We start from the raw sequence: 144,179 nt of genomic DNA on the forward strand, positions 1-144,179 counted from the left end.
CATGACCCCCCCCCCCCCTTAATGCTTCCTTCATGTCTGCACCACTGCCCAACTTAGTGATTGACACAGGATAATGTGCTGGAAGAGGCCATTTATCATCCCTCTCGAGGTTGGTTGGATCGAAACCCCTATTTTATGGCCAAATAATTTCCCAGTGTATAATAAAACTGATTTTCAAACCCCTGATTAACGATCACCCTCTTTCACAGACAAATTTTTTTTGTCCGCAAGAGAGGTTTTAGAGTATTTAACCAAGAAAATACCCATGTGTCATATCCATTCGGCACACTAAAAGTGTAAAAGAAATGCACACCCTGTATTGGGCCGCGGAGTCAGCTGATGTGGCCTGCTACCTCAAACATAATTTTTTAAAAATGAACTGAGCAGTGCATAAACAGATAACTTAAGTGTAGTTTCACATCCTTGAGTGAACGTGGCACATCTCCAGATCACTCACAACCAATGACACATTTCTAAATCACTTGTGAGTGAGCTGTGGCACATTCCCGGATCGCTTAAGTGACCACAGTTCTAGAGCACTTAATCAGTCTGTGGCACATATTCAGGTCACTCAAGTGACCCATGGTGTTGTTCCACATCACTTTTCTAGATCACTCGTGACCTGCGGCACAATTCCAGAACACTTCAGTGCTATTCCAGATCATTTAATTAAGTAGCCCGCAACACATTTTCAAACCAATGAAGTTTCCAGCACTCTCATATAAGTTGACCCCTTCAGCTAGGTACTACCCCAATCCCCTATCCAAGTATGCTGCCAATTCATAGAAAACATACCTTATTAACATTATAAACATTTTGAGGGGCTCAAAAAATCACCAACGAAACCAAGTCATGGCGCTGCGATCTGTGGTGTTGATTTATTGTAATTTACTAATTTATTTTTGAAGGCCCGAATGTGAATGCGCCTTTGTAGAAGTCTAAATCAGTGGTGGACTTCACTTTGTGAAAAACTCTTGCTTTCTTAAATTTGAATCTATGGCCCTCTTGCCAGCAGTGAGCGGCAATGGTAGATTTTTCACATTCTGGATTTTTAACACAGCGAACATGTTCATTTAATCTAGTTTTTATAAATGTGAAAAATCTACTGCTGGCAAGAGGGCCGTAGATTCAAATTTCAGTAAGCGAGAGTTTTTCACAGATTCCACGGCCAATTCAGACTTTTACGAAGGCACATACATTCGGGCCTTCAGAAATAAATTAGTAAGTTAAAAGAAATCAACACCACCGATCGCACACAGCCCCACGGCTTAAATTCATTATGAGCGGGAATTTAAAGAAAATTTTCAAATAAATCAGTCAGATATCTCCCTTTCGCAAGCAGCCTATCAGGTTTTGTTGCAAAAGCATGCAGACGCTTCACTTCATTCTTGACACAGCGTTTGACTTTTACAGACGTATAGATTTTTCGTTCTGCTGAACATCCAAGATTGAAGATTTGGTAATCAATCCAAGTGAGATACTCCGTCAGCATAATATTCTTACCCACTGAACACGACATCTGTAGTTTGTCGAAATTATTTCTCTTATTTGTTGGTGATTTTTTGAGTATTATTAGGTAAACCAAGCACTCTTCTAATATACCTTAGAGGGCAGCCAAATTTAACAGCGAATCAAATCGCAGCTCACTCCACAAAACTAATGAAAAATTAATGTGTTGGACAGTTAGGACTTTCTTTCAGGCGTATTGGGCACCACAGCGTTCCCCCTCATGTTTTCAAACCTCATGGCACCACTGTTGTTACCATGGCTTGAAAAACTTAAGGCACCAATCAAATTTTTTAGGAGCCAAGAGCTCATGTTAAGACACACTGTCATGGAATCAGAAAATTTTGTGTAGAGACTCAAATATAATAATCACGTACAGAAAATTTTATGCAAAAAATGTGGATTTTCATAGTTGCCATGGCAACCCGGGATTTGTCATGAGCCCTGGTCATCAGTACTACTACTAAACCACACATGCATCTCATCCATATTCCTCTGTGGAACTACCAGGGGCGTAACTAGGATTTTTGCTGCCCCTACAAATTTAAAATTTGCATTTTGTAACCCTGTTCTTTGTTCCCACCAAGACCACGGGTGAAAATCAGATGAAAGGGGAGCCACGGCAAGTAGCAAAAGGACTACAGAGAGCAGTGAAGATGTCCACTTAATTTCTGAGCATCCTGATACAGTACTTGACAAATTCCAGGCGCCATGGCAACCACAATACAGCACTATACGCCAATAGTGCTCTATTGGCACCTAAAATTTTCTAAATGCGATTGCTAAATTAGTCTAAAGACGACACAAAATTTACGGATTTCATCACAGTACGTCTTTTAATGTGGGAAGAAGTCGTAAAGTCTAGAAAAGTAAGAAAAAAAAGATCTACTAAGATTGTTTTTTTTCTTGAGCATACTCAGCTCTGAAGAACTTTGGCTGGCATCTGAATATTTTTTCGATTTGCACAAGCCCTGGTGTAATACGAAACTTATATAGCAGTGGTTCAAATCGCTTATGTGGTTCTGGGATATTCTGTAAAGTGATGAAAAAATCAAGTGGAGGAGGAGCCAAAGCGGACTACAGAGAGCTAAAAAAAACAGAGATGTAAAGGAATCCCACTTTAACGAATACTGTTACAGCGAAAAAAAATCTCGTTTAACGAACACTTCTCTAATCCCCCAGATAAGTTTACATAGGAATAATAGTAAAACCTCGGTTTCCTTTATAACAAAAAATTTCATTATAACAAAGTAATTTCTCGTAACGGGATTCGACTGTATGTCAGAAAAGATGCGACTGCAGCCATAGAACCATGGCTATCTCAAGACATGAGTCCTGTCCATGAGGTTGTCCTCATGCGTCTCAAAATACAGATGTGAAGAAATAAAGCATTTACAAAGAATACAGTAGGGAAAAATTGTGCCTTAGTTCACGAATTCAATTAGACTAAGGCCACCCTAATGCATAAGTTCACCTAGGCATGACTTTGGGACCTCGTAATCATGGGAAAAGGGTATTCTCCTACATAACGAGATTTGATACTATGATTTTTGAGTGTAACGTGGGTATTTCACTAAAAAAGTATGACCAGTTCTTTTAGAAACTTGAAAAATACAACCCACAAGAGTACCTATCAGTTATATTCGTATGAATATGACCAATAGGTGGCCCCAATTATTGATTGCTTTTATAAAAGATCTTTTATCAAATGTTTATAGTGTGATCCCAGCCTATCTATATAAGCTGTTACTTTCATCAAAGTATGGGGCCCATCCAGGAGAACCCATGATATTCAGACAGCCATGCATAAAACCGCACTCTAGACACGTGTCGGAAAAAGCGAGATTTATTATGTATGTTCATTGGCTCTACTTATTACATGCAGACCTGTTTCCCTCCCTACCATATAATTTGGCTCCTGAGGGCATGGGCGGAGATACGGGGAGCATTGCCCCCCCCCCCCATCAAAGGTGAAGTTGAACTGATCTAACGTATATATGAATTGATATCATGATGGGCCCCCCCCCCCCCAGCAATAATGACTGTGCTCCCCCAGACTTCCAAGTCTATCTCCGCCTATGCCTGAGGGGAAGGAATGATCATTTTCCCCCTTCTGGATTCGTGCCTGGAGCGGGGTTATAGAATTCGATCTTATTTAAAAAAATTTTTGTTCATTATAAATTTAGTTTTGACTAGGTTCAGTTCAATAAATAGAGAAGGTTTCACTCCTGGATGTGGTCCGAAGTTTAAATGGAAAGTTCAAAGGGGGCTAAAAGAAATTGAGAAACACTGCACTAGACAAACGTCTAACCCAGTGTTTCCCCATAGGATCCTATGGATTTGCCTGCATTGCGACAAGAGATAAAATTTCTCTGAAGGGGGCGATTTGGAACAAACCGTTTAGGAAACTATAGTCTAACTTGACATAATGGATTCATCAAAGAAGCTTGTGTTGCATCTCTTTGATTTTGTAGAGCCAAAGGCTACGATGAGAACCGAGATATGTGCCTGAGGAGGAGGGAGAATAGGGAAAAGCAAAGCAAAAAAAAAGAAGCGAGCCAAATTCACAAAGTAATATGATAGCAAACAAAAAAAATCAAAGCGCGTAAGCCTATGTAGATGCATCTCATTTTCATTACACAACTACAAATATCGCAGTTTAAAGCTCAGACAAAATATTAACGAAAGTACAGGAACAAATTAAAAGAACAACCAGACCCAAAAAGTAAACAAAAAAAAAAGTTTTATTAAATGCCGCTCCGATGACAAAAGCTTTACTTTTTACTTTCTCAGTTGTGAAAACATTACTATATTATTATATAATCAATACGTAACTAGACAATAGAAACGACCAATGACGATTCCAGTATCATCCTTTATATAACAAATCATAGATTCTTTTTGTCTCGTCTCACCGCTGTAAGCTCACAGCGAAGATAAAACGCTCATGAAATATTTTGACAAATTCTATACATATATATATATATTTATGTGAGTGTTTTCATTTCATAAAAAGTCTATACAATTATGTATATAAACTAAGAGAACATTAATACTAAATAAATCCTCTGACTCCAAACAACACTTTCTACTGGAATAAAAAAACCGTTCCTCTTGACAAAGAATAGTGTATTTTCATTACACAAGCGATATATAATTATGTACACACACATGAAAACACAATAAATGATAATGCCACAAAAGATTTCCAGAACTTTTGAACACTTCAGGCAGAATCGGGAAAAGGGGGGCGGATAGGATATAACACACACAAATAATCGGCACGAGTGCACGAAACTTCTCGGTAAAGTAGGACTTGGCGAACATGACACATTTCTCATGACTTATTACATGCAATTAGCAGTGCACACACACACACAATGAAATTACATACACATTTCTTTCTCGATAAACAAAAAAAAAACCTAAAAAAGAACAATTACCATGGAAACAAGATATGTACAAGATGTTCTCAACTCGAATCGGAGTCCTCCGAATGAGACTCTCCCTCAGCGACCTCTTCGGAATTATTCGCAGACCTCGTATCGATTTTCTCCTTCACATTCTGTAGCCTCTTCAACAGCGTTGAGTAGTCGAAAAAGCCCCGGTTCTCCCCGAACGGGTCCAGCATCTGCTCCCTTGGCTGGTGGACGTACTTCCTACACGCGGCGGTGTAATACTCGTAGTACTCTGGGAAAGATTTCTCCATGACCTCCTTCAGCGGCTTGGGGCAATTCCTCGAATCGCAAGTAGTCTCTTCCAGCATATCACAAACGGCCACCCTAATGGTCTCGTGGCATATGATCTTGTTGTAGGTGTTGCTGGCGCCAGGGACTCTCTCCCTCTCGAACCCCGGTTCGTTGAAGTACGGCTTCTCGTTCATCAGAGACTGGATGGACAGCAGGACGCTGGACAGGCTCTGCGCCGGGCTCCACGATGGTCCCGTCCAGGTGCCCAGGATGCTGAGGCAGACCTTGCCGTTCTTGTAGAGGTTCGGGTTGAACCTGACCCTGTTCTCGCCTGTGGTCATGAGCTTCACCCTGGGCGGGTGGATCGGGTAGTCCGGCGGGCACCTCACCAGGAAGTAGAAGAAACCGCCCTCGTAGGGGGTGTCGAAAGAGCCCGTGATGAGGGCGTGGATCAGGGTCATGTCGGACTCGTCCGGGACGATGAATATGCCCGGCGGCGGGTCGTTGTAGATGGACATGATGTCCCGCTTGATCCTCAGCAGGCATTGCGGGGAGGCCGTCTCCTTGGACCAGTCTGTGCTCATCGTGGGATCCCAACTGGTGCTTTCCTTGTTGCCCAGCGAATTCGAGAACCACACTCCCACGGGCTGTCCCGTGTTGCTATTCGGGAGGAATCCACCAGCGGCTGAGGACGAGCCTCCGCCGCCGGAGGAGGGCACATTCAGGAGTACCTCCGAGCTGGACACATTCAAAACCACATCATCCACCAGCACTTTGAACTCCAACAGTCCGCTCTCTTCTTCGGGATGACTATCCGCCATTGTCTTTTCGGTTGTTTTTGAATTGCGAAACAAGAATCACTTCGCAACTAAAAAAAAAAAATATCTTCACCGACAGAGACGCTCCGAGAAACTCTTCGAACAACAAATATCACCACTCACACACCACACGAAAATGTTATCGAGCGACGTTTATTGTAACACACAAGACAACCATCGTAATATTGATCGTAACAGGAAATATACGACTATTCTCGTATCTTACGATTGTGATCGTAGAACTATTAGAATCATGGTATGGGATTGCCATCTAGCGATCAACCTAAACACTACTATAAGGGGGGCTAGGTTACGTATTTTATTCGCTGTAAAGCAGGATTTTCCTAGGAATAGGTAAACTAACCATATTTCCTGGAGAGAAATACAGGACATTGAGATTCCAAATACGGGAAAATACGGGGCATCGCCAATTATCGCCAAAAATGACGCCAAAACCAAACAAAATCACCAAATATTGTTGAAATAACGGAGAAATCACAATGGCGGGAAATGCAGCATTACTGCTAATTGCAGTGGATTAAAATGAATTCCACGAAAAAAAATTTTCACTAAGACAAATGTGCGAGATTCATATACTCATTTATAGTTGTAGTTATAATAATATAATTTATAAGTTGAAAATAATTTCAATCTTTGACTTCAATAAAGAATAAAAATTCCAGTAGGCTTCGTGCAAAATACGGGAAAAACCAGGGCACTTTTGCTAAAAAGTCGGGACAGCCAAAAAAACAGAAAATACCGGGACTGTCCCGGGAAATACGGGACGTATGGTCATCCTAGGAATAGTTGTTTTGCGTCAATTTAGATTAGAGAACCTATCCACACTGGAAAAGAAATCAAAACAAAAACCCTCGAAACGTAATTCACTGCGTTTTTGAAAGAAAACAGTATTTGAGTTATCACCAGTAGTTATGTGCACCTTGATGACCAATTCAAAATATACTATTTTCTGTGTGCAGCAGGTGTCGCTGACATTTGCCACGTACATGTAAAATACTTCGTTCGTTTCTGAGAACACATACTAAATCGTTACAATGACTGCTAGAGGTTTTTACCGCTGGCCATAAATAACGGGTCCAATGGTCGAAGGTGGTTTTCTCTAATATTGCCCGGAAATTCCTAATCACTAACAATTATTCCCTTTTGAAGTTATGCGGCTTGGTCAATGGCGAGTAGCACAGATGCTTTTCCAGTCTCCAAGGAACGTGGGATACCGAGTGGATGGCAATATTGCCTTTAGGACATTTTTTGTGGTGCCGTCAATGGCAAACCGTGAACACGCAAACAATAGGGTCATCCAAAGCTGCATTAAGAGTCTTTCAAGCGGCTTTGGGGTCATCTGGTTGTCAACAGAGAGCCCCGAAGCAGTAGTATATTTTGAGGGAAAAGCACGGAGAATATGGAAAAGCGCTCCCAACCCCCCTGCTGTATAGTTTGGGTCTCGTGAAGACAGATACTCAAAAATACGAAAAGAAAAAAAAATACCAGTTTCGAGGGGAGGGAGGACCAGAGACATGTTTCCCTTCCTTTGGGTCTAGCAACAAAACGAAGGATGTTCAGCGCTATAAGGGGAAGAGGGATCCTATAATTGCGGCTGGAAGCCTTTGTTCTGGAACTCTAGAGCAGTGGTTCTCAACCGGGGGCCATATGGCCCCCTAGTAGTACTGGGATACCTCAAGGGGGCCACGGAAGAAAATGGAAAATGGGGCCATGACAGGTGGTTTGGAGGGCTTCAGAGAGCTGAGAAGGAAAATTAAGGTGTGAAGAAATAAAGCTTTTATATTAGTGACTATACACTTACAGAATCCAACAAAACCACCCATAAAACCAGGGCCGTCTTAGGGCATGGACCATGGCCCCCCACATCCTGGAGCAGGGCCCCTAGGATGGGACTTTTGGTGTGCCCCCAGACCAGACTTTTCATGGGGCCCCTTTATAGTGAATTTATGGCTTGAAAAAACAAAAAAATGATTAAAATCGTACCGGGCCCTGTCAGCCTCCCCCTTGGGAAAGGGGGGCATGGCATGGACCTACCCGGGCCTCACCACCTACATTTTGCAACAAGTTCCGTAGGAGGAAGTTTTTCGCAGGTCCCTGGCTAGATTTTTCACAGACCCCCTTCTTTATATTGAATTATAGTGCGAAAAACAAAAAATGATGAAAACCATATCAGGCCCCGGGCTGCAGCTCTGACTGTCCCACTCTTGTGAGGGGTCATGCCCGGGGCCCTCATGTCCATAAGTAAGGTAGGGACATTATGATATTTGTATGGTACAATAAATTTTGAAAATAAGTAGGAAATGTGTAGGCTGTTTATTTCCAGCTAAGTATGGGACTACCATAGCATCACTTTGCCTGGGGGGGGGGGGGTGATGTTGAGGTGGTTCTGATAGAACTCGGACTAGCGGGGGGTTGGGGAGGATCAATAAATTCTAGGCCAGTGGTCTGGATGCCAATTTTCTTTGCAAAAATTTTCGTTCAGTATAAATTCAATGAAAAAAGTATTTCAACACGTATAAAGGATCTTGCTTCTAGATGGGAGTTGAAGACTCAGGGTAAGGCAGGGGGCCACGAGAAAAAAAAATGGTCCAAAGGGGGCCACGGGCAAAAAAAGGTTAAGAAACACTGCTCTGGAGGAGGGTTTTCATCTTTCCCCTTGTATGATTTTTAGACTGAAAAATTAAAATAATATGTACCATAATAGAGTGAAATTAATATACCAATTAGTTATTCATGGAAATGCTTTGAAAAATGTAAGGGGTAATGAATATATTCTCACGGCCTGGTACGATTGATGTCACGGCCCGGCGTTTGAGAAACACTGCTATACATGGTGGAATTTCCCTGCAATACATCTGCTGCCATCTACTGAATAAATTAAAAACTAGAGATCACAATTCTGAAAAGTAAATAAATACTGTACCGTATTTAATGCAATAGCGACCCGTGGTGGTAGACCCCATTTACAGAGCATTTAAGCAGCCCGTAGCACTGTTACGCTTCACTTAAGTGGCCCACGGTACATTTTAAAATCACTCAAGTGACCCGCGATGCATATTTACTGATCATTTAAGTGACGTGTGGCACAGTCGCAGAACACTTGAACGGCCCGTAACAGAGTTACACTCCACTTAAGTGGCCGTGGCACATTTATGAATCATCCAAGTGATCCGTGACATATATATTTACAGATCATTTTAGAGAGTGCACAGTTCCAGAGCACTTACGGGACACGTGACACAGTTCCACTTGTAAAGTGAGTGGCCCGTGGCACATTTACAAATCACTGAAGTGACCCGCGAGCTATTTACGATTCGCTTAAAAAAGTGATGTGTGGCACAGTCCTAGAGTAGGCCCATTCAAGCGACCCGTAACACAGTTCAGCGTCACTCAAGTGGTCCGTGGCACATTTACAAATCACTCAAGTGACCCGCAACATACTTATAGATCACTTTAGTGACATGTGGCACAGTTCCAGAGCACTTAAGTGGCCCGCGGTGCAGTCAGTTCCAAATCAGAAGCTACACGTGGCAAAGCTACACAGTTGCAGATCCTGCAACAGAGTACATACAAGATACATACATAAGCGGCCCGCGATACATTTAGATTAGTACTTATTCAGCCCACGGCATGTTTTCAAATCAGCGAAGTGGCCCGCACACTCCTAAAAGTTTAGCACCTTAGGTTTAGTTGTTTATTTCAAGGATTTCCAAATAGCGTGCCGTGGTCCTGCGAGTCAGTGCCGTCAAAGTTCCCAACTTGGCTAGACCCAAAAAGTTTCATATGAAGGAGGTCCGCAGAAATTATGTGGCCCCTGTGATCACGGTCAAAGTTCAAAGATCTTTTTTAAGTCAATGAATACACATGTTGTTAAAATTTCAGCACCCAACATATCCCCCCACCTTCAAGGACTAAGGAAATCGGGCCCTGTCCGGGCCTCCCAAGATGAGATGTGATTGAAATTTTCGAGAGTAAGAACATAAATTTGGAGTCAAGCATTTAGTCAGAAAGAGCCTTAAGAAACTCACTTGTCCCCAGGAGCCCATCATGGCCTCCACAAGGGTGGGGCGGACAGGGCTCCAGTCCTAGGGTTAGGGACAATTCCCACCATTTTTTTTTCACGCTATAGAGGAACCCACCAAAAGTCTCAACTTAAGGGTCCTGCTCCAGAATATGGAAGAATAATAAGGCCCCCTTACAGCAGCAGTCCACTTCTAAGGGGCAGTCCTATAGAAGCACATGGGGCCCATGGCGCTTCTAAAGATGGCCCCACCGCGACATATTTTATTAAAGATGAAAATTTAGTCTGTTTGGGAAATTCCCGATGAATGTGTCGCGGCAATTTATGGTGCCACCTAGGGCCTGTTCCTCGCAAAATTTCGGATCTCGGGCAAAATGTGAGTCTTTGCCACCCCCCCCCCCCCCATATGTAGTTTGGAGGGCATTCGGGCTGTGACTTCACTGCAGAAGTTAGCCCCACTCAAATTGCAATTCGGGGCATGTGCTCCCATTTGCTCGTGTGGCCTTGGTGCCACCTAAGTATGTCGAACAAAGGGCACCGAATTGGGCGCGAATCTGATTTGAGTTCAAGGAGATGCGTGGCCCCCCCCCCCATCCTGCAGCAAGCGGGATCTTCAAGAAAATCCATAGTATACAAACAAAAAAATGATAAGAATCGTGTAGGGGCCCCGGGTTGGAGCCCTCTCATCCCATCCCTTGTGGAGGGGAACAGGAGCAAAGGCAATGCGGTCCACGTGATCGATGTAAAAGATGTTTGGATTGTCAACGGCTTGAATCAGGGGTGTTCCTGTACCCCCCCCCCCCACTTCAGCCAGCGCCGTCTTAACGCACGGCCCGGGGGCCTCAAGAGAAGAGGGGCCTCACAAAAATGAGAACTGGTTCAGATTTCCGAGAATTCACCAGGAAGGGCCTCAGAAAAATCACTTGGCCCGGGGGCCCATGATGCTCTTAAGACGGCCCTGACTTCAGCAGGGCGGCTGGGAACTTTGCAGTTCCAGATATTTTACTGGCCCCTCTACAGGGAATTTTTTGTGTGAAAAAACAGAAAAAAATAATAATTACCCTTGGGCTCCTCTCGCTTGTAGGACTATACCTCCCGCAACAGGATCTTTAACGGGGGTCCCCTCTATTGTGCGGTAGAAGACAGAATTTTTATAAGAATCGTGTCGGGCTTCGAACTGGAGCCCTCTCAGCTCTACCCCCAGTTGGTGACGAGATAAAGGGGCAAGGGCAAAATATCAGGCATTTTTTATGGGGGGGGGGCACGCTATCAAGGTCAAAGATATTAGGATTGCCAACGAATAGGGACCGTGTTGAAAACATCACACGTTCCCGGACGAACAGATTCTCTGCCCTTCCCACCCACAATAAAAATTGCCATCCAACATTAACCCTTTTTTAGGTTTTGCGTTCATACACGAAAGCAACCCCCCCCCCCCCACAATGCAAGTATGGCTACTGTCTCACGCGCAGGTGGGCTCATCATGGGTTCCCACATACCTAAGTCGTGGGCCGAGATCTTTTTCGGGCTCCTCTGCACATGGCCCCCACAAGGGGTGGGCTGACAAGGCTCCAGCCCTGGGGCCCGGTAGGATTTTAATCATTTTTTGTTTTTCACGCTATAAATTCATCATAAAGGGGGCCCCGTGAAAGTCTGGTCGAGGGGCCCGTAAAAGATCCCAGCATAGGGGCCCTGCAGGATGTGGGGGCCATGCCTTTATTGGAGGTCCAATTCATTTCTCGTCAATGGTTACAAAACTGGATACTTCGTGCAATTGGGTTTCAGCATGGACCCCCACCCTCCCGAAGTATCTTCCCAGGGCCGCTAAATTTTGAGTGTTTTAAATTTATACAGTATATATTAACTGAATAACTACCTTTTTGAATGTAGTCGTGAAAGTAACCCCCTTCCGCGCTTTTTAGGGCCAGGACTCCTTCCATATATATCAAAGTCGAGCGGTGTGTTGATTGGGCCCTTAGGCTTCTCCAGGGCGTCTTACGGGCGCCATGGACCAGGTGACTTTTCTGAGGCTGGCGAATTCTCGAAAATTTCAATCGGCTTTTATTTTTGTGAGCCCCCGCCCCAACACCTCTCTTGAGGTCTCCTGGCCGTGCCTTATGTGCTCAGACGGCACTGGACCTCTCAGGACGCATGGGCAGCCCAGGGTGCAAATGCTAGTCAGTGATTCAAAGTTATGGATGCTTCGTACAATTGGGTTTCTGTTTGGGCCCTTGAAGTATTTTCCCAGCCCCCCCCCTCCCCACCTAAATTTTGAGGGTTCCAAATTTACACGATCGCTGTATATTTTCTAAGTCGAGGTAAGTGTAAATCTTGGGATACGATTTTCGGTTGGCCACTCAGGACGATCGTGTGGGGGGGAGGGCGCCTCATGGGCAATGAGAATAATTGTCCCAGGGCTCCAGGGCTGGAGACCTGCCGGTCCCGCACGGTTCAATCCATGTTTTCGTCAAAGATTTCAAAATTATCTAGATGCTTCGTGCGATTGGGTTTCTTCATGGGAACCTACATTTTGGATCTAAATTTATACTGTATACCTTCGCTGACTAACCAAAAACCTCTGAAGACCCCTGAGACTTAGGGTAACGGGCAGGGCCGTCATTTTTTTCCGGGGGGGGGGCAAAGCACATGTACTCAATGTATGTATATATATTTGTATATAGTATATATATACCATTTTTAGTGTATTTTCAAAAGTCGGGGGGGGGGGGGCAACGGTCCCCCTAAATGACGGGCCTGGTAAGGGACATCAATCCATGGGAGGGTCCCATGGATAGATGGGATATCAATCCCATTTCCAGGAAGACCCGTCCCCTATTCCCGAAATGGTTATATTGTCGCTTCTTTCTCATTTTCTGTTGACATGTTGAGAGGTGCCCACAAGATGAATGGGGGGGGGGGGATCAAATCAGATGGGAGAGGGGTCCGAAAGCGTGAAAATGCATGTACCATGGGGACCATCACCCTCAACACTCACACGTTATTAGCAAAGCTCAAGAAATTCTCCAGATGTCACTGGAGAAGTCCCCTTTGACATTGGAGACGATTAAACCTGTCAATGACAGCCAGGGATGGGTTCACGCGTTTAAATAGGCGTGGAAGGCCCCCCACATTCTGCTAAAATTTATCTCGTTGTATTTACACTGAGGGCACCTGAAACTCAAGTTCACCCTCTATGATCTTTTAACAGAACTTTATTGCTTTCCTTGCCCCCCCCCCTCCCCACTTTCTTTGAAGAAGTAACCTACACCAAGAATTTTCGGGTGGTGGGGAGGGGGGGGGACCTTTCACAGCAGCTGGGTCCCCTACGCGGAACGTACTTGTGATGATGAACGCAGTGGCATTAGGGGATGACACGTGGGACATCCATCAGAAACGAAATAGCCAGAATTTGAAGGACGGAATTTGGGGGAGGATGTCGCTCACCCCACACACACACACACACACACACACAATATTCCCCTACACCGTATATGCTAGACTCATGGGCCACTGGCCAAATGTGGCCCTGGGAGTCATCTGATGTGGCCCGTGACCTCAAACCTAATTTGGTAAAAATTAATTAAATGACTCATTTACAAATCACTTGAGTGACCCACCGCACAGTGTCAGGGTACTTGATGAGCGGTCCGCGGTGCAGTTCCACATCAATCAAGTTACTCGTGGCACAGTTCTAGATCACTCAAGTGGCCCGCAGCACATTGACAGATGGATCCACTCCATCACCCTCCAGTGGGGAGAGATATTGCCCACTTCGGAAAACACTGCCCTACACCAAGGGTGTTCAACCTTGCGGAAAGGGCGGGCACTTTACTGATCTACCCATGAATTGAGTGACCTGGAACATCGCCGCAAGTGAGTGATCTGTAAATAAATGCACCGTGGGTCACTAAAATGCTCTGTAGCTGTACCTCAGATATCTGTAAATATGCGACGGGTCACTTGAGTGATCTGAAAATGTGCCGCAGTGATTTATAAAAGCGCCGTGCGTCAATTAATTGCTGCGGAACCGTGCCACCGCGGTTCGCTCAATTGATCTGGGAATGCGCCTTAAATGATTTGAAAATGTGCCGCGGCGTAAATGGTTGATTTTTACAAAATGATGTCCGAGGTCGCGGGCGGTGTCAGATGAATACGAGAGCAACATTTTGCCCGCGGGCCGTAAGTTGAGCATGTATGATCTAATGGTATGATCTACACATGGAGGAGGCTGATATATAGGGCTCCTTCTAAAATCAATTTAAATTTTTTTGCAATTTACCACTGGGGGGGGGGGGTCCCCGCCAAAGATCGTGGAGTAAGGATGTGTGGGGGGGGGGTTGGACCCATCCCCTCGTGCCAGGGCCGTCTTAAGAACATCATGGACCCCCGGGCCAAGTGATTTTTCTGAGGCCCTCCCTACCTGACAAATTTTCGAAAATTTCAACCGGTTCTAATTTCTGTGAGGCCCTTCTTCCCTTGAGGCCCCCGGGCCATGCCCGAGTGGACGCACCGTCTCATGCTCATTCCTATAATTAGCAAAATTTACCTGGAATTTTGAAACCTTTAATTCTCATCACCCTCTTCTTTGATTCTAGTGGCCCGCAAGCAAGTTGAGGCCTGACAGGTTCTTAACCCTACTCGTGGTGCTTCCACGAGTAAGCTGAGAGAGGCCCCCCCCCCAAATGATTGATTATTTTTATTAATACGTATATGTACGATTTTTAATACGTGTATAATAATAGTACTCAAGGACAGGGCCTGAGGCACGTGCCCAGGACCCACATATTTTCAGGAGCCCCGAAATTTGTTGCTTTTTTTGTATTTTATAGGTGCAGCCGACGTGCCCTCTTTTCCAACATGCACCTCTGCTTCAGACAAGAATACATACAAGGAGGCCCCAAAAATTCATATATTAGGGCCCGAACTTATGAGAAACAGGCCCTACTCATGGGCCTCCAAAAATCCTTGGGCACCAAGCTCGTTTGTGTGGCCCTGGTAGAGATTATTCAACATATATTTTTAATTTTTCGCTCCTAAAATCTTCGAGGGAGGGGGGGGTGGCCTTTGAAACATCAGTGTAAAAAAATGTCTTTTGTCGTTATAACTGAATAAAATTGCCGGTAGAGGGCAAACAGCATGGCCATGGTCTTCATCGATCACACCTTCTACTGAAATCTCTTCATTGAGACAGAGCGGCGGGCCATGATCTGGTTAGGTGGAGGTTGAGGGAAACACACTGAGAAATAATGGATAAATGAAATGAATTTGGGGCCTCGGGGGCCCAAAAAATTTCGGGGGGGGGGGGGAAGGTAATCTTTTCAACATCAATAGTTAAGAACTGAACAAAACTGCCGACGTGCAAAATATACTGGAAAAATTAAATGAGTTGGGGGGGGGGGCCTTCCGGGGCCAAAACATTTCCGGGGGCCCTTTTGAACACACGTGGGGGGAAAAAAATTAATTGAATGGCAACAGAGTAAAACACACCGAAACACGTGACATACAATGAATTTAGAACAAAAAAAAAATCAAATTATTGCAGGAGGCCCTGTTAAACTCCGGGCCCCCTCCCTCCCCATTGGTACTTAGGTCCCCCTTCTCCCCATTGGTTCACTAAGAATGAGAAAACAATAAGTGAAAACGAATCAGAAGCCTCCACGTGAATTATTTCCAACTCTTGTATGGTGAAATATCCAGATAAATAAACGATTGTCAGCCAATGAGAAGAAAGATAACAACGAAAGATCGTGACGTCACTTGTTTGTTGTTCACGGCGGAGGACCGGAAAGAGAGAGGGGAGAAAAGAGCGGGAGAAAATATAGTTTTAGTTTCATTTCGGCGGGCCAGACGTGTAAGCACACGTATTTTGTGTTTTCTTCTTCTTACGGGGGGGCACGGAGGTTGCTATGATCTATCATACCCGTTTGGCGACCGTTTTGGCGATCTTTTTTTCAAGTTTTCGAATAAGTTTTAAAACGTCGCATTCCATATCTTTCCGACATCAGTGAATTTTATGATCGCCACGAGGGTGCCCACGACCATTATTGGATCATGGGGGGTCTCTACCCCTCCAAGCTCCGACAGACCAGACGCGACCCAGGCTCTGTCCCTCCCGGGATATAAGCCTTTTACCCGAGTGGGTTGAGTCGTGCTGGGGAGAGTCAGGGATTTACTCCCCAGCGCGACCCAACCCGCAAGGGTAAAAGGCTTATATTCCTGGAGGGACAGAGCCTGGGCCATGACTGGTTTGTCGGGGAGAGTCAGGGGTGCCCGGAAGCGGAAGGCGCCCCCCCCCGGCACCCCCAACCCTCAATCTAAGACCCCAGCTGCAAGCGCAAGGCCTGGTCTTTAGGGTGTTCTGCGATCTGCGGCAGCATCTCCCCCACCCAGGCAGCTATCCAGCCACCGGGAGGGGCCCACAAACCCGAGCGACAGCCCGGGTGCTAGCAGGGATCCAGCCCGGGAGTAGGACGAGAATCCGGTCGTTATTTTCAATTTTTTTTCGTTTTTCTCATTCTATGAATTGACTATAGAGAAACCTGTAAAAAAATCCTGCCCTGGAGAGGGGGGGGGGAGAGGTAGCAAAAATTTCCAGCCTAGAGGTGTCACGTACAAGATGGAAGACCTATGAAGGTTACCATCAAGGTCCATGGGTTCGAATCCGGGCATAGACCCAGTGCCGTCTTAACGCATGGGCCCACCCGGGAACGGCCCGGGGGCCTCAAGAGAAAAGGGCCTCGCAAAAATGAAATGTGGTTGGAATTTCCGAGAATTCACCACCTAGGGCCTCAGAAAAATCATTTGGCCCGGGGGGCCCATGATGCTCTTAAGACGCCCCTGCATAGAACGTGAGAAGCAAGTTCTTTACCTGCCGAGCCTGGTTCGGCCACCGAGGGATGGATATCTCCCCCCCCCCCACACCGCCTCCTGGTTGGGAATTGCATTGCCGTATGGCGATATATATTATCTGTGCGGTAAAAGTAGGTACAAGATGGGGGAGGAAGAGGCCTGCACTAGAGCCAGGGGTGGGGTCTTCAGTCATTTTCGAGTCACGAGAGCACTGCCTATATGCCCATCATCGAACGAAGAGCACTCATTAATTGTAATCCTTGAATGCAATTTTTAAAGGATGTTTGATCGAAGTGTTGATCAAGTGCTCGCTCGTACGAAATTGGACACGAGCATTGAGCACTCTTGGTGCTTCGAGGAGCACCATCTTCATTGGTTTGGAAACGTCTCGTGGGCCATTTAAGAGCACTGAGATTAAGGAAAGTTTCTACATAGCTCCAGTGCTTAAGAGATACAGTCGAACTAGGTTATAACGACACCTCGGTCGGCTATGACGTAAATAATTGGTGGTGGTGGCGGCGACGGCTGACTCCCAATACCTTTGCTTATGACGTCGACGAAAATGCATCAGCCTCGGTTATAACGACACATTTTTTGCGGCTTTTCATTCCATTTCTACGGCATTTTATTAAGAAATTCCTTGAGTGGATCACATACAGCATACATACTCAACAAATGTCCCGCGGGCCAAATGTGGCCCCCGGAGTCCTTTGATGTGACCTAATTTTGTAAGAATGAAGTAAGTGGCACACATTCCAGATCACGTAAGTGACCTTGTGAGCTATTGCAGATCACTTAGGTGGCCCGCGCACAATCCCAGATCACTTAGGTGGCCTGCGCACAATCCCAGATCACTTAGGTGGCCCGCGCACAATCCCAGATCACTTAAGCAGCCCGCGTTTGAAGATAACCAAAGTGACCACCTGGTGCGCTGTTAAGATCACTTAAATGGCCCGCCTTACTCACTTTTCAGCGGCACATTTTCAGATCATTTCAATGACCCGCGGCGCATTTAATGACCTGTTGCACATTTAAAGATCATTTAAGTGACCTGGGGCGCCGTTCCAGATCACTTAAAAGGTCCCCGCGTCACACTTCCAGATAATTTAAATGGCTTCGTGACACATTTTCAGACCCCATAAGTGACCCGCAACACTTTTAAAGATCACTTGAGTGACCTGGCTCATTGCTCCAGATCACTCAAGTTGTCCGCGACACATTTCCGGACGACTCAAATATCTCGCGGCACATGTCCAGATCATTTCAAGGACTTGCGCCGCATTTAATGACCTGTGGCACATCCACCATTTAATGACCTGTTAAAAGGTCCCCGCGTCACACTTCCAGATAATTTAAATGGCTTCGTGACACATTTTCAGACCCCATAAGTGACCCGCGACACTTTTAAAGATCACTTGAGTGACCTGGCTCATTGCTCCAGATCACTCAAGTTGTCCGCGACACATTTCCGGACGACGCAAATATCTCGCGGCACATTTCCAGATCATTTCAAGGACTTGCGCCGCATTTAATGACCTGTGGCACATTTACCATTTAATGACCTGTTAAAAGGTCCCCGCGTCACACTTCCAGATAATTTAAATGGCTTCGTGACACATTTTCAGATTCCATAAGTGACCCGCGACACTTTTAAAGATCACTTGAGTGACCTGGCTCATTGCTCCAGATCACTCAAGTTGTCCGCGTCACATTTCCGGACGACTCAAATGGCTCGCGGCACATTTTCAGATCATTTCAGTGGCGCGCTACACATTTTCAAGCCAGTGAAGTGGCACGTACTCTGGAAAAGAGTTTAGCATCCCTGACATGTAGGGAATGTTTGTTTGCAATGTTATTGATACCTTAAAGATTAAGGTAGAGAAACATTAATCACTTCTGACTTGCTCATTCATATGACCCGCAAACGGGACAGTCTCGTATTTTCACGTAATATTTTGCTCTTTTCGTTTTTTTTTTTTTAACAGAAATTTCCAGTTTGTTCTTCGCTTTTTTTCAGCGAAGCTTGTTTTGATTTATAATCTTTACTAAAATCGGAGACAAACATAATTTGCATAATTTAGAAATTGTATTATAATGTATTTGCTTACGCATCGCGATACAATTATTCAGCAAGCACAAGTGTGTCTGTGTGTGCCATGTTCAATCAATTTTTTTTTAAAGTATATTTTCATTTACTACTATGTACTGCTAAACCACACACACACAATGCATGCACCTCGTCCGTTTTCTTCTAACGCAGAGGGACTTCAACGCATGGTCCCCGGAGCTTTTTGTTGCGCTCCACCGATGATTTCCAAAAAATGGTTGAAAGCATTGGAAAAATGATTAATTCCAGAATTGATGGAAATTCAGAATTATTTAAAGAAATAATTTTAAAACTATTAAAAAAAACCAATTTATAAATCAATGTGAGAGAAATTATTTCGTAATTTCTGATAGAAATTATTTGACAATCAATAAAAAAATAATTTCGTAATTTCTAATAGAAAGTATTTCTCATAATTTCTGATAAAAGTTATTTCACAATCAATAAAAGAATAATTTCGTAATTTCTAATAGAAAGTATTTCGTAATTTCTAATAGAAAGTATTTCGTAATTTCTAATGAAAAGTATTTCGTAATTTCTAATAGAAAGTATTTCGTAATTTCTAATAGAAAGTATTTCGTAATTTCTAATAGAAAGTATTTCGTAATTTCTAATAGAAAGTATTTCGTAATTTCTAATAGAAATTATTTCGTAATTTCTAATAGAAAGTATTTCTCATAATTTCTGATAGAAGTTATTTCACAATCAATAAAAGAATAATTTCATAATTTCTGATAAAAGTTATTTCACAATCAATAAAAGAATAATTTCATAATTTCTAATAGAAAGTATTTCGTAATTTCTAATGGAAAGTATTTCGTAATTTCTAATAGAAAGTATTTCGTAATTTCTAATAGAAATTATTTCGTAATTTCTAATAGAAAGTATTTCTCATAATTTCTGATAGAAGTTATTTCTCATAATTTCTGATAGAAGTTATTTCTCATAATTTCTGATAAAAGTTATTTCACAATCAATAAAAGAATAATTTCGTAATTTCTAATAGAAAGTATTTCGTAATTTCTAATAGAAAGTATTTCGTAATTTCTAATGGAAAGTATTTCGTAATTTCTAATGGAAAGTATTTCGTAATTTCTAATAAATAATTTCTAATAGAAAGTATTTCGTAATTTCTAATAAATAATTTCTAATAGAAAGTATTTCGTAATTTCTAATGAAAAGTATTTCGTAATTTCTAATAGAAAGTATTTCGTAATTTCTAATAGAAAGTATTTCGTAATTTCTAATGGAAAGTATTTCGTAATTTCTAATAAATAATTTCTAATAGAAAGTATTTCGTAATTTCTAATAAATAATTTCTAATAGAAAGTATTTCGTAATTTCTAATGAAAAGTATTTCGTAATTTCTAATAGAAAGTATTTCGTAATTTCTAATAGAAAGTATTTCGTAATTTCTAATAGAAAGTATTTCGTAATTTCTAATGAAAAGTATTTCGTAATTTCTAATAGAAAGTATTTCGTAATTTCTAATAGAAAGTATTTCGTAATTTCTAATAGAAAGTATTTCGTAATTTCTAATGAAAAGTATTTCGTAATTTCTAATAGAAAGTATTTCGTAATTTCTAATAGAAAGTATTTCTAATGAAAGTAACTTCAGATTAAAATTAATATCAGAATTAATGAATTTAATCGCTAATTAATGAAAAAACTTTCAGAATTAGTGAAAAAAAGTTATCTAAGAATTAATCAAAATAGATAATTAATATGAAAAAAATTATTTCTAGTAATAATAAAAGTCTCCAATTATTTTTGTTCTTGTTTAACTTGGGGAGCCCCCTTCTATTAAGATGTCACTAAGTTACATGAGCTTGTGGTCGCTCTCAGACCACAAAACCACAGATTCTAAAAAGGTTTAAGACTCCTGTTCTAATAAATTGGTACATGTTGGAACCTGCCGTCAAGTTTGTTTCTGTGCGACCGTGACCGTGAACAGTGATGCAGAGCGCCAGAACCAATATAAATTAATTAAGGGGTCTACATCTCTTTCATCGTGGGGGACCACTATTAAAACTTTTAAGGGATGTCCCTCAAGTTTATGCCATTTTCATAATTTTTTTTCTTCTAAATACTCTATTTTCTGCCATTAGCAGACTCCCCCAGGAAAGAATGAATTATTTATTAATAACCTACTTCTCTGACTTTTTTATCCGCTTTGGAATTTTTGTTTGACCCCTTGAACACTCAGTCATCAGACGAGAATCTGTTTTATCTTTTCATCTCCTAATTTCTCTAACTTTTCATAAATGCCATATGACTTTCGTTTGTTTTTTGATAGATATTTTTATAACCCTTCTTAAACTTTCTCTTTCTGTATCTGTTTTTTATATTTTTGATAACCATCACTAGTAATTTATCATTTGAATGCAATTTTGAATTTCCTGAAAAATCCTGCATTTCACTCTTCACCATCCCTACATTGATCATTGTTTCTGACCATTATTTTACTAATCTTTCACTTTATGAATATATAGGTTCCAATTTATTCTGTTTTACAATCTTCCACTTTTCATTGAGTAAATAGGATCTAATATTTTACTATTTTTTCTAAAATCAATTCTTAATGTAAAAATTACCGTATATACTCGTAAGCCGAGTTTTTTGTGGAAAAATTCGTTCCTAAAATGGGGAGGGGGGGGGGTCGGTTTATACTCGGATCAGTTTTTGATGAGAAAATATCGACCCCCGCAATCGGTAGTCATTTTTGTATCTTTGAAACCCCACAGAACCGATAATGTCAAAACCGAGGCAAAGAAATTGAAAACATCATAAACTTTGATACCAGGTGGGCTAACGTCGATTGTACAGCTTTTTTAGATGTGAGCCATAGGCGGAGATAGACTTGGAAGTCTGGGGGGCAAGGTCATTATTGCTGGGGGGGCACAATGATGATGATGTCAGTTCACATATACATATATACATTAGATCAGCCGACTCCATATTTGATGCTGGAGGGCCCTCCCCCCCATTTCTCCGCCCATGATATGAGCATCAACAAGCCTTTCAGAGACTATTTGAGGAATTTGTGGATCGAATGGACGAGTTCCGATGATGAAGAAACTACAAAAAGTGGTGCCTTGAAGAAACCTGACATTGGCCTAGTGTGCCAATGGGTACATGAGGCGTGGAATTCTCTTTCCACCGAAATTATCATCCGATCCTTCAAAAAGTGTTGCATCAGCAATGCGATGGACGGAACTGAAGATGACATCCTCTTTGAAAGTGACAATGGCGATGACAGCCCAGATGAGGATAAAAACGAAGATGCCGCACCCCCTATGATGACCTGATGGATTACGATGAGCTTGCAGACTCAGAAGAAATGGATTAAGAAGTTTTAATCATTTTCTATCGCAGATTTCCGTAAGCTATTCATTTTGCATGAAAATATAAGAATTTTTTTTTCTCGAAAATGCACAGATTTTTTGGGTCGGCTTATACACGGTTTTCAATTTATTGCGGTTTTGGTGGTCCTGGTTATAGTGACGGACTCGCGATGCGAGGATCCGGGTTCGAACCCCAGAGTGGTGGTCGGCTGAAGTTGGTTTTCTGTGGTTCCCAACTTCAAGGCGCAAATGCGAGCCGATCTCCCCGTTAAAAAGTCTCTCCACAGAGAGCAACAGTCCTACAACGATAAATCATTCAATCATAACACTTCACTCATAGTTAGAAAAACTGGTGGCAGATGGCAGCACTACACATGACAAGCATTACAGAGAAACAAAAAAAACCACGTCAGGTTTCACTACACGTACACGCACATTCCCGCATGTACCGATTCGTTGGGGGTTCCGCGGGGGGGGGGTGCATGTGTGGTGTAGCAGTAGTAGGTAGGGCCTCCAAAAAATGGCTCGGGGATCCATGATGTTCTTAAGTCAGCCACCTCGTTGGGCAATTTGCCTGTTGTGGCGTTGTATTTGTATTTGAAGTGGGGAAGGGGGGGGGGGTCGACTTATACACGAGTATATATGGTTATATGTATGGTCTCTTGCATTTCAAAAGTATTACAATTATGAATACGAATGATAAATAGGTTCCAATATTCGACTACTTTCTTCAGAATCATTACAACACAATTAAACACTGTAAGTACAATTGCGAAACAATGTAATACAATTTCTTTTTGGCTTCCTGGAAAGACTTACATGTAATGCAATCATATCCTGGAGTTTTTCTTGGCTTGGTTTTTGCCATGTTCTCCTCTATTTCTTCTATTTTGATAGGTCTAAAAACTGAGATGTCAAATGGGATGTTGTTTGCTAGAAAATGTTGGACTTTTGTTTCTGTGTTATTGATAAAATTTTGAGAAATTGTCCCGTTGGGTGCAAACTGATTTTTATATACTGCTAAAAATTCATTTGCTTTCCTGCATTACCATTTGAAATTTTTATTGGTGGTATAGTATTACCCTTTTTATTTTCCATCTTGTGATATATTTGATATAGTGTTCCATCTTGTGGTGTTGCATCTTCTAACCATTATGCACAAATCTCCCATTTAAAGATTGTATTATATCCTTCTTGATCTCTCCGGCTTTTCTGTTACATTGATTTTTGTAATATGGGTCCCACGTTCTTTTCCATAATTTTCTTACCTTGTTTTTAAGTCTAATTTTTTCTTTTAGCCACATTGGGAGACCAAGTGGATTTGGATGTGCTATTTTTACTCTGGTGGCATATTTCACTGCTTCTAAAATTGAATTTGCTATTTCTCTAATCATTTCCTCTGCTTCTTCTTCTGTGTTTTGATTGAGAAATCTTGCAATTTTTCTTGATATTTTTCCCAATTTGATTTTGTTTTTAACAAGCTTGAGCATTATTGAAAAGTCCATTATTATTTCCACCGGCATATGATCAGAATCGAGCTTATTTAATACTTTTGGGTTATTTAATACTGTGTCGAGACGCATATATTTAATCTTTTTGACAACATTATATCTAGGATATCTGGTTAGTTCACAAAGTTCTTTGAGCAGAAAGTTGGCTCTTCTGGTGCATATACCCCCTTATTCTTTCTTCTCTACAATTTTTTTTTTTTTAATATTCTTACTTGTCTGTTGAATTTGTGAATTTCTTACATACAAAAGACAAATCCTTGCAGTTAAAATTCCCCATTATTACACATGCATGGTTGCAGTTAAATATTCTTTTAAGATGAGTTAAGTCTATTGGATTACCTGGTGGTTTTTTACGACAACATTTCAAAGAATCTTCGATGCCAATTATAATCGAGAGTTTGATTGTATTTGAAACTCTTAAACCCGTTCGCGCAAAAGTTGACGGTTCGCTCTTTTGGGTCATATTTCGATTATTTATGTACGAAACGCGAGACACACGAAAAGTCACGTGATCGTAACAGATTCATTTTGTTTGCAGCGGAAATCGCTCTCATTCAAGAAATGAATAAAATATCAAAATGAGGAGCATTTTTTCCCTTCCTCTTATTGCGCCATATTTATGTTATGCGCCAGCCAAGGTCAAAGTCAGAGCGCGCCATTTCCTTTTCTTTCTTTTTATTTTTATTTTTTGCATATTTTTTACATTTCTTTTTTTCCTCGTTCAAATTCACATTGAACCGACGAAGTTTGACGCAATTGCGAACAACAACAGCCATGGCCCCCACAAGGCCGGGGATGACAGGGCTCTAGCCCTGGGGCCCGGGACAATTCTCATAATTTTTTTGCTTTTTCACGCTATACACGAAATAGAAGGGGCCAGTGAAAAGTCTGACCAGGGGGGCCTGCGAAAGATCCCATGCTAGGGGTCCTACTCCTGGATATGGGGACATGACAACAGCAACACAATGGTGTTTCGATATTTCTGTACCTCAGAACCATACCATCGTGTGTCAATTTTGAGATATTACCGTATTCTTGTAGTTTAGGGACATCCATAGTGTAGTACTTTAGCTGAAATAATTCTTAAATGAAGTAGCCAAAACCTTTCTTTCTTTCAAACCGAGGTCAGGTCTATCACCATCTATGGGCGATTTACTACCTAGTGAGTGTAGTAGCCAAAACCAGACTATATATATATATTATGTCCAGTGGCGTATTTACGTAGGGGGGGGGGGCTTAGCGGGTAATAGCCCAGGGCGGCAAATTTGAAGAATGAGTGGCCGGGAAAAATTAGTTGAATGGGAGAGGGGGGGGGGGGGTAGAATTTGTATAACCCTAAATAAATTCGCGTTTGCCGAGCATTGCCGTCTTAACGGGTGGGCTTACCAGGGCACAGCCCTGGGCCCCTCTCAAAAGTAGAGGAGGCCTCATAAAAATAAGATCCGATTAAAGTTTTCGAGGGTAAGCGAAAATGCAATTGGTCACGGTAAGCATTTCTAGCCAGGTAGGGTTCTCAAAAACATCACTGTTGCCGCCCACCGCAAGTTCTAAGCCATATTTGCTAAACCCATGGTCCGTTGGCCAAATGTGATATAAATGACCCCACGGCATAGTTCCACATCACTCACGGGGCCGGGGCCGACACGTCTGCTCCCCCCCTAGTTGCGGCTTTGCCCGCACTCTCCTGAAGGTTGAGCACTCTTGTTCTAAGCCTGATCCTCAGCCTCCGCGCTGATTTCTATATCTGTCACCTCTCTCTGCCTCCTCGTCCATTAAAGGAGAGGGGGTGCAGGGCCGTGCCTTCTCGGGCCCCTGGGGGGACAGAGACTTTTCTTTCGGGTCCTTCTTGAAAGGGTAATCGTTATGTGTAAACTTATTATTCTCTCTCGGCCCTGGTTTCCCCAGCTTAGTTACGGGCCTGGGGGAGTGGGGGGGGGGTGCACATGTCCCGCGCAAGCGACATCGTTCACCGATCCGATTCAGCGATAAGTAACCAAACATCAAGACCCCATCGCAGAAACTTTACCGCATCACGGTCGCGTGAAACTAATCTGGAGACATATAACTACGCGCAAGAAAAAAATAGTGCAGGGCATTTTTCCAACATTTCCCGGAAATATTCAGAGTCTAAAAGAATAAAAATGATAAAAAAATCATTTTCTGGAAAATATCCGGAGTTTATTGACTGACACGGAGGCGGAAATTTGCATAATAAGTGACTTACGCGCACTATCCCTCCGCGACGATCAGGAGGGGGGAGGGGAATTTCACCCATTGGAAGTAGTGACAGACAATCAATCCATCAGCAGACAGAGATCGCCGGCGTCCGCCTCAACAACATCTTCAAGGAGATCGTCCGGGACGAGCGAATGGTCAGCGGGGAGATCGCTTTTTTACAGGAGAAGGTCAAGGTGAGTAAAAAAAACCCATCTTAAGAATGAAAGATTTGTTTACAAACAAAATTCAAAAAAAAAGGAGAAAAATAATTGAATTTGTCATCGAGTTTGAAAAGACTTCGGTTTTTTTTAGTTTTGGTTTGATTTTGAGACGATTCACGTTTATATTATGATTTTTTAGTACTTTTCTATGAGGAAAAACACATGAATCGGTTGACTCGTTTTTGGTGTAAACCATATACACATGCTTTTTTTCAACCCATACCCAAGGGCCAAATGTGGCCTTCGGAGTCATCTGATGTGGCCCGTGAACTCGACCCTAATTTTGTAAAAATGAACTAATCAAAGATTTTCCAGATCATTTAAGTGATCCGCGGTGCAATTCCACATGACTTGAGAGGCCCCGTGTCATGTCCCGCGGCACATTTTCATATCACCGTGGCACAGTTCCGTAGCACTTGAGAGACCCGTGGTACAGTTCCAGATCGCATCAGTGACTCGACTTCCAGATTACTCAAGTAGCATGCGGCACAATTTCAATGTGTACGAGTTACATGTGCGTTTAAGCAGTATGCGGCACACTTCCGGGATCACTTAAGTATCACAAGGCACACTTCCGGATCATTTCGGTGGCTCGCGGTACACTTACAGATCACATCGGTGGCCCGCGGCACACTTACAGATCACATCGGTGGCCCGCGGCACACTTCCATTTCACTTCGACGGCCATCGGCACACTTCCAGATCATTTAAGTAGCTTAAGGTGCAATTCCAGATCCCATCAGTGGCCCGCGGCACACTTATAGATCCTTCAGTGGCCCGTGGAACACTTCTAGATCACTTAAGTATAATAAGGCACACTTCCAGATCACATCGGTGGCCCGTGGCGCACTTGCATGTCACTTTCTGGCCATTGGCCCACTTCCAGATCACTCAAGTAGTATGCGACACGCTTCCAGATCATTAAAGTAGCTTAAGGTACAATTCCAGATCACATCGGTGGCCGACGGCACACTTAGATTCCTTCAGTGGTCCGTGGAACACTTCTAGATCACTTCTGTGGCCCACGGCACACTTCCAGATCACATCGGTGGCTCGCCTGCACACTTCCATGTCACTTCGACGCCCATAGGCACACTTCCAGATCACTCAAGTAGTATGAGACGCTTCCAGATCATTTAAGTAGCGTAAGGTACAATTCCAGATGACATTGGTGGCCCGCGGCACACTTATCGATCCCTTCAGTGGCCCGTGGAACACTTCCAGATCACATCGGGGGTTCGCGGTGCGCTTACAGAGCATATCAGTGACTCGCGGCACACTTCCAGATCACTTAAGTAGCATGTGGCTCATTTCCAAATCACATCGGTAACTCGCATCACATTTCCAGATCACTCAAGTAGTGTGCGACACACTTCCAGATCATTTAAGTAGTGTAAGGCACAATTCCAGATCACATCGATGGCCCGTGGCACACTTCTAGATCACCCGCTGTATGCCTCTAGAGGCGGGACAGCAATATATGATTGGCACTTCCAGAACACATCGGTGGTTCGCAGCGCACTTCTAGATCCCTTCAGTGGCCCGTGGAACAATTCTACATCACATCGGTGACTCACGGCACACTTCCAGATCATTCAAGTAGTATGCGACACACTTCCAGATCACAGCACACTTCTAGATCCATTCAGTGGCCCGTGGAACACTTTCAGATCGCATCGGTGGTTCGTGGCGCACTTACAGAGCATATCAGTGACTCGCGGCACACTTTCAGATCCCATCAGTCACTCGTGACACACTTCCAGATCACTTAAGGAGCATACGGCACACTTCCCGATCAGTGAAGTAGCGTGCGGCACGTTTTCAAACCAATCAAGTGGCCTGCTTTCTCCTGAAGGTTGAACACCTTTGTTTTTTTGGTGTAAACAGTTGGTAATTTTCAAGGCCTGTAGTTTATGCTTTCGAAATTCCCACGTTCCTGACCTTTTTCGGGGAACCAATGGGATCGTCGCATGAGGACATTCTCCCCACCACCGAGAAACCCTCTTCATTGGATGACGACGGGAGCAGACGAATGTATCAGTCCGCGTGAAATGGGCCTTTTTGCATTCTTGAGAATTGTTGCAAGTTTTTTTTGTTTTTTTTGCGCCTTGAGAGCATTGTTGCAAGTTTTTTTTGCGTCATGAGAGCATTGTTGCATTGTTTTGTGTCGAAAGAGCATTGTTAAAAGTTTTTGTACCCAGAGCATTGTTGGAAGTTTTGTATCCAGAGAGGGAGAGAGAGGAGCATTGTTGGAAATTTTGTATCGAGAGAGGGAGAGAGGAGCATTGTTGGAAATTTTGTATCGAGAGAGGGAGAGAGGAGCATTGTTGGAAATTTTGTATCCAGAGAGGGAGAGAGCATTGTTGAAAATTTTTGAGAGAGCATTGTTGGAAATTTTGTATCCAGAGAAGGGAGAGAGCATTGTTGAAAATTTTTATGTTTATCGAGAATTGTTGAAAGGTTTTGTGACTAGAGAGCATTGTTGGAAAGTGTTTGTGGCTAGAGAGCATTGTCGGAAAGTGTTTGTGACTAGAGAGCATTGTCGAAAGTGTTTGTGGCTAGAGAGCATTGTCGGAAAGTGTTTGTGACTAGAGAGCATTGTCGAAAGTGTTTGCGACTAGAGAGCATTGTTGAAAGTTTTTGCGTCCAGAGAGTTACATGGGCGGAGATGGAGGAGGCAGGGGTGTGCAGCGTCAAATGTAGAGCCGACTGATCCAATGCATATGCGTATATATTAATCGACATAATCATCATGCCCCCCCCCTCCCCAGACTTTCACGTCTATCTCGCCTATGAGCGAGTATTGAAAGTTACTGTGTGCAGAGAGCATTGTTGTAATTTTTTGTTGTCTACAGAGCAGCACTGTTGAAGGTTTTTATATCCAGAGCATTTTAAAATTTCGGTATCTAGAGAGAGAGAGAGAGAGAGAACATTTTTGTTGAATGTTTTCAAATCCAGAGAGCATTGTTAAATAAATTTTGTTTCTGTTTAATATATATATAATCGAAAGTGTATTTTTGCAATTACTGAGCGTTGCTGAAATTGTTCGTTTGCAAAGAAGTTGCAAATATTGTTGAAAATGTTTGCTCAACAACACTTCGAACTCGACCCTCAAGTTGAACGTGGTGGAATGCAAAGACCATTGTTGAAAATATTTTTTGCTATATAGGTGCAAATGACAAAAAACCAAAGGTTTTAGTCAAAAGTGTTTAACAAAAAACATTGTTTCCGTAAAAGCTGATTTGAAAGTGTTTGTTTGCAGAGAGCGAAAACACTGAAAAAGCATTCTTGAAGAGCTTTGTCTTTATAAGAGAACAGCAGCCATTGTCGAAAAAAAAAAAGAAGATTAGTTGTAGAAATTAAAGCATTGTTGAAACTATTTGTTTCTGTGGCGCAAAATTTGAAAACACAGTCGAATCCCGTTTTAACGAATACCGTTATAGCGAAAATCTCGTTTTAACGAACACTTTTCTAATCCCCCCCAGATAAGTTTACACAGAAACAATGCAAATATGTGGAATTCCTTTACAACGAAATTTTTCTTTTCAACGAAGTGATTTCACCCGTTTCTTGGAGTTCGTTATAACGGGATTCGACTGTATTTTGCTACACGAGTGCAAGAATTGTTGAAAAAAAGGGATTTTGGCACTAGTGCTTCTGCTCCAGGATTTGGGGGAGGGGGGGACATGTATTTAGGGTAATAAAAATTTTGTGTCGCCCTTCTCCCATTTTACTAATTTTCTCGGCCACTGATTCCCAGTGCCGTCTTAACGCATGGGCCCCTCCCGGGCACCTCAAGAGAAGAGGGTTCTCACAAAAATGAGATCCGGTTGAAATTTTGTAGGATTTACCAGGTAGGGCCTCCGAAAAACCACTTGGTTTGGGGGCCCCCATGATACTCTTAAGACGGCCCTGCTGATCCCTCAAACTTTGTCCTGGGCTTTAACAAAGCCCCTTCCCCCCCCCCCATAAATACGCCACTGATGGTTGTCCACAGGACCGTAGCGTGCCTTCTCGGGGGCCCCGGGGCAGACATTTTCTTGGGGACCCTTAAAAGAAGAAAAAATTATGTAAAATAAATGTACATTATTTGTGAGGCCCCATTCTGCTCGGGGCCCCTGGGCAGTCCAGACCACCACCAACACCAAACAATTTTTCTTATTCCGAATGGAGGCAGTCCAGACCAGACTCAGAATTTTTCGATGGTGACTGGCCCTTAAAGCGGGACATTACCCAACAAACAGGCTGGGGCCCCTTGGGGGACCCCCCGATGAAGGGACAGACACGGGAGTAATGTATGTGTATAAGGTGAGTGAATGTACGTGGGGGGAAAGGGCTCCCCTTTCTGAATGCTCTTTTTTTTTTTTTTTTTTGAAAATAATTATCTTATATAAATATAAGAGTGAGGGGGGCCCTGGGCAGAGTGCCTCGGTTGCCCCAGCCCTAGTTACGGCCCCAATTGTCCGTTATCGAGTCCACAATAATTCAACAAATAAAATATTCGTGGAATCCCGGAACAGAAGTGATTATACACGAGACGCGCGGATTTACCGTTTCCAATAATAGATGGCGCTGTCTCTCACAAGTTCTATCTCCTATCTCCGAAGAAAGAATAAACAAATGCACTGACTCTACCGAAAGGGAATTTTCCCCGTTCTATGAAGGCGCGCGTGTGTCCGGCGACTAAAAGTGACTCGTTACCGAATATTTCGGATTTTTAATTAATTTTAGTGAGTTGAAGTGATTTTTTTTGTGTGATCACCGATATCATTTGTGTTGCCCGAAGGTAAGCCCCCCCCTTTTTTCTTTTTTCTTATTAATCCATTTGCAGTTATTCTCACCATCACGTGTACCGAACCCCTTCTTGTTTACACTGTGTGGGGAGAGGGACTGGCACCAATCTTTTAGCAGTGTCGCGTCGCCTCCCCACCCCCAAGGCCCCTCCCCCCCGGGAAACCGTCTTAAGAGCATCATGTACCCCCGGGCCAAGTGGTTTTACTGAGGCCCTACCTTGTAAATTCTAGAAAATTTGAACTGGATCTCAATTTTGTGAGGCCCCCGGGTCGTGACCGGATGGGCCCATGCGTTCAGACGGCACTGGATGTCGTGGCCGTGACCTTGGCCTACACAGGTGGACCGTGACCTTGGCCTACCCAGGTGGACCGTGACCTTCGAAAGTAACATCGAAAGTCACTCACGTAGGTCACGGGTGGACTCGCATATCTTTTGGAGTTGCCCGGGCAGGCATGGGCACTTTTTCCTTCATTTTTAGGTTTAGGCCGTTCACCGCACAGGCTATTGACAAGGCATGGGCAGGAGCGGATCTTTTGAAGGGTCGCCGCTGTAGGAGGGGGCGCCAAATCCGAGTCGAAAAGGCGGAAAAGAAGCTTTGTTAACAAAAAAAAAAAAATGTGGTCGGGAGTAGGGCCGGAACTAGAGGGAGGGGGGGGCAACTGCCCCGGGCGGAAAAATTTAGCGGGGGGGGGGTGGCAATTTTAGATGGGAGAAAACCGTTATAAAGTTATCGTTACGGGGGGGGGGTGGGTGGCAAAATAATGTTTTCCGTCTCCGGCAAAAATTTTATTTACGGCCCTGGTGTAGAGGGTGCCGAAAATGGATCCCGCACGAATAGAATTTTTTTTTTCTCGAGCTGCCCCTGGGCGCCGGAACGGAGGTTGAAGGGGTTGGGCCGAGGAAAATTTTAGCTCCCTCCCAATAAATTTGTCCAGTGCCCCCCTTTATGACCATATTTGTTTTTTCCTCGTGGCTCCCCCTGTCATTGGGCTAGAATTTATCGAGCTACCCACTAGTCTGAGTTCTAGTGAGGGCCGTCTCAACGTCATGGGGTCCCCCCATAGGCAAAATAACGTTATGGTAGTCCCATACTTAGCTGGAAGTAACAGCCTACATTTACTACTTATTTTCGAAATTCCTATACGAAAAAATTATTATACAAAAGTAATATACGAAATCTCATGATGTCGGGTCTCTTATGGACATGAGACCCCCGGGCATGGGTCCCCCTCACAAGAGTGGGACTGACAGAGCTGCAGTCCAGGGCCCTCATTTTTTGTTTTTTCACCCTATAAATTTAATACAGAGAGACCCGTGAAAAATTCAGCCAAGGGGCCGGCGAAAGACCTCTCATCCTAGGGAACCTGCTGCAACATGTAAGGGAGTGAGGTCAGTGTTGGTCTATGCCGTAAGATGGCTCTGGTTTTACGGGTGGTTTTCCTGGATTCTGTAAGTGTGTAGTCACTAATATAAAAGCTTTATTTCTTCGTACCTTAATTTTTCTTCTCAACTTTCTGTGGTCCTCCAAACCACCTGTCATGGTCCCCTTTCTACTTCATTTTCTGTCGTGGCCCACTGTTTGAGAATCACTGCTCTAGGGCACTCTTTTGGTCATTCACTGGCATGGTCCTTCGCTCTGAGGTCACTCTTTTGGTCATTCACTGACATGGTCCTTCGCTCTGAGGTCACTCTTTTGATCACCTACACTTTTTCGAACTCTTTAGGTCACTTGTTTGGTGACTCACTGAACCCTCGCTCTCTAAGCCAGCGACGGATTTATAGTTTTACTGCCGATGGGGTGCATACGAACTTTGCCATCCTCCTCTCATTCTACTAATTGACCAATCATTGCACTGGACTCTAGCCTACTAATCCCATTCTTGTAAGTACGCCTGTGGCGGCGGGCATGGGCGCTGCCACCGCGAGATATTTTTTTTTATTGAAAATACAGGGCGTTTGATTATAATCAAGGTTCTCGTACTCTTTGGATAGTTTTTCCCTCAAAAACTATACTCATCCGAACACAGCTAAACTTTCAGGATATCTTAATGAGACCCTAGGAGAGAAAGAAAGAGAGAGAGATAAAAAATAGTTAAATTTTTGACCACCAGGTGAAAAAGAGGCGCATTTTATTGCATTTTCCTTTTTTCCATGGTCCATATAGCGTATATACGAAGTTTCAATGGAATGCGTCCACCAAAATGGGCGCGCTACGTGGGTCCGAGTAGTCATGAGAGAACAAAAAAGCGCCGCCGTTTCACATGGTGGTCGAAAATTGAACTATTTTTTTTTTAATCTTTCTTTCCCATGGTCCCATTAGGATATCCTGAAAATTCAGCTGTTTTCGGACGAGGAAAAACTATTCATAGAGTACACGGGAACTTGAATTGTAATCAACCTGCTTTGAAATTGAAAGAAATGTTAATATTGACGCCCCTCCTCCCCCCTTTAAATTTGAACGGAAAAACAATAAACTCGGCGCCCCCCTTCCCGATTCAACGTCCCGAACCCCTAGTCGGGGTCCTGCCTAGAGCATGTGAATGAATGACTTAGAGAGCAAAAGAGTCATCTACAGCAGTATTTCTCAACCGCCGGGCCCTGATACTAGTCACCCCGGGCCGCGAGAATGATTAGCAGTTTAATTTTCCCCATTAATTTCTCGTTAGTTGTGTGTACGGCCGGGCCTTTCACTTACACAAAAGAGATTTACCGGGCCGCGGGCTTACAAAGGTTGAGAACCACTGATCTACAGGGTGTGTGTGTAAGCATGAGGGTGGCCAAAAGAGTGACCTAGAGAGGAAGGAACGAGGTCGATGGGAGACCGAAGTAAGCGGGCTATAGCAAATTTGTGGAATGAGTTGTCGAGAGAATTATAAACATGGGGAGGGGGGGATTGCCTCCCCCAGCGTCAAAGAAGGAGTCGACTGATCTAATGTATATGTGTATATATGAATTAACATCATCATCCTTGTATCGCTCCCCCCCCCCCCCGAGTCTTTAAAGTCTATCTCTGCCTATGATTATAGATTACAGTCGAATCCCGTTTTAACGAATACCGTTATAGCGAAAATCTCGTTTTAACGAACACTTTTTTTTTAAATCCCCCCAAATAAGTTTACATAGGAACAATGCTATTTTTTTTTTATAGGTAACCTAGAATTCCTTTATAACGAAATTTCGTTTTAACGAAGTGATTCCTCCGGTCAGTTGGCGTTCGTTATAACGGGATTCGACTGTAGTACTAGAGGAGGGGGGGGGGGAGGGGATTTGTGTATACCACAGGTGGCGAAACCATAAATCCGCCTCTGTTGTCGTAGAACTGGATTTACACGGAAGTGACGTTCAAGACGTTTCTTTTGCGATGATTTCGAAATTAATCGATATCCAAAATGAGATTTAATATCTTTTTTCCTCTATTAATTCCGTATTGTCTTATCTTCTCTGCAATTATCTTATCTTCTTATTTATTGTCTTACCTTTTTTAATAATTTGATTCCAGCCTGTCAGTCCTCCTCTTTCGGTTCTTTCATCATATTTCTCTTTTGATATTAACCTCTTCCTCTTATGTAATGTGCACAAACTCGGTAATATAACGATCTCGTTGGTAACGACATCTCGGCTATAACGTCAGAAATGGCCGGTCTCGACCGATTCATTTAGAGGATAATGGTAATGAGCCCCACGGCCGTCATTTCAACTTTTTCCAGGGGGGGGGGGGGCAAAGAACATGTACTCAATGCATGTGTATATATACATTTATATTTGTGTATATATACCATTTTTAGTGTATTTTCAAAAGCAAGACGAAAAGTGTCGAAAAATTGTCGTTATATCCGAGCTCTTTGCATTTTATCGACGTCATTAACCCCCCCCCCCAAATGACGGGCCTGTAATGACCTCCCCCCCCCGTGCTTATAACGTCGATAAAATGCAAAGAACTCGGATATAACGACAATTTTTCGACGGTTTTGTGTGGCGTTTTCCCAAAGGAATTGAGTTTACTGCCGCTGTGGTGGTCGAGTGGTCATAATGAGGGACTCGCATCGCGAGGATCCGGGTTCGAACCCCACCGGTTATCGGCTGTGAAGTTGGTTTCCTGTGGTTCGCGAAAATGCGAGCTGATCTCCCCATTAAAAAGTCTCGCCACGGGGAGCAACAGGCCTACAACGATAAATCATTCAATCATTACACTTCACTCCTCCCCTCTGTCATCAAAAGTAAGCAAATCGGAAACCCCCCTTTCCCCTCCCCATCGATGTTGACGTAATACTTGAATGGCCCCTTACGTAAGCAGATTTTTAGCCATTTTTGACCCTCCCCCCCTTGTCAGCAAAATTTCGTCAGCAGCTTAGAATATTTCGTATCTTCTTCAAAAAGGGTGATTGATGACGTAAGCAACCTTTAAACCCCCCCCCCCCCCTTCCCCTTGTCATCAAAAGTCAGAAAATCCGAAACCCTCCCCCTCAATGCGGACGTAATACTTTAATGACCCCTTATGCACCTCAAAGCAAAGTCTTCTTCTTCTGCTGGTGATCGGTGGTATAAAACCTTGGGGGTGGGAGGGATACCAATTTTCACCGAGACCATGGGTAGAAATAGATTCAGTGAAATTATGAAATATCTGAAAGGGGGTGTTTGACGTAAATCTACTGCAGCAAATCGGTAATAGTCGAACTAAACCTGTAAGTCATGCTAAGAAGATGTAAACCCCCTTCAATATACGGCTAATAAGTAGAGCCCGGATTATATGCAAATGCATATGTGCACATGCATTTGCATATTTTGGCATTTTTGAGCATTAATGCATATAAATGCATGAAATCAAAGAATTTTAGTATAGGTGCATATTTTTGAAGGTTTATTTAAGCTCACTCAATTTTTTTTTTTTTATGTTTTCAAACAAATATTGTTCTTAATATTTTCGTAACATCGGCTTCCCCCAACCCCCCCGCAGGTGAAATTTAGTGAATTAATACATATTTATAAAGTAGTTTACGATATTAACCGTTTTATTGTAAGGCCGGGCTACAAAAAGTTATAAAGCTATAATAAAGCTATTATAAGCTATGAAAGTTTTGTGGAAGTCCTTGTATAAAACTTGGAAAATACTACGATAAGCTGTATGATCGGTTACATTTGCTCGAATGTAACTATGAGCTTTATTGGCTGGTTTTTTAAGTTTCGTAAAAGAAATTTTATCAAACTTTTATAGTGTAATACCGGCCTTAGGCTATTTCTAGAGATATGTGTTAAATTCTTTATAGAAATATATGTGTCGAAATTCTTTTTTACTGCTATTCCAGAATAAAAAATATGTAGAAGATATTATTTGCATATGCGGTATTTTTTTTTGTATATGAATTCATATGCACTAAGAAAATAGAAAAGATGCATTTTAAAAACACATCTGCTTTTTTTTTTTTGCATGGTGATTTTTTTAATGCATATTTTCGCATTTTTTATACATATTTCGGAATTTTTGACTTTTTTAAGATTTCTAATGCATAATCTGGGGTGTTTAATGCATATTTGGGATTTTTCAGTGCATATTTTGGCCTTTTAAGTGCAGATTTTCGTATTTTTAAGCGCACATTTAGTATTTTAAGCGCACATTTAGTATTTTAAGTGCAGATTTTCGTATTTTAAGCGCACATTTAGTATTTTAAGCGCACATTTAGTATTTTAAGCGCACATTTAGTATTTTAAGTGCTTATTTTTGCATGTTTGAGTGCATATTTTTAGAGCATATTTTGCCACTTTTTTATCGCCTATAATCCGGGCTTTACTAATAAGATGGAAAAATTTAGAATCAAGTTCTAGAGATGACTGTTGATGTTGATTCTAAACATGTGTGCGCTACGGTTTTTCTGTTATCTTAAAAAAAGATGTATTTACGTCCCGCAATGATGTAACTCTTCCAGAACACGCAATAAAGATAGCACGACCATACCTAAAGAAAGGGACGAATATTACAACCTATAATTTTTTACTTCGGAAAAAGCTTACTTCGGAAGCTTGCGGAAAAATTTAAAATACATTATAGTATACATTAGTATTACGTAAGCAAGGAGATTTTCAGCCATTTTTGACCCCCCTCCCCCGTGTCAGCAAAAGTCAGCAAAACACTGACCCCCCCCCCTCCCCCCGTCAGCAAAATTTCGTCAGCAGCTTAGAATATTTCATATCTTCAAAAAGGGGTGGTTGATGACGTAAGCAACCTTCAACCTAACAACCTTCACAGAGAAACAAAAACTTCACGTCAGGTTTCACTACACGTACACGCACATTCCCGCATGTACTGATTCGTGGGGGGTTGTGTGGGCGGGGTGTATGTGTGGTGTAGCAGTAGTAGGTAGGGCTCGGGGATCCATGATGTTCTTAAGTCAGCCACCTCGTTGGGCAATTTGCCTGTTGTGGCGTTGTATTTGTATAAAACATTGTGAATCGAAGATTCATGTTCTAATGGCTAAGTGATCGCTGTACGCTTTTATTTCTCTGCGAAGTCCCAACATCTGTTTCCTTTTCGGTAATGCAATTATTTGCATTACTATATCAATTATAGTTTATAATTTTTGTTAATTGCATTTTTAATTGGGTTGCTGTATTTTTGAAATATATGACATCCATATTTTTATGGGCATATTTTTCTCAGCCACCTCGTTGGGCATCTTGCCTGTTGTGGCGTTGTATTTTTATTTGTATTATGTATATTTTAAATATATATTTATATTCAGATCATATATATTATATTATTGTTTCCCACAACCTATTTGATGTCGCGGATCCCTTTTAATAAAGGTGAATGTACAGCGGACCCCACCCCCTTTAGCGTCAGAAAGTCAATTCACACGCCCCCCTCTCCCATAAAGCGTAATATCTATTGTGCTTTTTTTTATTAATTTGCATATAAATTTTTTTTTTAATTTTCGTATAAGAAAAATTGAATAAATTGCAATGTCATACCACAAACTGATATTCATGCAATGGCAGTATAAATGAAAATGATCACGTGGACCCCCTTACAAACTACTCATGAACCCCCGGGGGTCCACGGACCATAGGCTGAGAAACATCGTATTATATCTTGATTTCTTTTTTTGTTTTTAATTTGATTTTTTTTTAATTTTGGGATTCGACATTGTTCTTTTGTTTGCAAATTAGAATTGTACAAAAACATATTAAGCGTTTGCTTCAAAATCAAAGTTTTTTTTAGTCTATCCAGCTGGGGGGGGGGAGAGATTAAGAAATTCACCCATTGATTGTGAAATAGTTCTTGAAAACTTATGACTTGAATTATTGAAATCCACGAATAATGCGTGATATAAATTCGAAAAATATAAACATAAGATTTTTTTCACGGGTAGGGCACCCCCCCCCCCCAAAACTTCCATACGAAAATTTTTCAAGACTGGCAACCCTAGTTCTTATGCCAATTGTTTTAATCCAAAATAAATCCATATTTACAGCTGTGCCATGTATTTTTGCAATTGCTGTCAAAAAGACCTCTCCGGTAGTTGTAGTGTTAAAGAACTATCCAGCGATTATTCCCTTGAGGCTGAAACAGGCCCTTTGGGGGTTCGGATGTACCACTTCCTGTGTTCGCGTTTGGAAAATATAAAATATACATCATGCTATACTACAGATGGGGTGAAATAATACGATGCTTTGAAATTTGCCGAGACTTCCGCGATAATTTATTATCTAAGTAGGGACCGCTTCGTAGCACGGAACAGACAATGTCCTTGCCACAACGCCCTTGACAAAGGTTGGCGATGCCCTCAGGAGCCGGGACGTTTTTTCACTTTGAAAAAACACTGCCGTAGATAGTCGCTCGTTAGCAACGATATGACACCTGTATTTCGACTCCAATTTCTTTGTTCTGAAGTGTATCCCCGGGACCCCTAAAGCAATATTTTGCACCCCAGGAACATCTTTTGAAAATTACTTCTCTACTCGATCAAACAATCCAAAAGAATGCTTGCTATTCGCGATAATTTCGAGGTTTTTATGACGAAGGCCATGCTACAATATTTCATCATAATGGAGTTTTTTTTCCCCTTTCAGCAATGCTCTTCATGACAACTTTCTTTTTTTTTAACCATGGTTTTCATTTGGTTTTGAATGAATTAACGCTGGGTCTCTGCCACCGGAATTAACCCGTTTCCGAGATCTCTCCCAGTCCAGCTTCGTGAGATGAGTCTGGAACACACAAAGTATCTATACCTAAAACAGTCTGAGTGAGTTTCTAGTGTTGTGTGTGATTTTTCTAGTGCTGCCATTTTTCATTACGGCAGCATACTTTCAGCAAAGCTTTCTAAAAAATGTATTAAGCAATGATGTGTAAAATAGAAATCTTTCAACAATGGCCATCTACAAGTCTTTCAACAATGGCCATCTACAAGTCTTTCAACAATGGCCATCTACAAGTCTTTCAACAATGGCCATCTACAAGTCTTTCAACAATGGCCATCTACAAGTCTTTCAACAATGACCATCTACAAGTCTTTCAACAATGGCCATCTACAAGTCTTTCAACAATGGCCATCTACAAGTCTTTCAACAGTTCCATCTAAAAGTCTTTAAACAATGCCATCTAAAACAATGGTTCCAAAAATGCTCTCTAAAACAGAACAGTTAATTTCCGAATACCGGAGATGAATACATATAGTGCCCCCGTAATAGTGTTTATCGCAATAGCTTTATGGACCCTGGGCAAAGTTATTCCCAGTGATGAGATTGGAATTCGCTATAAAGCACTGAGTTTCAAAAGGGATACGCGTTCGAAATTGTATATAGTCTTTACATGAGTTATGAACTCTGAATACTCCGTCTAAACCCCAGATCTCATCAAGTAGGCCCGTGAAATATGCCAACATGATCCCATGCGTTGAGATGACTTTAGTGCTGTGGGCGGTTGTGCTAACTTTCCCCCCCCCCCCACCACTAAATTTAAATTAACCCCTTAACGGCATTGACGAGATATCTCGCCTTCTTAGGCCGTGTGTTAAGATTACCCTGGAGTTACATCTTCGTACTTGCATTCAGAATTGAAAAAAATTTGTTATTTTCACCGTCTATTCTGCCAAAAATTAAATACTTTTTAGTGAACTCCAATTTCATCACTGTGTGTGCTCGTATAGGATAGTCAGAGCTTATTCTTTTCTTTTGAACACACGGTATGCGGTGTCCTAATCTTCTATTTTGGACGTTTCTACTGGTCCCCGAGAGTTCTTCAGAGAAAATTGCGAACGTTTTAGAATTTTTTTTTTGTTCATATCTTGTATTATTGCGAAATTGGCAGAGGAGATTGACGTTCTCCTCAGCCAATCTGTTGAAGAAAACGCCCTAATCGCCCTTTCATACCCGAAATAAAATTTGCTGTTCCTCGCGAAATTGTTGGACACCGTCTTAGACGTACTAATAGTCTATTCAATTTCTCGAGAAATTAATCGCCACTTTTTTTTATAATGAGGATCTCTTTACCTTTTTTCCCACAAGAGATAGCTTTTGTCTGTTGTTATTTTTATGAATCGAGCTCTTGGCGGAAAACAATCACTGTGAATTATTTGAGAAGTTCCTAGAAAGGATACCTAGGCATAAAGGTATGTAAATAAGGTAGGGTGTGGCGCCATAGTTTTTTCCCATTTGCATTGTAATGATAAGAGCTCTTTTTTTTTTTACTTGAAAAAATATTGTGAATTTTCAAATGAGAGTTTTTAAGATATCATTTTCCATTGTATTCGCCATCTATGAAAAACAAATTCGGAAAATTTTGTTACTTTTTTTTAAAATAGTCATTTTTCACCTGGCCCTGTAATTTCTTCCATTACATGTTTTTAGCCATATTTATTACGCTATGAGTAGTTGTAGTTCATTTTTTCCCACGAGAAGATGCCGGAATACTCATTAGTAGGGCCAGACGCGCGTTTATGGTTTTCCCGCCTGTGGGGCTACGCGAATTCGGCCGTCCTTCTCCCATTCTATAGTCTAATTTTCTTGGCTACTCTTCCCTCGATTTCGCCTCCCTGGCTGTAACCCGCTCGGCCTCCCCACACACACACCTGCAAGTACAATTGTGGTTCAAAGTCACTCTTTTAGGCTCACACTAACATGGTTCTTTGCTGGGTCACTCTTTTGATCAGTTACACATTTACACATGCTCTAGGTCAAGGGGCGCCGTATACTTCTCAGGGGCTCCGCTGGTATTCAAGGAAAATAAAATAAACCCGTAAATTTGATAAATAAAATAAAAAAAAGTGGCCTAAAGAGTTCCACAATATAAATTATATACAAAAAAGGGCTCCTCTAGTCAAACAGGGCTCCGCCATAGAAATTATACACTGAAAAGGACTCCTCCATAGAAATTATGCATGCACTGAAAAGGTCTCCGCGAGTCAGAAAGGTTGAGAACCGCTGCTCTACGTCACTCTTTTGGTCATTCACATGCTTGCACAAGCCAGGTCCGTCATTCAGGAGGATGGGGGGGGGCCTGCTTTGAAAATACACTAAAAATGGGGCATACGAATATATATATACATACATTGAGTACATGTACTTTGCCCCCCCCCCCCCCCGGAAAAAGTTGAAATGACGGCCCTGGGGCACCACAAGCCCTCTTTCGGTTTGCCCATTAACACGGTTCCTTGCTGGGTCACTTTTTTGATCATTTACGCTTTTACACATGCTCTAAGTCACTCTTTTGGTCATTCACATGCTTGCACATGCTCTAGGTCACTCACTGATCTGGTTCCTCGCGCTGTTGGCCATTCACATTCTTGCACCCGTTATGAATCGCTCTTTTGCTCACTCACGTGCTTGCAAACTCTCTAGGTCACTTTTTTGGTCATTCATTGGCCTAGCACTGGGAACTAGCTGTGTGGGAAGAGCAGGATTTATTGAGGGTTATATATACAAATTCCGCAACCCTCTTCTCTCATTCTACTAATATTCTTGGCCAATCATTTCTCATATTTGCCGCCCCTGTGAACTTGAGCGCTGGGCTATATCCCTACCCTGTAAATAAGTTAATTAGCCACTGACTAGGGCCTGGATTTTTATGACCTAAAAACCGACAGAATAGCTCCATAAAAAAAATTCATTTATGCCCTAAAAAAACAAATATATGCCGTAAAAACCTAAAATATGCTATAAAATAGGCTGACCATATTTCCTCTAGAAAAATACGGGAAACTTACAGGAAATCGCTAATCATTGTCAAAAAATGATAACACATAAATAAAATTGCCAATAGTTGCTAAAAACGATGACAAGGACAATGTTATTCTAAATATATAAATTTAAGAGTAATTTCACTCCTCTTCCAAAATTTTAAGGATATTTTTTTTCAAGCAGTGAGGGAAAAACGCTATTAAAAAAAATTACCTAAAATTTGAAGGAGTAAAATTGAATTTTTATGCGTGAATATATCACGCATCCAGATGCGAATCGGTGAACACTGGTCAAGGGCAAGTAAAATTGCCAATTATTGCTGAAATCGCTAATTGCTAAGTTTGGTGGGGGGGGAATCCCTCTTCATTATTATGCTCAAATATGCAAAATATGCCTTAAATTCTGAAAGATCATGAAAAGTGCTCTATCGCTTAAAAATTCATAACTATGCAAAATGCATAAAAAAATGTGCGGAAGCCATAGAAACCCTTGCCCTACTCATTAGTATTCGTCAACCATATCTATATACGTACAACGTTTTTATCTATTTTGAAACGTTGTGGGGGGGGGGGAAGAATCAATTACAACATATACAGTAATAGACTATTCAATTATTTGTTTTGGAGTCACGGGACGCAAACGATATGGAAAAACTAATGCATTGTAATACTTCTCAACCGGTTCACCCGAAGTTCACCTGCCATTTTATTGGATATATGGGTGACTATTGAACTTTGATAGCATCCGAGAGAATTGAGAGGAAAGATATCAAAATTCGATTTATGCTGATCTATCTTGCGAGTGAGTTAAATGAGCGGAGAGGGAAGAGGAGCCACGTGTTATCGTTATGTTAAGTAAATGTTATCATTGTGGTTTGTCTCCTCCGCCTCCCTTCGAGCGAACTTCCAATCAAAGGGTTGAGGCTTCCGACTCCGCCCATTATTAATGATAATAATGGAAAATAATTTTTTCTGGGACATGATAAAGTGTAGTGTTATGCGTTCTCTTATACAATAGCTCTGATGCATTTACTTCTACGCCATTTCCGCAGTATAATTGCATTGTTTGTGTCTGATTTTTTTTTTTTCTCGTCGTTGTTGTCGCCAGCGAAGATCGTTTACTCCTTGGAGTGAGTATATGTTGACTCATTATTTAGAACAGCGACGATGGCATAGGTCAGGGGCAGGGCCGCAACTAGGCGGGTCTGGTGCCCCGGGCGCTGAACCAGAAGGGGGAAGCCGAATTCACCCTTTAACTGCTTCTTCTACAATTACAAGGGGCGCCAAAATGCCGGCTTGCCCCGGATGACAAAGTATCTAGTTGCGGCCCTGGATTCAGGGGGGCTCTTAACCTATGGGTCTCGACCAGGGTTTAAGTTAGATAAAAAAATTCCTTTAGCATAAAAACGAAAATCGGGAAAAAAAGCTTTGGCAAAATGCAGACATGCCAACATTGGCTTAAAGCTTGTTAGTAGTAATGGATGTGTTCAGTTTTGCCACGGGAAAGGGGGGGGGTGGTACCCCTCTAGGACAACATAATCATAGTGCAATAAAAATAAACACCCAAAATTTTAATTGAAAGTTCATAAAATACAGCATCTCAGTGGCACTGGAACCTAGAGGGCTGAAGCCGCATACCCATCCCCCCCCCCACCCCGGAGCAACTTTCCGAGGTCGCCGAGTCCCTTAATAATTTTAATAATTCATGGACGTCTTATAACCCTAGATCCCCATCCCCGTTTTCTTCGTATCGGAGCTCTTACGGCACCTACGACGAAACATTCTTTCCGACGCAAGTTCCGCGAGCTCAATCGTGCACTATGCAAATGAACCGGATCCGGACACGCTGCGAAAACCTGTCCACTCCACCCATTTTCGAATCACTCAAAAACCTGTTTTTAGCCCACAGCGTGAAGCGGTTTTGACGGCAAACAGGTTTTTCGCGTTTTTGGGCGGCGAGTTTTAGGCCATTCACCGTTTCATTTTTTACCCATTTGCTAACAAAAATATCCGGGGCCTTCCCTGGTTTTCTTCAATTACTGGGAGGATTGAAAAAGTGACAAACCATTGTAAAGGCATACGCTAGTCTGAAACACATTGTTTGAGAACCAAAACGAACATTCCAAAAGTGATTGTTGGGGCCCAGGACCATTGTTGCCCGACGGTTTTTTGCCCATTTCGGGTATTTGCCCAAGTTCTGATGAACTTTTAAAGTAGCCTATGTTTTTCAAACCCGGTCCTGTTTGGTATATATGCAAAATTTGGCGACGATCGGTCCTAAAATTGTAGATTTGTATAAACATATATATATATTTATCATTTCGGGAAATACGATTTCCCGAAATCACACACTTATTTACAGTTGAACCCCGTTTACACGACTCCCTCCGTCAATACGGTTATTTTCGGTCTCGATTACTGCAGTTTGACCAGGATCCGCAAAACTTACACGATTTCATATTTTTCCTGTGCAGATTAAATTAAATTTTATTTTCTCTAATTTTTTCCCACAGTTAGCAAAGGAGTGGGGCCCTATTTCGCCCTAATGCCTCACTTAAATACAAATCCAAGGCCACAACAGGCAAAATGCACAGCGAGGTGACTGAGGAAAAAGATGTCCATAACAAATATGGATGCCATATGTTTCCAAACTACAGCACACACAAACCAATAAAATGCAATTATAAAAACTAAAGACTGTATACACATGATACAACGCCCGTTTTTGTTTCATATTTGATTTACAAGCCTATGCAGCAGTAAGATGGCTTCATTCCAATTATACTGATTGCATGCTCACACACCACTCTTAATCATTACTGATAAATATAATAATTCATACCCACTCACACATAATGAGCATTCGAGAATTCTGCGTATTAAACTGCGTCTAAACGTTCGAGATTTGTAGGCAGTGCCGTCTTAACGAATGGGCCCACCCGGGCACTTCAAGGAAAAAAGGGGCATGAGCGGAGATACGGAGGGGGGGGGGGCGGCAAAGTGGAGCGGGCAGATCTAATGTATATGTGTGTATATGAATTGACGTCATCATCATCGTGCCCCCCCCCCAGCAATAAAGACCTTGCCCCCCAGACGCCTGTGAAAAGGGGCCTCAGAAAAATCACTTGGCCCGAGGGCCCATGATGCTCTTAAGACGGCCTGTTTGTAGGTTCAACTGAATGAAGCAGTAAAGGGCCCTACACATGCTCAGTTATACCTGCGCAGTTGGCCTGTACAGGCATAACTGAGCGTGTGTAGGGGCCGTCAGTTGACCTACACAGGCGATCTGAAGAGAATGGTTTTTCGATTCGGTATAACTGTACAGTTATGCCTGCGCAGGTAGAACTGAGCTTGTGTATAACTGCGCAGTTTTCCCCCCCCCCCCGCTTTCTTATTCGCTCTATTTTCTTCCCTCTTCTTTTTTTACTGATAATGTAATAGAACAATAATAACTGAATAAATCTTGTTTTGGAGAGGGATTCCCATTTAATAAGAAATATTTCTAATGCCGTAATTTCCGCGATATCTTCTTACAATTTCATATCGAATAAAAAAAATCGAAATAAAATTTTAGAAATATTTCGACCATTATTAGAATTCGCAATTTTGTTTTGAAAACACCCTTTTTCATAAATTTGCCCGAAATTATGCACCCGAAACACACAAACTCTATTCAAATAATGTGCTATGACTATTAATTGTTTATTGATTATTTAGAGAAGTGGTTTTTAACCAGGGTTCTTGGAGATTTCAGGGGCTCCGTGATATCAGATTATTTAGTATTCTTTCACCTGTACTTCCTTTAAAAATCGATTCCTAGAAATCAAGTAGGTGTTTATACGAGTGTTATATAGTTTATTTAGATATTTAAGTTTACCATTACCTAATTTTAAATAGAGGAATGCCGTGATAAGAGGGGGGAAAGGTTATAGTTTCTGAGATTACATTATTACCAAGAATAAAAAGGAAAAGCCATCTCAACAAATGACAGGATACAGTGAATCAAGCAAGACAACATTTCAATAATTAAGAATTTAATTCTAAAAAATGAACCGTTGGTTCTAGGGGCCCCTTTTGGAACGAATAATATGAATATTACAGAGATATTAATAGCTGTACATGGACACACCGCAAACGGCGGCATCCTTGAGCGAAGATCCAGGATTGGACATTATCGTCAGATGACGGAGCCAACAAAAAGTGGGGGGGGGGGGTGTATCCGAAAGATAGGTAATTTAGAGTACTTTACCGAGCTGTCCCACGGAGGATGAAGATCTCAGCTCATTCTCGCGTGGAATGCGAATTGTCTCAGGAAGACGGAAGGCAAGTGTCACTCACTGGAGCGAAACGGACGGATCCATGGTGGTGGCTGAGCTGACAGGTCGCTCATAGATGAAGTGCCGAATTTTCCGTCTTCACTGGTGACATCTAGAAACTAGAGCTCGGCACGGGTTGTTGATCCATGCTGATGTCCCGGTGGCTGGCTGATACCGTTCGTCGGGATGTGTCGCTCTTTTCAGTCGTTTATTGGTAATGTCTGGAACTGGAGCTCGGCATCTTGGCAGGTAGTAAGGCCACGGCCCTGCCGCTGACCCATGGTGATACCGGCTTTCGCAACTTCCTCCCGGATGGTTGAGGGAGGGGAGCTTTTCTTCAGTCGTGGGCAGGAGGATTGCTCGGACTTACGGGGGAGTAGGTGGCGAGGGGGCCACGTAGCTTCAGGAGAGCACGTCCTACCTCAACATCTCTCAGTCCCCAAAAAAAAAGGAAGCCTCGTCTTTGTCACTTTTCTCTGGACCAAAGCGTATTAAATTATTGATACGCTTTGCTCTGGACCTTCAACTTTCCCGGCCTTCCGATTGGAGGCGGAGGGGTCACCAGATACCCACGTCATGTCCTCTCGATGAAAGCGCGCAAAAATGGTGACTCACCCCGGGGGGGGGGGGGGAAGAGGAGGAGGGACTAGGGAAGGGAGAGCAAGCAAAGTTTCATGTCGAAACACGATCATGATAGAAATCTGGAATTTGATTTCTTGATTTTATTTGCCGCTCATGAGCATGGGGAACAGAGAAAATGTCCACAAATGAGGGATTTAACAATTTTAAAATATATAAAAAATAATACAATTTTCAGCCTCGCTGAAACATATAATAATTAATAAGAGTAATTAGTGACTGTGTAGTGTTTGTTTTTACGTGTGGGCCACATATGAATAGGGAGTATTTACGTGTGTGTGTGTTGTGTGTGTGTGTATGAAGAATGATATTCACAAAACTAATAACACTACACCTTCCATTTTTCCCATTCTCCATAACACGAGTCAGTTAGGCCCTCCTCACACGGGGAAACTAAAATCGAGCTCGAGTTGCTTCAACTTGAGAGTTGAGTTGACTAGAACGAGTCGAGTTGCCGTTCTCCCTCACACAGCGCTACTAAAAAAATATTCAAAGCCCGGGAAACTGAGTAAAAACAGCACAGTCTATTAGTTTTCCTTCTTATCTCCGGTACTATCTTGTTAACCGGGTTAGGAAAAATCGAAACAAATAAATAAAAATAATTTTATATTAAATGTGAAATTGCTACAGAATTTCAGCTCACAGGTAAATACAAAATTTCATTATTTAAATTGATATCATTTTGAAATGACAATAAAATGGTAAAAATTAGATAATTTTTTAGTATAATTTCATGTTTCATTCGGAAAAAAATCGTCTGTTTTTCCCTCTATAAATGTGCCTTTCAGTACCTATATATGTTGGATTAATATATTTTATTGTTTATTAGTTAAAATATTGTCACGCAGAATTTTAAGTAGTTTCATGAGATGAAACGACGAAAGCTGGTTCCGAGAGGCAAAAAATAAACTATAGACAAAACTAGAGACAAACAACACATGAATTGTTGTTTATGTTTCAGGGAATAATTTTCCCGAATACTCCCACACACATATGTGCGTGTACGTGACCTAGATTGCAGACATTCCAAGCAAGGGGGAAAATCAGGGACCATCCCTATGGAACACGTGCTAGAATAGGTACATGTAAAAGTAGACAGTATTTTGAAATTTTCTGCAGGTTCTTATCCAGGGCCGTCTTAAGAGCAACATGGGGGCTCCCAGCCATGTATTTTTTTTTCTGAGATCCTACTTGGCAAACTAATTTGGTTATTCCTGAAATAACCCCGTGAAACGACGAAACATTTTATTGCGAATCCCGCCTCACACGGGGAAACTAAAGTTCGGCAACTGATAAGAGAAACCGTCTCCCGAAGACCAGTACGTATATCGCTATAGACGCCCTCACACGAGGAATTAGCGTCTTGGCGATGAAATATCGAACGCGACTCGGTCACTTGGCGACTGACATGCTAGTCGCCGCCAACTTTTGTTGAAGAAACTAGAGAAACTGCCTATAGCATTCCTTCATATTTCCGTCATGCGAGTTTGGGACTCATATTGAAAAACAATTCAGAGTATATATATATAATGAATTATCAGTTGAAAGGATATAATGAAATTTCTTCAGAATTTCAGTTCACAGGTAAATACAAGATTTCTTTATTTAAATTGATATTTTGAAATTATAATGAAACCAGAGGCGTCGGAATTGTTTCGAAACTGTGGGTGCTCATCTTTAGATTTATATCGGAAAGTTTAATTCCTTAATCAATTCTGGGGTGCTCGGATCCATGCCACAAATTACCGTGGGTGCTTGAGCTTGCACCCCTGGCTCTGACGCCACTGAATGAAATGGTAAACCAGGACTCATTTCAACTTTTTTTCGGGGGGGGGGGGCAAAGAACATACTGTATATGTACATATATATGCTATTTCTAGTGTATTTTTGAAAGCCGGGGGGGAATAGCCCCCTGATCCCCCTAGATGACGGGTCTGTGGGTAAACACATGTGCCCACCCGGGGGCCAGCCACTCCCCCGCGGGGGCGATTTCAAAAGAAGATGGAACGTCAGAAAAATTAGATCTGGTAAAAATTTGAGGAATAACCAAATGAATTTGCCAAGTAGGATCTCAGAAAAAAATACATGGCTGGGAGCCCCCATGATGCTCTTAAGACGTCCTGGATAAGAACCTGCAGAAAATTTCAAACTACTGTCTACTTTTACATGTACCTAAACAAGCACGTGTTCCATAGGGACGGTCCCTGATTTTCCCCCTTGCTTGGAATGTCTGTAATCTAGGTCACGTACACGCACATATGTGTGTGGGAGTGTTCAGGGAAAATCATTCCCTGAAACATAAACAACAATTCATGTGTGGTTTGTCTCTAGTTTTGCCTATAGTTTATTTTTTGCCTCTCGGAACCAGCTTTCGTCGTTTCATCTCATGAAACTACTTAAAATTCTGCGTGACAATATTTTAACTAATAAACAATAAAAATATATTAAATCCAACATATATAGGTACTGAAAGGCACATTTATAGAGGGAAAAACAGACGATTTTTTTTCCGAATGAAACATGAAATTATACTAAGAAATTATCTAATTTTTACCATTTTATTGTCATTTCAAAATGATATCAATTTGAATAAGGAAATTTTGTATTTACCTGTGAGCTGAAATTCTGTAGCAATTTCACATTTAATATAAATTATTTTTCTTATTTATTTGTTTCGATTTTTCCTAACCCGGTTAACAAGATAGTACCGGAAGATAAGAAGGAAAACTAATAGACTGTGCTGTTTTTACTCAGTTTCCCGGGCTTTGAATATTTTTTAGTAGCGCCGTGTGAGGGAGAACGGGCAACTCGACTCGTTCTAGTCAACTCAACTCTCAAGTTGAAGCAACTCGAGCTCGATTTTAGTTTCCCCGTGTGAGGAGGGCTTTGTGTTTGCAATTTTAATGCAGGATTCCCACTCCTTTCTTGACCAAAACCAGCAAGCATCAACAGGACAAAAATCACTGCAATTTATTATTTTCTTTTATATGTAATTCTTAATGAATCTCATTGAATTTGTTTTTTGAACACATCTCGTCAGATTGCAACGAATTTCAGCTTTCAGCTCAAACATTGAAAGAAAAAATTCAGGTGAGGCCTTGGGCAAGAAAAAGAAAAAAAAAAAAACACATATTGCACACAGAAATTCGTACTTGTTTCATCAAGAGCTAAACTGTTTTTTCTCCCTTTGAATGTGCGCTGTACATTCCAAATGTATTGTAACTGTAAATTGATCGATAAAGCCTACTGTCACAGATCTCTACACCATCTGGGGTCCAGCATCTCCTGTCGGGGATTGTATAGGAATGAGAAATGCTTGTGGCAGGTGAAAACTAAAGTTTACCATAACGAAATTAAGAAAGATGATAGTTATGAGAGATTGGTGTGGAAAATGAGAGAAACAGACCCTCTAGCGAACAGAGACACAGTGTTGTTAAAAATATCTCAATTGCTGTAATAATTTAACGTGCGAATATTGTTGTCTTTTTTTTTTAAGCAATCTTCGCACCACGTTACCTGTTTTTTTCTTTTATTTGAGTTAATAACTTTCAGTGCGATAACCAATCCAACTAGACCCAAAGCATCATCTGTGGAAATCATACTAGAAAATTCCGAACTTTATAGACTATGAAAAAATCCGAACTGATCAAAAGACCGCGAAGACAGAGATCGAAGAATGAAAATATCCCCACAGATTGCCTAGAACCGGTTCCAAAAGCTTCGCCTGCACAGGTATAACTGAATGGTGTGTATGCATCGAACCGTTCAGTTATGCCTGTACAGGTATAACTGTGTAGGCATAACTGAGCGTGTGTAGCGGCCTTTATTCCCAACGTGGACGTTAGCGCCCCCCGGAGGCAGTGCCATCTTAAAGCATGGGCCACTCAGAAAAATGAGAAGTAGTTGAATTTTTCGAGAATTTGCCAGGTAGGGCCTCAGAAAAATCACTTGGCCCGTGATGCTTTTAAGACGGCACTGCCTGGGGGGAGGGTGCGATGGAATGTTACGGGGGGGGGCGGTAAAAAAAGCTACGGTTATAACATAGGATTCTATGGGTTAGATTGCGTTGGGGGGGGGGGGGGCAATAGGAGAAAGAAATTTCTGACGAAGGGGGAGGCGATGTGGAACAAAAAGGCTGGGGAAACTGGTATAAAGTGATTCTTCCCATACTTGTACGTCATGGTCTTTTTTTTTTTTTTTGGCATTTAAAGCCATTCATTCAGATTGAAAGGCGATCGTGGCCAGTGGTCATCCCACTTGGAAGTAAATAGAAACCCCCCCCCCCCCTTCCCAATCGATCTTTTATTTTCGGGTACGATTGGCAGGGATTCACGCAATTGGACAGCGTAAAAGCCATAAAACTTCTCTCAATCACTTGCTGGTGCTTAAACGAAAAGGACGCTTAAGGTTGTGGAGAGAGAGGAAAGGGGCAAAAGAAAGTATAGTGGAGGGTATCATGCAATTATTCTTCATGGGAAAAGCCCCGCCCCCCCTCAAAGTAAGGGGTGCTGATGAGTGAAGAAAATATATTACATATTAAGCACGTTTGACTGAATACAATACCAGAAAGCTTCCGTCTTTTTCAGACGTGCTTACACCGTGCCCCCCTTTTTTTTCCAGATCTTATCTCCTTTGTTCATCTCTCGTGTTTCCACTTCCCGAAAAGAGTACAGTCGAATCCCGTTTTAACGGATACTGTTATAGCGGAAAAAAAATTCGTTTTAACGAACACTTTTTTTTTTTTAAATTTCCCAGATAAATTTATATAGGCTTGGAGTTCGTTATAACTGGATTCGACTGCATTATTCTCGACTGTAGGATTTCTCATAGTAGGATGATGTAGAGCGCGTGCGCGGATGACTGAAAGAATGACCTAGATATTTTGTGTAAACAATCGAAAGAGTGACCTATAAAAGCAATGAGCCCTGTCATTGAGCGACCAAAAGAGTGACCTAGAACGCGTGCAAGTTTTATGTGTGAGTGACCAAAACAGTGTTGCAAGGGAGTAGCCAAATGAGTGACTTAGAGACATTGGTGTACTTGCAGGAGTGGGCAAGCGGGTTATAGCACAGGATGGCGAATTAGAGGAGAGAGTAATCGAGAAAATTCGATTAGAATGGGAGAAAGACGGCAAAACCATAAATGCGTTTCCGTGGCCCGCTAGGTTAGGACCTCCGATGGATCCCCTGCCCAAACGTTTCATGGGGCCCCTTTCACATCCTAGAGCAGGGGGCCCCTAGGCTAGGACTTTCGATTATCCTCCTGCCCAGACTTTTCACAGACAATGGTAAATTTATAGCGTGGAAAAATATAAAAAATGACGAGAATCGCCCTGTCAGCCCCACCTTTGTGGGAGGGCGGGGGGGGGCATGTGCGTCTCTGCTCTTATACGTTATTGTTTTGAAGGAATTTAGTTGAACTCAATCATAGTAGAGAACTTTAAATTTGGTGCGGTCAAAGGTTAATGCTTGAATTTATTCCATTTCGATTGCGATTGATTTAAAATAATTTCGCTTCGTTTATAGCGCCATCTATCTTTCACTTTAAATATATCATTTTCTAATTTCACTCGTATAAATGCGAGTGCAGTCAGTTTATTAGTCGCTGTGGTGGTCGAGTGGCCATAGTGACGGACGGACTCGCATCGTGAGTTCCATCACCCCACCATCGCCACAGTGGTGGTCGGCTGAAGTTGGTTTTCTGTGGTTCTCAACTTCGAGGCACGAATGCGAGCCGATCTCCCCGCTTTAAAAAGTCTCCCCCACAGAGAGCAACAGACCCTAAAAACGGTACAAATGTAATTTAGTCATTGCACTTCACTCGCTTCTCTTCTGAAATATAGATGGCAGCACTGAAAAAAAATCAGACACAGCGCGAGATACACACACTTACACTTCCGGTACGACTCACTAGGGGGTCATTCAAGTATTACGTCAGCATCGAGAGGGGGCGAAGGAGGTTTCGGATTTGCTGACTTTTGATGACAAGGGGGGAGGGGGGGATTTAAGGTTGCTTACGTCATCAACCACCCCTTTTTGAAGATATGAAATATTCTAAGCTGCTGAGGAAATTTTGCTGACAAGAGGGGAAGCAGCACCTCCTAGAGATAGAAGACCTCTGCACTGTTTGCCATAAACGTCATTCAGACTACCTAGCAAGTTTGCCACATTTCGAAACACGGCGTCCTATTCCGTTTCTTCTTATTTTGGCGTAGAATTTTCCTGATTGGCTCATAAATACCGCATAGTGATTGGAGCAGGGAATTTTTTTCCCCTGAATATTTTGAGGGAGAACGGACTACTTACTGACGTCACAACCAGACTGCGGAAGCCTTCTATCTCTAGGAGGTGCTGAAGAGGGGAGGGGAGTCAGTGTTTTGCTGACGGGGGGGGGATGTCAAAAATGGCTAAAAATCTGCTTACGTAATACTTGAACGCCCCCCCCCCTTAAATTGGCCATAGATGGCGATAGACCTGCGTTGTGATTGGTTTGAGAGAAAGAAATTCTTATTATATAGAAACAAACTTAGCAAACACGTACACGCGCATTCCAGTACGCACCAATTCGTTTTAAGTTCCGCAGTGGAAAATGGACGAGGTGGTTGTGTGGTTTGGTAGCAGTCAGATTATGGGCCAAGTTTCGGGCCCTTAATATTGTATAGCCTTTAGTTATTTTTTTTTTTAGTGCCTTTTGTGTGCCTGACTATTTTGGAAATTTTTAGTGCCTTCCCGGCTATAGTGATGAATGACGTGGCTGTTATTCTAATTCCAGATCCAGAGAGAAAACAATGGGCCGAGGGGATAAAAAACTTATCCAGGATTTCCTGCTGCCGCATCTGACAGATGGAACATTCGGCGAGAACATGAGGTGGGAAAATGAAGGTACAGACGGAAAGTTCACTCTCACTTGGCGGCACAAGAGCAGCGCCGATTGGAGGCCCGAGGACGCCGACGTTTTCAGAGTGAGTCTCCTTTGTCTTATATTTGCTTTATTGGCCTACATGAGAGTGTTTAGAGCAAGGCCTGGGCTGACGGGGACCGTGGAAAGTCTGGTCTGGCCCAGCCTGGGGGGCGCTGCTCCAGGATATGGGGGGGGGGTCTTCAACCAGCGCCTCCTAGAGATAGAAGGCCTCCGCAGTCTGCTTGTGACGTCAGTAAGTGGTCCGTTTTCCCTCAGAATATTCAGGGGAAAAAAATTCCCTGCTCGTGCCAGTATCATCGTTGTGAGGAAAAGAAATGATCGGGCTCAGAATTGACGATTTCTATGAGCCCCCCCCCCACATCCAATCACTATGCGGTATTTATGAGCCAATTAGGAAAATTCTACGCCAAAATAAGAAGAAACGAAATAGGATGCCATGTTTCAAAATGTGGCAAACTTGCTAGGTAGTCTGAATGACGTTTATGGCAAACACAGCAGAGACCTTCTTCTATCTCTAGGAGGTGCTACTTCAACGCGTTGCCCTCGAAGCTTTTTTGCAGTGGCTCGCCGACGAAAAGGCTTATATTTTGGGTGACCACACGTCCTGTATTTCCCGGGACAGTCACGTTTTCCTTTCTTTTTTCTGGCCGTCCCGGCTTTTTGGCAAAAGTGTCCGTTTTCCCCCGTTTTTCACATGACGCCTACTTGGATTTTTATTCTTTATTGAAGTCAAAAGATGGAAAATATTTTTCAAGTCATAAATTATATTATTATGATAATTGCAACTATAAATAAGAACATTAATCTCCTACATTTGTCTTGTTGAACGTTTTTATTTCGTGGAATTCATTTTAATCCACAGCAACGCTTCGTTTCCCGTCAATTCAATTTCAGCAATATTTGACAACTTTGTGCACTTTTGGCGTTGTTCTTGGCGATGTCCCGTGTTTGGAAACCCAATTTCCCGTATATCTGTCGAGGAAATATGGTCAGCCTACTTATCTTAGAGTGCATCCATAGTGAACCACTTCTCGCTTATAAAACCGCGGCAGTTGCAAACAGCGAGGTGAACCCTCGCGATTCTAGCTGGTGCCCTGGTAAAATAGTGCACCGCTCGCGGGAACGTCCTCCTGCGTGAGTGAGCAGCATCCTGGGAGAGCTATCACTTGAGGATCTATTACAGTCAGACCTCGTTAGTGGGTCACCCGGTTACACGTCGCTCCGCTTACCGAGTCACTTTTTGGTAGTCCCAATTTTCCTCAGGCAGGAATTGGCACAGCTATGGCTTACTCCGTTTAACAAGTCACTCCACTTACTAAGTCATATTTTTGCTCTCCCAAGAGTGACTCATTAACGAGGTTTCACTGTATATGTATTTTATTTACAACAGACAATATTTATACGAAGGTTTCTAACAGCTGGGGCTGATGCGAAGATGTATATTTATAGGAAGAGACAGAAAATTCAACTGCCCTTTGCGGGAAACCGAACATACGTCCTCTGATTTGCCGGGTATGGGGGCCCTAGACCAGTGGTTCTCAATCTTCTTAGAACCGCGGCCCGGTGAATCAAATTTCTATGCATCTACGGCCCAGGTCTGGAATATTTTACTCGTTCATAAGATGATAATAAACAACCGTTTACTTTTTAATTGCGTGTTGATTACTTAATTAATATAACCCTTTAAATTATTAATTAATTTAAACACTTTTAATTAATTAATTTAAATCCTTTTAATGAATTTAATCCATTATTATCTTACTGACTGATATAATGGTTTTTTTTTTGTCTTTGGTACATTAATAAAGTTAAGACGTCAAAACATAAATGAAGCGTTTCATCAGGGTCCATTCAAAGTATTACGTAAGCAGATTTTCAGCCATTTTTGACCCCCCCCCCCTTGTCAGCAGCTTAGAATATTTTATATCTTCAAAAAGGGGTGGTTGATGACGTAAGCTACCTTCAAACCCCCCCCCCCCTTGTCATCTCAAGTCAGCAAATCCGAAACCACCCCCCTCCGATGCTGACGTAATACTTGAATTACCCCTCAGCAACTGTAGCAAACATCCTCATTGCATAGGCGCCGGAACCTGGGGTACTGAGGCTGTTTGAGCGTCCCAATGAATTTTACTGAGGCCCCCAACAGTTAAATGACTATACCATGTAACGCACCACTCCCTCTCCCGCATAGGGGCTAGATCACGTATATATACGGGACAAACGGCACCTTTCAGGCCCCCCCCCTTCAATGTTTCCTTCATTTCGGCGCCTCTGCCTCACTACAAAATTTAATTGATTGCAAATCAATCAAAAACGTCTTAATATTCACACAATTTCATAGAATAATTTCGCATACAGTTTGCAAAAATACGGTTTTCATTCGCAGTGGCCAATTACATTTATTTCTGCAACACTTATTTAATTAGCACTTTGCTAATAATTTAGTGTAAAATATATTTTTTATGATCGAAATTTTCATTTAGGGGCCGTTCAAGTACTACTACGTAAGCATATTTTCAGCCATTTTTGACCCCCTCCCCCTCTTTGTCAGCAAAACACGACCCCCCTCCCCCCCGATGCTGACGTAATACTTGAATGACTCCCTTAATCTTAGCTAGAAAGAAAGTAATTATATAATGAAAAATTGTTTATGTTGTAACTCACCATGACCTTTTTTATGCCCGTGGCCCCCTTTGAACCATATTTTTTTTTTCCTCGTGGCTCTCCTGTCTTACCCGGAGTCGTCGACCCTCACCTGGAAGCAAGATCCTTTATACGTATTGAATTGATTTTTTTCAGTGAATTTATAACTGAACGAAAATTTTACAAAGAAGATTGGTCTCCAGACCACTGGCCTAGAGTTTATTTATCTCCCCAATTGTCCGAGTAAAAACGACCGTCTCAACATCATGGGCCCTATGCCCTCATGGGTTATGCTATGGTAGTCCCATACTTAGCTGGAAATAAACAGCCCGCATATTTCCCACTTATTTTCAAAATTTATTGCACTATACAAAATATCATAAGGTAGGGTCACTTATGGATATGAGACCCCCGGGCATGACCCCCCTCACAAGAGGGAGACTGACAGAGCTTCAGCCCGGGCCCTGATGTGTTTTTCATTATTTTTTTGTTTTTCATACTATAAATTTAATAATAGAGGAGGGGCCTGCGAAAAACTCCATCCTAGGGAACCTGTTGCAAAATGTAGGTGGTGAGGCTCGGGTGGGTCCACGTCCTAAGACGGCCCTGGTTTTATGGGTGGTTTTGTTAGATTCTGTAAGTGAATAGTCACTAATATAAAAGCTTTATTTCTTCACATCGTAATTTTTCTTCTCAGCTCTCTGCAGCCCTCCAAACCCCTCTGCCATGGCCCATTTCTCCATTTTCTTCCGTATCCCCCTTGAAATATCCCAGTACCACTAGGGAGCCACATGGCTCCAGGTTGAAAACCACTGCTCTAGATAAACATGATTTTTTTTTAGAAGAAGAAAGCCGCACAGCATTGTTGATCGTGCAAAATGGCCGTGACCATATGTCCCGCTTTTAAAACACATTTTTCTACTTTTTTGATCTAGAATTATTTTACTATTCTTAATGCCAGATAGCAGGTAATTTTATCCTAAAAACCTCACTTAATTTGGATAGCCATCATCACTTACCTGTAAAAATGACGCATAACGAAGTTAATTTTTATCAAGAAATTTATTTCAAAGGTGATTCTGGTACCCCAGGGACCGGACAAATGAGAAGCCGAATTTTGCCTTTGCTCCCGGACCGTTCGGAAAAAAAATACTAGTTGAGGGAACCAAAATGCACGCTTTTTCCCTTTTCATAGAGTACAGGGCAGCTCTTGGGCTATGCGACCCATTACGAGACCGCACGGGGCTCAACTAAGAAGGGTGCCAAGTCCATCGTGAATGGGTGAAAAAAAGTTTCATTTTTCACCACTTCATTTTTCAAGCGCTAAATCCGAGATGAAAGGGCAATTTTTTTTTCCAAGTTCTTTTGTTAGAAATTGTTGGGATAAGTTACGAGGGAGGGACATGGCCCACACGAAGGTAAGGCTGTCAGGGCTCCAGCCCGGGGACCCGAGACTCTTATCCCTATAATTTTTCTTCCACGCTATAAATTAACTGAAGGAGATTTCCCCCCATTTAAAATCTGGCTTGGGGCCCGCGAAAGATTCCAGTCTAGAGGCCATGACGCAGGATCTAGGGGCTATGGGGGGGGGGGGGGGGGATAGACAGACAAAAATCCGAGATCGCAAATATAGGTCGTGTCTCGAGCCGCCCCTGATAACTTACATTCTTGTTTTTGGCATTAACGTCTCGTACCTCGACAACGTCTCCGTTGTCGAGGTACGACTCAAAAGCTTGATGTCATATGTGAATTTTCAGTCTTAACTAAAAGTTTGTCTACGCTGCCGCCCGGGTGCACCGCACCCCTTGCACCCTCGCTTATGCCGCCCCTGAGTATTCGTTATTACACATCAGTAGATATGTGCACGTTGATGACCGATTCAAAACACAATATTTTCTGTACACACCAGGTGCTTCACTGATTAGTCGTTGACATTTGCCACGCGTATGTGAAATATTTTGCTCATTTCTGAGAACAGGTGAATACATAATCTCCATCGTTATATAATAGGACCATAGGCGTACGCAGAATTTTCTCGAGGGGGGGGGGTTCAAGTTTTTTTTCCTTCTCTGGGGATTTTACTTTTTTTCCCTGCAAAATAACACTATAATCTTTATAACCCCACCCTTTGCGTACGCCAATGAATAGGACTACTAGAGGTTTTTACCGCTGGTCACACAAATAGCGGGGTCCAATCAGGGCCGTAGCTAGCCATTCCTGTGCCCTGTGCAAGAATTTGAATTTAGGCCACTTCTGGCCCATTTTTGGGTCCCCTTCCAAGTGAGCCCTGTGCCGTGGCAGGTGCATCACCTGTTGCACCTAGTTATGGCCTTGAATCCAATAGTCTAAAGCAGCGGTTCTCAACCGGTGCTCCGCGGAGCCCTTGGGGCTCCTTGTGCACTCTCCAGGGGCTCCGCGGCCGCTTAAGGAAAATAAACAAATAATTATAAATATTTTTAAATAGTAAAATCTGTAACTTTGATGAATAATTAAGAAATTGGCCTACGGGGCTCCGCCACAGAATTTTTTGACTTCAAAGGGCTCCGCGAGTCAAAAAAGGTTGAGAACCGCTGGTCTATAAAGTGTTTTTCTATTGCCCGTAAAGTCCCAATCACTCACAATCATTCCCCCCCCCCCTCCGCCCTTGAAATTATGCAGCTTGGTCACTGGCGAGTAGCACAGATTTTGTTTTTTTCCACTCTTTCGAGGAATTCTACAGCATGGCATCTTCAGGACATTTTCTGTGGTGCCGATTTAACGGCAAATAATAGGGTCATCTGCCTGGTTTTTTCTCCCCCGTGCTATATTGTTCGGGTTTCATGGCGACGGATACTCAAAATTGCGAAAAGACAAAAAAGACAATCGAAAATACCAGTTTCAATTCTAGGTGGGGCAGAGACACGTTTTTCCCTTCCTTGGGGGGAGGGGGGGGGCTTTGCAACAAAGGGAACGATTTTCAGTGGAATAAAGGGAAGAGGAGGATCCTCCAAATATAATTTACGGTTGCAGCTGGAAGCCTTTGTTCTGGAACCATAGGATGGTTTTTCCATCCTTCCCCTTGTATGATTTTTAGGCCGAAAAATTCGAATATGTTCTATACCAGTGATTCCCAACGTGGGCGACAACGCCCCCTTGGGGGCGATGCAATGTTCCAGGGGGGCGGTGGAAGCTACGGGTATAACATAGGATCCTATGGGTTGGGGGGCGATGGGAGAAAAAAATTTCTGAAGAAGGGGGCGATGGGACAAAAAAGGTTGGGAAACTATGTTCTACACCAGTGGTTCTCAACCTGGGGCCATATGGCCCCCTTGCGGTCCTGGGATATTCTAGGGGGGCCAATGGAGAAAATCAGAAGAAAGGTGATCCACGACAGGTGGTGAAGGGAGTTATAGAGAGCTGTGATTAGAAAAGGTTTAAAAGTGAAACATGGTCTAAAAATATTACTGCTTTCAGAATTCATCAGATCCGTCCATAGAACCAGGGGTATCTTAACCCTTGGGTCTATGTGGGCATGATCCGTGTCTTCATGTCTATAATGGGAGGGGACTGCACTATATGGGATTTGGTACTATGATTTTCATATGTAAGCTGTTATTTCCAGCTAAGTATGGAGGGCCGCCAAAGCAACATTTGATGTGCTGGGAGGGTCGATTTATCGTGCATGTTCGTTGGATCGTGCCGTATTTTACACAGACCATTTTTTACCATATAATTTGACTCCTGGGAGGGATGATAATCCACCATTTTTGAATCCGTGCTTAGCCAGGATTCCAGAGATTGATCTGATTTATTAAAATTCCATTCATAAGAAAAAAAATAGAAAGTATCTCACTCTTGAACAAAGCCGCTCTTAATGCAGCTTTGCTCTTGAATGAGGGTAGAGGGGGGGCCCTGGATAGGACAGGGGGGGGGGGCACGAGAAAAAAATGTGATCCATAGGGGGCCATGAGCTGAAGAAGGTTAAGAAACACTGTTCTACACAGTGATGGTAACTCGTGGGAAATTTCCCATATTCGTGGGTAAAATTGGCCAAAATTTGCCAAAGTGGGAAATTTCTTAGCATTTGTGGGAAATTTTGAGGGAGCATCAAACAAAAAAGATTTTTTGAAAAAGAAAAAAGAAATTAATGCAGTACAATACTTTTCTATTGTAAAATACTTGTTTATGTATTTTGCCCGCTAGATGGCAGCACATTTTTAGGAATGCATGGGGGGGGGGAAATTTAGTCAAAATGGAAATTTTTGAGGTAAATTTTGCTGTAAGAGGTTACCATCACTGGTTCTACAGCAGCGGTTCTCAACTGGTGCTCCGCGCAGTCCTTGGGGCTCCTTGTGCACTCTACAGGGGCTCCGTGGCCGCTCGAGAACAATGAAAAAAAACAGTAAAATTTTAAAAAATAATTATAAATATTTTTAAACGGTAAAAATAAATCAGTAATGTTGAGAATAATTAAAAGATTGGCCTACGGGGCTCCGCGATAGAATTTTTTTTTTACTAAAAGTCAATAAAGGTTGAGAACCGCTGTTCTGCAGTGTGTGAAATAAACCAATTAATTATACGTGGAAATGCTTTAGGAAGTGAAAGGGTAACGAATAATATTCTCGCCAGCCCCTACGATTGATGTCGCGGCCCGGCGATTGAGAAACACTGATCTAAACCACTAGCCTGCAAAATAGGCGACAAATATGTCTCAAACTTTCCTTAGAGCTCGTGTGTCCATAGATGGTCGGTCGGACCTAATTCAGGCCAAAGCTCACAATCACTGACACTGCCACTAGATAGCGACTTAGCAGAGAATCTCCACCAAAACAGTAACCTAGACCAGGTCGGTGAGCGACCAAAAGAGTGACATTGAAAGCGACCAAAAAAAAAAAAAAAAAAAACAATACACGCTCAGCCCATGGCCCGCGGGCCAAATGTGACCCTCGAAGTCATCTGATCTGGCCCGCGAGCTCAAACCGACTTTTACGAAAATTAACTGAGTGGCACATTCCCAGATCACTTGAGTAACCCGCGGCACATCTCTAGAGCACTCAAGCGGCCTGCGGCACATTTACTGATCACTTGAGTAAATTGCACCGCTGTTCCAGATCACTTAATTGAGTGGCTCGTTACACGACACTTTTTCAGATTTTTCAAATCAATGAAGTGACCCGTGCTCCCCTTAAGGTTGAACACACTTTGAACTAAAGCATGTGCAAGCGTGAATGACCCAGAGAGTGGGCCGAGCATGGTAGTGACCTAAAGAATGCCGTAGACGTAGAGAGTGTGCAAGCATGGGAGTGACCGAAAGAAAGAACGGGAAAGAATGCCAGCATATGAGTGACCAGCAGAGTGACTTAGACTAGAGACAGAGGCATATTTACAGTGGTGGGAAGGGGCGACGGCGGCGGCTAAGCGAGCAATAGCAATGGGCGGCAAATTTGAGGAATGAGTGGGGTTGAGGAAATTAAACTATATATAGAATGGGACAAGGGCGGCAAAATTTGTATAGCGGCCCACATCTTATAGCAGCTGGGCTCCCCCCTAGGCTGGAATCGTTGGCCGGCTGTCTGGCCAGACTTTTCATGGGACCCCTTTACAGTTAATTTACAGTATGAAAAAAAAAATTGTAAGAATAGTCCCGGGCCCAAGAACCAGGCCTCGGCTATCCCCACTCTTGTGGGTGCCATGCCAGCAAGTGACAGCGAAACTAGGAATCCGCCTCTGTTAATCATGGCCCCCTCATCCTGGAGCAGCCCCCCTTTCCTGGCGGGGATATTTGGCGAGTATCCATGGCAGACTTTTCATGGGCCCATATGTAGTGAATTTATAGCATGAAAAACAAAAAAAAGATCATAGAAAGTTTATGCTTGGCCCAGGGCTGGATGAAGGCCTCCGCACGCTGCTTGTGACGTCAGTAAGTAGTCCATTTTCCCTCAGAATATTCAGGGGAAAAAATTCCAGTATCATCGTTGTGAGGAAAAGAAATGTTCGGGCTCAGAACTGGCGATTTCTATAAGACCCCAACTGATTGTACGCCAAAATAAGAAGAGACGAAGTATGCTGTGTTTCAAAATGTGGCAAACTTGCTAGGTAGTCTGAAGGAATTTTACAGCAACCTGTGCGGAGGCCTATCTCTAGGAGGAGCTGGCTGGAGCCCTGTATCAATGCCAGTAGTGGGACACCCCCCCCCCCTCTCCCCGCCATAACATTTGTCCTCATTTTTCTGGAAGTAATGAAACTATTTTTTTTTATATCGAATTTTCATGAAGCAATGACCTGTCAATACCGATTACCGTTCAAAAGGAAAAAGATTCCTCGACGTGACAATGACGTGTCCCACGCAACTGTTTATAATGACTTGTCGAGAGATATATGGTGGCACAGGGAAAAAAATTACATCACGAGATAAGGGTGTTGTCGAAATACAAGGCGCCGATGGACAACTGATGCATCATCGATAGCAATCGGAATGCAATCAGTGGTTTTGGTTTGCGGTGATGATCAAACACATTGGGGCTTGTGTTGACACTGATTTTTCTTCAGACGCGCGTCGTTTGATTGTTATCAGCAGCAGTGATTATCAGTGGTGTGTGTGCTGTTTTCAGTGGCGCAAAACAATCGTATAAATATAGCAGTTGCTGCTCCTCGTCGTGTTGTAGATTCTCGAAATGGTCGCCACCGCTGTTTGCGATTTGGTGCGATTTTATTTGCTGCTCCCAGAGAAGAACTTTTTGCCGTTGTTTGAGGTCGAAACAACCGGAGACACTTCCGAACACATTCCCAGGCGCTGCTGCTGTCGTACGTACCACTTATTCTCGCTCTCTCTGTATTTGTAACCATATATTTTGTAAAAAAATCAACTAAATGGCATAGTTGAGTGATCTGCGGCGCAGTTCCACATTCCCACTGCATATCTACAGATCATTCAAGTGACCCCGCAACATATTTAGGGCCCATTCAAGTATTACGTCTAAGCAGATTTTCAGCCATTTTTCACCCCTTCCCCCCTTGTCAGCAAAACACTGACCCCCCCCCCCTCCCACCTGTCAGCAAAATTTCGTCAGCAGCTTAGAATATTTCATATGTTCAAAAAGGGGTGGTTGATGATGTAAGCAACCTTCAACCCCCCCCCCCCTCGTCATCAGAAGTCAGCAAATCCGAACACCCCCCCCCCCCCACGATGCTGACGTCATACTTGAATGAACCCATGTCACTAAAGTGACTCGCGACGTATTTACAGATAATTTGAGTGGACCGCGACACGATTTCAAATCAATAAAGTGGCCCTCATTCTCACAAAGATTGAGTACCCTTTATTTATACAGTCGAATCCCATTTTAACGAATGCCGTTTATAGCGGGAAATCTCGCGTTATCTCGTTTAAATTACCTCAACAAAAACCTGGAATTCCTTTATAACGGCTGCACCAAGTGTGTTCAACCTTTAGGAGGATACGGGCCACTTCATTGATTTGAAAACTTGTCGCGGGTCACTTAGGGATTTGTAAATGTGCCGCGGACCGTTTTAAGTGCTCACGAACTATGCCACGGGTCACTGAGGTTATCATTAAATGGGCCGTCACGTCACTTCAGTGATCTAAATATGCCGTATGTCATTTGAATGATTTGCGAATGTGCCTCGGGTAACTTAGATGATCTATGAATGTGCCGCGGGACACGAACGATGTGGAACTGTACCAAGGACCATTTAACTGATCTTTAGGTGTGTCGTGGATTACAAGTGATCTGAAAATGTGTCGCAGGCTGCTCAAGTGCTCGAGAACTGTGCCGTGTGTCACTCAAGTAATCTCCAAGTGTCACACTCAGCTCACTGAGTGGGCCACTTAGACACACTAAATGCTTCCCAGATCACTTAATTGACTTGCTGCGCATTTACAGATTAAGTGACCCGCGGTATATTTACAATTCGACTTAAGCAGCATGCAGGACATTTCCAGGTTACTTAAGTGGCCCGCGACACATTTTCAAACCAATGAAGTGGCTCGCATTTTACCAAAAAGGTTTGAGCATCCCCTTTGTAAACGCTCAATTAATGACCAGCACTCTCCCCCAATGCTGGAGGGGGGGGGGAAAGGGGGCCATGATGCTCTTAAGACGGCCCTGCTCTCCCCCCCCCTCCCCCGGCATTAGAATTGCAGTATAGTCATACTTACCCCATTATAGAAAATATTTGTACTAGCATTATTGTTTTTCTCTTTGTAGGCGTGGGACAAAATGAAGGGCCGTAATGTAGGTGGCGATAAGTACGAAGAGAAGGCCAAAGGCCGCTTCCGTGCAGCTCTTACCAAGCTCAAGGATTTGGTACAAGAATTGCCAGTGCCTCCTGGAGAGAAAGGAATCAAAATCTTCAAGATCAATTTGGGTAAGTGTGATTACTATACACAATACACTGGTTTCCAAAAGTTGAGCACGCTACTGTTTATACAGTAAAACCTCTTTTGCGGACACAGGTGGTACAAAAAATCTGCCTGTAAAAAGGGGGGGGGGTTGTTATACTCAGGGGAAGTATTATTTGGCCCCAAAAAAAAGGGGTGATCGCATTCGAGAGGGAGGGGGTGTCTGTTAAGAGAGGTTTTATTGCTGTACTATAGCAGAGGTCTTTGACCTTTTCGAGTCACGAGCACTACCTATACCCATCGTCAAAAGAGGAGCACCCCAAAAGGTTTGAGCACCCTCGTTGTAAACGCTCAATCAGACCAGCTCAATGACCAGCACTCTCTGGCTCTCTCTCATAATAATGCTATCTGGTTAAGAATCTCGCGAATTTGTGGGCAGAGACATTTCTAATCAGATGGGGGGGGGGGGGGAAGAGACAGAAAAATCAATTTACCCTAGTTTGACATACGTATGCCTGAAATCAGGATAATTTTAATTCTTGAATGCATTATAGAGGCTGTTTTATTGGGGCACTGAACAAATGCTCGCGAGCACCAAATCAGACACGTGCATCGAGCTCTGTTGGTGCTTCAGGGAGTACCGTGCTGCTCGCGAGCAACCGATTGAAGATGCCTGTACGATGATGCATTACGATGGTTTACGGAAATTTCGCCCCCCCCCCTACCCCGGCCCATTTCATTTTCCCTGATCATGTGAGTGGGTTAGTGACCAGATCAGAGTGGATTTCGTGACAGTATGAGTGGCCAATTGAAGGTGTGGATGACCGGATGACGGTATGCGACCGTATTGAAAGACCAAGTGAGTGCAGTCACTAACTTCATTACGAAAAAAAGAGGCCTACGGGGTTCCGCCATAAAAATTATACACAAAAAGGGCTCCAGTCAAATTATGTACTGAAAAAGGCTCCGCGAGTCAAAAAAGATCAAGAACCCCCTCTGGTATAGGCCATCTCATGCTTAACTTTTGGAAGCCGGTATATTACTGGTCTATCTATACGTGAGGGTTTTTCCCTTTCTGTGCCGTGTCTTGTTTGATGGCACCTTCCCATTTATTTTTTGTGCTTTGCAGATAAACTGAAGGACAATAGTACTAGGAGTAGGACGATATCGTCTAGCAGCGACCAGATATTGTTTAGTCCTCGGCTTCCCGAACCGGGAAGCCCATCGATGTACTCGGACCCGAACGGGTTTTCTCCGCGAAGTTCTAATTCTTTGGACTTGGATAATGAACAGATCGCAATAGAATCATTCTTGATGAACCAGTTCCAGCCGCTACAGGATGTGGACTTGAATTCCGGTGCCGACGACGCTGAACCGGATGTTCAGGTGAGTGGTGTCGATAGACTTCTCACCTAGGCAGGTGATTATTTACAGACGGCATATTATTACGGCATATTTGCAGTCCACTTGATTGACCCGCGGCACATTTCCAGATCACTTGAGTGGCTGCCGACACATTTTCAAATCAATAAAGTGGCCCGCACTTTCCTAAAGGTTGATCAGTTCATCCCCCTTGAACTAGATTACAGTATCTATAGCCCCGTTCACATGTGCAATAAAACATCGCGGGAAGTTCCCGGCAACGGGGATTTTCGCTACAAACCATTCATTCACATGACGTTTAGTTTATGCCGGTAATCCCCCCCTCTTCTTTCCGGAAGTCGTCACTGGTTACGTAAGTTGAACGGAAGTAATTGATTCAAGATGGCTGACGGTGTAGCTTATAGTAGTTTTCGCGGCGCAAAGGATTATGGGAGAGAAGGTCGGTGTGGACCACCAATCCACCCCCAAGAAAGATGGGCTTTTTTTGATGAGCTTCTCTCCCAACTTTTTCTTCCCTACGAGGGGGAAAAAAGTTGTCATGTCGGTAATCATCACCAAAGCGACCCCTAGTCTTGCACATGTGAACGGGGCTTATAGGCGGCTTTGGTTTTACCCGCATTTATCCCGTTTTTTTTCCTCCCCAACTTCCCTAAAATTTTGGAATTCAAATATCTCAGCCAATATTACATTTAGAAACCTGGAAACTTCTTTTGTAAAATAATAGACATGGGAATAGCACGAAACGATGAGAACCTGCCCTATCTTTTCTTTCTTTCAAATCGATCACAACTCGGGTCTATCGCCATGGGCAATTTCTATCTAGTGAGTTGTGCCAGGAGTAAGTATGTGTACCAACAGTTTGAGTGCGTGCGTATCTAGTGTTGTCTGATTTTTCAGTGCTGCCCTCTGTATTTCAGAAGTGAAGTGTAATGATTGAATATTTGTACTGTTTGTAAGCCTGTTGCTCTCTGTGGCGAGACTTTTTAACGGAGAGATCGGCTCGCATTCGTGCCTCGAAGTTGGGACCACAGAAAACCAACTTCAACAGACCACCACTGTGGGGATGGTGGGGCTCGGCCAAGCATGGATCTGACATGGCACAGGACAATGTTCAAGCAGATGGCGACGGAATCGCGGTCTGGTGAGTATTTTCCTGATACTCTCGGTCCCTTATTTTCGCCGCTGTTGTGTGTGGTCTAGTGGTCATAGGGACGGACGCGCGTCGCGGGAACCCTGGTTCGAACCCCAACGTCAACACGGTGGTCGGCTGAAGTTGGATTTCTGTAGTTCCCAACTTCGAGTTGCAAATGCAAGCCTAGATCTCCCCGTTAAAAAATCTCGCAACAGGACTACAAACAGTACAAGTATTCAGCCATTACTCTTCAATCACTTCACTTCTAAAATATAGATGGCAGAACTGAAAAATCCTACACAACACTAAATACGCACTCAGACTTTTAGGCGCACACACTTACACTTCCGGCACAACTTACTAGGTAGTAAATTGCCCATAGATGGCGATAGACCTGAGTTGTGATTGGTTTGAAAGCAAAAAGAAAAGTCCCTTATTTTCATTAGAAACATCCATCAGTGCCAGCCAGCCCTTACCTCCACATCGTTGCTGACCACGTGCACCCGTTTATGGCCCATAATGTTTCCTGATCTTGGCTGTTTCCATCAGGACAGTAAACCCTTTCATCACGAGGGTTGAAATGATCTCAGATTGGTTTGAGGAACATGATTCAGAGTTTCAATTTCTTCAATGCCGCCCCCCCCCCTGACCCGATCTCATCCTAATTGAGCATTTGTTGGACGAGGTTGAAAAAGGTCTGTTAAAAAACTACGAAACACCACCTTCTAATCTGAGGGAATTAAGAGCCGCCATTTCGTTAGTATTCGTCTTCAACGGTTTCAACAACTGGTAGAGTCCATGCCTTGAAGAATATCTGCTGTCATCTCAAAGCTAGAGGAGGTCCCACACGATATTAGTGGTGAGAAGCAGGGTGTTCCTAATTTTTTTGGCCACTGAGTGTAATGTCCTAGGAAAACAGGTGATATGATCACCACGTGCAATCTTCCCTTTTATTTGCATGACGTGTTTTTTTTCCTCCCGACAGCGAAATATCATGAGCGGAGATACGGGGGTGGGCATTGCCCCCAGCATCAAACGTGAAGTCGACTGATCTAATGCATAAATGTATAGATGAATTGACATAATCATCATCATCATCGTGCCCCCCCCCCCAGCAATAATGACTGTGCCCCCCCAGACTTCCAAGTCTATCTCCACCTATGCGAAATATTGTCACGTGACAAACTGCAGGTCTTTTTAAGTCTTTGAATTTGCACCTATATATATATATATGATAATGATAATAAATTGATTGGTTTATTGCTTTATCAACATTTTCGGTGGCCATGTCTTGCAAAACACCAATGTTATTGGACGCTATTGGAAGAATGAAGAAAACAAGTGAGTTGAGGCCTGCGGGCCGTGCCCGGGTGGGCCCATGAATTAACTATGGCGGCACTGACTATAGGCAATTCCAAACATGATTTGGAAAATATCGATTATTGTTGTAGTGAAGTTTCACTGTACATTAGATCGCTGTCCAGTCGTCTCCGTTATTGACGCGGGGAGGGAAGGGTGTATTGAAGGGGCTTGAGGTAAGGTTCTTATGAACAAGCCCCCTCCCCTTCCCCACAAACCAGGAGTGTGGGGGGGGGGGATTTATCTAATTTCGAATATCGTGCCGATCTCGGCAAAACCAGAAGAAAAAGGTGATTTCAGTTTCCCACCAGTGCCGCAACTAGGGGTAGGGGGAACCAAGCGGGTCTTGTGCTCGGGCGCTGGACAGAAGGAAGCGCAGAATGCACCCTTTAACTGTTTCTTCTATATTTCATGTGGACGCCAAAATGCGTTCTTGCCCCGGTTGAAAAAAAGTATCGAGTTGTGGCCCCCTGATCGTCACTAGATGAACATGGTAGAAGATAATCGCGACTTGGATTAAGCACGCGGTGTCTTTTGTGACTTAATCTCCCGGAAATAATTTGGCTCTTGTTCTTTCTATTAGAGTTGCGAATTAGCGCACCCACCCCCTTCCCCTTCTTTCCTCTCCAGAACTGGTGCTAGTACTTGGACATTATCTGGAAGAGACCTTCAGGTCTTCCGTCAACAGGAAACAAAATGTTACACAAAAACGAACTTGTATTACAACAAATTATTCTATAACAAGAACCGAATAGTCAGTATTTGCTGCTCGTTTGGTGGATGTGAAGGGGGGGGGGGGGCAATTACTTTCACAAGAACGTGGCGGTATAAATCGCTCTCTGTCTTCTCCCCCCCCCCGGAAAAAAAAACCTGTAGGATGTGTGTCAGAAGTGATGTAATGTTTGTTTGTAGTCCACAGCGCTGGCCTAAGTTTAGTCGAAATTCTCGGGAAATGATTCCGGGTGAGAGGAACATAAACAAGTGCTGAAGGCACAGGGTTTGTTTGTGGTCAGCAGTGCTCATGTGTGTGCGTGTGTGTGGTGGATGTTTTACATCCAAGCATGTCATGCTGTGCTCTTGGTCAAGGATTTGATTGCTAGAACTATATATAGGGTAAGTCTTCTTTTTCCCCCCAAAATATTTTGCTAGGTCAATGATAGTGTCAGCTCAACAGTGGCTGGGAGCCCCCAGCTCAATCCGGGGGGGGGGGGAGCGATGGGGCTCGACCACCCCTCCCAAGAGCCAAAAAATGAGGGAAAAATTAATCTAGCGCGTAAAATATTCGCAGCTGATGGTGTCAGCTATTTGCAGCTGAAGGTGTCTCTGCCTTCGTTTCATTCGCAGCTGAAAGTGTCTGCTCGATTTCTCATTCGTAGCTGAATATATCTGTTTCTGCTCCATTTCCAGCTTGAGTGTTCAGCCTGGAGATGTCTGCTCCGGCTGCATTCAATGCTGAAGATATCCTCTTCATTTGTGGCTGGAGACATCGCCTTGGCTTTATTCGCCGCTGAATCTGCCTCGGCCCCCCACACGCAGATCCGGGGGCGGGGGGGGGGGCAAACGCCCCTTTCAAGAGGCTAAAATTAGGAAAAAAAAAAAATTTCGATTCAAAAAAGGACGATTCAACGAAACTGAACGATAAATAGCCCCACCTAACACATCGCCCTAGATCCGCGCCGGCCCCAGGGCCGCAACTAGAGGCGAGCAAGCGTGTCCGGTGTCCCGGGTGCCGTACCAGAAAAGAGGAAATTTCAACCTTTTTGAGGGAGCGGGCCACTTCAATGGTTTGGAAACGTGTCGCGGGCCACTTGGATTTTCTGGAAATGTGCCTCACACCATTCAGGCGATCCAAAAGTGTGCCGCGAGCCGCTTTAGTGATCTAGCAATGTGCAAAGAGCCACTTAAGTTATCTGTAAGTGTGCTACGAGTCACTCAAGTGATGGTGTGCCGTCGGTCTCTTGAGATGATCTAGATATGTGCTGTGGGCAGTTTAAGTGATCTGGAAATGCACCTTGAGTGACATGTGGAAATCTGCCAAGAGCCGCTAAAGTGTTCCATAAAAATGACGCGGGCCGCTCAAATGATCTGTAAGTGTGCCATTGGCCACACACGAGTGATCTGTAAGCATGCCAGGGCCACTGAAGTGATCTGGAAATGTGCCACCAGCAACTTATGCAATTCGCAAATGTACCATGAACCACTTAAATGATCTGGAAGTGTATTGCTAATCACTTAGATGATTTGGGAGTCGGTTATCATCAGCTGATCTGGATATATAAGGTTGGCAGCTTAAATGATTAGAAAATGTGCTGCAAGCCACTGAAGTAATCTGGAAATGTGCCACGAGCCCACTCAAATTATTGAATCATCTTTTATGGGCCACATGAGTGGTTTGGATGTTTGTTGTAAACACATTAAATGATTCCGATAGCCATGGGTAGAGCATGTGTGCTTTAATCTCTCCTTCGACATCACAATGGGGTGAAAATGTGTGCTTGCCCTGACTCTGACCAAGCATCTATTTGTGGTCAGGCCTACCCCCCCCCCCCAATAGGTTTAAACTTATATCTGTCCCATGGGCTCTGTGCAAGAAAGCCCTGCCCCTCCAATCAAGGCTGCCCTTATCAGATGCTGGGTCCGGTGCAAAAATAATTTTATTGCTCCTTAGCCATGAATTTTATGTATTTTGCGGTGTAGGGTACTGGACGTCCAAAGATTCATGCATTATCACAGAATAAATATACAGGAATACTGAAAAATATCTACTCGCCAATGAAAATTCGGAATTAATGAGGGATAAAAAATCCCAGAATCAATGGAAATTCAGAATTAATGGGAGGAAAAATTCCAGAATCTTGGTGGATATTCATAATCAATAAGTGAAAATATCCCAGAATTCAGATGGAAATTTAGAATCAATGAGAGAAAAAAATCCCAAAATCGAGATAAAAATTCAGAATTAATGATGAAAAAATCCCAAAATTGAGATAGAAATTCATAATTAATGAGAGGAAAAAAATTCCAAAATTGAGATAGAAATTCAGAATTAATGAGAGAGAAAAATCTCAAAATCGAGATAGAAATTCAGAATTAATGAGAGAAAAAAATCCCAAAATCGAGATAAAAATTCAGAATTAATGAGAGAAAAAAAAATACGAAAATCTAGATAGAAATTCAGAATTAATGATGAAAAAAATCCCAAAATTGAGATAGAAATTCAGAATTAATGAGAGAGAAAAATCCCAAAATCGAGACAGAAATTTATAATTAATGAGAGGAAAAAATCCCAAAATTGAGATATAAATTCATAATTAATGAGAGGAAAAAAATTCCAAAATTGAGATAGAAATTCATAATTAATTAGAGAGAAAAATCCCAAAATCGAGATAAAAATTCAGAATTAATGAGAGAAAAAAATCCCAAAATCGAGATAAAAATTCAGAATTAATGAGAGAAAAAAATCCCAAAATCGAGATAAAAATTCAGAATTAATGAGAGAAACAAAAATCCGAAAATCTAGATAGAAATTCAGAATTAATGATGAAAAAAATCCCAAAATTGAGATAGAAATTCAGAATTAATGAGAGAGAAAAATCCCAAAATCGAGACAGAAATTTATAATTAATGAGAGGAAAAAATCCCAAAATCGAGATAGAAATTCAGAATTAATGATGAAAAAATCCCAAAATTAAGATATAAATTCATAATTAATGAGAGGAAAAAAATTCCAAAATTGAGATAGAAATTCATAATTAATTAGAGGAAAAAATCCCAAAATCGAGATAGAAATTCAGAATTAATGAGAGAAAAAAAAATCCGAAAGTCTAGATAGAAATTCAGAATTAATGATGAAAAAAATCCCAAAATTGAGATAGAAATTCAGAATTAATGAGAGAAAAAAATCCCAAAATCGAGACAGAAATTTATAATTAATGAGAGGAAAAAAATCCCAAAATCGAGATAGAAATTCAGAATTAATGATGAAAAAATCCCAAAATTGAGATATAAATTCATAATTAATGAGAGGAAAAAAATTCCAAAATTGAGATAGAAATTCATAATTAATTAGAGGAAAAAAATCCCAAAATCGAGATAGAAATTCAGAATTAATGAGAGAGAAAAATCCCAAAATCGAGATAGAAATTCAGAATTAATGATGAAAAAATCCCAAAATTGAGATATAAATTCATCATTAATGAGAGGAAAAAAATCCCAAAATTGAGATATAAATTCATAATTAATTAGAGGAAAAAAAATCCGAAAATCTAGATAGAAATTCAGAATTAATGAGAGAGAAAAATCCCAAAATCGAGACAGAAATTTATAATTAATGAGAGGAAAAAATCCCAAAATCGAGATAGAAATTCAGAATTAATGAGAGAGAAAAATCCCAAAATCGAGATAGAAATTCAGGATTAATGAGAGAGAAAAATCCCAAAATCGAGATAGAAATTCAGAATTAATGATGAAAAAATCCCAAAATTGAGATATAAATTCATCATTAATGAGAGGAAAAAAATCCCAAAATTGAGATATAAATTCATAATTAATTAGAGGAAAAAAAATCCGAAAATCTAGATAGAAATTCAGAATTAATGAGAGAGAAAAATCCCAAAATCGAGACAGAAATTTATAATTAATGAGAGGAAAAAATCCCAAAATCGAGATAGAAATTCAGAATTAATGATGAAAAAATCCCAAAATTGAGATATAAATTCATAATTAATGAGAGAGAAAAATCCCAAAATCGAGATAGAAATTCAGAATTAATGAGAGAAAAAAATCCCAAAATCGAGATAAAAATTCAGAATTAATGAGAGAAAAAAAAATCCGAAAATCTAGATAGAAATTCAGAATTAATGATGAAAAAAATCCCAAAATTGAGATAGAAATTCAGAATTAATGAGAGAGAAAAATCCCAAAATCAAGACAGAAATTTATAATTAATGAGAGGAAAAAATCCCAAAATCGAGATAGAAATTCAGAATTAATCAATCATGATTTTGGCCTTGGCCTGTAAAACTTGGATATTTTGAGCTCTGATCGAAAAAGAATTGTCATTTTTAAAATTTTCCAACTCTCTTTGTACCAATTATCATCAGAAAATCCGCCCCCGACACACTTTCTAGCCCCATTTAAATGTGAATAAGTGATCAGAGAGATCGGTGTTGCCATGCATTAACTTTGCCTTGACCGGATAGTGTTACATGTGGATGATTTTATTTCAGATGAACGCAGCCCATGTTAGAAAAGCAGAGGAAAATTAGAAACTTTTGCTTCTCCACATGCTTTATATTATACATCTCGTTCAGGCATTGGACTGTATTGTATATGTATGACTGTCCCAAGAGGTCATCAGTTGACGTGATGGCTCACACAAGCAGGGTAGGAGCAGACAGGGCCCCCTCCTTGTCCATAGCCTCTGGGGCCCATGTTGTTCTGATCTTGTTTTTTTACACCATAAATACACTACAAGCAACCAAGGCTATTTATTTTACATACATATTTAGTATTCGATCAAATTGACCAGGGTTGCCCTCAGGGGTGTGCGACAGATGCGGCCACACAGGGTCCCCGCTTGAAGGAGTCTCGCATATGTGGTGATATATAAGAAGTTACATTATTTTTTACTACAATAGAACAAGGTAGCTATGTTTCAACTATAGAAATTAAAACGATTATTTCTTGTTTATTTGTTGTATTATTTGGAATATTTGAAACTCGAAGGAGCCCCACAGATCATTTTCTCTACGGGCTCCGCATCTGGTAATGGTGGCCTTGTAATTAACCTAATCCTGAGGGCTTAGTAGCATTTTATTTTGGGCTTGAAATCAGTTTAACTTGGACAATAATGCAGTTATTATAAAACCATAATTAAAGTAGTAGAGGGATTAAATGCAACCAATTTTTCATCTAGTTTTTGGACCCCTAATACCTCAGTTTTAGTTATTTTTTTCTTCCATAAATTATAAATGCCTTTTTATAATGCCTATTTTAGGCACTTTTAGTTGTCTTTTTGCCTGCCTATTTCGACCATTTTTAGTGCCTAAACTTCTGGGCTCTAGTAATTTATATTGCGAGGAGAGAGAAAAATAATAATTATCTGCGGTTGCTAGTAGCCTATGCAGTTTTGTCCATAAATTGTTTTTGTAACCAAGTCACTTCTGCCATTTTGCTCTGGCTCCAGTCACTCTTATGGGATACTGGAATAGTGCTATGGCCAATGATTTTTTTTTTACAAAAATTAAAAAAATTATTTTCAGCAATGTTTTTTATTACGCTATCATTATGTTCTCTAAGGAGGGGGGGGGGGGTTACTCTCCCCCATCCTACTTTTTATATAGTCCTGCTTTTTCCTACTTTTTCTAATTTTTTGAGTGGGAGCCCTGGATACTGTTTTAAGAAGTTTCAGTAAAGAAAAATGATTTGTTCCCATTTTTTTCTGTTGCACTCAAAGTGACCCCGCTTGACGTCGTTCTAGTATTAACTATAGATTATGCCAATTAGTCATTTTTCAAAATAGTGTCGTACCAGTTTCAAAATATGATTTTTTTTTTTTTTGTTTCTCTTTTTTTGAATATGTAGGATCCGCAAATCAATTATAATATGAGTTTGGCTGATGAGCAATTCATATGGAATACTTTTCCAGTCAGAATCGGTGAGTGCACTCAAAGATTTTTTTTTTTTGCTTGTCTATTCTGCAGAACACTTGAAAGTTTCTGTTACCGTTAAGTTGATGTAAAATTACTCTTTAAGCCAAGTCTATTCTTTTTAACACTTGAGCAAGTACACCCGGGAAGTACGTACTTTCTACACCTTACCGCTTTTTGAAACACTCAACACTTTTCAGAAATTGAAGTTCTATTCCATTTTTTCAATCAAAGAAATTTTCTCCCACTTTTAAACAATCTTTTTCTTATGAATGGCAGTTTTTCATCTTTGGGCTTGGGCATTGTTGCTGAACGTCCCACATGTACGAGATTCAAGATCGTCCACATGTGAGACCAGTCCCATCATTTCAGTTTTTTTTTGGGGGGGGGGCAAAGAACATTCTATATATATACACACATATATATTGAGTATATTTTACATTGTTTGTCCATTTCTATTGCATTTTTTAATTCAGGGGAGGGGCAATCACTCCACCTGAGTCCCTCAAATGATGAGCCTGTGTGGACATGCATACATATAGTACAACATTGTATAACCATGAATTCTTGGGGGAGGGGGGACCTAAGCCTTCTTGCAAAGTTTATTGGAGGGGAGGGGGGACAAGCACCGATGTCTGTGCCTAACATGGTGAGGAGAACTATCAATGTATGCACACACAATCTGCATTGCAATAATCGTATATATGACAAAAATAAATACAATTTAGAACTGAACATCTTTACAAAAATAAGAGGACAGCCAAACAATATCTTGCAGGAATGGAGAGAATGTTCGTGTCATGTAAAAAGGGGATGTATGGTCTGCATGTTAAAATTCATAGAGTTGCACAGGCATCGAAAATCATTTTGATTGTTTCACAACTTCGAAAAAAGCTTGGCCACCATTGCCCTACCCTGTGATGATCTTTTGCTGTGAGTGAGGTGGAGGAAGAAATTTTTAGGACATCTGAAAAGCTACTATATCTTGAAAATTTGTGCTTGTGTAGATGTATGGATGTATGGGTGAGAGAAAGAAGACTCCTTGTGCAGGCTTTCAGTCAATAACTCTCAGCATCATTTATAAAGCTGTAACCAATGGTCTTTTAATTCTTCTTGCCATTTCATAACCAGGCATCACATTTTCTCTGAGAGCAAACTTTTTTTGTCCCTTTAATGTTTGATAATTGTGTTGTCTTTGGCATCTTCCCATTTTCAAAAGAAGAAAATGATTTCACAGCGTAGAGTGTGAAAAACGATCTCGGTTATTATGCTACATGAGAACAATGTGAATTTCTTTCTTCAATGTTAGAAAACTTTTTCACAATGTGCCTATATATATATTTTTCCAGGTTTTGACTTTAACCATAATTTCAACAATTTTTTCCTGAAAAGTGCAAGACCCATCAAAATTATTTTCACTGGAAAATGTAGTTCCACTTGTAATTATCGCTCTAAAATTTTCATGCATCTATACAAGCACAAATTTTCAAGACAGTTTTTTTGATTGTTATTAAACTTTTTCCACCACCTTAATATCAAGAACCACATGATATTTGGTGGGAGATGTTTTACTCTTTACCACATGATTTTATTAAGATAGCGCAGAAGAATGTTTTTCCTGTTAATTCAGTCTGAATTCATTCTGTAGAGCCCCAAAGCAGAATATGCTGAAATCTGTGATGTTCATCACAGATCAATCAGTGCTACTGCAGAACGATTTGGAAGAATTTTTAGAAAAATACAGAAAACACTATTATGGGAGTTTTCACTGCATAACATTTCCAGTCAGCTGAGGGCTCATTGCAGAACAATGTAAAACATTCTGCTTTGGGGCTGTAGAGTATTTCAATGTGTCGATTCAGAAGCCGTTGTGAAACTGGAAATTTCACGTTTTTTTTACGTACTTCAGGTGGTTTAATGAATGTCAGTGCTACGGATGTTCTGAAAAACAACAGTGATTTGGCTTTTAAAGGATTGACCACTGCTCTTCCTCAAAAGAAGGTTGTTGTTAGAGCCGCTCCTAACAGTTTGAATCGTGTAAACCCTGCAGCAGCTGCTGTGGAGTCAAAGGTAATTCACAATGTGATTGGTACATTTCAGTTGTTGTGCACTGATTTGTGTGTATTCCTAGAGCAAATCATGATTTTAACTTATATTTGATGTGCTAGAAATTTGTTGCACGAGAGTAGCTTTTGATACTAACTTGTATTTCATGATTTTCGGGGGGGGGGGGGGTCATCCCGCTAGAACTTTTAATGAGAAATCGAGGAAATTTTATCATCTGTCTTTCACAGATGATCGAGTACGTATGCCTCAGCACAATTTAAACAATATCCATTATCTTTTGTTTTAACCTTTTCGAACCCGAGCATTAATTTTTGGGAATTTTCAAGATGTTTTTGCATTTCTTATACTTGAAAAATGCATTGAAACCATAAATACCAATAGCAAATCACTATTTTTTTTAAGTTCTCAATTTCATTTATTTTTTGTGAAAAAAATGATTTACTTTGTTCAATTTTTTCAGCCAAGATGATGCAGGGTATGTTCATATTCATGTACAATTTTTTCCAGAATTTTATTGCTAAATTTTACTATTGAACTCAAAAAGTTCTGAGATTGAATTATGGAAGAATCGGTTGGCTCAAGTCTGTCACTTCGGTGTGAAGCCTGATGTTCTGGCCCAGCTGTGAGGGCTCCTATCTAGGGGGATCTAAAAATAATTATTAACATGATTTTTTTTCACCCATTCTCTAGCTCAGAATTATTTTATCGTTCTTAATAATGCCAAATAACTTAATCCTCAACACAGCCATCATCACATAAATGTAAAAATCATAATTTATTGCAAAGGTGTTCCTGGTGCTCCAAGGACCAGATGCAAATACTACTACGCACTAATTAAGCATTAGTGAATGAACTAAGAAATGAACAATAAGAAACGAACTACAAACAAGAAATATGAACACTAAAAATCTTTTTATGTTACATGAAAGGTCATTGAGTCCAAATTAACTTCATGGATTAACATTTTTCTTGTTGAGAAAAGAGCTTTTATTCTTGAGGGTTTCCCCCACCCCCATTAAAGTGAATGCCTGGTGGCAACTCAGCATCCCATATATGGTTCAGGTTTCTCGATTCACTCTGTACAACCAAAGGGCCATTCAGCATCAACTAAATAAACAAATTTCTATTGACAAGATTGTGTGTGTTTCTTGTGCACTTGATGGATGCTTTTATTACGATGTGTTTCCGACTTGCACATGATGTTGCTTAATAGTTCACACATTTTTATTATTTCACAGATTTAATGCATTTTGGTTTAAAAAAAAAGAGAAAACGTGAAACTCTCTTTAATACGAAAAGTAAAGAAGTCTAAAGCTTAGCAATATTTAAATCCCCCGTTTACATGTGCAAGATTGGGGGTAGCTTTGGTAATTATTACCTGCAAGGCAACTTCTTTTCCTGATGGGGGAAAAAAGATGGGAAGGAGATCCATCAAAAGAGTCCCATCTTCGTTGCGAAATAATGGGGGGTGACTTCCATCCCCTCTGTCATAATCCTTTGTGCCGCGAAAATTGCGTTAGCTCCTTCGTCGGCCATCTTGAGCCAACCACCCATTCAACCCACATAACTAGTGACAACATCCGAAAAGAAAGGGGAATACCTGCATAAACTAAATGGCATGTAAATGGGTTATAGCGAAAATCCCTGTTACTGGGAACTCCCCCTGGGATATATTATTGCACATGTAAACAGGGCTTATATGTTGGTATAATATCTATTATTATTTTGAATCGATAATTAGGGCATAGAATTCAAGACTTTATGCAAAAAATAATTCCTCAGTTTTTTAATCAAGGAAACCCTTGTACCACATTGTAATGCATTGTAAATGCTTAGTGCAGTTTAGCTAAGTTCAGCTAAACTTAGCCTATATTTTTCTGCAATTTTTTCCACGCATAAAAATCTAGAAATAGTTCAGCTTTCTTTCTACACTTTATCTAGGGTTTAAGTCTATATTTACCCCAAAGATCTTCTATACTTATTTTACATCAGTAACATGCACACCATACCAGGTTACTTTTACTTCAGTGCCATTGAAGTTACGTAAAGAAAAACAATTTGGGTTTTTTTATTTAAATAAATGATTTTTTTAAAAAAAATCAAGTGATTTAAATTGTGATTTTAATCATGATTTAAATCAATCTGGTTCAAATCGGTGTAACCTGACTACGAGTGAAGTGTAATGATTGAATAATTGTACCATTGTGAACCTGTTGCTCTCTGTTGCGAGACTTTTTAACAGGGAGATTCTCACATTTTCACCTCGAAGTTAAGAACCACGGAAAAGCAACTTCAGCTGACCACCACTGTGGCAATGGTGAGATTCGAACCCAGGTCCCCGCAATGACTACTCAATCACCACAGCTGTGGGAAAAAAAAAACTACTTGACAGAATCGAAATGCACTCTTGCCCCTTGTAATAGAGTACAGAGGTGGCTCTTGATCCATTCGACTAATTGCATCTGCACTGGGCACTGCTCAGGAAGGTGTGATAAATCTGAGTGGGTGAAAAAAGTTTTATTGAACTGAAACAATCAGAGCAAATTATTTTTGTATGCGCTGGAGAGGCGTTAAATCCTAGATGAAAGGGTGGGAAAAAAATTTAAAATAAAGTTTTTGTTGGGAATTTTGGATAACTTGTGAAGGAAGGGTATGGGCTTCCCCCTTACAAGGGTGGGGCTGACACGGCTCCAGCATGAGTGCCCGGGAATCTCTATCCTTATTTTTCTTTTTCACGCTATAGATCAACTGCAAAAGACCTCATGAAAAATCTGGCTTGGGGCTCGCAAAAAATTCTAACTAGGGGCCTCGATGCCATGGGGAGCAGATAGACTGGAAGCTCAAAAAGTAAATCCCACATGGTTAGATTGCATGCTTGTTTCTGAGACCAGTCCTTGGCATTGTCTATTCCCTCAAGTTTTCTTCGTTGTGGAATTATGGCTCAACAAGCTTGATGCCATGTGAATTTTTACTGTGTGAAATGTTTAAAATTTTTTATGTCTAACTGCCATCCGGGTGCACCCTCGCTTAAGCCACCCCTGGGAAGAATGAATACAGATAGAACCTGTTTATTTGGTATTTCCTTTGAAGGAAGTAACTGCCGTGTGGTGCAATTATGCATTTTTACCATTGTTCATACAAAGATGTAAATGTGGATAGCAAACTTTTTTTTGTCAATGTCTCCAGTGCCTTGGCCGCAGCACTTCTTCGAAACCTGAGAATCGTTGATCCCACCCCCCTTAAGAAAATTCTATATCTGATTAAAAAAAAGTCACATGAAGCAAGATCAGGGGAATAAGATGGTTGTGTGAGTATTGGAATGTGATGTTTTGCCAGGTAATCGGATACCAGGAGGGACCTGTGAGTCCTTAAATGTCTGAATGATTCAGCGAGATGCAAGCTACCAGATCTTTAGAAAGCCAAGTCGTGGGCGCTCCATCAAAACAATGTGCCAACTTGCAGGTCCCTCCTTATGTCACATTACCTCTCTGTCAAAACATCACATTCCGATACTTCTACAATCAGCTTATTCCCATGATCTTGCCCTATGTGATTTTTTTTCCTCAGGTAAAAAATTCACTTAAGGGGCAATGATTCTCAGATTCTGAAGTCAGATGAAATCACTGGAGGATGGGGCAAAAAGAGGCTTGCTATCTGCATTTACATCTTTGTATGAACAATAGCAAAAAATGCATTTTGGTTAATAACTTCACCATATTACATGATTGAATTAAAATACTTTATTACTTATTTAATACTATTATCTATTTACAATGCAGGCGGGAATGAATGCATCTGAACAACAAGTTTCAACTTTCTCTGGTTAAATGATATATATATATATATATATATATATATGAATAAGTATACATTCACGACATTCAGCGTCAATCGTGGATGGCTAACACCATCTGATGGTTGTTCAGTTAATATGTAATAATATCGCTACAGCACTACATGCAGGGTCTGAAAGGGTTATTGTAAAAACAGACCATTAATATACCTCATGTGAGGGAAAAGATTCAGCTCTTTGATGGCAATGCCATTCATGGTTTACAGAAATTTTTCTACATTTTGCCCCTGGCGCGTTTTATCCCCAGTGTATTTTGCCCCTGACATTTCACATATCCTGACTGTAAGAGTGACAAAGTTAATGGGTGAGTATCATATCAGTGACCAATTGAATTTGTGAGTGACTGTATGAGTAAACAACTGAGTGAATGACTATATGAGTTACCAAGTGAGTGATCGTGTGGTTCCGCACTTGGTCACTTATATGGCCCTTCGCTTGACCAATAATATGATCATTCAATCACTCATTTACTCATTTGGTCACTCACCCACTTATGCATGGCCACTCATCCAATCACTTATTTATTTACTTGGTCACTCATACAGTCATTTCAGGTGAAATATTGGGGACAAAACGGCTGGGGTAAAATCGTGAAGGCAAAATTTCTAGATCCCGCTATGTACCTTTCATCTCTGGAGTGGGTTCATCAAGTTTGGTCGAGGTTGAATTAGCTATAAATCATAAGTACTAGAAGGAAGAGAACCGCAGTTCTATAATGTCTTAATTTACCTACATTTTTTATGTATTGATATAATCAAATATTAATCCATTGGAACAAAATTTTTCATTGCAGGTCCCGAATATATTGGTTGATTTTGAAGATAAAATTACTGAAACTGATCGTGAGTAGAATTTTAAAATTGTAGAATTTTCTTTTAAAATAAAGCAGCTATATCCAGAGAATGGGATGGGTATGCAATGACGATAATAACTAAAATAGAAATCTGTATCTAGATTGCACATGAGTCGCAACATCACAATTCTCATAGTTGAATACCAATTGAGGGCACATTTTCTTTTTAAAAATCAAATTAAATGTTCAATTCCTTCTGTGTTTGAAACCACGGAAGAAAATAAAAGTACTAGATTGGTTTTCAACCTCCCTTGTCAGAAAGCACAGTTACCATACAGGGGGTGCAGAGTTGCCAACTGCTACAGATTGTCCTTAGTTTGGCCTTCTATGGATGGCCGCAATAAACTACAGAGCTACGGGAGATACTCTTAATACTACGGAAATCTGTTCGAATAAAAAGATCGGGTCTTTGAGGTTCTTGTTTTACTTATTTTTATTTTAATTGCATCAATCTTTGCCATAACAATGAATTTGTATATTTGAGAGAGTCAAGGGAAGACAAACTCTGAGCTGATCTGTTTTGTCTGCATGTGGAAGGCAATCTGTAAAGCCAGGTCTAAACTTACCACTCTACTCGATGCCCAAACGCAAAAAAACCTGCTTTCCATCAAAACTGTTTTGGCATTTTAAATGCACATTTTGGTATATTAAGTGGTTATTTTTGCATTTTGAAGTGCTTATTTTTGCATTTTGAAGTGCATATCTCACCACTTTTTAGTGCATGTAATCTAGGCTCTATTGATGGCATTTGCATTTTTGAATACTTTGACTTAATTAAGGCATTTTATCGGGTTTTAAGGCATTTTTAGGATATTTTTTTCACTTTTGAAATTTTTTTCAAATTAAAAAAAAGGTTAAATTTTTTTAAAACAAAATTAAAAAAAGGATCCTTTCATCACTCAACTTCTATTTTCCTTTGTATAAGATTATTCCTTTGCTTAGAGGGCAAACAAAATTTGGAATCAATTCCATCTAAATTTATTATGTAGCAAAAATTCCTAGAACTGGCCACATTTAACCAAACAATAAATGAAACTGAATTCAAGAAATTACAATCCTATATGGGATGTTGGGAGAGAGGAATTTTCCCTATATAAAAGTGTGAACATGGTATGGTACTTGCATGTATTACACGGGGAATTCTGGGATCTGCAAATATTTTTTCACTTTGAATGATTTTGATCCTTAAGAATGCTGCATGCACAAGCTATAACTAGGCTAAAGCAACCGGCTGTAATGGGGGGTGGAGGCTCAAAATTTTTTCACTTATTTTGCATAATAACAACCCTTTCAAAAAAGGCAGCAAAGCAAAGTCTGCCCCTGGCATAGGCGGAGATAGACTTGGAAGTCTGGGGGGGGGGGGACACAATGATGATGATGTCAATTCATATATGCACATACATTAGATCTGCCCACTCCACTTTTGATTTTTGATGCTGCACCCCCCCCCCCCGTATCTCCACTCGTGGCCCTCCCGAAAATGCACACTACAGCCCTGCGCATGCAGTAAGATTTCATAAGCTTTATTTTGCCCTGGGAATATTAAAGAACATGTTGCACATTAGATAAATTTTCAGCATATTCTGGTTTCCACCATTCAGTCCTTGCAGAGAAGTATGGAGTTTATTGATGCTATCGATAAAGTCAGTGTGCTGAAAGTCAGAATGCTGCAGCTGCGGCGGGAGGTTACTCTCCGCTGAGGGAGCCCCCAGAGGCTTCGGCGGGTGGCCAACGGCTGACTCAGAACTGGCACGGACCGAGGGAATCCAACTGTCTAATTAAAACAAAACATTCCGATGGCCGGTGAAAGGTGTTGACACGATGTGATTTCTGACCAGTGCTCTAAATGCCAAAGTGAAGAAATTCATCCAAGCGCGGGTAAATGGCGGGAGTAACTATGACTCTCTTAAGTGTGCTAAAACTGGGATAGGCCAATTCACCATCATGAAATTTGGAAAAATAATGGCGAAATAAACTTATTGCAAAAAATTTTTACATCTATACGGCAACGTCTGAAAGTTTAGAAATTGATGAGAAATTAACGCTGATATTATAGATCAGTTTCCCCCTCCCAAATATCCCCAAAAGCGTATGTATTGATGTGGAAAGAAGTTTATCTTGTCTTTTTAGAAATTTCTATCTGGTCATGTAGATTTCCTAACCCACTCCGAAATTATGATTCATTTATTTGAAAAATTCTATTGGGGAATTTTTGATAAATCTAATGTTGAGAATGAATGTAATTTTCAATAGATACTATAAGAATTTTTTTTTTCTTTTACCTCCAGTCGATACAATGACTAGTTCAGTTTCTAAAGAAATTTGTTTTGTTATTTTAATAGCATTTTTATATATTTTTGGGGAATTCGTCTTTTAGCCTTTACGGCATTTTTTTTTCTTTGAGTTTTTGGGTAATTTTTTATGGTAATTTTTTCAGGTTTTTTTTTGGCCAAAAACATTAGGACCTTGGTTATTAAAATAAAAAAAAATTAACTTTTTATACAGGCACCCTTTACTCGGAAACTCCATTATAAAGTTTCTTCTACGCACAATATTCGCTGAGATATTTGATTCAAGAAAAATTGCTGAAAAGTTGGGAAAGAACAGTACGTATAAACTAACGGACAAGCTCATTATGCTGTTCTTTCCTCTGCTTTCGGAATTTAAATATCTCTGAGAATATTGCACTTACAAGGAAAGGGACCAAAATTGGCAGCTGAATCAATTATTAAAGTCACAAAAAATTATTAAAATTAACGGTTAGGTACTTATCATTTCTCACATCTTGGTGATCAGGCCGCAATTAGATGCTTGGTCAGCTGGGGCAAGCACTCATCTTGGCTCCCATTCATAATGTTGAAGGAGACGTTAAAGAGTGAAATTTGTGCCCATCTAGTCCAGCGCCCGGGCACCAGACCCGCCTGCACCCTAGTAGTTGCAGCCCTGTTGGTGATATCTATAAAAAAAAATTTCCCACTTTCCTCCAGGTATTTTTTCTTTCTAGAAACTAGTTATTTTTCTCTGTCTCTGCTTGCAGCATTCTTATGGATCAAATCTCATCGTGATTTTAATCGCTGGCAAAACCAGCAGTGAAGAAGCCTCATAGTGTTGCAAGTGTGAACATTAAAACACAAATTTGCAGATTTCAAAATTCCCCCTTTAATACATGCAAGTACTCTATACAATGTTCCCGTTTTATATAATTAAAATTTCTCTCTCTCTCCCTCTCTCTCAACGTACCATGTAAGGTTTCATTCATTTTTTGGTTAAGTGTGGCCAGTTTTTGGAAGTTTTAATGAATAATACATAAATTTACCTGGAATTGATTCTATTTTAAACTTTGTTCGTCACCTATGATGGAAGATACAAGGGTAAAGTGATGAATGTGAATGCATTTTTTTTAAAATTTAAAAATGTTTTCAGCCTACTTTTTATTTTGAAAACATTCCCAAAGTTGAAAAAATATTGCAGAAATGCCCTAAAACCTGAAAAAAAAAACACCTTTAACTTTTTAATTCCCAGAAAGAACTTTTCTTTCTTTCAAATGGCGCGCAACTCTGGTCTATCGCCACGGGCAATTTACTACCTATTGAGTTTTGCCGGAAGTGTAAGAGTGTACCTAACAGTCTGAAAGCATATAGAGTGTTGTGTGAATTAAAAGTGCTGCCATCTATATTACAAATTGTGAATGAAGTGCAATTTTTGAATATTTGTTCCACTTGTAGGCCTGTTGCTCTCTGTAGCAGATTTTCTAACAGGGAGATCGACTTGCATTCATGCCTGGAAGTTGGAAACCACAGATAGATGACCTGGGAGGTTCGTGAAAATCCAGAGATTTTATTGTTCAAAGTGGAATCGTGCAAATGTTGACCACTTTCCTCCTTTCCCCATAAGTTTCTATTCATGCTATCCTTTGCATTGACGTTCATCCTTTCATTTCTAGATTTTTGAGAGATGATTTGCGTCTACTGAAAACATCCCCTCTCAAGAGTATTATCTCTTTGTAAAATGCATTGAGTACTCTTATCTTTCTGTAAATACTCCAGCATTTAAAATCCCATTGATAAGGCCTTCCAGTTGTCTCTTTGGTTCCCGCCTCTGACAAGAGCTTTCTTCTCACCCCATTGTTGACAAAAGTCTCCAATGGGCTGTCTACGGGCATTTGCCTGTATGCCCGTCTTGAGCAGTAAAGAGTAAAAAATATTGAAAAATGCAAATGTCATCAACATCCGAATCCTGATAATCAGAATGCATCTTTAATTTCTATACATGAAATTTGATATTGTATTATCTTTCAGGTTGGTTTCAAAACGGTGGAAACCTCATCTCATCTCTGAAGTGATTGGAGGAGTGAACTGTTTTTTGTTATATATACATATATTGTTTTTTTTAATTTGTGCTTTAATTTTTAATTATGAACTTTAGCTTTTTTTTGGTTTTCTCATTTAGCCAAGTAGAACAATTTTAGTTCTGTTGTGTTTCCATCTGCGTAGATGCTTTAAAAAAAATTGTTAGCTTTATTGTGTTATCGATGCGGTTATTTTATATTTGTTAATTTTGTGTTTGTAAAAAATGTGCATGTTTTTTTCCCATCGTATTCACATCATTTGTTGAACTTCGAAACGCAGTTTGTGAAATTGTACACTTGATTTTGTGAACGCTACAAAGTGATTTTGTTCCATTATGGCCGAAATGGATTGAATTGCTTCGGTATTCAGATTTGTGAGGCATTGATGAATGCACTATTTTTTTTATAATTATTGAGATGGACTAATGTGACTTTTTTCATCGTGAAAATTGTTTGGTCATTGAAGTGACGATAAGCTGTGGTTCAAACAATAGGAACCATACGCTGCATCAAACTTTCAATTTTTTAAGCATCGATATTTAATGTGATTTAATAAGAGGCTTCTAGAAAAAAAAAGTAGATGGAAGTTGGATAGTAAATGGTGCTTAATCCAAATCTACATTTTCAATCGAGTTGTGAATGGACGACTTGATTGAATAACCAAACACTGCAGTCTTAACCCCTGTTGGTTTCAGCGATTATACTGTTGTGTTGGAAGTGTGCTATTGTGGTTTTGAGAGTTGGAAATGAGCTCTTATAAAGTACCTAATGTGCATACTTCCTCCAACATTTCTACCACATAATCACAAGACGGATGTCACTATTTTTATTGCTGGCAAAACCAGCAGGGAAGAAGCCTCATGGTGTTGCAAGTGTGAAACGAGTTCTCAAAATATATACGTGCTGCAATCACATCCCATTCAAGATAAATATTGCAGTCTTAACGCCTGGTGTAATTGGCAGTTAAGATCCAGTATATTTGAAACAGTCTCGTGGTCTTGCAATTTTAAAACTTGCCCCTTAAAGTACATACATACCGGCAACAGTTGTAGAAATCTCATGTTGTTGCAAATGATAAAAAAAAATTTCAATTTATTTGAATATGGGGGGGGGGGGGCTGGTGCTGCCACACCTTTTGCACATTTCCGAAAGGTAGCTGTACTATGAGATTCAGAGAAGAGTCTCATGTACAAATGTGAAATGAGTCTGCATAGTACTCGCATCATGATGTATTCAAGGCAAATGTTGCAGTGTTAATGCACGCCTAGTTAATTCTGCAGTTGAGGCCAAGTATACTTGAAGCAGTCTCGTAAGATTGCAAATAATTTATTAATTTCTCTCACCTCGAATGCTGGGCCCATTGTGACCGCACCTGTCACACTCCCCAAAGGGAAGAAGGCTGAACCGAGGGCCAAGGAAAGTGCTGTGCTATTGCAAATGTGAAATGAGTACTGAAAGCACATGCCTCCTGCAAACATGTTTTATTCAAGGCAAATGTTACAGTGTTAACGCCTAGTTAATTCTGCAGTTGAGGCCAAGTATACTTGAAGCAGTCTCGTAAGATTGCAAATAATTTATTAATTTCTCTCACCTCGAATGCTGGGCCCATTGTGACCGCACCTGTCACACTCCCCAAAGGGAAGAAGGCTGAACCGAGGGCCAAGGAAAGTGCTGTGCTATTGCAAATGTGAAATGAGTACTGAAAGCACATGCCTCCTGCAAACATGTTTTATTCAAGGCAAATGTTACAGTGTTAACGCCTAGTTAATTCTGCAGTTGAGGCCAAGTATACTTGAAGCAGTCTCGTAAGATTGCAAATAATTTATTAATTTCTCTCACCTCGAATGCTGGGCCCATTGTGACCGCACCTGTCACACTCCCCAAAGGGAAGAGGGCTGAACCGAGGGTCAGAGAAAAGTGCTGTGCTATTGCAAATGTGAAATGAGTACTGAAAGCACATGCCTCCTGCAAACATGTTTTATTCAAGGCAAATGTTGCAGTGTTCTATGGCCTAGTTAATTCCGCAGTTGAGGCCAAGTATACTTGAAGCACTATTAATTTCTATTACCTTGAATGTTGGGCTCATCGAGACCGCAACTGTCGCACACCCCTAAGGGGAGAGGGTTGAGCTGAGACAAGTCACAAAGAAAAGTCTTGTGCTATTGCAAATGTGAAACAAGTCTGCAAAGTTCAAGCGACCTTCAATTCTGCATAGTCAAGATAAAAGTTGCGGTCTTAACAGCTGGTGAAATCAGCTGTTAAGGTCCAGTATATTTGAAGCAGTCCTGTGGTCTTGCAAAACCAGCCCCCCTTCTTAAAGTATGTACTTGCTGCAACAGTTCTACTGCATCAAGTTAGCAGTTAGATGTTGCTGTCATAGTGGAGTTGATGCCTTCTTTCGCAATAGGGAGATGAGGTCTATATCCACTGGGAAGTTAAATGTTATTTACAAAGAAAGTTGATGCATATTCACGATGAATTAAATAAATAAACAAAATCAAAGATATGTATGGCGAAATGAATTATTTTTTAAGGTGAATGAGTTTTACCAAGATTGAGATGATTTTGATTTTTTCTGAGCCCAATATATGAAGGAAAGAACTTTTTTCTGGATATCGTGCCATGATGAACTCAGAAAGAAAAGTCTATACTAGTCTCCGGCGGAATCGAACCCAGTCCTCTTGCATTCCTGGCAAATGCGCTATCCATACACACCAAAGGAGTCATGCCCATTCCTTTCTTTTTTATGCTCTGTAGTGTGACACGCTGAAGTAAAGGCATAATAGCCCCCCAAACTTCAGCAAATGACCCCCAGGTGGCAGCAGTAGCAAGATTGAGATGATTTTGATTTTTTTTTCTCAGCCTAATCTTGTTACTTACGCCACCTGGGGACCATTTGCTGAAGTTAATGGGGGGGGGGGGGGCTGCCATGCCTCTACTTCAGCGCGTCACACTACAGAGTGTAAGGAAGGAATGGTCATATCTCTTTTGGTGTATATGGATACCCGATGATGCATCCGTGCTTGCCCGGATTGTAAGAGGACTGGGGCTTGATTCCCGGCAGAGACTAGTAGAATTTTCTTTTTCAGTTTACCTTGGCATAATATCCAGGGAAAAAAGTCTTTCCTTCCTCCTTAATGAGCTTTATTGTTTTTGAGAGATGTTTTATCATCAAATTTGATTAAACGTGTTCTTGTGATAGATGTATAGCAATTGATGATTTATTAATCAAGATACATATAAGGAAACTGTATTTCCATGTTTTCAGTGGTTTGAAAGAGTGAATCTCAATATGTGATTGACTATATATATGAACATTTTGGACTTTAATAATTTCATTAAACGGCACAAAATATGTGTTCCTTACAAAATGAAAAAAAGATTGTTTAAGTGTCGTGGATGTTTCAGATTTTTGTTGACATTTGAAAAAAAAAACACAAGGAGATATTAATGGAAATAAATTACCTTTTGGGCGAGACAAAGAGTAGAAATGAAATGACCGGCAACATGAAGGAAAAGGAGGATGAAAAAGAAATGGTGGAGCTAGTCACAGAGACGAGAACATGATGCTCAGGAGAAAAAATTATTGTAGAAACTGTTTGCTCGATTTTTGAGACAGGTTTCAGTTTTTGTACTTGTGGAATGATTTATAAAAGTCCAAGTCAAATGATGAGGGGCATTTTTGAATAATTTTGTCAGATGAAATTCGAATTTATGATCAAGGGACCAGCAGTGTTGGACTATGGATGAGTGGTTAAATTCTTGGTTGGCTACGTATCTTCCAGTCCAATCATTCCACAACTACAAAAACTCAAACCAACTGGCCAACGACCTAACTATCACACCACCCTTCTAAAAAATCTGGCAACACAGTTCCCAACAGTTCCCACAATAATTTTTTCTCCATCAGCATCACTATCATGTTGTTTTCTATAATTGGCTCCACCATTTTTCTTTTCTCCTGCTTTTCTCATGTTGCTAGTCATCTCATTTTGACTTTGTGCATAGGCGGAGGTAGACTTGGAAGTCTGTGGGGCATGGTCATTATTGCTGGGGAGGTGGGGGGGGGGGACAAGATGATGATGTCAATTCATTTATACATATATGCATTAGATCAGTCGACTTCACCTTTGATGCTGGGGGGAGGGGGGGGGGCAATGCCGCCACCCCATATCTCCGCCCATGACTCTGTGTCTTAAACACAGTAAGGCCTGCTTAAACACAGTAAGGCATGCTAATATGGAGCATTTGCCTTTTCGCTATTTTTCAATTTTTCTTTTCTACTTAAGAAGAAACTCCATACAGTTCCGAAATGCATCTAGCTGTTGTTCTCTTCATATTTTGGGTTTACCAACGTTGTTTCCCTAATAGATATTAATGCATTGAAATCATGTTTCAGAATATTGTTTTGATTAGTAATAAACTGTCCTTACAAAAATCTCACAAACAAAGCTAAATCGGTTGTTAAAAGACCGCTATGATGTATCCAACATTCGGCTTTTCCACATAGTGATGACTGTGGACTAGCTTTCTTTTATGGTGTTACAATTTTTATTTGCTTTTGGCATATGTTTTTAATTGAATTTTTGTAATGCAGCAAAATCTTTGACGAGCTCTTGCAATGTTTAATATATATATATATTTTTTTGCAAAATTCTTCTATTGTGATGCATCTTTCTTTTATCAACAGAGCAAACAGCTGATTGTAAGTTTCCAAATGTTTGAAAACATTTTACTGTGCATTTGTCATTTCACACATAGGCCTCAATCAAACAATTACAGTGTAGTAGGTTAATATCAAGAAAGAAAACTTTGTCTGTAACCATCAAAGAAATACTATAGCGGCACAGCATTAATCACTAAACCCCCTTCAAAATGCCATATTTTTTTAAATGACGTAGGCTTTCTTCCGATTTTCGACAAGTGCAAACTACAGGGTATAGGGTAAAGTGTTCCATTGAAAATCAACTTCACAAAATATCTGTGCTTGTTATAATGCTAAATAAGAGGCTTTTAAGGAGACACAATATTTCGTCAGCATTGCTTAAAAGGTTAACGCGATTGGTAGAATAACACAAGATTGTGGTAGAATAAAACAAAAATAAAGAGCTTGATCCTCCATTACTCTGCTGCCAAACACCATTATCCCAATAGCTCCTCCTAGTAAATAATATCCCCATCCTCTCCAAGAAAAAAAATCTCTCGTGCATACAGGAACTCTACACCAATTTTCACTGCCATGTCGGAATCCACCCACATTATAAAGCAAGCCCATTAGATAAAATTTTTAGTAGGGTTTCTAGTTATATTCGCTGGTAAGCTTATAGTATAGAAAGTATTCAAAATATATAGTGAATACCTAAACCCAACACCGCCCAGATCATAGCACAGTCATAGTCTATGATCATAGTCTTTTTCATTAAATTCCGGCTAAACAGCTATAATCAAGAACAGTCTTGAGGTATTGCCTGAAAAAAAAAAGAAAAAAGCATTGCCAACTACCAGAAACTTACGCAGGGGGCTCGTGCCCCCCCCCCCAGCAAGACAATCAAAAAATAAAAATACAATAGAACCTTGTTATAATGAAAGTCCTGTTTATAACAAATAATTCTTATAGGGGGTAATGATACATCAATGAAAGTACAGTAGTTAGCTTTAAAAAGTGTTTGTTTTAACAAAGGTTCTGTGTTTTTAATTTTTGTCTTGTTGGGGGAAGGAAACACCCTTCAACATAGGTTGACTTGAAAAATACGAGTCATGCAGCGATTGCTTGGAAATTCTTTTTAAATAAGTTACTACTTTTGAAATAATTAAAACTCATTTGATAAAAATTTCACAATTTTTATAAGTTTTTTTTAGCTGTCTGTTATAAGCGAAGTTTGTTATAGTGTGAGGTTGTACTGTACTCTTAAATATCTTTGTAAAATAATTAAAATATTGAAAGACAATACTTTCTTACGCTTACCAATTTCTATTAATTTAGAAGGTTTTTTCGTACGTGAGTAACTGAAAATTTCTATGGAAGAAATTCCTTATGCTCCCACAAACTCTGTGTGCCCCCTCTAAAGGTCAATCTTACGACTCAGCCAAATACACCTAGTTAAACTGAACAAAAGGGCCCTTTGCACCTACGAGAATCGGCCACACTAAAGAGATGGTCATGCCCAGACTCAGGGATTAAAGAGCCAACCATGATTCAGCCAGGATTCAAACCTGCATGTCTAAAAGTTGGTGCACCAATCACTTGACTTCAAAGTAGTTAATATTTTTTTGTCTTAACTGTACAATGGTCGATAGAGCCTGGGCGGTGCACAGAATGAAGTGAAATGTCTTAACTGTTTGATTAAAGCTTCTTCAAGGAAACAGTTATTTTCCGGATATGATGCTGAACTGAACTTGGAAAGAAAAGTCATTACGTCTCCGCTGGGACTTAAACCCAGGCCCTCTTGCATACCGGGCAAGCATGCTACCATCTACACCACTGGAGACATGACCCTGCCTTCCTTATTTCACTCCCTGTGGCGTGAGGCGCTGAAGTAGAGGCATTAGTAGCCTCTCTTAACTTCAGGAAATGGCCCCTGGGTGGGACTTCTTTCCAAGTTCACCTCAGCATCATATCCGGAAAATAACTGTTTCCTTGATATCTCGGGCTGAGAAAAAAGCCATCTATCTCACTCTAAAGCTTCTTCATCGTGAAAATGTGTTAGCTCATGAAAGTGATAACCTCAAGATTTTCTGAAGCATTTGAATTCAAAATACTTATATAGTTATTTTTATAACTTGTTTTAGAGAAATTAGGAAATTCTTTAATGTAATAGCCTCTCGTTACAGCAAGCATTTTGATATTTCACACTCTGATATTTCAAATAAAGCCGTTGGTTTATCACTTTTCTTTTGCCTCCCGACATGAAATATATAGTGACTGGCTATTGTATTGCACAGAGCAATGAACTGCAAGAGTTCGTTGAAGTGAGATTTTGCTGCTTTAGTTCAACAAGATTTTTTCAGCGTATGATGGGAATATGCTTTTTTTTTGCTTTCATATTTTTACTTGGAATAAAGGTATTTAGCAGAATATTTGTGTTTTGTGATCCTTGAGTTTTTCTTGAATTCTCTGTTAAGTATTTACATTTCTTGATACATAAAATAGTTTCATTCAAACCAGAAGGGATGAGTAATATGATGTAATTTTATCTCGAAACTCTTGTATATCACGCACATATTGATGATTTATATAACTTTTTATGCACAATAAATTCAAGTTGATCAATATATGTATGCCAAAATATTTTAAAGATGAATTGTTGGTGTCCAGAAATGAAATACTCTTAAGGCAGTGGTTCTCAACCTTCGGAAGCCCGCAGCCCGGTTGATTTCTTTTATGTGAGTGGAAAGCCTGGTCATAAGCACGCCTAATGGGGGTATAAACGGGTAAAAATGAAATTTCTCAACTGCTGAACGCGGCCCAGCAGTTGAGAAACACTGCTCTAAGGCATGTTTCTCAACATTTGCATTGCGGCTCCTAGGGGTATCGCAACCAGCTAGAGATATTGATTTGTGCAGCTATTTATTCTTTGAAGTTGTTGTATTGGGCAAGGGAGCCGTGGGTGACAAAAATTTGAGAACCACTGCACCAAGGACATGATTTACCAACTGCCACTTATCCAATTGCAGATCTTTAACACATTCATCACTGAGAACGAGATGTCTTCCAAGTGCTAGCGACAAGATAACTCTTTCTCTATATTAAATTTATTTGTATTATTGCAGCGTGTCCAGCGACCTCGTATGTTACATATATATATATACCAGGGTGCTCTGTTAATGGACCGACAAACTCAGAAGGTTGTTAGTAGACATCAAGAGGAACAAATTTCAATGGAACATGGTGTCGCAAACCACGTTGAGAGGGTGAAAATCCCAAAAAACGCATGCAGATTTTGATGTCAGGCTGGAAGGACAAAAAGTACAATAATAACTACAAAAAGATTTATTTGATTAATTATTGCAAGAGTTGTTGTGGATCAGTGTTGGAAGTGGTAGCCGCTGATGTCATTGCACAGTCTACAACGATGTAAAAACGATTCCTGGATGCGCTCAAAGATATCAGGGACACTTTTGATGTCTACCGCAGCAACAACAATCCGCGCTATAAGATCCTCCAGTGTGTCCAGTGACGTTGCATAAACGGATTGAGATACGCCGAACATGGAGGCCAAGTCTGCATGAATTTTTCTCAATTTTCACCCTTTCAACATGGTTTGCGACACCATGTTCCATTGCAATTTCTGTTCCTCTTGACGCCTACTAACAGCCCTCTGAGTATGTCAGTCCATTAACAGAACACCCTTTATCATTGCTGCCAAGTTTCCTGAATTTTCCGGGAGTCTCCCGAATTTTAGCTTCATCTCTTGACCTCCCAAAAAGTTCTTAAATCTCCCGAATTTTTATTGAAATCCCAAATTCCCTACTTCATTTAAAAAGAATCCCCACTTCTGAAAACAATCCCTAAGGAATTTCTAATGGGGTAAACAGTCTTTTGTCTCTGTTTTCTTCCCCTTTTGAAATGACGTCATATGTCGTAAATTGGGGAATAGTGGGAAATTTTTTTTTAAGGAAGTTTTACATTTTTTTCTGATAGTAACAAGAGAAGTTGCTTGTCTTATCCTGCAGGGAAATAGCTTAGCAGCTAATAGTCCTGAATAATAATTGAAGATTACAGTGACGCGCATGTGGCCAAATACTACAGCCACTAGAATAAGGGCAAGTTGCCTTAGTCAAAACTTCCTCTTTTGTTGAAGTTACGTACGTGCGATAACGAAACATGAATACTGATAATCAAAAAAATATTTAATCAACTTTAAAGATACTTATTCCGACGAATTTTCCTTTCATAAAACGTTCTAAACAAAGGCTGATTTTTTCTTTTTGTACAAGTTGTGTTAAGGACATAAACATTGGTCATGGTGGAAAGACTGACATCATCATCCATGTTAAATCAAAAAACATCAAGCGTCACAAAAAGTCAGTGTTCTTCAAAAATTGACACTTTTTTCTTCATCTTCCGATGATTTTGGGGTCATTCGCGCAGACTGTTTGTTCACATCATTTCTGATAGAACACAATATTTTTTTTAGATCACCATTGAAGTTTTGGTCTCCAATTTCGCTTGTTTTTTTGCGTAGAGATTTTATTCCCTATGTTTTAACTTTTATATGTGGAAAATCCCTATTTTATTTGGAAAAATCCCTTTTGTATTTATTAGGGAGTGGTTTTAGTACAAAATAAAGGTGCGCATGAAAATCTCCCTAATTTTCATTTTCAAAAGTTGGCAGCCATGCTATATGGTTGTAAAGATGTGTAACCATAAGCTACTGTAATTTCTTGCGTATGATCTGTTCATTGTATGTTAAAAACAACAAATTATTCTCAGTGTTCGGATTATAGATTGTTTTTTATCTGCCACTTCTTTTTCTGAGAGAAAGTAATCCGAAAATATTTTCTTAAGATTTCAGATAGAATAGAACGTAGTTTCTCGTACATAGGCTGAGAGTTGAATTACTTCTTTGCAAACCAAATATCAGACAGAGTACTAATAAAATTAAATTTAAACACATTCAATTGCGACTTAGGTACTTATTGTTGGAAAGTGATTGAAAATGCTCACTTAAAATAATATAAATATCTGTGCACAGACAAGCAGTGACATATTTTTCCTCTTCTATGCTCGAAGAAAGTCAGCCAAAAAACGTCAAATTACTGGACGGGCCGGATTAGAGAGAGTCTACTGCAGGAGTCTTTAACCTTTCTTGAGTTGCAAGCACTGCCTATACCCATCATCAAAAGAGCAATTCTTACAGCAACTTTGATAGACTTATGTCTGAAATCTGCATAATTGTAATTCTTGAATATAATTTTTACAAAATGTTTGATTGAAGCATTGATCAAGTGCTCACGAGTATAGAATCGGATAAGATCTCGCAAACACAGGTTGAAGATAGCTGGTTCACTGTAATGGGTTTTTTCCTTTCAAAATTCATGGGCCAGATAAAGTGAACAGATCAGTACCAGAATTTAACATGAAGATTATTGACCCCACTTCTCCAAAAAGCAACAAAGTTTGCATGCACTGATTACAGGCAGGAAATTACAGTATTGCAGAAGTACTTTTATGCAAGAATCAAAGGCCTTAAGCTTCTGTTTACAAAAATCTGAAAATAGGCAAGGTCACTGTGTTTTGAGAGATCTGGAGCTTGTGTTGATTTATACTTATTGCACCCACTACATACTATATGTTACGTGAAGAACTTAGTCATATCCTAACCTCCAAAGGCATTTCTGTGAATACTTTCATAGTCATAGCATATACAGTCAAATCCTGTTTTAACGAATAACGTTATAGCGAAAACCTCATTGTAACAAAAACTTTCATCTTTAAATAAGTTTGCATAAGGACAATATATTGCGAATTCTGATATTATGAAATGAAAAATCTGTAATAATAAATTAAAAAACAAGTTTCTAAAAATCAAAAAGAGGAATACAAAATGTTCCAAAAATGATCCTGTAAAATCTGTTTCAAAGAACTTTCTGAACTGTTGGGGGAAGAAATTTTAACCATATGGTGCAGGAAAGAGAAATAAAATCTGTATTAAGCCAGTGCTATGCATTTGCAGTGGTAAGATGCTTGTGTTCCACTATGAAGATTAGCATCAAGGTTCACTGGTTTGAATCCGGGCAAGGAACGTGGAAGAACAAGTTCTTTACCTACTGAACCTGGGATGATCAATTAATGGCGCCATCAATTCCCACCCAACTCCAATGGTTGAAAATTGCCATATGGTGATATGACCGGAGTTAGTGGCACAGTAAAGTAGTGCTATGTGACGGGGAAGTTCATATTTCTTCTGTTTCAAAATGAGTGACCTCGGAAGGAAACAGTTTTTAATTAAACAAAAACTTAAGACCATTTCTAAAGTTGATGCTGGAGTAAATAAAAAAATGTGGCATATCTCTATCTGCTCTTTCAACATTTTTGAAAAATTGGACAAAGTTGGAATTTAAAATTCAAACAGCAGTCATAGGATCCCATAGGAAAAAAAACTAAACATTCTGAAATTTTCCAGATGTGGCTGTCTTTACAGGACATTTGTTGAAGACATCTTCCAGAAACATACATACATCACTTCAACACATTAATTTCCGAAATGCACCATGAGAAAAGACCGGAATTCACATGTGCTTTTAGATGTGAAATCTTTCCAGCATTGCACACGTATACAAAAGAAAACTGATTATTAGCCTCAAATATGTTAAATGAAACAAAGAAAATTCCATGCCTACAATTAATTTGAGTCTTTTGAAAATTAACTTCATATTACTTTTATTATCTAGAACGGTATTTGTATTTGTAACGTAAATAAATATTTTTTTCCTTGGAATCAAATTCTGCTACAATGAAGTTTTTTTAATTAATGTTAAAATTCCTTTATAGCAAAATTCTATTAAAATTAAGTAATTTCTTTGGTATCTTGATGTTCGTTATAACAGGATTCAAATTATGTATCGTATAATTGAAGTATTTCCTCTACAAGACTTTGTGAAAGTAAGCGAGCTTCCACATTACACTGGCTTTGGAAACCTTGTAAAACCTACCTTAGAGGGCAAATAGGATTCAGCATGAGATAAACATGAAGTGCAATTCTTGTAACAGATACAAAAATAGTAATAGGCTACAGAACGTGAATCAAAACAATATCTTTAAGATGGGAAGAAAGACACATCTTCTCAGTCAAACTTTTAATAAGGCACAAAAAAGTGTCCATAAAGGCATCGGAGTGTAAAAATTGTAAATGGCAACAATTTTTTTTTTTTGGTGTAAATAACTTAATCACACGATTATGACTTTGATTTTGATATTGAGGAGGGGAAAACAAGTAAATTAACAATCGATCACATTATAAAGTCAATTAAAAACATTCCATATAAAAATCAAATACAATTTCTGACTAGTCACAATCAAAGCTTAAAAGCTGTTTTACGCAATTTCTCACATAAAATTTGAAAGCATCACAATTTATGGATGATCAAATTATTAATAAAACTTGACTAGTGATTTTGACAGCTTCTGCTGCAGTGGATAAGTATAAAAATGTAGGCACCCTCTTATAATAAATCCATAAAACACAGCAAAAAATTTTTACCATCAGTACGTCCACTTGAATGAATGGTATGCTCTGACTGCATCAGAACTGTTAGACACGCTGCTGCCACTTGATACATCTGAATTGGCACTAGAAAGATCTTTTTTTCTGCGCAGGGTAGAGCTACGCAGGTGCAAATTTTTCAGCAACGTTTCTTCTAAGTTCTTTGGGCTTGTACGTGAATCTTTCTCAGGATGCAGAACTGATGTGTCATTGGAGTCTCCTTCTTCTTCTTGTGCTTTGTGTGCAAAGGACTGATTCATGAAGCTCATTGAGGAGGCAAAGCAAGGAAACTGGAATCGTCCTTTGAATTCCTGGTGTAACAGTATTATACATTATAAGATGATGATATGAAGATATAAGATAGCAGTTACAGATTATTACTAGCCCAAGGCAAATCTGATCAGGTGAAATTCACCAGAATCACTAACAATAATGAGCCAAAAATTATAGTAATAAGAGTCGATTGAATTCAGAGGCATTGGAAGTTGTTTAGACCTGTGAGTACTCGATTTGATCTTTATATAGGCGATTTGTAAACATTATTGTATTATTTATTAAAAAACTATTGTGTTTTAACTGATTAAATACTATTTTTATTAGGTTTTTTTTTTCAAATAAATAATTGTCCAATGAATTATCTGAGTTTTTCTATTATTTCCTATGGGGAAGGGGAAGTTTGATTCGATATAGGAGTGATTCTGATAACAAGCATGTTCATGGAACAAATTATGGTCACTAACCGAAGAATTCTCACACATCTAACCTAACACTGAAATACTAAAATATTATGGAAGTGGCAAATGTCTAAATTTTTGGCCTTTGAGTTTACTCTCCCCATCAAATCTTCCTGAGAATACTGTTCAATCAAAATAAATAATGGGAGAGTAACAATACAAAATAGTTTTTTTCTATACTTCTTTTAAAATTGAGAATACACTTATGTCCAAGAACTGTCTGTATCTTTGAATTTCTTTTAACCTTGAAAAAAAAAGCACATATAACTGAAATACAGTAAAACTTTGATTAACTGTCACTCATTTAACTTTCAGTTCTGTTATCTGTCATCATCTAGAAAAAAATATGGAAAGAACAGCCCCCAGGTTTTAAGGGCCAAAAAGATCAGATCACTGCTATGGTCTGTGCAAATGTCACCGGCAATCATAGACTACCCCTGTTTGTAATTAGTAAATCCAAAAACCATGTGCTGTCAAAAATTTAAATATTAACGCATTGCCTGTGAACTGCCCCAACGCATTGCCCCAAAAAAAAGTGCTTGGATGGACCAAACAATTTTTTCAGAATAACCCCACAACGTTTTCCTCAGGTTAGAGTTTGCATGGCCAAAAAGCAATTGCCGCAGGAAACACTGCTGTTAATGGACAATGTCCATTGGAATAGACACAACATAAAGGACACTATTTTCAATGTTTCCACTGCCTGAGCTAACCTGATACTGAAGTTTATATTGTTTGTTTTGAGTGTGTGTGTGCGTAGAATTAAATACAATATGTATTTTTTATTCATTTTTAAGGGAGTTTATTTTTATTTTCGTCCCAAGCCCCTAGTGAAATCACGTTACTCTACATATGTATTATGAGATTTCTGTTATCCGTCTAAGCTCTGGTTCAGACGGTGACGGTTTATCAAAGTTTTACTGTAATGTGTTTAACTGAGCTGTACTTACTTCCATGTCTTCATCAATATCGATTCTTTCAACCTCACGGAAAGCTTTTGAATAGAGTTCAATGGCTTTGGTGTGAAAGAGCAACTCAATATGAATAAAATCCATGAAAACCCTCTGAAATCCAAAAAGAAAAATATATGTTATCGCCTATGTATGAAAGTTTGGGTATTCCGTGCAGTGGCCAACAAGTTACCAGGTACTTTGAACAAATTCTATCAAAAAATTTTAATTTTTTTTTTGTTAACTAAAAACGCTTTCCCTTTAGATGGCCCAATATTCTTTGTTTGTTAAAACTGAGCACAAACTTGAAGTAACTTTATTTCTTTGCTTTCTTTCAAACTGAGCATAACTCTGGTCTATCGCCAAAAATAATTTACGACAGACTGAGTGGTGCCGGAAGTGTGAGTGTGTATCTAGTTTTGTGCATGAATTTCAAATGCTGCCATCTATATTTTAAATTGTGAGGACTGAAGTACAATGATTAAATATTTATACCATTGCAGTCCTGTTGCTCTATGTGACGAGACTTTTTAACAAAGAGGTCGGCTTGTGGAACAAAGTAGGGAACAATAGAAAACCAACTTCGGCCAACCACCACAGTGGCAACTGCGGGGTCCTCACGATGCAAGTCTGTCATTATGACAACTAACCACCACGGTGGCTTATTTCTTTACTGAAATCTAAACATATAGACAGCACAATGTTTTATGATATTGGTGTGAACTATTGACCACCGAAACCTCCAGTACTCTCTCAAAATGACTTTGTCTCTTTTACTGATAAAGGAACAGATTGATGCTCCCTCTTTTTTTTTTTTTTTGGGGTTTTTTTTTTCTTTTTTTTTTGAAAAAAGAGCTTAAGATCAAATCCTGAGAAGTTAAATCTTCGGATTGTGGTTTTCGGTGACAAGAAACGAAAAAAAATTTAAGGATAGTTTGAAAATTTTTTTTATATCAAGGGTATTTATTCGGTGAGAGAATAGGAGTTCGTCATATTGGGGGGTCTGACTGTACATATACACACACACATACATATAATGGATAAAAAGGTATACTAAGTGAAGATGATAGTCTCACATGATTAGCTAAATCAGTGAAATTTAAAAAAAAAACAATATCTCAATGACAGACATCTTTTCAGGAATCAGACAGAGATATAGAAGAACCTCTCTAATCCAAACCCATCGAAACCTAGGCAATTCTGGATTGGATAACTTTCCATTATGGATTAAGTTTAATTTATTTCCATAGTTTTTCCCTATATTTAACCTTTTATATCTGACATTGTGAAAAGTAGAATAAGAAAATTATAATTAAAATAAAAGTAAACATTTTTTGATAATAAGTAGTTATCATGTAAATTATTTGGTAGGCCATTTTAGTTCTAATTAAAGACAAAAAAAAACAATGTTTTTGAAACAATCAGTTAGTTCAAAACAAACCCGGTACTTTTAAGTACTGTCAGGATATAAAAAAGGTTAAGGCACTAATATAGCTCTTTGAACACTAATTCATATTTTTCTTTGAAAGAAAATAATATGAACATATACTAACAGATAATTTAATTTTGAACCATAATTTCTAATTTGCATACTGTTGTTTGTTATCTATAGATAAAAATCTCTTTACTTATATTCTTTAAACATTTTTTGTAGGCATTGCTCAGATCCGAATTTTTTTTTTTTTTTTTAACCATAAACAGTAGAAGATTTTCTGATTCCATGTTCTTCATATGACATTCGTGCTGGTGCTCTGCATTCTAGCTTATTTAAAAGTTAAATGTTCATATTTTAATACTTAAAATGTTTTGTTTTCATTTGTAGCCTGCCACACCATTTGACATTTTTGGCATGCCTGGAAATTCACTTAGATAATCACAGAAAATAATAGAGCCCTGGACATGTTTTAAAACACTAAGGTTAGCTTAGTGATTAGCACAAAGAAATGAAATGGAAAAAGAAAAAGTTCTTTTAATCAAAGCTTTCTGACTATAATCCAGTGTTTCTCAAAGAGGGCATCGCCAACCTTTGTCAGGGGCATCACGGCGAGCTGGAGATATTGATTTGTGTGTCTATTTATACTTTGAAATGGTATTTTTACAAGTGAAAATATCTACTAAAGTATTTTGGGGAAGTCACAGATGAATCATGAATAAATTGGTCACTGCAAATGTGTCCGGATTAGTAAGGTTTTATTGTACTTTTAATTCACCAACACCCAAGGGTTGTATTTTGAACATGTGCAGCTGCACAGTGTCAGATTTGGGGGGGAGGAGAAGAGAAAGCTGCCAACTTTCAGGTTGCAATACACAATGTTTGACTGCTCAGGGACATAAATATGGGCTGCTAGACATTGGGTGACAAAGCAGATTACTGATATATGAATGATACCAACCTCTGTAGTTGAAAGAAAATGGAGGATAATACTGAAATACAAACAAGAAAAAAAAGAATAAAAATATGAAACTTGCCTTCAAATCATCAAGTTTTCTCCTTTCAAACGTATCGAACAATCTCACGAGCTTCATAGCTGCTTTATTTTCTTCAGATGGTGTTTTCACAAGTCCTTTGGAAGTCTATAATTGAGAATTCTTAAATTGAATCAGTGTCCTACTATCGACTGATGGTTTTCAAAATAGGATAGCAAGAAAATGGTGAAAGATATTAAAGTCATTCCTGCAGAATATAAATGTGTGAAGTTAAGAATTTCAGATACGTCATTCATGTTGTTGCAAGGGGTTGCATAATTATTAAAATAAAAAAAATAACTTTTTATACGGACACCCTGTGCTCAAGAACCCAATTACAAAGTTGTTGCCCAGCTCTCCTAATGACAAAAAATAAAATAAAATAAACGGAGGAAAGTTGGAAAAGAACACAGTAAAAACCAACAAGCATCACTTGTTTCCCAACTTTCCCTTGATTTTTTAATTCAAATATCTCTGCGAATATTGCACTTAAAAAGGTGAATTTTATTTTTTTTTGTTGGTATCAGAAGAGACAGGTCAACAATTTTCTAATTTCTTTTTTGAGCACAAGAAGCCCTCGAAAAGGTTAATTTTTTTTATTGAGAGATTGTATTTTTTTGGATTAAAATGCTGAGAAATTGAATTTTCTGGATGTTATGCCAAAACGAATATTTGGAAAGAAAAACAGTTTTTCTCCTCCAGGAATACCATCTCTCAATACAAAACGCCACCTGGATGAAAATTGCTGTAGTTAAGGGAGGCTGCAATGTCTCCACTCAGCACTTCAAGCTAATAATGTGTGTTATAAGGAATTGAAAAGTGTGTCTCTGGTGTATTGGTTAACACACTTGCCCAGTATGCAAGGGGGACCCAGGTTTGATTCCCAGAGGAGACAAAAATCACTTTTCTTTCCAACTATTCGTTTTGGTGTAACATCCAGAAAATTCAATTTCTCAGTTAATTTTTTTTAATTTTAATAACTATACACACCTTTGCAACATAAATGACTTATCTGAAATTCCTGACTCCACACATTTATATTCCATGAGAATGATTTTAATATCTTTCACCGTTTTATTGCTATCCCATTTTGACAACCGTCAGTCCATTGTGGGACACTGTATGAATCACAATACTTATCAATAATTATATATTAACTATATTAGAAATCAAATAGAAAATGATGACTTCCCAGTTTGGGACAAGAATGTATGCCTATACTAACACCAGCAATTCCTCTCAACATATCATACAGATATATCTCTCACGGAAAACATAAATACAAGGCTATACAAGGCTATACACATAAATATACAAGGCTTTGCCTACAGGCAAAATGCCCAATGAAGTGGCTGAAAAAAAGATGCCCATGTATAACAAATATGGATGTCATATATTACTAAAATGTAATACATTAGATTACAATTTTAAAAGAAAAAGACTGCGTAATATTTTTACAAGAAATGAAGCTAAAAACTGAGAAAAGTAAGAAAAGAAATACCATTGTTTCCTCGAATGAAACTGTGTGGTCAACACTTCTTGCATCCTTCGTTTTCTTGCTCTCCTTACCCGACAGAATCATAAGATTTCTCTTCAATTCTTCCTACAACGATTTTGAAATCCCATTTTTGTTTGTCTTATAATGTCATGATCATGGTTTTTTAAATAAAGTAGGCTACTTTAATAAAAAGAACACTATCACACTGCCATGATGAATTAATACTTCCAAGTGCAATCCCAATTTCTCCAAATTGATAAAACTTAAAAAACCTTCAGAACACAGATGACAAGAAAAACAATTTGGTTCTTTGATGAAAAGTTAATGTAAAGTGTAGAATTTATTTTAAAGTTGAATTTAGCAGATATTGTACAGAGTCAAGGATTTACTTTTTGCCCTCCCCAAAATTGGTGAGAAACAATGGATCAATCTAATTGCACTGAAAGGAGCGATCTGATAGCTCAAGAATGCAGTTAACTATTAGGAAGATAAAATTACAACAACCATTGTGATTGGAATTTTATTCCCAACAAGTATGTCTGGGCATTTTTAGATTAGAGCCAAAGTGCTTTAACCCAGCAATCACAAGAAATCTCGCCTCAATAAAAGCTTCTTATTTTAGCATTGACAAGTCCAGATATTTTGTAAGGTTGTTTTCTCAATGGAAAACTTTTTTTTATACCCCCTTAGTTTGCAATTGCTGAAAATCGGAAGAAAACCTACTTTATTAAAAAAGATGTGGCATTTTGAAGGAGGGGAAGGGGAGAGGGTTACATGATTTCTAACTGCCGCTTGAAAGGTTAAGAACAAGCCCGGCTGCTGTGAGATGTTTAAAATTCTAATCTTGTTGTGATGACCAGATTCATGGTTTTGTTGCCTGTGAGCTACAAAAAACTTGGACGCCTTCCTCCTATAATGACTTTCTTGACCACCAATTCTCCAAATTTTTTGTCCTGGGCTCTTACTTAGCCTCCAGTGATGACTTGCGGAACTGCCTCCACTCTTTTCACTATGCTTTTGAAATCAGAAACTTTCTCACAGTCCTGACTTCAATGTTGAAAATGAAAAACATCATACAGGACCAGTATAATGAATACCCATTAAAAAGTCTCGCCACAGAGAGTAACAGGCCTACAACAATAAACCATTCAATCATTACACTTCACTCATAGTTAGAAAAACTGTTGGCAGGTGGCAGCAGTACACATAACAAGCATTACACAGAAACAAACTTCACACCAGGTTTCACTACACGTACACACACATTCCAACATGTACCAATTCGTTAGAGTTTCCGCAGAGGAATATGGACGAAGTGCATGTCTGGTTTAGTAGTATAATGAATAAGACCGGGTTCACACTAGAGTGACATCACCAGGATGTCAACATGGATTGATTAAAAACCTGAATTTCAGGTTTTTTAACCAATGTTAACGTTGTAATATCGGTCAAGCGTGAACCTGGCCTAAGGTATGAAATTGATGTTATTTTGCACTGTTATGTTATATGCAATTGATGTTATTTTTGGTCGAAAATCGCACTAGAATTTTTGCAATGTGAAGGTGAGCTTTCTTTTAGTGAAGATGGCAAGGAAAAAGAGTGAAGGTTTAGGCTTTTTTTATGTTTCTCTTGTTTTTTCACTGAGCTGAAAACGAAAAAAAAAAAAACTATCACTGCTGAATGCAAATAGCATCTGCTTTGATTGGAGACTCGATGAGAATGTTGTTTTCTTTTGTTATTATTTCTCATTTGAGAATGGCTGTATCATACTTCGGGCACAATTTATTAACAAAGGAAATCATACAAGGCACTCAAAATACCATTTTATGCTCAAATATGCAAGCTTTGATCCAAGTATGTAAATGTCATCAGTAAATTATCAAACCTTATTTATCAAATTTAAAATAGAATTAATCATGTCTGTACAGACCTTTGCCTTCTTGCAGATATGGTTGTAAGCGGCCAGCTCGACAACTATTTTATGATGCAGCCTCTGCGCCTAAACATACAAAAATAAATAATTGTTTAAATTAATGTAATTTTGATTATTATTATAGTAAGCAGACAAAAATGTTAAAATTTGGATACTTATGCATGGAATTTGACTTTTACTATATTGCAGTTCATAAACCGAGGAAATATACCTTTAATATCAATAAAGGCTTCTCTGGAACAGCACAAATACGGTGAAACCTGTCTAAGACAGACACTGTAAGAGATGGAAACCTGTCTTGAACGGAATGGAAAAATAGTCTGTTGGATAATTAATGTTTTTTCCATTTTGGGAAACCTCTTTAAGACTGAAACGGAAGGAATATTTAGTCTATTTTTAGATAAAAACCTGCTAAAACAGAAAGCATTTTTAGCCAAGTGCAAGTTTTGTCCTTTGAATGGGAGAAAGTAAAGTAGTTCAGGAGAGGAATAGGTGAGGGAGACTCACAATTTAAGTGATACCGTGTTGCGACGGCCCATTGATTGATGACTGAAGATGTGTTGTGTGCAAAAATGTGTGAGTGCATAGAAAAAAGAAAAAGTGTGTGATAGGCGATAAGAAAGAAACTGTTACACGGAAGTCTTCATGTATTTTGCATTTCATTTGGTTTAGAGATGCCCATCATTCACAAGAAACACATCTTGCATTTGAATAAAAAAATGGAGGTCATTGAGGAAAAAGAAAAGCAAAATTTAAGTGTTACAGAGATGATAACAAAGTTCGCTATTGGAAAAAAACTTATGACATGAAATTCGAGAGGAATGGAAATGGAGAAACAAAACGAGAAAAATGTGCAAGTTAACAAAATTGTATGGGAATGGTTTGTGGGAGCTAGATCTAGAAAACTGCTAATATCTGGGCCAATGGTTCAAGCTGAAGAGAAAAAAATTGCCGAAAAACTTGGGAAGGAAGATTTCCAAGCATCCAATGGGTGGCTAGAAAGTTTTTGACAATGAAGCAAACCAGAGAGTGTTGTGTATATGTGTGGCCCTCACATAGTTATGCTGTCAGAGTTATGTGTGTTTAATCTTCGAGTGTAGCCCTACAAGGTCTCCGTCTAAACAGCTCATCTGAATTTAAGTGATTGGGGTAAGAGAACAAACAAGGCATAACTGAAATAAATCAAGTTCTCACTTCAGAGTGTCTGTAATCTTGAATCGCACCAAGTATACTCGCAAATCTGCTCATAGAAGACTGAAGAGTATCATTCAGTAGTTCCTGAGAGGCAAATTCGCCGACTATCTTTGCCAGTTGATCTCCATCATCCCTCAAACGCGCAGTTCTGTTAGTATAGGTACTGAATTGATTGCACAGATTTGACATGTGGTCTTCCACTGTTTCGATTCGATCTCGCATAAACTGGATTTCTGTATCACTGAAATTGCAAAGAGAATGTGATTATTTCTGCAACTTTCACTTAATTTTATCAAAAACTAATGCTGAAACACTGAAATTCAATACTGAATGTATTAAAACAGCTTGGTCATAACGCTTTTTAACCAAAAGATTAAAATGGTCCTCAATGACATCATATGACTGTTACAGTAAATGTGATAAATTTGGTTATCATGCATAGTTACTGATCATTTTGGTAAGTTTTATAAATTTCCCTAAATCTATCACTTTTATCTCGTAATTAGCATAATACCCAAGTGTTGTTGGTATAAACATGATAAATCATACTATAAATGGGTGTCTTAGGGGCAGGGCCATCTCAACAACATCCGGGGTCCAGGGAGAATTGGCACAATGGGGGGGGGGAGGGACTAACTGGTTGTAAACACCACAATATACAGCTATAGTATGATTCCTTTTTTTCCTTTAGCAACTTTTTTGGGGAATTTCTTTCTAGCTTGTTGGCACTTTTTTTTATGGTCAATCGTTTTCTTTTGTTGGCTTTTTTTTTGTCGACTATTATTATTATTTCCTTCTGCTTCTAGGTTCCCATTTCATTTTTTATATTGGTCTGTATTGTCATTGTCTGAAGGTGAAGCTTTTGTGTCAAACAGCATTGCCTTTGAATCAACTGAACCCATTAGAAGTTTGAAGCATAATTTTCTTTTTTGTTTGTCTCGTTGAACTGCTTTTCCCCAGTATGTTCACCCTTCAGTTTTTCTTTTGGGAATATCTCATCTCATTTTCTCCCAGGTTGAAAATTTTGTATTTCCAGTTTTATTAATTTTTCCATGCTAGCCATTATAAGACAAATTATAATCCTGCAATCATATTTTTATTCAACCCAGAGACTGTTTCCAACCGAAACATTTTTACCCGATCAATTTATCATATAACCCCCTTAACTGCTGACAAAATGTTACACGGAACAACATTCTGGTGTTGCCCTTTTTCCATCATAAAGATATATATATGCTTGTGGCAGTTTAAGAGGCATCACACGAGTCCCTGTTTCATAGCTGCCAACTTTGGAGAATGAGAATTCGGGAGGTTTTCGCGTGGATCCAAATTCTGTACAAAAATAAATGTAAAAGGGATTTTTTTTTTAAAACATTTCAAGGATTTTTCATTGGTAAATGGGAAATTTTAGGGACATTTTCCCATTGAAGAAACTGTGACACCATGCAAACCATCGCTAATCATGGCCAACGAGTAGGGGTTAAAGTCCTTGGGATAAATTACCTCTCAAAAATCTCCGTCGAGCTCGAAACTGGAAATATGGATAAAGCAGAAACATCCAATCGTGTCAATTTTGGATTTCGAAAGGCCGGATTGTTGCTTGCTGATTTGCCGAATTTTGTGTTTTCTCCCCAAAAATGAAGTATTTTTTGTGATTTGACGAAATGAATTTACACACTTATGAAGCTGCAGTTTTTTTCGGGTAAATTCTTGGAGAATAATTTTTCCCTAAATGAAGGGATTTTTTACAATCACAGGCAAAATTCAGCAGACAAAAGAATTTTTTGGGAGTCGGGGAGATAGAGCAGAAATTCGGGAGCCTCTCAGAAAATCCGGGAGACTTGGCAGCTGTGCTATTTTTATTTACAACCCAGAGTTTTGTTCCTGCGAATCATGTTTTTATTAATAACCTATTGTGCCTTTTGTAATACGTTGCTTCATTATCAATCTGTATACACCTTATTTAATATAAGAACGTTGTTTTGTTTTTTTTTGTTGTTCGTTTTTTATTGTAAATTTTTTTTTCCGTTCTGACAGCCATAGTACAATCAATGCTCGTTATAATGACCATTCCCAGACATGCCGCTGTAGTTTAATTTACCTTTTCCGAAATTCTGGATATTTGATGCGCTATAGTGCCAATGACATCTCTGCATTCCATCACAATGAGTGGTAGTCCTAAATGCTTTGCACATAAGAAATATCCTATATGTTTACCTTTCAATATAACGACCATCAAATATAATGCCCGTTTTTTACAGAACGATAGGGGTCATTATAACGAGCATTGAGAGACTGTTATCGTTTTGGTGATTTTTTCTTTGGTAAGAAATGTCAGAAAGCATGACTCTGTTTCACTCTTGGAGACTTCTCATCCTGCTTTTGGATGTTTTTCTCGCCAAAGAAAAAAAATCGCCATAAAAAAAAGGGGGGGATTATATTACACTTTTTCCATAATATGTTTGATTTTTTTTTGGCTGCGCTCTGACCTGATCAGGGCTGCAACTATATACTTGGTCAGCTGGGGCAAATTCAAATTTTGCCCCCCCCCCCTCCATGTAATTTTGAAGGAGTGGTTAAAGAGGGAATTTGATAGGCCCATCTGCTCCTCCTCTAGCTTCAGCCCTGTGGACCTAATCTTTCTACATCTGTCACTCTTTTTTTTAGTCATTCCCCTGAGCGCACACTCTGTAGGTCTCTCATTTGGTCATCCACCAACCTAGTCCGTTGACCTTTTAAGGTACAGTCCCACGAGAGTTTGCTAGGGAACCCTTGGTAAGATAATTAAAGTTAAAGATAATAAAAGTCGTTGTCAGGATCCGCGGTCATCTCAGGCTTTAGGGAAGCAATCAATACAAAGGCAGTGGAATGAGCGTCTTCCTTCGTGAATGACCGAACAAGTAGAAGTCGTTTTTGCGGTTTATGTCCAACAAAGACTTTTATTAACTTTAATTATCTTACCAAGGGTCCCCTAGCAAACTCTCGTGGGACTGTACCTTTAGCAAAAGGGGGTTTGTGGTTTCTACACATTCCACACTAATTGTCTTGACTGCTCATTCCTCAGTTACCACCCTGGGAAATAGCCTCGTAAATACGTCGCTGCTCCTTCCTCTCCAGACTTCATGGAACCCATAAGTTGTTTGTAACATATGAAGACGGAATGACTTTTTTTCAGAGACTATAAAAGAATAAAATTCAACTTTGAATGCAAGAGCCTTTTCCCAACCCAGGGGGTCAGCGAATCACGGTTTAAAAACCAATGCTTTAATAATGACCCTCACATCTTACAGCAAGAATTTTAGCCTGGGATCTTTGGTAGGCTCATGGGTAGACTTTTCAAGGGATCATTTTTTTAGTGAATTTATAGCATGATGAAAATCATCATGGCCAGCAGGGCCCGTAGGCTGGGATCTTTTGTAGGTCTTATATCACACTTTCACGGGCCCCCCCCCCCTTTATGATGAATGTGAAGATAGCGTGAAAAAACAACAAATGATGAGAATCATCCCGGGTTCCAGGGCTGGAGACATCAGCCCTATCCTTGTGGGGACCATGAAAATCATCCCAGGCCCTGTCAGCCCTACCCTTGCGGGGGGCATGGCTCATGATACATTACATAAATAGTGTCAACCATATATGCTACTCGTAGCCCTCAGACTTATTTGATGTGGCCCACAGCCTCAAATCAAACGTTGCAAAAATGAACTAAGTGGGACATTTACAGATCACTTAAAGCGACCCATCTCACAGTACTTTAATAGCCTATTGCACATTTTACAGACTTCTGCATAAGTGATCCGTGGCACATTTACAGATTACTTGAGTGACTCCTGGAACTGTTCCAGAGCACCTAAGCGAACCGCGACACATCTACAGATCAATTAAATGGCTCATGATACAGTTCAACATCACTAACAAGGCCCGCGGCACAATGAAAGATCACTCAAGTGACGCGTGGCACTGTTCTAGCACATTTAAGTGTCTCACGGTGCAGTTACACATCACTCAAGTGGCCAATGGCACGTTTCAACATGACTTAACTGGGTCCCCGGCACATTCCCAGATCACTTCATTGACCCTTAACATACTCACAGATCTCTTCAGTGACCCACACGGGACAGTTCCAGAGAATTAAAGTCTTAAATGATCCATGGCACATTTACAGATCACTGAAGTGGCCCGCGACGTTTTCAGATCAATTAAGTGGCCACGCACTCCAATGCCGTCTTAACGCATGGGCCCACCGGGCACAGCCAGGGGGGGGGGGGGCTTCAAGAGAAGAGGGGCCTCACAAAAATGAGATCTGGCTGAAATTTTCTAGGATTTGCCAGGTAGGGCCTCCGAAAAACAACTTGGCCCGGGGGGACCCATGATATTCTTAAGACGGCCATGTCGCATTCGCGTAAACGTTGAGCATTCTTGGTGTAAACACAGGGCCGTAACTAGGCTAGGGCAACCGGGAACTGCCCCAGGACCCCAAACCAAATAGGGACCCCCAAAAACATTTACACTTATTTTGCATAAAAATAACCCTTTCAAGAAGGGCCCGAACGAAATGTCTGCCCCGGGGCCCCGAAAAGGCATACAACGGCCCTGTCTAAACACACACACAATCGTTAGAAAACCCGCAACAAATTATAAATTTGTGATATAAAAAAGTGAATTTATATCGTGAATTAAAACCTTGGTTTCACATCGGACGCCATTGTGTTGAATTTTTGTGATCTCTTCTCGGAACATTCAAAACCGCTATCATAACGGGAGAGCTTCAAAGCGGATTGTAAACAAACAAGCACGCCGCATGTGTTAGTTACGGACCTAATATTCACATTTAGATAAATTATGCATTTATCAAACAAAGTATTGAAACTCTAAACAATTTGATCTACTTAGACTAAATTGATAGGATATAAATGCATATATTTTGATAAAAATTACGTTTTATTATAAAAATTTGCAAACCTATTGAGTGTGATGTAATGTGACCATACAACCCGTATTTTGCCCATTCTTTTCAATGAAGCCTCGTTGAATTTTTATTCTTTACTGAAATTAAGGAATGAGTTTTCTTTTGAAACTTATATTGTGGTAATTATGTCTATAAATATCAATATTCATGTATTCCATTTCTCATGTGAACGAGGAATTGAATTGAGTGCTTCATTTTCCGCCATTTATTTTCAGAATTTCAGCAATTATTGACAGTTTCACTCATCTCTGAGACCATTTTTGGTGACAACTCGCGATTTTCCGTATTTCGGAATCACAATTTCCTGTATTTTTGTCAAGAAAATATGATCAGCCCATTCATATTAAACTTTTTTTTCCTGTAGAAGTCATTTTAAATTCATCACGATTTGCATTGTTAGTGCTTCATTCTTCACCGTTGGCGAAATTTCTACTCATCAGCAAATTTTAGCAATGATTGAGTTTTTGTTCTTTCTGTTGGCATAATTTTTTGGCGACAACTGGCGATTTTTGTCTTTCAATCTTTTAGAGGAGAAATAATTTATATATATATATTTCTCAATGCTTTCAATCCGGAATTTCATCCTCCGTAATTTTCTCGACGAAATATGGTCAGGGTACGAATAAATCCTTCTTCCTACATTACGTGACTTCTTCCTTGTCATTTCTCCGCCAATTCCGAAAATACACGGGGAAAACTGAAACCCACACAAAAAATTTTATTCTCCGAAAACAAGGACATGCTTCTTTGAAACGGCAATGTAGTTTTCATTTTCACAATGCAAATGCATTTTTTTTTTCCAAGGTCGATCTCCGCATATACGTGACATCAGGAGAAAAAAAAAGCCAATAAAATTACGTTTTGCTTTCTACACCGACTCTACAAGATCTATGATTGGATGGACAATCTGCCGGAATCTTCTGCAAAATGAGATCCAGTTAGAACCCGTTAGGTCGTGATGCATGGAATCAGCTGTGTTTTCATTTCAGCCAGTGGGACGGTCGGGTGAGGACGTCCTTGTTATTCACGAACATTTCTTTTATTTTCTGTGCGCTACGTCTCTCATCACAGCGTGTTTGAAGAGTGAATATATATATTATAATTGAAAAATTACCATAAAAAAAATGTTTAAAATATTCTTATTGTAACAGCTGTAATTACAGCCAGAGAAAATAAAATGAAGCACACTAATTACAAGAAATTGGAAACCGAGGATTCATCATCCATTGGCGAAGAGGTAAAAAAATAATAATAGCACGGGGAATAGTATCATATATAATAGCTCTTATTATACATTGATTCATGAAACACGTCTCATTTTAATGAAAACAATTTCTCTCTCTCTCTCTTTTTTTTTTTTTTTTTTTTATTCATGGGATCTGGAAGAACCGGGATCGAGTACCGGCAAGGTTGATGGTGGCTAATTGACACTTATAACGGTTAGATTGAATTCAATCGATTTTCTATTACTGTTCATTATTTATGGGGTCCCCAAGAGAGAGGGGCCCTCAGTATATGGACAGTGTTTTTTTTAAATGTTTTTTGATTTACGAGAAAATCAATACAAGAGGTCCCTCATGACTTTAGTGTCCCCGGTAAAGCATACATGCACAACTCTTGGCCCTTGGAGTCATCTGATATGGTTCCCGTGACCTCAAACATAATTTTGTAAAAGAAACTGGGCGGCACATTACTAGGTCACTTAAGTGACCCAGCAGCTCATTTCCGGATCATTGAAGTAACCTGTGGTGGTTTTCCACATCACGTAGGTGGCCTGTGGAACATTTCCAGATCACTTAAGAGACCCACCCACATTTTCATATCACTTAAGTGACCTGCGACAGGGCTGTTTTAGATCACTTAAGTGGCCTGTCACACTTTTTCATACCAATGAAGTGGCCAAAACTGGTGGTCGCATTTAGGGAAGAACCTGTGGGTCTGGCGCTCTGGGCACTGGACTAGAAAGGACTTTAAATTTATCCTCTAACTGCTCCTTCTGCATTATACAGGGTGCCAAAATGTGTGCTTGCCCCAGTTGACGAAGTGTCTAGTTGCGCCCCTGTCTGCACTTTCTGAAAGTTTAAAGCACCCTTGCACTGAAGGATGTGGGAAGCCTATGCCATCATTGTTTTTTTTTTTTGAGTGGAATATTCTTGGCTGTTCACTAATGAAGAGAATCATGTTATTTGAGTTTTTCCTTGTGAAATTAAAAAAGAAAAGAATAGAGCTGAGTTTAAGAAGTGGTGTTCATATCTCATATTGTGAACTCAACTTCTTACGCCCTTTCATTTATCAATCTTCATCAAAGCAACAATTTTTGTCTAGGAATACCTTCCCCTTAGTAACCCCCTAAGATTACTTTCTCGTGTCTTTAGTAATGGAATTAAGAACCAGTGTTTATATATCGATTGTAGTTCTCTTTGAATGCATTACTCATATATTTATTTCCTATTTATTGTTATTAAAGTTAGCCATTTCTTCTTTCATCTTTTAATTATGAATAAAATAAGATGGTGACGAGGAAAATTTGACTGAATCAAGCTATTGTTGGTATTCTTTGAGAGCGTCTTGTGTTTAAGATCATATAGGTTATAGCATGGTTCAAAGGTAATTTAAAGCATGAATGATTAAAAATATATTTCACAGAAATTGTATCAATAAATGATCAATGAAATGATGCCTATGCAGGACCGTATTAAAAGCATCAGAGGCCCCTAGGCTATCATTTTTCTGAGACGCTCCCATACCTAGCTAGGAATACCTGCCTACCAGTATACATACTTAGTCAGATGCATCGGAAATGTTTCAATTTTGTGAGTGCACATCTTGAGTTTCATTTAGAAAATTTTAGTTTCTGAATCAATCCTGGGGGGTGCTCAGACAAGCTCTACAAATTTATATGGGTGCTCGAGCACTTACAGCGCCTCCGGCTCTGATGCCACTGTACTTATTATCGAGAGTAGTAACTGGATCTCACACACATTATCGGGAGACTCTACTTTTCACTTGAGGGCAACACTGTGCCTATGATCATGATGAAAGCAACACACACAAGTAATCTCTAGGATCTCCTACGCAAGTGTATGTCCATGTATTTAGTGATTAAATTAAAGGAGGACAACTAATCTTGCAAAGATTTTGTATGGAACTAAAAAAGAAGCTTAAATAATTATTGGCATATAAATCAATAAGATAGCTATGCAATTTGTTAAAAATGCTTTTCTGTCAGTAATCTTCATTACAAATTTTCAAACAATAGCTGTTTATGGAAATTTGTTTTTGTTGTAGAAATGAGTGTAGATCAGTGCTAAATGTGTGAGAAAGCAATCAGCTGTAAAATATACAATGACATTTATCTGAATGAGTTCAAGAATGAAAATTCACTGGAGAGGGATTGCAGTCTAGTTAAAAGGATGATAATCATCGTAGTAGACATTAGACATGGCATATTTATACAAATACAATGCCACAACAGGCAAAATGCCCAACGAGGTGGCTGATAAACAGATGCCACCAGAGAAACAGATAGACAGAGAAACATGATAAAACAGATGACATAAAAATATGGATGTCATATATTTGAAAAATTCAGCAACCCAATTAAAAATGCAATTAACATATTATATGACTAAATGTTTCACACAATGTGAGTATTTTTCATTTCAAACTATTTTACTACATGCTTATGATATGAAGGCACTTACATTAAATTTTATCATTGATAAATAGAATTTGTGACGTAACACAACAGTATGAAATGTGATTGGCTTGTTAACAAGTGTATTGAAATAGTTTGCACCTTTGTTTTGTTTTACAATTTTGTTATTGATGTGTGCCTCCTCTATACAATGATAGGTGGTGACAGACATTGTGTATAAACATCAACATTTTCAATGCTGCTTAGAATATATAACCCAAGGCTGTTTCCTGAAATATTATTTGTAAAAGTGGGGGGGGGGGGGAGCTGAACACTGTGTTTTGGGGAGAACCAAAGTAGTAGAATCTTAATTGTAATGTTTTGGGGGGAAAGTGGAGCAGAACTAGAGAGATACCCTAAAAGTTTGAATCTTTTTTTTATGTGAAAAGAAAATTTTTTGAAACTGTTATTTGGCTTTAATAATATTAAAACATCTGAATATTTTAAATATTTTTTCATCAAAATTGTTTTAATAAATACTGTATTGTGATTTTTTTCCCTAAAACAAAGCAGCTAATACCTGGTTTGTCCTGTGGTGAGGTAAAATGGTACCTACTTAATTACATGTAAAAAGTGTGTACATATTTTTCAGGGTTTTTTTAAAATTAAAAATGAATTTTTGTTAAAATAAAATTAACTTCCAAATTTAAAGATATCCTCCTTAGAATCATTTCATTTGCATTCTAAAGAAAATTAAATAATTTTTTCCCCCTCATTAATTCTAAGTCACATATGAAAGTTTCTATAAGAACATAATTAATAAATGCTTGTATATTTGTTGTTTTTCAAAAACAGTTATTTTATTAGTGTAAAATTGACACTGCATCTCTGAAGAAAGTGATACCATATTCACTGAAATATGATTTCGATGTGCCCTACACATAATGGCATTCTCAATTAAAATGATTTCACTTTGTTCAATGATACACCCTATTTTCTACTGATGTGCCAAATTATTAAATCAGTGAAAAATAGGGTAAATTAAAGGTAACCACTATAGTACAAGCATACAGTCATTGATGATTTATAATTCTTCAAACATGTAAGACAAACAATATGAAACAGGAAATTGAAAGTTTTTTGTCTAAAGAAATTTAAATAATTTTCATCAGCAACCTCATACTTCTAAATTTCAGCTGAAAGTACTGTGATGATAGCAAAGCAGTAATTTATGCATTTTCAGATAGATCAAAGCAGCTGATGAGATATGACCCTACACTGTTTGGCCGGCCTACTTTTTTTCCTAATCATTTTCTCACATTTCAGGTGGGGTGTCCTTTACACTAATTATTATTATTATAGTTGTTATACTACTAATAATATTATAATATCATTTTTGTCGCACCACGGTCATTTTCTGCACACGAGGGCTAATTAGACCGGGACCTACAATTTATTGCCGATTCCGAACGGCAGGCTTGATTTTTTATACTCATCGAGGGAGTTGGTGCGCTAGCCCCTCGATACTCATCGAGGGAGTTGGTGCGCTAGCCCCTCGATGAGAGACTCCTCGCAGTAGCAATTTTTTCCTGTGGTCATGTCGCCGATTTTTTTTTTTTTTTTTTTGTAGTCCTGCATCAGAAAACCGAGGACGAACCGGGTATTGAACTCGCGACACCTCTAAACATACTTTGGTACTTCAGGCGAGCATCTTATTGACCTGGGCTACATCCAGGGCCGTCATAAGAGCTTCATGGGCCCCCCGGGCCAAGTGGTTTTTCTGAGGCCCTACCTTGTAAATTCTAGAAAATTTCAACTGGATCTCATTTTTGTGAGGCCCTCTTCTCTTGAGGTGGCTGGGTGGGGCCCATGCGTTAAGACGGCATTGGCTACCGTGCCCAATATTATAATATATCCCCAAAGCCGAATGTTTTGCATTGTTCTGCAACGAACCCTCTGATGACTGGAAATGTTCTGCATTAAAAATTCCCATAATAGTGTGTTTGCTACTTTTTCTTATAATTCTTCCAGATTTCAGCAGTCTGTTTTGGGGTAATATAATAATAGTCCCTTATACTAATTAGTATTTAACTAGTATTACTTACGCCCCATTCCTTCGGCCTGGACACAAAGCCAATTTCTCACTGACTTAAACCACAGATTTCCATCATAGCGATAGGGGAAGCCTGCTTTTTCATGTAGGAATATCTCATTACATGTGCAGGAAATATGGTCATTAAAGCCCTCACAAAGAAGAGGCTGATGTGGCCCTAGCCTAGGGATCCCCATAGTATAACCTATTTTTGTTTTAAAAATTTTCACTACGAGTTTTCTAAAAAATTCATGGGGGAGGGGGGGCACTAAAAGTGCTGGCGTGGGAAAAAAAAATCCAAAAATCTTCGTCCCGAAGTCCCACTGAAAGGATGCTGGATGTCATGATTATAAATAGGGCCATAACTAGAATACTTTGAGGGGGATGTGGGGCAAACGTAACTGTGCCGCCTCCGCTGCAAAATTCGATAATTTTATGTTTTTTCTTTTCCACTTAAAATTTGCCGCTTTGGGCAGTTGCGCTCCCAATTCCAGCCCTGATCATAACAGCTGTGTGAAAAAGTTCGGGGAGGAAAAAAACCCATCATACTGAAACTACCCATGTGATTTTATTTCTGTCACTTCAATTAGCAGCCGTCTTCTTCTGGCTGACCACAGCCCTCGGCAAATCCACCAATGGACCATTTCTGCGGTTTTCCTTGTGGAGTGGGTGATGCTAGTAGTGATAGGCTACACACCGAGGCGCCCGACTTAAAAAGATATTGTGGCTGACAAAGTTGCTCGTCGTCCCAGAAATACGGGATCCAAGCGTGTACGCAGGAGAGGAGATTGTATTGGTTTTTTTTTTCAAAATTTATTGGGGTGAATTTTTTAAGGCCCAGATGGCCTTAGCCCTCTAGGTTACGGCCCCTGTGGCTACATAAGTTCTACCCCAAGAAAACAAAAGTCATTTTTTTAGATAATGTTTTGTTTTTTGTATGTAGTCGGAACTACTATTTAAATTTGTGACCCGTGGTTTATCGGGCGTGTATTTTGAGGGAAATAAAAACAAAATCTTGCTTCCTTTATGAACAAAACAATGAAACGGTCTAGCGACTGAGATCAAATGAGACGTTTCGCGCCTAATTTATCTTCGGAAAATTTAACCTTGCAATGTTGTAAAGTTTTTTTTTCCCCTTCCCATTCTTTTGAAGGTTTTCTTGTTCAATGTCAGAGTATTTAGTTGTTTACCTTCAACGTAATATGTGCCACATATGTATCTCTCTCTCTCTCTGCATGCATCCTACCATTCATCGAGATGTGCATATAGGGGCGTCTTAACGGAATCATGGGCTCCCGGACCCATATAATTTTTTAAGAGTAAGACAGAAGCTAGTAGAGGCCCCAGAACAGCTTCTGTCTTACTCTTAAAAAAATCATACTGCTAGATCTCATTACCACAGACCCACGGGCTACATGCCCGGGTGGGCCTAACTGGATTTGGCTCGAGCGCCTCAAATACATAGGTGAGAGCTTGAGAAATCGGAGAAAAATTAAGGTGCCAAATAAATTTCTTAGGAGCAAATCATTTTTTTCCCCAAGAGAAACTGTCTAAAATAATATTTCTCACCGAATCTTATGGGACTAGGAGCTGGTAGAGGCGCTGGATAAATTCGGAAAATTTTTTGTAGTCCACAGACTTCAATTTTATTAGTCAGACATGGAAAATTTTATAGGTGCCAATACCAAGTTTGCAGTCGATCTGGTGCCTGGGATTTGTCAAGCCCTTGAATTCGTGATGATGAGATTCGGTTCTATGATTTTCGAAAGCATGTATGTAAATTGTTGGGCAGGTATTTCCAGTTAGGTGGGGTCTTGGAACATCACTTTGATCGGGGGGGGGGGCATGATGATGATGTAAAGGTTGGACCTAAGTGTATTGGGATGTGAAAAAAAAAAGTGGAAGTGTCTCCGTCATATGAATGTGAAATGTTATGAAAGAGGAAGTGCAAAAGGGCTTTTTTTTTTCTCCCCGTTATGGAGGGAATTCCTGTGTGGTTTGTCAGGAGTGTCGCGAGATTATTTCGGGAATAAAATTGTGTTGACCGTAAGAAGGGGTTTTTAAAATTTTCCTGATCCGCGTTATAACTGCCACAGTTAGATATCACTAAACCTTCTAGAAATTGCAACCTACATTTTCAAGAATTGTTTTTCTTTTCGATGGGGCGTGAGGTGATAAATGCTTATTCCCCCCCCCCCCCCACAGCACAAAATAATAATAAAAAGTAAAGGGGGATGCCAGGTTGTGCCATGCCGACTAAAAAATTGGTCTTGGTCTAAAATTTTCTTTGTGTAGCTATCGAATTGCAGGCTGAGAGCAACCCAAAATGTTTGGAATTTATAGCCGCATATCTGCCAACACGAAAGAGGGTCACTTTGCCCTGAAAAAGTCAAAAGAAGCATTATTTTGGACCTTTTTCTTCGGGTAAAAGTTTTTGGTGCCTAAAAAGTGTTCTGGCGCCTAGATTTTTTTTTGCGATTTGTCCAGCCCTGATGTACATTGAAGAAAATAACAGTTATGTGTCTTCTTAGAATCAAGGTGATTATAAGAATAGCTTCTTTTGACAATTAACTTTGGTTTTACTCTTTGCTTTTTGAACTAATTTCTGAAAATTTATTTAATTTTAGAATAATTTTTTAAGGTTTCTAAAATCTTCATAACCAAACTTTTAAAACCTCTCGACATGACCAAGAGAATATTCTCGAACTAAAAGTTGTCATTATGAGGTGATTATGCGAAAAATTGTTTTGCTTTATATGTTTCAGGCAATGAAAACTGAATTATATTTCATAATATAAACAAAAATAGTATTATATTTATATATAAAGAAAAATATATTTATTCTGTACGTAGGCCTGGAATCAGGGAGGAGGAGACAGGGAAGCAACTGTCCCGGGTGGCAGAATTTAGGTGAAGACAAAGAACACCGTTATAAAATTATCGAATTTCAAATTTGTATGGGCGGAAAAATCATGTTTGTCCCTGGCGGCAAAAACCGTAATTACGGCCCTGACTGAACGCCATAATACTATACTACCTCGAGGGATAAAGAAAAATATCGTCTCTTTTTCCCATCTGTTGTTGGAGTTTGAACAAAAGTTGACTCCGCCCACTATTAGTTGATTGACAGGACGGGGGGGGGGTTGAAAACCTGTTATCAGGAGAAGAAATTTTAAGAGGGTTTTGAGAACCCGAGATATCTCGGGATTGCCGCTGTAGAGGTTAAACAAATGAAGCTGGGATTTATATTTCCAATGTGTCACGTCGATTTGAAGTGCCCCAACGTATCTCGAGATCCAACAGGGGTTCCGCAAAGTGTTATTTCAATTTTTCTCAAAGTGTGCGTCGCTGTGAGCTGTAGACATTGATTTGTGCTCCTTTGAAGTGATTCTTTTATAGATGAAAATATCTACTAAACTATTTATTCTGTGTAGCCAGAGACGAACCTTGAAATGGGCAAGGGAGCCGCAAGTGACAAACGTTTGAGAGCCACTCTACTATTCTGATCTCGTGCCAAAGGGTAATGCATGGACGTAAAAAAATGTGGGAATTTCTTCGGTAGCTAGACAAGTGACGGCATTTTATTTCAGAATATAAGGATCCTTCCAGTGAAATTCCATCACTTATAAGGGGAGAAATTTGGCTTCAAAGAGGCCGTGCCATGATGCGACATGGGTGGCACTTAGGTATCAACAAATTATATGGTCCGCGATGGATCTTTTCAAGAATTGTAATCTTCGGCACAGAGTATTGTAGTACACTTATAGGCAGCTTATGAGGGAAAAAAATAGAATTTTGCGCAATCTCTCGCTGTACGGGTAGTGGGTAACGAGCTGGTTGGATGTCAATGGAACGGCGGGTCAAGTCTCGCGACGCTATGAATGAATCGATATTTCGTGTGGAGTTTTTTGCTTCTGAATCGCAGAAACTATCTGATATCAAAGTTGGGCAAAAAAAAAAAAACCGGTCGAAAAGGAAGGAATACTGTATAGAAAAATCCATAGACCCGATATTTCTCTCTGACTGGGTTTGCCTATTTCAAAATATGATATTGCTGGCGTTGGATGAAAAGTTTAGCTGATCAAATATTGACTTCCTCCTGCTAAGCCGATTTCATGTGACTGACATTTTCGGGACTAGGCACCAGAATTATTGTTTGTTTATTGAAAACTGCGCGTTGTTGCTGGAATTGTGATGTCATGTTTGACTTGAAGCTTCGACGTACTATCACAGTGGTTCTCAATCAGGGGTGCGGGAGTGCAGTTTTGGGGGTGCGAGTTTTAAGAAAAATGTCCAGGTTGACATGTTAAATTTTCCATTCAGGAAAATTTAAATAATAAAAACTGGATTTTTCGATTATTTAAAAAACATGAAATTATACAGACATTTTGACGCCTCATCTTTTAATTTCCGCTTGTATCACAAATGAAGCACGTAAAGTTCACGTAACAAAAGTTTCTTTCTCGATTAGCGTTTTTTTTTTTCCAAGCCGAGCACAACTCAGGTCTATTGCCATAGGCAATTTACTACCTAGTGAGTTGTGCCGGAAGTGTAAGTGCGTGTACCTAACAGTCTGAGTGCGTATCTAGTGTTGTGTATGATTAGCGTTTGTCAGGGTTGTGGCGTGCCTTCTCGGGGGGACCCCTAAGGATTCTTATGCAAAATAAGCGTATATTTTTTGTGGGGCTCCATTTGGCTCGTGGCTCTTTGGCGGTGCCTAGTTACGGGCCTGGCAATCGTACTTTTTTCCCCATTTCGATTGAAGAAAAACACCATTAATGTCCAAAATATTTCGTACTTTGTTCACATTTGTACCTGCTGTTATATTAGCATGCTAGGTTTTTTTACATACTAAGCTGTTTCGAAACGGCCGCTTTGCAAACGTTAAAACGACATTCCTGTTGAAATTAATCGGGAGAAAAAGAACACTGTGTGTTTTGTGCATGCAAATGTAACCTAGGGAAGAAAAAACCATTGCAGACATGCATTTCACACCTTGTCAAATGCATGTGTGCTTTTTTCAGTATTACTGTAAGTGCGCCATTATCCCGTACGTTACAACTGTTAGAACGCGCGGTTGTACGCTGGAATAACTTCACAGGGCTGGCGTCCGCACCTTTTATTCACTGCGACGCAGACTTTTCTGGGTGGCTCTGCTCGTATACTCAATACACGTTAATTATACAGTTTGCACGTATTTAATCACAGAAGGAATCAATGATAAAGGTAAATAAACTGGGGAAAAAAGCCACAAGTTCCTAATGTGTTTCGACACACAATGGATGCCGTCTTCAGAGGATAAATACGCATAACTACTATCACGTTAACCGGGGATCCCACTTGAGTTTGCTATCAAATCTCAACGCCTCAGCTGGAAAAAACACGTCTGTTCGAGTCGGACGCAGTGATCAGAATGAAGTTGAGTGCCTGCATGTAAGTCTAGCGTTCAGCGTTCCTTCGGGATGTTTTATTTGTCTTTATGGTTGGTTCTTTCTGTGATTATATCGGACAAAGGATTATTACTCCCACATTTTGCACGTACCATTTAAACATGTGAAATATTTATTGACCTAGCTGGTTAAACAGAAGGGGGATCCGATACTTCCGGGTATGTATTAATCTTATTTATCCCCTATCTGGTGCATACCGAGTGCGACTTAAACATTGACTTCGTGATCAACGTGAATTTTAATTGTGATCAACTTTCGTGGCTTTTGCTGAACAATGCATTAATTCTGCAGCAATGTTAGCTTATGGACTGGGCCGTCCTTCAGTTGGCGAGCAATGCTTGCTCGTTTTTGCATTTATAAATCGGAGATTATTTGTCGTATTTTTTCCCTCGTATTTTGTCTGTGTTCGCGCTTTTTTTTTCCTTTTGACTTTAAAAATCAGTTTACATTAGGTCACCCTCAATCTGGTCTCCAACCCTTACATAGTGCTGCTTTGCGGTCTTGCGTTCATAGTGAGAACCCGATGACCATCCATGCTATGGCTAGGGAAATTCGGCAGGTCCTCCACAAGAACCCACAAATTCGCATATCTTGGATCAAAGCGCACGTGGGTGAGTGGGGGAACGAAGAAGCAGACGCAATAGCCAAAGCAGCGACAATCAATGGCGCACATTTAATTAAAATATTATTACCATCATCAACAGCGAAACAAAAGGCAAGAAAAGAAATACTCAATCTATGGCAAACCCGATGGAATGATGCCAAAACTGGAAGAAGTATCCACAAAATAGTACCAAAAGTTTCATACAACGCAAAAAATTGGAGCAGAGAACTTTTATTTTTTACAACCAATCACGGACCTTTTCCAAATTACCTTCACCGCTTCAAAAAACGAGGAACAGATCATTGCCTTTGTGGTGAAATCGGCACTCCCATCCATTACTTGACAACATGTACATTAACTGCACATCTAAAGCACATGGCTGTGCCCGCTGCTGAAAATGCCACACTCTGGATCAGAGAGATTTTTAAAAACAAAAGGAGAATAAATAAAGTCAAGAAAATAATTAGATGGATAGAAGACAATGAAGACAAAGTGATCCCACGGACGCCTTATCAGCCTATAGCAAAACTGCACAAACTGCACCACCTCGCCGCTCACAAAGAAAAAAAGAAACTGATCAACTACAAAGAAGACTGACTGATAGCACAAGACCAGTATAATGTATTGGAAATCGAACGATTTAAATTGAGGATGAAATCGATTATGAATTTTATCTGATTTATTATTGATTTCAATGTGATTTAGGACTTTATATTCGAATTAAGATTTAATATGGAATATATAGGATTATATGCTCGATTTCCGATTGTATACGTAGATTTGTGATCTCGCAATTGATTTTATACTTAGATTATGATTTTACACTTAGATTATGATTTTATAATTGTTATGATTGTAATGTATATTTTGTAATGTATGCTTTTTTATGAATAAATTTCCAGAGGTATCCAGTCCGTGTGGACAATGAGCCGATATTGCTATATGGCGATGTGGCCTGGGTATCTTTCGGTTTGACGGTTTCGTACTCCTCCGGAGGCATAGTGGTATTTGACTGATGTTGATTTTCTGTGGTTCTCAACTTCGAGGCAAGAATGCGAACCGATCTCCCCGTTAAAAGCCTTGCCACAGAAAGCAACAGACCCTACAACCAGGGCCGTAACTAGAATTTTTTAGTGGCATGATTTTGTCACCACTCTAAATGGTCCGTCCCACGAGAGTTTGCTAGGAGACGCTAGGTAAGATAATTAAAGTTAATGAAAGTCTTTGTTGGACATAAACTGCAAAAACCACATCCGGCGTGAAGTAATCCGTACTTGTTCGGTCATTCACAAAGGAAGACGCTCGTTCCGCTGCCTTTGTATTGAAAGCCATAAAAATTATTGCTTCCCCCGAGGCGACCGCGGACCCTGACAAAGACTTTTATTATTTTTAACTTTAATTATCTTACCCAGCGTCCCCTAGCAAACTCTCGTGGGACGGTCCTTTAAAGTTTGCTGTCCGGGGCAGCTGTCCTATCTCCCCCCCCCCCGTTTCCGGCTCTGCTTAACGCCACAAACACAGATGGCAGCATCACACACAATCGTTTTTCGGCCAAGATCAAAGGGCAGCATCACACACATAATAATACTGGTGTTGCAAGTACACACATTTCCAGCTCAACTACTAGGGGGCCGTTCAAGTATTACGTCATCATCATCGATTGGGGGGGGAAAGGGGGTTTCCGATTTGCTGGCTTTTGATGGCAAGGGGGGGGGGGTTGGATAATGCTTACGTCATCAACCACCCTTTATGAAAATATGAGTTGGATTCAGAGGGGCATAGCTGATGACGAAATTTTGCTGACAAGGGGGGGGGGGTCAAAAATGGCTAAAAATTTGCTTACGTAGTACTTGAACGGCCCCTAGGTAGTAAATTAGCCATGGCGATAGACCGAAGTTGCGTTCGGCTTAAAAGAAACTCTCATATACATATGTGATTTTACTACCTTAAATACTGCCATAATAGTAAATGAAAATGATCCCGCGAGCCCCTTACAAAGTAATCATGGACCCACAGGGGTCCGCGGGCACAGGTTGGAAAGCACTGGTCTAGACACCTGCATACACAGATCAAGGGCTATAATGTGTGGGAGTAAAGGACCAACCTGTGAAGAAACGTCCCGTATCATACGTGGGATAACCAATATTTTCTGGAATATATTTAATATTTTATGAAATATGTATTTCTAGCTCTTTGGAGAAGTGATCTCACGCCCCTCTGGCTACGCGCCTGGTCTCGACCTCCTAGGTTATATCTTCTAGGTTATCTAGGTCAGGAGGTCGTGGCCTTGGGCCCCTCCATAAAATATTTGCTTTCATAGTAGTAGGCGATATCTTCTGGGGACAAAAAAACTGTTTTCATTACAATTTTTTCCCCCTTCAAATTTATATTTATTTTCCGAAAAAATTTTCAAAGTAATTTTTGAAATAAAAATTGAAATGAAAAACGCGGTAAGAATCTCGCCAAAAGTTTTAGCTCTCTTCACTGTGTTATTAAAGACCGCTACATACTATTACGTTACGTGGGACCACGTTACGTCAGAGTATTGTGTAGCGGCCTTAACCCTTCAGGTGGCAATTAGAAATCACGGAAACCCCATCCCAAAATGCCATATCTTTTTTATTTCTTCTGATTTTCAGCAGGTGCAAGCTGAGAGGTATAGGGAGAAGTTTTCCACTGCGAAAAACCAACTTTTAACAAAATATCTGGGCTTTTCAATGCTAAAATAAGGCTTTTATGGAAGCGAGATATCTCGTCATTGCCGCTTAAAGGGTTAAGTTTGAGTGTATTTCCCGAAAAAATAATTTTAAAGAGCACACACTCCCGTTTCCAAAATTTTAAGGGATGCTTTTGTAAAAAAGAGGGTTTTTAGAAAAAAATGAAAAACAGAGAAATAACTGACTTTTGTTTTAAAAATTAACTAAAATTTGAAGAAGTATTTTCATTCCTTAACGAAATTTGGAAGTGAAACAATTTTCATCGTTAATTGGCTAACACTGCTCTTTGTAGACAAACTTTTTTTTTCGGCCTGGCGAAATCGATCTAAATTTTCTTTTTCCTCTTCATTCTTTTTTCTGTTTCCATTGACGGAACCTCGTCACCCCCCCCCCCCCAATTTCACAACAGCGGCGATAACCGCAATCACAAACTGCATTTTGTTTACTCTTGGCATCTAAAAACCGGCAGCCGGAAATGAAATCTTTTTACCGTCCATTTTGCCAACTTTTTATAACCTATCGCCAAGAAATTGTGCCAAAGTTCTCTTCTCCCCCTCGGTTTTGTGTACGTATATTGCAATTTGTATAGCTAAGGCCGGGATTACACTATAAAAGTTTGATAAAAGCCCTTTTATAAAACTTGAAAAATACAACTGATAAATGTACCGATTGTATTCGCGCAAATGCAACCAATACTCTTACTGGCTGCATTTTTTAAGGTTTTTTAAAAGAACTTTTATGAAACTTTTATAATGTAATGCCGGCCTAACCTAAGAGCCTTGAACCCCTTATATATACGCCTTTACATAATACCCCCTTTATATTATATCAGGCATCTTCAACCCGTTTCTCGCGAGCACCACGGTGCTCTCTGAAGCACCCAGAGTGCTCGATGCTCGTGTCCAATTTCGAGCTCGCGAGCACTTGATCAAAGCTCCATTTAAACACCTTTACACAAATCGCATTCAAGGATTGAAATCATCCGTTTTCATGCATTCGCATGTCAAACTTGCCGTAAGGGTGCTCTTCTTTTCATGATGGGTACAGGCAGTGCTCGTGACTAGCAAAAGATTGGAAACCTCTGTATTATATGAAGGCGTCTTAGCTAGCCTCTCTAAAAATCTTCGCTATCTCTGTTATGCCGGTATTACACTATAAAAGTTTGATAAAAGTTCGTTTATAAAACTTGAAAAGTGCAACCAATGGGCGGATTAGTTAAGTTCGCTCGAATGTAACAGATGTGCTTATTGGTTACATTTTTCACGTTTTATAAAAGGATTTTTATCAAAGTTTTATGGTTTAATACTGGCCTTATACCATTTAATGTAAAACTTTTTTTTATTGCGAATCTGTATCATCACACCAGAGCCGCCCTTAGGGAGGGTGGGTGCGGTTGCATCGGGCCCCGCATTCACGGGAAATTATTGGAGCCTTTCGCAATTCTAAAACTATTTTTTGCATTAATTCTGAAACTATTTTTTGCATTAATTCTGAAAATTTTTTTCTAGCGTTAATTCTGAAACTATTTTTTGCATTAATTCTGAAAATTTTTTTCTAGCGTTAATTCTGTATTTTTTCATTAATTCTGAATCTCTTCATCAATTCTGGATTTTTTTCCCTTCCACAAATTCTGAAATTGTTGCTTTCAATTCTGAAATTGTTGCTTTCAATTCTGAAATTGTTGCTTTCATCAATTCCAGAATTATTTCCTTCAATTCTGAGTTTTCATCGATTTTTAAATTATTTCTTTAATTATTTCTTTAATTATTTCTTTCATCAATTCTAAATTTTCATTAATTCTAGAATTATTTTTTTCATCTATTGTAGAATTTTTTTCATAAATTCTTTAATTTGTTCATCAATTCTTTAATTAGTTTTTGTTCATTAATTTTTTTAATTATTTCTTTCATCAATTCTGAGAATTTTTTGCTCCGTAAAAAAATTCCTAATTTTCACTAATTCTAGAAAATTTTTTCCCCTTAAATTCTGAAATTACAGTATTTGTTTCATCAATTCCGGAATTATTTCTTCCAATTCTGAATTTTCATTGCTTCTGGAATTATTTCTTCTCATAAATTCTCAAATCATTTGTTTCAATTATTTTTAATTCATCAAGTTTAAAATTTTCATTAGTTTCTGTAATTTTTTCGCTCAGTTCATCAATTTTTGTGTTAATCTATATTCAGTTGTGTGCACGGATATTTCTCAGCACAGGGCCGTAACTAGGGGGGGGGGGCAACTGCCCCGGGTGGCAATTTTAGGTGGAACAGAGAACACCGTTACAAAATTATCGAATTTTAAAGTTGCTGGGGTTGCAAAAATCCTAGTTACGGTCCTGCTCAGCATTCCTATATATAGTACATATTTTGAAATAGTCATTTTCCCTCCCCTAAAAAGAAGAATAAAAATCGAGGTGAAACCCTTGCTATAATATTTTTGCACTGGGTGCCCCACAAGCTCTTTAATACAGTTTTGGTGCCCCGTGAGTAAGGGCGGCCTCTGCCGACACCAGCTATATAGAAGGTGTTGCCCCCGCTGCATCACATGGGATGTTGTTTTGATACTCGTTGGCGGCGGTTTTCTTCGTTTTTGGCGTCATTCTTCACTCATCAACAGCATTTTGTTTAGTAATGCTCTGATAAATTTTAATAATGTTTCGTGGACAAAACGTAGACGCGTGCGGATATTTTTATTCTTCTCTTTTTTTAAATAATTTATCGGTATCTTCGAGTGTTGGACTGTTATTTTAGACTTGCGATCAAGCATAAAAGTTCCCTTTTACAGATAGAAATAACCGCTTATACATGTGTTTTTTTTCTAATGTTTACGCCATCCGGTGCCATTTGTAAACAACTCGTCACTTCCAACTTTGCTGGGAGAGCTCGTTCGTTCAAAGGTTTGTTTCATTAAAATATATACTATGTAAAATATGTGATAAATCGATTATTATGCATAATCGACTATCGTCTCGGCGAGTTTGATAAATTTGTCCCTTTTACCGGCGATTATGCATGATACCCAAGCGTAGTTGGTAAATTTGAGAAATACTAAAAAAAATATCATTTGCACCGGTGATTATGTACATAATACCCGTGTCATTGGTAAATTTTATAAATGCCAAAAAAATTGTACGTCATGATAATTTGATACGTAATATCGGGGTACGATCGTGAAATTTGTTGAATGAGATTTCATTATATCATGGGTATAGTCGTAAAATTTGTGAAATAGGGGTTCATTATATCGAGGTCTCGTTGTGGAGTTCCAATGAGAGTTTGTATTGGGGGTAAGATTGTAAAAGTTGTAGAAGTTCAAATAGGAGTTCATTATATAAAAAGGCACAATTTCAAAATTCATCAAATACGAGTTATTTCTGGGATGTTCCGCAAAATTCATTCCTTATATCTGATTCAGACTCTGATTCATAAGTACAGTTATCTAAATAATCTTTTCACACGTCAATGGGGCCAATTTATCTTACCATATTTAAAGATGCAAAATTAAAATTGCACATGATTACTGGCAAGAAAAGGGTTCAGTATGATTTATTATGTTTACCAACGGCATTCGGGTATTATGCTTAATCATCTGTAAATTTGAAAAAAAATTTGTATTTATTAACATTCCGATGGTTGCGTCAGATCTCTTAGATACACGGCTTCTTATTTCATATTCTTGGTGTAGTTTCTAATTTTTAATGACCTATTGCTAGTTTTCAAGAAATAAATGTTCTGTTGCGAATTTTTTGAATGCATAAATGTTCTGAGTTTTATGCCTTATTTTCCTCAACTTCTAAAGTTAAATACATCAGATTGTGGAAAGTTAGTCTCGTGTGTCATAGATATGAGGCAACCACCAATGCATCTCCTAGTGACGCATTTATTGGTGAGTTTAATTCACCAATGATGCTTTGGTATTATGTATAATCGCAGGTAAAAATGGTAACTATAGTGAAATTTATCAAACTTACCGAAATGATCAGCGATTATACAAAATAACCAGATTTATGACATTACTGTAACATATAGCCGTGTAATATTTTCTCTAATACCCATACATTTTTTATGTTTTAGACCTATGTATTTTGAAGAAAACTTTATTAATAATTTTTAATCATATAGGCCTATATAAAAGCTTGTTCTTTTTTTCAGCAGCCTTGTTAAGCATTTTTGCCTGTTATGGCGCCAGCCAAATTTTTTCTGTTTTGTCAAGTTCTGTCAATACCATTTTGGTACCTGGGATTTGTCAAACCTAGATTTACACTGTCCATTTATTATTGTATGACGTTGTAAACATCCTCTTAGTCAACACATATCTTTAATATATTGTAAATTATTTTGGTTGGGAGGTTTCAATGTATTTTTCACTCTACACAAGGGGTGCACAGCCTCTGGCTGGTTAAGGTGTGCATAAAAGAAATAGTCTACACATAGGCGTTTGCAGAATTTTCTCAAGGTGGGTGTTTTCAGATTTTTTTCCCTTCTTACTTTTTTTTCCTGTAAAATAACACTATAATCTTGGCTCAAGGGGGGGCATTAGAACCCCCCCCCCCTGCGTACACCAATGATTATATAACAAGCCAAGCACACTGATTCATGGCTCTTGAGTAACCAACTCATATACCTTACTCGTAGACTGAAAAAGGTTGCATATTCCTCCCCCACATTGTTTTGCTCCAAATGCAATGAGCGATATTGTCATTGGAAAAGATGATAGATCGGGTATTGTAGAAGTTACGAGAAACAATATGGAATTTGAAGGATCAGCATTAGGGAAAGGGGGGGGGGGGTGGGGGAGGAGATAAATAATGATGATAAAAAAGATAATCTGTTTCTGAGAAAAGAGCGGTAGGACAAATACGTCTAGGGGACTTTGGTATGTGCTGTATGAAACTTTTTTGGATATAGTATTTACTTCCAGGATAAGTCATTCTTGTGTTGTGAAGGTCATCTTTTGTTCTAATTGTTTGAGTTTTGAAAATTTGTTCAGTTTTTGTGGTGTTTAAAATTTTATAGCCAAGCATGTAAAATATGTTACAGTAAATGTTATAAATACAGTGATTATACATAATTTTGGTGAATTTAATAAATGTTGTGAATTTATCACATTTACCGGTGATTATGTATAATCCCAGGTTGTATAAGTAAATATGAAAAAGTCATCAGTGAATTACAAAAATTTACCGGACATTATGCTGTGTCTAGGACCATGAATTTTATCTTTAATGTTGATTACGTTTGCGGCATGTTGATAAATATGAATAAAGCCAGCATTATATCAAGACTGATAAGAAATTTATTTTTCTTTCTTCACACTTATTTCAATTTAATTTAGCTTTTATGGCAAAATACTTGTTTTGTACATATCACATACTAGGGTTTCTGCTCGAAAATTTCCACCCGCCCATTCTTGGGAATTTTTTGCAATTTCCTGTTTCAAATATTCAGAGAAAAATTTCCGGGAAATTGGGAAAAGTACTGTTGTGCCACATTAATACTGGAAATGAAATATAAAAGATTAAAAAAAAAATCAATGGGAATATTATTTAAAATTTAATTTTTTTTTAACCTATAGCACAGTATTACTTGGAAAAGAGATATGAGGGCTGGAGAAAGAATAGATTGAAAAAGAAAACGTGAAGGGGAGGGAGCTTCCAGTTTGTGTAACTGTACAAGAGCAACTCTGCCTACTATGAAATCCTTATACTGTTGGGGAAGTGGAAACACAAAAGATGAATGAAGGAGATAATATCTGAAAAAAGAAGATGGTGTTATGATTTGGGGCCTGTTGTGATTTCTAAATGTGTTATAGCATGTCAATAGCTGTCCAAATTATTCTGTGTGTGGGATCCATCCGTTTCTGAAAAAGACTGAAGCTCTCAACTATTCTTAAAAGTCAAATATGTATAATACCTAATAAAACACGAGATGAACGAAGGAGATAAGATCTGAAAAAAAAGGCATGCCTGTAGTAATTTCTAAATGTGTGTTATAGTGCAGCAATACCTATCCCAATTATTCTATGCCTGGGGTTCCTCCATTTCTGAAAAAGACAAGCTCTCTGCTATTCAAAGTTCTGTTAGGCCTCAGTCCCACGAGAGTTTGCTAGGGGACCCTTGGTGAGATAATTAAAGTCTTTGTCAGGATTCGCAGTCGTCTCGGGCCTCGGGGAAGCAATAATTTTTATGTCTTTCAATACAAAGGCAGCAGAACAAGCGTCTTCCTTTGAAAATGACCGGACAAGTACGGATTACTTCATTCCGGCTGTGGTTTTTGTGGTTTACGTCCAACAAAGACTTTTATTATCTTTATACTTTTATTAACATTAATTATCTTACCAAGGGTTCCCTAGCAAACTCTCGTGGGACTGAGGCTAAAGGTGCACTCACTTTGTTCCAGACTCTGCCAGGAAGTTGGGCTGGAAGAGATCTCGGCAAGGGATAAGTCCGCTAGCAGAGCCCCTGGCGTTCATTCATTCATTGCTATTCAAAGTCAAACATGCATAATACATAATATATTTTCCTCACTCATCAGCACCCCTTAGTTTATGGCCCTACTTAGGGGGCCCTTTTTTCCATGGAGAATAATTGTGTAATACCCACCACTTTCTTGCCTCTCGTCTCTCTGCAACCTCTTAATACTTAAAACTTATCCTTTTTGTCTTTTTTGCCTAACCACCTGCAAGTGATTGAAAGAGGAAGTTTTATGGCTTTAATTTGCTCATATATTTTTCCCCTTCCCTGGGAATGTTTTTCGTTCACAATTGACCCCACCCCCCTGTTTTTTAAGCAATCCTACAGAAAAATAAAAGAGTGATTGCAAGGGGGGGGGTTGCCTTTCTTTTTACTTTCAAGTGGGATGAGCACCATAAAGTTTTTACTCCTAATGCGAATCATTGCTCATTATTTTAGTCAAAATTTATACGAAAATTTTGCTCATTAACCGAAGTTCCAATGTATATATATATTTTTTATGCTTCTTATCATTCAGTTCAAAGTAAGTAATATTACTTATTTCCTGCAAAGCAGAATATTCTGAAATCTGTGACATATGTCACAGAACAATCTGGAAAAATTTAAGAAAAGTGTAGAAAACACACATTATTTTGGGAATTTTTACCGCAGAACACACATTTACATTCAGCCAAGGGCTTATTGCAGAACAATGCAAAATATTCTATTTTGGGGCTTATTTCTAATGCTATTCTATTTCTGAAGTGTTTCCCAAAGTAGAAAATCTTGCTTGTAGATTGCTATAAATGTTATTGAATAAAATTAATCCGTCCTGTTTAACAAGTTATATATATTAATAAATGATTATATATAATATAATCAAGTTATATATGTTATAAGGTCTGGATACAAATTGTGGTGAAAGGCATGGAAGTGTTATATCCCAATATTTTCTTTATATGTCTGTATATTTTGATGAATAATACCATATAAAATGATTCTTTCAATATTTCAGCTTGCATACATTTGATATGCTGCTTACACTTTTAAATAGTGTTCCATACAATTTTTTTTTAACTTTTGATATCCAAGTACACTATAAATACTTTTTAAAAATCAGTAACTACAATAGCCCAGGCTGTTGCTGAACAAGGTATTTAATTTAATTTAAATTGTATTGACCTACTGGAGGAGGCTTAGTCCCTTGGGATCATATAATGTCTGTATCATCGTCATGTCTGTCATTTTCTGTGTTTTCTGCTTGTGTTTATTTTTTTTGTTTTTCCTTATTTATTTTTATTTATTTATTTATTTAAAATACATAGCTACAGGTTTAAACCTAATTACAGCTTCAGTAAAAATAAAAATTAGCACAGAATAGAAAAAGCGACATGATAAAGTACACAAAAGACAAATAGAAAGTATCAAAAATTACGCAAAATACAAAAATTCTATACAAAGATATATACAACGCAATCACAGCAAAAATCTTCTAAAGTCGGTAACAGAGGAATGGAAAATATCCAGATGTTGAGGAAGCGCATTATAAAATTCGGAAAATCTGTTTACAGCACAGTAATTACCAATATTAGTATTGAATGATTTGACGGTAAATAAGTAATCAGATCTTGTATTGTGGTACTTAATATTGAAACAGATTTCGTTAAGAATGGGTATGCAATCAATTTGGTTAGTCAACAGTTTCTTGAAAAAAATAACGAGCAAGTACTCTCTGCGTTTTTGTAAGCTATTGACATTTAAACTGTTTCGTAGATATATACACTTTTCTTCAATGTATGTTTCATGTGTTGTGTTAATGAAAGAAGTATTGAGTATTCTTTCTTCATAAAAGAACTGGAAAGATTTGATATTGATGTTCCTGATAATCATGCATAAAATGTGTAGCTGCATTTGAAGACCATTAGTCACACTTTTTTTTTTTGCAGAAAGAACTGGATGAGGAAAAGATGCACAGTTTACGAACCGAGGAAGCCTGTAGAAGGACTTACGATGAGGTGGCCTCTATTCTTAAAACTGACCTTCAAAATGGACTTACATGGCAAGAAGCTAATCGCAGATTGTCTTTGTTTGGACCAAATGAATTTGAGGTGACGCCAGAAGAGCCTCTGTGGAAAAAATACTTAGAACAGGTATTCCATAACTTGATCTATAATTCTTAATGACTGCAATTCCCTTGAATTCTATTTTATAATATTTTCAATGTTTTACATGTTCAATGGGTTATATTCTTGTTAGAGATTATAAGAAATTCAAAAACAAAATTTATTAACCATTTATCTATTTCACTTTTTTCCCCATTTCTGTCAACAATCAAAACTCTTATAGAATTTAAATTCAATAAAAAAAACCACCAGTGCAAACTTGTTTTGCAATCTAAATCTTTTACTGGACTTCTAGAATTATCTCTCAGAAGCATTTTAATTTAAGATTAGTGAAAATTATGTGCAAATCGATAAAAAAAAGTGAGGAAATATAAGTAAACCCCCCCCCCCCCAAGTTTTTTTCAAGTAAATCGAGATCACTGATACAATTACCCAAGCAGTGTTCAGGCAAAACCATCAAGTGGTTAAAATTTTTTTTAGGAAAACAAGATAGTTTTTAGAGAACAGCAACTCTCAAACTTTAAGCTAGAAGCGTTTCTTTTTTCTCAAGAGAATAAATCATAAACTTTGTGTACAGGTAAGATGTGAAGTTTTATAAATACCATAAGAGTTGATTGACATACACATTTGGAATTAATTTTTGATGTATTAGCACAAGGGACAAGATATATCATGTTGATAAAAAAACTTGCAGAATATAAGATGTTCAGGGGTGTCATGAGTTTGATACATGCTCAGTTCTTGTCAGAGTCTTTTCCTAACATATAAGTATAACATAAACTGTGCCAAGATGACCAAACGGCAAATTGCTATTACAGACCAAGGGGTTAACACACCAGCCTCTCAGTGAGATGTATGCAAATAAAAAAGCTGCACACACACACAGAATTGGCTATAAGGTTTTGGTCCCTGTCTAATTAGGTTTTGTGTGAAGATAATGACAGAGTGGTGTGACAAAAATCAAAGGATTTAGTACATAAGAAAATGTAAGGTCTTTTATCCATACCTGGCAAGTATCCTGGAACAAACAGTTTGTCAAATTCATCAAATCTAATTACATCCACATTATTATACAAATACAAATAAAAATACAACGCCACAACAGGCAAATGCATATTATGCATATTGTTGCTCAAAATTATACAAAGATTTATGTCAATCCTATCTAAAACTTTTGATGTTTATGGTGTTAGATTGTTAAAAATTCTTCTTACTAAGTGCAGTTGAACCTCTTAAATGCAAACCCGCTTAATTGGGAAATACACAAAATCACTGAGATGTAAACTTGTATTAGGCCCTTAGTAATATTTTTTTCCACCATCTTCAAATACCTATGGAAATATTGGTTTGAGCTTCTCTTTCCTAATATTTCCTTTACATTTATGCTTATGCACAGAACATGTATTTGATATATCAGTGGGATTTTTCTTTTATTTATTTTTCCATCTAAAAACATGAAATTTTGTTAAGGTAAACTAAAATCCTTGGTCGCTATCGGTTTTGTGATAACAAAACTATCAATTGTACAAGTCAAAACAAGCTCAATTGTACAAGTGTTTTTGTTCATATTGGTCAAATTTTTAATTTAAACTTTTATAACGTGAACACATTTGTCTTTGATGACTTGAATCTATTTTTGTTGTAATTATTGGCAAATTATCGTATTATTTATACACTATAAAATGAGTAATGAAATAAAATCCTGGTGAATGTTCAAATTATAGTACATACCTTCTTTAATTACAGTTTCGAAACCCTCTAATTGTTTTGTTGCTTGCATCAGCTGTGGTTAGTATATGTATGCAGCAGTTTGATGATGCTTTCAGCATAACTGCAGTAAGTTCTTGTTTTAAATTTTTTTGTAATTTTATCCGGAAAAAATGTTACAATAATTGAAAGTAGAACATCAAAACTTTTAAAGGTTACTGTAATGTTTTGTTTCATTTATTCTCATATTTTTATTATTTCATTAAAATCCTATCAAATTCAATTAAAATTTCTATTGGACGCAGAATTTTTTTCTCTTTTCTCAATATACAATTTGATGCTCATTTTAAGAGTTCTATTTTAATAAATAATTCTCTCATTCATATATATGTATATTCATATTTTTTTCCCCTTTCAACTAGGCTATAGTCATTGTTGTCACAGTAGCGTTTGTTCAGGTAAGATGTGCATAACATCAATATCAATTTATTTATAGTTAATACCCAGTGTTACTATACACCTTTCTCTATTAGAATAAGTAGGGAATGGTTGATATGTCATCAAAGGCCATGAGAACCCTGGGTTAACAATGTCTAGAAACATTTTTATAGGTCCTGTGTGTATTTTATTTATTTTTTAATCATCTTTACATAAAAAGAAGAGAAAACATACTGCTTGCGAAATCAAATTAATGCAAAACAAAAGAGCTTTTGTACTTAATGAAAAACATGGCCAGAATTGGTCATATATATATATATATATATGACTTCAAACTAATAGGTAAAACTGTCTGTCTCATGCAATTTTTTTTAATTCAGGGTTCATATGTGTATACAGGGCAAACAATAGGAAGAATTGGAAAAAAAATTTCTAGAAATTTGTATGTGGTGAATGATTGGCAGTTCTGGAGAAGTGCTGTTTCCTCCAGCAGAGCAGAAATGACATCGGAAGTGAGGACTTGTGCTTGCTGGACGTGTTTCTAAGTTTGTTTTGCTGATGCTCTGAGAGGATCGCGACCATAGGTTCTATCGTAAATATTGTTCGCCTTGATGGGTACCATCACCCATAAAAAACATTTTTTTACACATTTTCTAAACACTGTGCAAACACCCTATATATTATAACCCAAGTCAAAATTCTAGCGTCTTTACAAAGTTGCCTGTTATTTTGGGCTAGCCAAATGCCTCACCATCCAATTAGTGGCATGCATGAATGGATTAACAAGATTCCCACTGTCTCTATCTACTACTCAGCAAAACCACTGCCACGGAAATGGGCTTGGACAAAACTGCGGGGAAAGAAGAGGCTAGACTTTGTACATGGGCAGTAACATACATATACATATATATAGGGTGTCTCAAAACTTCACATACAAATTTTAAGGATAGTTGTTTCACTGTGTAGCAGTTTGTCCATTTTGGCTGTATCTCAGAAATTAATTATTTCTGTGAAAAAAAAAAAAAACGGATAAATTTAGTCATTTATTTCAGATTAGCCTATGTGAAGAATTTTTCTGTTATTGTCTAGAACTAAATATAGATATTCTTACATAAATGTCTTACTTTTACTTATTGAAACAAGTTTTTTTTATGCATGTGACATCAATACTTCAAAGGAATTAAAATTGAATATTTATTATTTAGCAATCAATCATAATGTTTAACCTTTTTGATGGTGAACAATCTCATTTAGTGCTGCTGATTTCTATTATCTGTAAATTTTGTGAAATTGAAATTTGATGCATTATTTATGCAACACATGGACTTTGCTCTTTCATGAATATGCTAGTGATTTTTTTAAACACACATTTACTTCTATTTTTTATTGCAATATGATTTTTCTATATTTTAAATATAGGAATATAGATCAGAGAAATCGCTTGAAGAGCTTAATAAACTAGTTCCGCCAGCATGCACTTGGTAATATTTTTGTTTTGTTATCAAATTATTTTTTTAGTCTTTTCAGATTTCAAGTAATTTACTTACATGCTACATTATTATAATGAGTTTGGTTTTGTCACTTACAGCTCTCTATCTCAGCGGTTCTCAACCGGTGCTCCGCGGAGCTCTTGGGGCTCCTTTTGCACACTCCAGGGGCTCCGCGGCCGCTCGAGCAAATTAAAAAAAAAACCAGTAAAATTTTAAAAATAGTTATAAATATTTTTAAATAGTAAAAATAAATCAGTAACTTTAATGAATAATTAAAAAATGGGCCTACGGGGCTCCGCCACACATAGAATTTTACTAAAAAGGGCTCTGCGAGTCAAAAAAGGTTGAGAACCGCTGCTCTATCTAATGCAGGTATCCCTTGCTATGTGCTTTTTTGCTATAACATCATTTTGAAAAGTTTGTTTGAAACATAGCAAACCTGTGGAATTTGGTCCAAAATTTGATTTTATGTAATGATGTAAAATTTGAAAAAAACAGTCTTGGATATTAAAAGAGAACACAGTTATAATTTTTAAATCTGTTGGATTTGAGGATGTACACTGCTCAAAACAAATAGGGGAGCAAGCAAAAAAGTGAAGAAAACCGTGTGAGACAGCCACGTATTGGCATACAATGGATAGTACACGCGTATCAATGCGCAATACAGAAAAAAGATGTAAAAAAATTTGGAATTAAGCTTTAATTCTTTGAAAATATGGAAAAAACATGAAAAGATGATTTAGGGCAACAATTTGGTTACATGTAAATGATAAAAAAAAGTACTGTTTAGACATGATGCATGAGTTTTAATAGGGCGTGTGGTCTCCTCGAACAGCTAAGACTGCTGCACACCTGTTTGCCATGGATGCGATGAGGTTATCAATCAGACTTTGGGGAATACTGTTCCACTCCTCAAGAAGTGCAATCTGCAAGTCTCGGACAGTAACAGGCAGCCTTGGTCGCGCAGCAATGTGTCGTCCGAGCATGTCCCAAACATGCTCGATTGGATTCAGGTCAGGAGAGCACGCTGGCCATTCCATACGCTGTATTGTTTCATCTTCAAGCATGTTCTCCACCAGACGAGCTCTATGCGGTCTGGCATTATCATCCTGGAAAACAAAGGAATCTCCAATAGCTCCAGCGTAAGGGATGACATGAGGTTGCAGTATCTCGTCTGCATACCTTCGGGCCGTCAAAGTGCCATTCCGAATGATATGCAGGTCCGTACGTCCGCCTATGCAGATTCCACCCCATACCATCCAACCAGCTCGTCTGTATTGTGACCTTTCACGAACGAATGCGGGGTTATTTCGAGTGCCCCTGTCCCTCCATACCAGAACACATCGGGTGTCACACTCCAGACTGAATCATGACTCGTCTGTAAACAGCACTTGGCTCCAATCATGTTGCTCCCAATCTCGATGTTCAGCAGCCCATCTTCTTCAGGCCGCACTGTGGCGTGGGGGTCAACGGAATGCAGACCATTGGCCTACGTGCATAGAGCCCTCCCTCATGAAGCCAATTACGTACTGTTTGGCTGGACACCCTTCGTCCTGTTGCCAAGAGCAACCGTCTTTGCAGCTGCGTAGCATTCTTTGTTCTGTTTAGACGGGCTGTTAACCATATATACCGGTCATCAGTTGCTGTAGTGGCGCGTGGCCAACCTTGCCCGACATCTAACATTTCCTGTTTCTTGGAATCGATTCCACAGCCTTGCAACAACACTTCTGGCGACTCCAACAGCATCTGCGACACTACGTTGTGTTTGCCCGGATTCCAGTCTGCCTATAACACGCCATGCCATGGATTCCGGTAAATCACTTTGTTGAGACATCCTCAAGTCACCTTGTCTCAAAAAAAAATACTTCGCAATTGAATTTCACAGTTATGGCAGTAAAACAGACGTTTCTGCCCTTATCTCCTTTTTCTGGTTTTTGACATCATGAACTTTGATTTTCATATGAAGTTTTCTTCTTCCGTTTCCTGCTAGGCTTTAAATTATGGATGATTCATTTTATGTTACTTATCGGTATACATCTTTGCGTAATTTTGTTAAAACCATGTGCTCCCCTAATTGTTTTGAGCAGTGTAGATGAGATAAGGTACATAAATCGCTTAAATCCTACTCATCAGGCAAGCTAAGGGCACATTCACTCACTTATCAATATAGTTTATGGTTCAGAGGCCGTTCAAGTATTACGTAAGCAGATTTTTAGCCATTTTTGACCCCCCCCCCCCTTGTCAGCAAAATTTCGTCATCAGCTCTGCTCCTCTGAATCCTGACTCATATTTTCATAAAGGGTGGTTGATGACGAAAGCATTATCCAAACCCCCCTCCCCCCTTGTCCTCAAAAGTCAGCAAATTGGAAACCCCCTCTCCCCCCCCCCCCCATCGATGATGACGTAATACTTGAACAGCCCCTCACTAATAAACATGGATGTATAAATGTGAATAATAGAAATTGGAAGCCCTTTGTGGTTGAGTCTATTGCCAATTTTTATTGGCCCACAGTTTTAAAGAAAACAAATGACCAATTTTTTTTAAACTCATTGACTACACCAGCGGTTCTCAACCTTTTCTGACTCGCGGAGTCCTTTTCAGTGTATAATTTCTATGGCGGTACCATTTAGGACTTTTTTTTTTGTTTGTTTGTTTATCAAATTTATTGATTTATTTTTTTATTTTGAGTAGCCGCGGAGCCCCTGGGAAATACACACGAAGCCCCAAGGGCTCTGAGGAGCACCAGTTGAGAACCGCTGGACTCTACCATCGGAATAGTAATTGCAGAAAATCTTCACTGAGAATAGAATTTTTACATTTGTGAGAGGTATTTAGAAATCAAAAATTATAAGAAGTTATTTTGATTTGTAAGACGTATTAGACAGATCCATTTTGACTCTTCACAATTTATGAATTAAAAAAAAGATTTCAGCATAAAGAGGAAAAAATTCTGTTTTAGAACAATTGAAAAATATACGATTTAACATTTTGAAATTTGTTATGTGAGAAAGAGTTGAATTATCCAGTTTCTATAGGCCTCATTAAACCAAACGGGGTATATGGTCATTGTGTTTGCAATCAGGATTTTTTCGAATATAGTTATCAATCAGTTATTTTTATCAGAAACCTAGAGTTCTGATGTGATCTCATTAAGTATTTGTTTAGTAATTAAAAGTAAATTTTAGTTTACAGCCTTTGATTTGGTTAGTCAGAGTTCATAAAATGATTGTGGCTATTAAATTAATGATTATTATGTTTTAAACTAAAACTGCCTATGATGTAGTATAACTTGCAAGTTAGCTAGCTAATGTAGCTTTACTAGCACTTGTTATTTTTATCTTTTGAGTTTGTGATACATTTCCTATTTTTCTTCAAATAGTTTACGGCAAAACCAAAAAGCGACATTTTTAGCGAAGAATTTGGTGCCTGGGGATATTGTGCTGCTCAGGATCGGGGATAGGGTTCCTGCTGATCTCCGTCTGTTTGAGGTGAACTTTCCCCCCTCTCAAAATGTTCTTAATATTCCACTGGAAATGTTGAGTAAAATAGGTTGAAATGTCATGTTTTGGTGTGATAGCAAATAAAATTCAGATATTTAACAGTTGGAATAATTTGTTATCCAATAGTTTCTTAAAACTTATTGAACATGTTAAACTTTTTTCCCCCCCGTGATAGGCCATAGACTTAGCAGTTGATGAGAGCAGCTTTACGGGTGAAACAGAGCCAGCCAGCAAAGTCACGAGGCCCCTTGAAAAAACAAATGGCATACCTACAAGACAGAATATTGCATTCATGGGTACTCTTGTGAGATGTGGAAATGGAAAAGTAATATTTAGCATTGAAATTCATATCATCTATGGGTTCTCTTGTATAATTATTCTTTCATATACACTGTATTTTTCGTACATCATCATTTCATTAATTCTGAAATGTTGTTTTGACAGGGTATTGTGATATCAACTGCAGAGAGCTCAGAGTTTGGAGAAGTTTTCAAGATGATGCAGGCGGAAGAAGTAAGCTTTTATTACTCTTTTCTACCCACTTAATATTTATTATTTTTGTTTTCAAGAATCATCTTAAAATCATGTTTGAATATTGAATTGTATATCTCTCATAATTTCTCAGAAATATTTTTGATGGGAAAACTTCAGTTTGTTGTCTTAAGATCAGTAACTACAGTCGGCACTTGTTATAATGACTATCCTTGATATGTCGAAAACGGAAGTTATATCAAAAGAAAAACATATAGGTAGGTTGTTATATAAAAACATTTGGGACTCGTCCTACCCATTGTTATAATGAAATGGTCATTATAACATATGTCGACTTCATAAACTTTTTCTCAGCTTCAAATTACAGATTAATGAATCTAGTTAAAAAATTACATTTTTTTTTTTTGGTTAGTTACAGTTGATTTTCCATACAATTAAGTTGTTCCATTTCATATACAAAACCTTGAGGCGAAATTATTTTTAGTGTAAAGTAAATTAATAAAAATGAGTTTTTTAGTGGAAATTTAATTCTATACATAAAGTTTGTCAAAGGCTTATTTTAGAATTTTTTTTCAAAAAATAGTAATTTTTTGAGTACTAAAAAAATGATGAAGTCCGATAAGTGAAAAAATATTTGTTGTGTTGAATGAACATTTGATCAAATTTCAGGCACCGAAGACTCCTTTACAAAGAAGCATGGACACTTTAGGGAAGCAGTTGTCTTTGTATTCCTTTGGGATCATTGGTGTCATCATG

General features: G+C 39.4%; 4 protein-coding genes across 6 annotated transcripts in view; 2 read left to right on the plus strand and 2 right to left on the minus strand.

Moving 5' to 3' along the window:
- Positions 1-4,232: 4,232 nt before the first annotated feature.
- LOC149075089 (ubiquitin-conjugating enzyme E2 Z-like) lies at positions 4,233-6,187 on the minus strand. Its single transcript, XM_089245652.1, has one exon. The coding sequence runs from the start codon at positions 6,014-6,016 to the stop codon at positions 4,979-4,981; it is 1,038 nt and encodes a 345-aa protein (XP_089101778.1). The 5' UTR covers positions 6,017-6,187; the 3' UTR covers positions 4,233-4,978.
- Positions 6,188-26,179: 19,992 nt separating this feature from the next.
- Positions 26,180-87,441, plus strand: LOC149075090 (uncharacterized). The gene is made up of 8 exons (XM_089245655.1): positions 26,180-26,277; positions 53,993-54,182; positions 64,993-65,152; positions 66,256-66,512; positions 75,586-75,658; positions 77,560-77,720; positions 82,364-82,412; positions 86,722-87,441. The coding sequence occupies exons 2-8, from the start codon at positions 54,009-54,011 to the stop codon at positions 86,763-86,765; spliced, it is 918 nt and encodes a 305-aa protein (XP_089101781.1). The 5' UTR covers positions 26,180-26,277; positions 53,993-54,008; the 3' UTR covers positions 86,766-87,441.
- An 11,072-nt stretch (positions 87,442-98,513) lies between these two features.
- On the minus strand, positions 98,514-112,540 carry Fam92 (CBY1 interacting BAR domain containing protein Fam92). The gene is made up of 7 exons (XM_089245656.1): positions 112,436-112,540; positions 107,753-107,993; positions 106,556-106,624; positions 104,629-104,730; positions 103,131-103,235; positions 100,662-100,775; positions 98,514-99,288 (listed from the first exon to the last, which is right to left on the minus strand). The coding sequence occupies exons 1-7, from the start codon at positions 112,456-112,458 to the stop codon at positions 98,977-98,979; spliced, it is 966 nt and encodes a 321-aa protein (XP_089101782.1). The 5' UTR covers positions 112,459-112,540; the 3' UTR covers positions 98,514-98,976.
- A 1,157-nt stretch (positions 112,541-113,697) lies between these two features.
- SPoCk (secretory pathway calcium atpase) overlaps positions 113,698-144,179 on the plus strand; it is a 55,542-nt gene continuing 25,060 nt past the window's right edge. Inside the window, exons 1-10 of one of the 3 annotated variants that reach the window (XM_089245659.1) lie at positions 113,843-113,958; positions 114,108-114,160; positions 135,619-135,822; positions 137,542-137,631; positions 137,925-137,960; positions 139,360-139,421; positions 142,811-142,919; positions 143,107-143,256; positions 143,376-143,444; positions 144,093-144,179. The exon at positions 144,093-144,179 is cut by the window's right edge and continues 56 nt beyond it. In XM_089245659.1, the coding sequence (XP_089101785.1) occupies positions 135,640-135,822; positions 137,542-137,631; positions 137,925-137,960; positions 139,360-139,421; positions 142,811-142,919; positions 143,107-143,256; positions 143,376-143,444; positions 144,093-144,179 (786 nt within the window). In that variant the 5' untranslated portion in view covers positions 113,843-113,958; positions 114,108-114,160; positions 135,619-135,639. Of the gene's footprint in view, positions 113,959-114,107; positions 114,161-129,868; positions 130,118-135,618; positions 135,823-137,541; positions 137,632-137,924; positions 137,961-139,359; positions 139,422-142,810; positions 142,920-143,106; positions 143,257-143,375; positions 143,445-144,092 lie in introns of those variants that run through there. The other 2 variants (XM_089245657.1, XM_089245658.1) reach the window with 2 other exon arrangements.

Source organism: Pholcus phalangioides, unplaced genomic scaffold (genome assembly GCF_987345545.1).
Source record: "Pholcus phalangioides strain wild (caught in Gottingen) unplaced genomic scaffold, Ppha-v1.0 ptg000016l_1, whole genome shotgun sequence".
Lineage (NCBI taxonomy): Eukaryota > Metazoa > Arthropoda > Arachnida > Araneae > Pholcidae > Pholcus > Pholcus phalangioides.

Excerpts from the sequence above, each read along its gene's own strand:
- LOC149075089 (XM_089245652.1), bottom strand. The coding sequence starts at position 6,016 with ATGGCGGATAGTCATCCCGAAGAAGAGAGCGGACTGTTGGAGTTCAAA.
- LOC149075090 (XM_089245655.1), top strand. The coding sequence starts at position 54,009 with ATGGGCCGAGGGGATAAAAAACTTATCCAGGATTTCCTGCTGCCGCAT. Across the intron at positions 65,153-66,255 it reads AATCTTCAAGATCAATTTGG|ATAAACTGAAGGACAATAGT; the intron begins GTAAGTGTGATT and ends TGTGCTTTGCAG. Across the intron at positions 75,659-77,559 it reads TACTTTTCCAGTCAGAATCG|GTGGTTTAATGAATGTCAGT; the intron begins GTGAGTGCACTC and ends TACGTACTTCAG.
- Fam92 (XM_089245656.1), bottom strand. The coding sequence starts at position 112,458 with ATGGCGTCCGATGTGAAACCAAG. Across the intron at positions 107,994-112,435 it reads GCGTCCGATGTGAAACCAAG|TGATACAGAAATCCAGTTTA; the intron begins GTTTTAATTCAC and ends TTGCAATTTCAG. Across the intron at positions 106,625-107,752 it reads AAGATTACAGACACTCTGAA|GCGCAGAGGCTGCATCATAA; the intron begins GTGAGAACTTGA and ends TTGTATGTTTAG.